We start from the raw sequence: 117,674 nt of genomic DNA, 5'->3' as shown, positions 1-117,674 counted from the left end.
GATAAATTAATTCTATAATAATATTTTATAAAGTCAGAATTTCGACTCTCCAATTCAAACTCTTTCAACAAATGTTCTTTCTTTGGTTCGCAAGATTGAAAATAGCGTTAACAGTTCCAATTTTCAGCAAATAACATGAAGTTTGGTTAGGTGCATTGTATTTATACAGTGTTAGAAAGAATTTGAAATTCTTGTTCTGTAGAATCATGCTACCGCTTCTAATCTTGTTTTACTTAGAACGATGTCCTGTCTAGTGACATCAAAGTCACACGATGAAAACAATTGCACATAGTGATGTAACAATGATAATTGGTGCTTAGTTGGCTTGGATAATTGAAGCAAAATGTTGTTACGAATTTGTAATATTGCTTCCATGCATATTTAGTCTTGGTAATGAGGAAGGGAGTTTTACAGATAGCTCTAACTGATACTGAATGAGTATCAGATCAATGATTCCCATCTTTGGTGATGGATTTGGGGATAAAAATGAAGGATCTTGAAAGGGTTTGTATTGTAACAGTATCTCGAGCTAATTTTTTAAGAATATTTGGTACCCTGTTGGAAACTATAAAAACAGCGGCGCACAGCTGAGGAAATAGTCGAATCGAGAGAAGAGTAGCCGAGTGAATTCTCTCTTTGGATTTTATTTTAGTTTAGCTTAGCTATTTTAACGGCCCGTTTTAAAGCAACACCCTACGGATTTAATGATGACCCCTACGGATTTAACATACACCAGACCCGCTTACACGACGGGTCTTCAGTGGAGCCAGATCTCGAATCCGAAAGCATCCAGTTCCGAAGCCGAGACCTTACCACCAGGCCACAGTGGCCCCTTTTCTCTTTGGAAGGTTGATCTCCAGCGAATTCTCGTAGTGATCTTCGTGATGTTGCAATGATTTAATAATAAATTGTTGTTTATTTATTGTTAATTTCAGCAAGCGCTATATTATGTGCGTTTCGTCTGTGTTTTGTTAACTATGTTTTACTCTTTTCATGTAAAATTATGCTTCCTTTTCCTTATTGCGAATCTTGCAAGTCTCACCCGTTCTGCTCCAGGTGGATTTTACTTTAACAGTGCTTTTTCTTTCAATCTTTTGGTCATTCCACAGAAAACTGAAATAAATGCACTTTTAGTTTGTCTTCAATACGTCCTCTTCTGCCACCTACTCCCAAGAAAATTGTTAAAGGGAGTATATATATATAAGATATATATACTCCGTTTCTCCCGCTCTCTACGTCGCATGCTATCTAATATTAAATATACTTTGTTTTATAATATAATGCCACGACATATCATTCTTCATGTCATAAAGTCTGTAATGAATTAAAAAATTTTAATCGAGGTGGTAATTAAATATGTCTCGTAAGATCGCGCATTGACTTCTCTTTAAAATATTTTTTGATTAAATGTATGAGGCTTTCACATTTTGACTCGGATTGAGGAAGGATGCAAAGGCATTCAAACGAATATTTAAGTTAAGTAAAGATTGACATCATTTTATTTTATCGACGTTTGTTAAAAGATTGGGAGATAATAAACTGTTAGTTTCAAATAAATAATTATTCAACACGATTGTACTTCGAATTATCTTTTAGATTGACATAAACATTTTTGTAGTTGTTGTTACATGTTGCTGATCAAAGACTAATGTATTTAAGTTGATTGACAGACGCAGTTTTCTTGTCTTTCAGAAATATTCTTGTGCTGTTTCATTACTTTTCAACGAAAAATTTTGTTTGCAAATGTAGTTATACAGCTCAGGTATCATTATTTCAAATTCTTGATAAATAAAGATATTCAATCGATGTTCAATAAAAAGTTCCTGGCATTCCTATCTTTCTACTGCATATGTAATCAAATAACACCATTAAAATACATATCGTAAATCATTTTGATTTTTTTTAATTCAGCATTATATTGATCGAAACTCATCTACATATTTTGTTCATTATCTACATATTTTGTTACAATTCTCTTACGTGAATAAATTTGAACGATAAATATTTTATATGGATAATTGATATGACTTCATGCAAAAATGGGCTCTGTTTCAAACAATAAATATTTAAAGATTTCTGAAGATTTTTTACAATAATTTTTGGAGCACAATTTTTTTAACACTAATTCATTTATTGTAACCATAATTACTCATTTGAATAATTTAAAAAATTAAAATGGATTCTAATGTCTGCAATTCCATCTAGCATTATGATAAACACCTAAAATTGTCGATTAGAATTTGTAAATACACTAAGACCACTGAATTTGAATTGTTTTTTAAAGCGATATCTATAGGAGCCGAACATTGTTTAACATAATTAAGATCTAATTTGTTAAAATTATAAGAACATGCCGACGAAATCATTCGATGTTTTTAAATCTAAACTAATAATTTTTTTCTATTATTAATAAAGGTTTTCAACTTCTAATGATTTTTGCTCAGATTTATAACTGAAAATCGAAATAAAATTTGCCTACTGCAAAATTGTTATTTGGTTTATTGATCCTTTTATTCAAAAGTTATGCAAATTCTCCGAAAAAATTCTCTTCAAAATGATGTAATAATTAATATTTTTTATATGAAAGACTTCACAATTCCATGAACATTGTTTCATGTCAAAAATTCAGAAAAACTTTTATCGCATAATTGGAATTTTGTTATCTTAAATTTGTTTAATATTTTTTGCTATTTTAACAATCTATTCTTTATTTTAGTAAAATATATGAATTTGAAATAAAATTGAATTAATATTTAAGCTCATTTTTATAACATTCATAAGAAATGGTAATTTTACGCCAAATTTACAAAATTATAGTTCAAAGCCCAAAAACTAATTATTTTTTTCAAAAAAGTAAACTAGTAGCAGAAAAAAAAAATTGCAGGCACTTCAAATTCAATGGTTGCACTTAATGAATATTGAAAATTGGTCAATGAGAAATCATTACTAAATGTACCCTATCAAAATTCTCTTAGATCTGTAGAACTTCACCACACATTCCACTAAATTAGCTATGTAACGCCGTCAATTCAACGATTTTACCCACATCTAGCTCAAAATGGCAGATATTAGATCCAAAGGAAAAGCTTAATCGTTTCAATGAAATTAACTGTAACCGACTATCCCAGGCAGTTGAAGCAGTATCCTCTGCTACAGAAAAACCAGCAAAAGCAAAGTGTGCATTCTTTGTTAGATTTTAATCAAAGAATGCGTTGCTACAAAACATTTCTCCCTTCTATGTATTTTCTTGTGTTTGAAAGTTGTTTTGAATTTGTCTGGGAATAACGGAAACTAGCAAATAATTTTTATACGAATTGAATTAGTTGATGAACCTAAAAAAAATTCCTGTAGTTTATTTACTAACTTCTATTCATTCAATTTTCGATTTTTTTTCTTGAACACGACCGTTTAATGAAGCCCTTTATACTAAAATCATTAAGGTTTTATGTCTGGAGACCTGAGAGGCCAGGTAATGGTGTTCACATATTGGCTGATATTGAAGGAATAATGGCAGTAAAAGATTATCAAAGCAGCTGTTAAAAATGTGTATGCGGAACTTTAATGGAAATTTGTTGCAATCCACTATCGACAATAATTTATAATTAATCATGAATAGTTGTCAAAGCTTGAGCCTTTATTTCTGAATGCTTTTATTTTAGCATGATGGATAAGCCACTTTCAAATAAATGCATGTTTATAAGTTTTCTAAAAGTGTCTAAATAATTTTGCAAGCATGTTTTTTACTCTGTTTCGACAAAGTGAATTTCAAAAATTAAAATAGTAAAAGCTTATTTTAAAATTAAATGGATTTTGAGAAAATAAAATATGACATTCTCCAAAAAAAAAAAAAAAAAAATCATATTGAAGGATTTTTATTTTCTAGTATACAAAGAGTGGTAAAAAGCTTATAAGCCAGATAACAGCTACGAAACACGAGCAATTGCTTTTGTCTTGTGGTCTTGTTACTCGGCTACGAACCACAAGATTCCAGGCTCTATCCTCGCCCATCGCAATCCCGCTACATTGGTGACCTCGGACGATGAACCTTCAACCTTCGAACAACTGTTGTGGCGCCATCTACCCACAGCAACCCAAAGTCGTCAGATTAACTTGGCGCAGCAACCCAAAAGTCGTCACACTCACTTGACGCAATAGCAACCACTCACCCACACACGCTCGCCATAACGCTTGGCGTTGCTCAAATGGGTATAGGCGCATTAAACTCAACAGCTAATACATCAGCATTCAACAGCCATAACGTTCGCGCCACTGGAGAGAGAGAGTACTGTGGTGAAACGCTTATAAATCAGATAACAGCTACGAAACACGAGCAATTGCTTTTGTCTTGTGGTCTTGTTACTCGGCTACGAACCACAAGGTCCCAGGTTCTATCCTATCATTCCAATCCGCTACAAAAGTATTGTTATCCTCAAAAAATGCGAACACTAGATTTTTTAGGAATCTGCACGTTTTAGACCTCCCTGAGTTCGAAAGACATATTTTTGAAAAATGTCTATCTGTCGGTAGCAAAAATACTTCAAAAACGATTTGAGCTAAACGGATGAAATTTTGTATACAGTCTTTACACAAAATTTCTAGATTTCTATCAAATTTCGAAAAAAATCTATTCAGAGGGAGTCTCTCTGTCCGGCTGCTTGAAGCATGATAACTATAAAACAAAAAGAGCTAAATGGATAAAATTCGATTCACAGATTTAACATTTACAGTGCAGACAGCATAAATATTTGAGCCAAATCTAACAAGGGGTTGACCGTCTGTCGGTTTGTATTTTCCAAAGCATGTGAACGCAATAACGCAATGACTTAAATATATCAAATTTGGTGAATGATTTTGTGACTAAAGTTATAGTTTTGTGTCAAACTTTGACTTCATTTGGATCGGAAAAAAGCATTTATAGCTCAAATTCGAATTTCGGATACTATTAATCACATACAGGGATTAATCACTAAAAAAACTAGCCACGGATAACAAGATAGATTCAGTAAAGATGCTATTGTACGTCAATGTTATGCACAGCGTTCTTTGTCTTACTCAAGGTCAATAATTTTTTGCATGGGGCAACACTTTTATAAGAGAGTAAGCGATAAAGTTTTGAGGAGACCATTCTCAGTGGTTTCGAAAAGTGATTTAACATCTTTGAAGTGTTTAAATACATTTCATTGTGGTTCTGAAAACTCCAAATATGTTTTTTTACTTTATGATCAATCGCTAATTTTTAATATGATTTTTTTTTCTATTTTTAAGTTAAATTACAGTGCTCATTCAACAAGAATATTAATATTATGGTTCATTTACTAAGAAATCTAAATTAAGGCATTATAAAAATACTTAACTAAAAAGATTGTTCGAATTATATTATTTTCTTTTATCAGTTGCGTAATGCTTTATATATGAAAGATTTCAAAAAATTTTACAAGATCAGATCAAATCGTGTCTTTTATTACATACAAATTGTAAATGCAAGAGATTTGAATAATCGATGTCTTGCAATGAACATTTAATACCTATTTTTATTGGATTTCTTTAAAATGACTCTTATTTTTTTTTTTATCAAGGAATTATTTCTTTCTTTACTAAAGAATAGCCAACTGGAATCTAAATAGAGAGAGAATATTTTTTTTTCTTCTAGAATATGAATCATAGCGACCAAAGTACTAATTTTATGTTCTTTTTCCAGAACATGATCAAAAAGCTGTCCGTTCTTAGAAAACGCTAGATTGAATTTTGTCACGGAAGGACATACTAAAGTTGCGATCAAGACTAAAATTATTGATTTTTTTTGCTTATTGGATTAAGATTTTTTTCCTAATGAAATAATACTAAATTGCCATATATATATATTTTAGAAGAATAAAGGAAGATGTATTGTCAGAATAGAAAAGTGGTTTTTTTTTAGGTTACTAATTGAATTTTGTTATACAATCAGGAACTAACTATCAGATTATGGATTTTCAAATTCACTGCTGAAAATTGTACTGATGTGTATAGCAATTCTCTAATTTATCTTATACGGTTAGGAACCAAATGCCATTTTGATTGTTTCGGATTAATTGTCAAAATAGTATCGAAATGCAAAGCTTAGTGGAGTAGTGATAGCGCGTATAGTTCCCGGTCCCAACGCACAGGTTCGGTCCTCGGGTTGGGCAAGGTCGACTCAGCCTTTCATTGCGTCAGTGGGTTTATAACTGAGGACCAAGCATTCTTGGGAACTAAACACTGGGGGTTCCACTTTAGGCTAACCACCTAACCGGGGCATATCCTCGCACCCCAGGGCCGTCGGGCAAGAAAGCAGATATGGGCACTGTAGGCCTTGGTCCCCCTAAGGCTAGCGTGCCACTGAGTATAGTTTAGTATTGAAATGCAATAACGTCCCTAAGATAAGTCAACCGAGGATATGCCAATAACACCGTGGGGCCGCGGTGCCCTGGTGGTAAGGTCTCGGCTTCGGAACCGGAGGGTTTCAGGTTCGAGACCCGATTCCACCAAAGAACCGTCGTGTAAGGGGGTCTGTTGCCCCTTAAATCCGTTATGACCAAACGTTCTCCCACTGGTGTGGTGTGGAGAGGGGGTGCCAGCTCAGGTGTCGTCCTCGTCATCTGACCGTGGTTCAAAATTACGAGGTCCGTCCCAAAATAGCCTTAGTGTTGCTTCAAACGGGACGATAATATAACTAAACTAAAAGCCAGTAACACCGTATTGAGTTGCCAGAAACTGGTATAGAATAACTAAATTTAGCTTTAATTATTTCCTATATTATCAAGCTCATAATAAATAAACAAAGGAGATTTGGAACTCTAATTAAATATTAATGTTCAAAATTTGATTCATTTATATTTATTTTATTAAAAAAAAATTTTTTTTCGTTACCGCAATATATGCGAATACAAATCTAATGACTAAAACAACGAAAAATACTGTGATAAAATATTTTTAAAAACTTATTAAAATCAGAGAAAAAAACGAACAGAAAGAAAATTGATATCACTGAAAAACGTATTTTTTAAAATTTTTAAGTGGTGTAAAAAATTATTTTTGTATTATAATATGCTTCGAAGTTATTGAAGAAGAACATAAAAATTTTGATACAATTCCAATAAAATTTTTTGAAACATCTTTCTTTATCGAACACTTACTAGTCAATAAGTAACCGCGTGCCAAATGTGGTAACTTCAATGTCCAAAGGTCTACCTCACAGAACATTTTCGAGAGCTTCTTTTTATCACGCGTGTTGCATGATGCAATTCAGATAGCATGCCAGGCTATAAATATATCATGTCAAGATATTTAGACATAGGAGAAACAAAAATAAATTGTAATTGTCGGTATTAAAAATAAATACAAAATTATTGTAACAACACAGCTCAACATCGGAAATTATGTATTGCTTAGTTAGTATTTTCAAACATTTACACTGGGAAAAATGTTAGTCTAATTAAATTTTATCTTTTAACAAAAATTCTTCTTTTAAATTGGTATTCATGTGTTAGAAGTTATTATTTAGATAAAAGCAGATGTTGAATGTTTTATTTTCATTGCATTAAAATTTAAAGACTTCTGTATTTATTCACTTTTTTTATAAATAATACTCCTTCTTTGTGTTTTTTTAAAATTAAAATCCAAAGGACGATGTTGCTAAAATGCATATACTATGTCGTTAAAAATCGAATCAGCTTCAATTAATCCCACAATTGACTGTTAGCAATGCAATAATGAAAGATAAAAGCAGCAACAGATATTTTGCCTTTCGGAAAACAATAATATCTCGATGCACTGACTTTTTGCATAACTGCAATCAGTTATAAAGGTTACAGAAAATTCATCACTCAACTAAATTGCTCCATTAAGCACTGATCAATGATGAAACATTAACATCAAGGGAATATCGAAAGTATTTCGCATTTTGATGACACGTGCGTGGTATTATTCATTTATAAATACCCTTTTCGTAATGATTTTTCGATTGATATGTGATAAACAAAGATTGTGCTAAATTTTTTTTGTTGTTGTTTTTGTAAAATATATTATTTTCCAATTAGTTTTTTCATTATGATTCGTAAGAAAAAACAATTATTCGTGATAAGAAATTAAATTGAAATGGAACATTTTAAACTCTTATGCGTCAATATCAATTTCCACATACGCAATTTCCGTTTTTATTTAATAATAGTCGCCTCAGGCGACCAACGAGTTCGCCGGGAATATTGGATATATATTTATTTCAGACTAGCCGTCTTTGGCGATCAGCTAACTCGCTGGGATTATTTCTTGCTAAAATTTCCACTTAAATATTTTATATATCTTGGTCTTTAAGTTTCAAATTTTCATAATTATATAACTCGTACTATTATAGAAGTCTTAAACCGTTCTGTTCATTCTACTATACATTTCTCTAATTTTCTGTCAGTTCCCGTAAAATTTGAAATTGAAATCAAAGCAGAAGTAATTAAATTTCAAATAATACAAAACCATTTTTTGCTGAAAAAAAAAAAAGAAATGCTTTTTTTTTCAAAGATAAGCACAGAAAATAATTTTATTTTCACATTGCATTTTCACATTTTATTTCACTCAGCATTGAAGTTTTATGTGCACTACAAAATAATTTTAATTGTTTATAAAATATCTCAAACAATTGTTTAATAAAAATTTGTCTGATTCTTCATAAAATTTATTTTTAAAGGGATTTTTATTTTCAAAAGAATTTAAAGACGTAAAAATGATATTTATTTTGCTTCGATCAATAAATATACTTAAAAATTTTTAACTGACATTTTCAGAATCTTAGCCAATCATGTTTTGGGAAACTCTGGGGGTACATCGTCTTTCATAATCAATGAAGTGGTCTAAAATCGCGTGGTTTTATAAGGTACAATTATTCAAATTTTCATAACTCATTCTATTTTAGTCGCAATAAAGTGGACCTTTCTCCTTATTTAAAAATTATTCACCTTTGTCAACTAAATGGTTCGATGGGAATATTGGTTAATTTTCTATAAATCGTGTATATAATTTCGTGTCCATGATTCTGCCAAATTATCAGACTTTAAAACAATGTTATTTTAATTGTCCCTTACATTATGCTCTGTTTATTCTGTACATGAACCTTTCTAATGGAGATCAGTTCCATGACATCATTTATCTTCCAAATTTCGTGATATTGTAACTTAATTTTTTTAAGTCTTAAATTACACATATATTAATACTACATTAAAACTACACAGCAATAATCTCCCATACTTTCTCTCTTATTTCATTAGAAGAATGTTGCTCTGTTGCTTCTATAATTTATTCCTCGCCTCTTCTGTAGTTTTTTGCTGTGCCACAGAATACAGCTCCGTAAGTTCTTCGAGAGTTATGTTTCTCCACCAGGTCATCGATTGCTCTAGCCCCATAATCTAATTCAGAGACGAAATCTCGCTGATTAATTCTAAACAGGACTTGTTCAAATCCCTCAGAGTCGCGTTCGACAACGCTATTCGGTCAAAATTCTCCTTTATAAATAAATGTAAGGGTTCTCTTCAAACAAGCGTTTAACAAAGCCCGATACAAGCCAATACAGTAAGTGACGTCACAGGCACCTCCTCATCACTCGTTCTGCGAAACACTGCTCCTCAAGCGAGTCGCTTTCTTATATTTTGTTTTGCTCGTTAAGCGAGATTTGACTGTATAGATAAGTCATTTTTTATAACTTACAATTCCGTCAAATTGTCTGATATTAAACCAGATATTTTTAATAGCCTTAATTAAGTCCTTTTTACCGTGTACATGAACCTTTTAAATGGTAACAATCCGATAATATCATAGTACTGTTATAAATGTAAATATCCCGCTCACCTATCTTCTAAATTTCACGATATTGTAACTTCGCTTATTTATTTGTTTTGTTAACTAGTAAACAAACTTATGTAAAACAGAATCTTTCTTCTTTAGATTTCAACAACAGGAGAAAATCCTGCGATAAAATATTTGATGAAATAATGAAAATGGTTTAGGTTTCTTTTACAACAAAAATTAAATGTAGACCAAAAAAAAAAAAAAAAAAAAATCACAGGAACAAAATTTTTTAACTTTAAAACGGAGCAAAAATCTTTTTTGCTCGGAAATATTTTCGGAAGTTATAGGGAAAAAACATCAGAATATAACTTGTTTTTTAACTAATTAAAAATGTTTAAAAACCGCTCCGAGATGAACTTTCCCACCCTCTAAAGTCCAGGTATACATATTTCAAATTTGGTAGCTGTAAGTCAGACAGCTTGCCTGCAGAGCGCAAATACACACACACACACACACTAAGAGTATAGATTATCATATTTTTGAAAACGCATATATAATAACAAGTACAAAAATAAATTTAAAAAAAAACAGTTTTAAAAATTATTTGTGTCCTTTTTATGCAAATTACCTTCACAACTCTATGTACAACTTTTTAGAAACATAATTAGTGATAATAAATTAAGAAAAAAAATAACAACTAAATATAAAACTACCAAAAATGTTATTGTTTTTCATAAATACTATTAGTCGCTTTTGGCTAGCCCGGATGAATGGTTGCTAAAAAATTTCAATTAAATGTTTTTTGTAACTTGTTTTTAATGGCTCCCTAAGCAAAATATTATTAAACTTCAAATTTCGATGGGCATATGACCCTACTATTTTAGAATATTAGCTTCATTCTGTTCATTGTGCTATGATTTTCTCTAATTTTCTGTTTATGTCTTTGTATATCAATCATAGAAAACGAAAATGACCAATTACCTGAAAATGCAGCAGTGTTTAAAAATGTTCGCACTTTAAAAGTTTTTTACTATTGCTCAATTCCAAAGTTAAATATTAATTGCAAATTCCAAAATTTTGATAAATGCATGACTTAAATTGAAATGAATTCAACATGATAAAATAAGCAGAATTTTCTTCCCTTGATCATCCACAATAAAAAAGAAGGGGGGGGGGGGACCCGCCAGGATGAAATATTACTAGCATCAATGAAAATTATTTGAGTTACACTTCAACAATAACATATATTTTGTAAAATAGATCTAAAATACTTTTTTTAATTCTTTAAAAATAGAAAAAAAATATTGTTTTCATTGATCATTGGATTCTCAGAGTGACGAAGTAAATTTAAGTGCATTCCTCATAAAGTGAAAAAAATCAGTTCCAGGATGCTGCAGCTCTATAACTTTGATGGATGAGCCATCATAGCCTATTTGCCATACACAGATTTCACACTACTTCAATTCCCCCCCCCCTCCCTTATAAGTTGCAGAAAAGATTAAAAATAATTAAACAAGAATAGCACATTTGGGCAGATTATTTAATTCATAAAGCTACTAATTACTTATGAGCATCCAAATTTTAGGGAGTCCCCAAGCTTTCAAAACCTTTTATGGTATCTTGAAAATTATTTAATTTTGTGCTTTCATCTAAATTATATGAGATATGTAATCAAAATTATTCAAATTTCAATCAAACATCATATAAATTAATTTTGGAATTATATTCAATAAATTTCTAATTAATTACTCTAGTAAGTTTTATGTTAAGTAATTTTAAAAATCTAAAAATAATGTGATGCTAAATAATTTAGAAAAATGTCTGATCCTATTATAAAATATCATTTATATTGCATTAAGTACAATTTTATTGCTTTTTTTATTACTTTGTCTAGAATTATTTTTAAATTTTAGTTTTGCATTTATTATTATTATTATTAAACAAAACCAGCTTTTAGGAAAGTGATTTGCAAATAAGAGTTTTGCAAAAATCTGCTATTAAAAACTGCTTATATAAAGGTAAAATTAAAATTCATAAAAATATTTGGTTTTACAGTTTTGGAATGGAAAAACAGATTTGCATTGCCTATGGGCTAATAGAAAGGCTCGCTTTGGCATGTATGAAATGAAAATGCATAATTTCATTCAAATTTAACATTTCTCATCAAAGCATATTGTTAAATTAAAATCAACTGTGCTGATTTTTTTAAATGTAAAATTTTAGATTAGTGTAAAGAGTGAGTATCACTATCTGTGATATTTTTAAAAAAATCAATGTTGTATATTCATTGTTGTATACATACCGAAATGCACATCTAATGGATAAATTTTTCATATTATACTTCATATTATACTTGGCATAAATTCCTCGAAATAAGCACACGTAATTTGTTATGTGCTCTTCATATGCATCTGAACTTTGGATGTAATATGTTACTTGGAGACTCATCCTTTAGCATCAGGATAGCAGTTTCATTAGATTTTATTCCTTTCATTTGGCCTCCTGTAACTTATTAGTTTCTATTACTACCAATCATCAATAAACAAACAAATTTTTAAAACAATAGTACAAGATGAAGATAATAAGAATACATTTTGTAAGTTTTCTCTTGATCTCATTGTTTTGCTTGAATCTATGAATATTACCTACACAAAGGATGCAATAGCAGTATTTATATTTATGTATATGAAATATGAAAGATATAAAACACTAACTTACCTAAATTTTGTGATATAAATAATAAATTTAAAGCATTTAGTTTAAGAATATTAATCTATACTTATAATAAAGCTCAATGTGTGTGTGTGTGTGTGTGTGTGTGTTGGCGCTCTACAGGCCAGACCGTTTGACATACAGCTACCAAATTTGGTACATGTATACTTTGGAGGTTGGGAATGTGCACCTGGGGTTTCTTTTTTCGAATTTTTAATTCGAATTTTAATTATTAATTAAAAACTAACTTTCCCGCCAAAAAAATCTTCCATTTTCCCCACCGCCAACTTTTCCGCCAAAAAAATCTTCCATTATCCCCAGCGCCAAACGAGAAAGGCTTCAGCTTTTTTTTCTCCCAACAGTAATGAGGCTAGGGTTAAAATTTTTCGGCGGATTATTTCAATCGGTTCTGTTTATTTTCTTAATGTTTGATGCATTTAAAATTAAACATTGTTAATGAATCAATCTTTCAGATTCATTCTGAAATACTTTTGAATTAAAATAAAACAGAATCAAGGAAATTAAAAATTTATAATCCGCATAGCGTTACCCCAACTGGCGTAGAAAAAATCACGTATTTGCGTTACGTAACCGGCGAAGAAAATTCACGCATGCGCATTCTGTTCTGATTGTTGCCATGACAACGTTATCAATGGATGATTTAAATTATTTTTGGGTTAGTTGTATGCTTTTGTAAGTAAATTGTATTTATGTTAGTTATATATTTTTTGTATATGCTTATAGTTTTAAGTACATCGTTTTTTAAGTAGTTTTTTTAAAACCTGTTTTCAACCGTTTACTTTAAACGATTCGTTTTATTTTCTTAGTGTTTGATGCATTTAAATTTAAACATTGTTAATTAATCGATCTGCTCATAATGAATCTAAGAAAATTTTGTTGACCAACTTTTGAGATATTACATAAATTTGAAAAGATATTCTTTAGTGCCCAAAAAGTTTAAACGCTGAGTGACTCTATTTTCAGTAATCAGATTATAAAAAAATGCTTTGTTTCAGTAAAAAATATTATTATATTAATTGAAGAAAAATTCTTTCCACTTTAATTTAAAGCATAAATTCTACCGTTTTCAACCGTTTATTTTAAACGATTCGTTTTATTTTCTTAGTGTTTGATGCATTTAAATTTAAACATTGTTAATTAATCGATCTGCTCATAATGAATCTAAGAAAATTTTGTTGACCAACTCTTGAGATATTACATAAATTTAAAAAGATATTCTTTAGTGTCCATAAAGTTTAAACGCTGAATGACTCTATTTTCAGTAATCAGATTATAAAAAAATGCTTTGTTTCAGTAAAAAATATTATATTAATTGAAGATAAATTCTTTCCACTTTAATTTAAAGCATAAATTCTGCGGGTGCTAACAGAAAATGAGAGAGATACATATTACGTTATGACTGAAGGCCTTTATAATATTATGAATGAATTATATGATAATCAAAATTTGAAGTTTTAAAATATTTTGATGAAGAAGCTATTAAAGTAGAAATTGCATAAAATATTTAATTATTAAAATTTTAGCGAACATTAAGATTGGCGAACCGGCTGGTCGCCAAAGGCGGCTAGTATTATATGAAGTGAAAGTTTATTAGTATATAACTTATTTAAAAACACACATAGTTTACAATAATAATTATTTAAATTAACTATGTTTTTAAAAGTTTTACAGTTACATTCAATCCAATCATATCTCAATATATAATGTAAGCTACACATTGCTCTTATTATGAGGATGAGGAAAACAAATAATTCCTCTTAATAAGAGCATTCATTTATCAAGAAATGGACATTCATAACTGATTATATTGACTGGTAAATAAGTTTAGTCAAATTAAGTAGCTAAAAATTTATTATTTATACTTTGAAAGGAGTTTCAGCTATCATCAAAAATAAATCTCTCTAGATATCAACCCTTCTCTCGTTATTCAAGCTTAGTTTAATTCGAACAGTAACTAATTGTTTGAAATCTCAGACACAAGAAGACATTCAAATATCTCTTTTTATAAGATATTCATTCCAACTTGAAGATAATAAGTAATAAGGTAAGCTTTAAGCAAAAGATAATATTTATAAATATTTTTTTAAAAAAGAAATAAATAAGAAAACTTTAGAAATACAATCAGATAAAATAATTCAAGAATTTACAACTGCAATATTCTTTCTTCAAAGCATTAAATTACCAAAAATGAATTGAATTGCAGGACATTCAAGATATTGTCAATATATGCTACGACATATTACAAGAATGTTTAAAAGATTGCAGAAAAAAGTGACAGAATGTGGAACTTGTCCCCATGATAGTCAATAGTTCAAAAAACGAGTAATCAAATATAAATACATTTCTCATTTTTAATCTTGTGATACTAATTTTATCTCGAAAACCTCAATTTTCTGGGATTTTCGGGTCACGAGGGGTCAGTTTGTTGGACGAAAATCAGACCCCTCACAGAAAAAAATCTCCGGTTTGAATCCTTGCATGAGGGTGACCCTTGAGAAAGTCTTCAGGCCGGATTCATTTTATCTTTCTTTTTGATTCTTTGGCTGTAAACTTAATATTTATTTCTAATAATTCTTCTAATTTCACTTTTACTATTATACAAAAGCTATAATTATTTTTAAAAATACATCAATTGTTAAAAAATGCATCTAACATAATAAATTTATGTAAAAATGTAAATAAAAAATACTTATGATAAATATGCAGATTCACTATTATCCTCTATAAATCATGTGCACTATCAAAATAACCTTTTAATTTTCTTTAAAATTTTATCTTCATTTAAAAAAAATACTGCCATAAATATAAAGGTAAATTAGTTGAGAGAATAAGCTTTAAATAAAATTAAAAGCTTGATTATCTATAGTAAAAAAAATGGCATGAATGAATATGAAAACTTTCTTTTCTTTTGTGTTTTTTGTAAATTATATATAAAACATGATACTTTCCTTAAAGGATGATAAATGTTATTATTTGAAATTCTTGATAGTAATTGTTATCGTGCATAATTGATGCATGGTCTTGCCTACCAATGGGAGTGAATATTGCTTTCCTAGGGTTGTGGAACAAATTAAAATTTGAAATGCATGCCATTTGGCGCATAGATATTCATAGATTCTCTAAAAAATCTGCCAAATTTGACTTGGAACTCCCATTAATAACAGGAAAATAAAAAAATAAAACATCTGCATCATATTGTAACAGCATTCTACCTGAATGACATAAAAATTTATTAATTCCAAAGCCTGCATTTAGGAAATCAAAAGTATGAAGAAATACCCAAAACTGCATTATGCAGACACAAATCACAAGTATTCACAGTTTAGCGCATACATATTTTATTTCAGCGAATGAAATGTGCAGTATTACAACTTATTAAACAATCAATAACTTAAAAACGTCTAATAATTAATTCTTCCTGTACTTTTTTCCCCGAGATGTTGGCATTATACCAGCAAAAACAGTATCAGTATCCAAAAGATATTCATCACAATGATAATAATTTATGACACAAGAATGATACAAATCTTATGAAATCAAATAATAAAATTTTAGTGCAAAGGAAATTAGCATAATACACATAATTTAAATCAATTGTTTCTTGTTAACTCTTGTCTTCAGGGAAACAAAGTGCAAGGATTTTATCACAATGTTCTTTTGCTTCTTCATATTCACCTTTTGAGCCATACAGATCCCTTCTATTGATAAGGATTTCTTTCAAATTGTAATCTTTGCTTGCACATTGTACTCTGGACTGTACATGCTTGTACACTTGAGCTCTTAAAGCACTAAGCAAATGTTCTGTGCTGGAATCTTGTTCTTTATCTAACAAATTTATAAGTGTAGGAATCATATTTGCAGTATAGAATGCCTCTGAAAAAAATTAAATTGACATTTTTAAGCAAAGACTTTAAAATATAAGAAAGCTACATTCTTATAAAAAATAAACATGTATAAAGTATGGTCAAAAATAAAAATAAAAAAAAGTTGTAAACTTTTTTCTCAAACAAAAATTAATAAAAGGATTTCACAATTTTTTTCTTATTTTTTTACAAATTAAATTTTAATTTAAAATTTTAGATGCTGTAATTTATTATCAAATTCTAATTTGAATCATGGCGGCTTCCAAAACAAATTCTATGCAATATTAATAACTATTACTATATAATTTACTCATATCTAGAATCATTTTTCCTTTTCTTATTCAAATAAATAAACAATAATAATTATTAAATAAATAAATACAACTTAATAACAACCCTATAAATGGTAATAAAGTATGGTTTAAAAATCTAACGTAGTACTATGTGACAGCTATGGAAAAATTTACTTAATTCATAATTTGATACTGCATATTCATAATATAATTGATTGAAGTTCAAAAACTTATGTAAAGATACAATAATTTTAAATATTGGTAAAATATTAAAACACATACATACCAAATAACAAAGACTAACTATAAAATGAATCTCTAACACACAAATGAACAAAAATAGTTTTGGAAAGGGATAAATCCATTCACTATACAGAGTATTATTAACAATAAAATCTGTAATTTGATGAAATTTGCTAACGATAACATGAATTTATATAGAGAGAGAGCGGATAACTAAAATCAGAGAAGAAAATTTTCAATCAATGAGGAAGCAACAATTGATGAACATGCATTTCACATCATAGGAAAATTATTGCAGCAAAAAAATTGTTCTGAAAAGTGACCAGACAAGTGAAAGTCAACGCTCCACACACAACTGCAACCAGAATAAGAAAGATAATTATAGGAGAGAAAAGATTTACAAATACTCAGTTACAATATATTGCTTGTTCAACCTCTTTTAAAAATTAGATTCCATGGATTGCACATTGAACTGTAGAAAACAATAAAATTGTCTCATATAAAATGTAATTTTGTATTACAATATAAACTGAACAATTTATTTTAATATACTAAGCAATTTAAAGAGCTCTTGTCACATAGTGAAAGATGGGCAAATAGAATGATGTGATACATCATATATTATTTGGTATTTGAGATGCTGCTGTCTACAGTCATAGAAAATTTCAGAGAATTACTACAACTTGAATAAATACCATATTGCTTAAATATTGGTGATGATTATAGTTAGGGAATCAAATAACCAAACTTTGACATTACAATTTTGCAATGATAGAACACACAATTTATTTAATTATGGTTGATTTTTCAAAATATGTATAGATCAACGGAAAGAGGGGATGAGCTAAGCAGATAACTTTCAAAGAATGCAGTAACTTTTGATGAAATGCATGTAAATTTACATTAATTAATATTTTATTTTTGTCTGCATTAACAGTGCTGTTTAATCAAAATTTTTAAAAATAAGATAAAATTAAAAAAACAAAACAAAACAAGGCAATCTTTCAATAGAATGTTCCAAGTACACATATCCTTCATTTTCTTCAAAGCAAAGAAAACAAAGGGTGAAGAACAGTGAGGTTTTGCATCATTAAAAAATAACTGATGAACATAGTTAATTTTCAAAAATTTCCCATATGTTCCTTATTGTTGTAAAGGGCATCTCCAGTTGTTGTTCTATTATAAAACCTCTGTAGACTTTGTTAGTTTCCACTTTTGTAAATTTTAGGTACTTAATTTACATGGCTTTGAATTCTCTATCTGCTTGCATGAAGTCAGTATATTTTAAGAAATATTATATATATATATCCTCAAATTGGCAGAATTTCAGTAAACTTTCCCTCTCTTCAAGTCCTTTACTAAATAGGGTTATAGAAATGAAATAGAAGCAATATCTCTATTTTGATAATAAAAATAGTCTTATACTTTTTCATTGTAGTTAAATTGCAAACTTCCAACAACAAAAAAACAAACTTTAAGATTCACTAAGTCTCACTTCACAAAAAAGCCTTCTGCAAATCAAGTGTATTGCTTTTAATGTATAATGTAAGTGTATTGCTATGATTTAATGGGAATTGAGATGGGAATGTATAATTTAATGGGAATTGAGTTGAAAATCAAAATAACTGCAAATAAACTGCAGAAACAAGGATTTAAATTGGGTGGACGGGGATATTCTTGAATAATTTATTATATAAAACAATCATTCATAACTCCGTTACAAAGTATTTAAACCTGAAATGAATATAAAGTATACACATCACAATAAAAATCTAAGCAAATATAAATATACTTAGGAAAAACTTTAATTTAATAATGAAAGAAAATTATCAAATTATAATCTATCATGCATTTATATTATACACTGTTTCCAAATCTGCATTTTTAAAAAAAATTTACAATAACAATCAAAATTTGCAGAGCATCTGAATTCCAATAATAATAAAAGAAAAACTTTCATCTATTTTACTTACAATAATTTTTGAATAAAAACTGATAATTTTTTCTAAACTGTTCACAATAAAAATTACTTGATTATTCATTTAAAAATGATACAAAAAAGAAATAGTATTACACAATAATGTTTAAAATCTTGCTGCTCACCTCTAAAATTATCATAATTTGATAAACAAGAAAGGAAAAATGCTGTTTTGGCTCTGAGTTTTTCATCGGATTCCTGTAGAATTTTTATTAGGAGCTCCACTATGTTTGTAGCTTCTAAATGTTTTATAGAGTCATCATTATTTCGACATAAGCCTATAAACATAACAGAAAGTTTCATAAACAAAATGTTTTTGTTATTTGTTGGTAAAATAAACTTATACATATATTTGTATCCAAGATTTCAATGCAAAATTACTTGAACAACTGTCAATTTTAAATAGTATTAATTCTAAACAAATATTCACACTAAAAGATTTAAACAAAAGAAAAACGGTAGACATAAACTGAAATTAATAGAAAACTATATCTAAACATAACACAACAAACTATATCTATTTAACATAAAACTAGTAAAAAACAAGATATCCCCCCACACACAAAGAAAAAAAGCTTTAATTTTTAGTATAAATGGTTACGATTTAGTTATTTCATGATTTAGGAAACAGTAGAAATTTAAATCTTGCATGTGTTTAAATCTGCGACCTTTTGTAAAAGAACATGAACACAACTATATATGATAAAATGCTATTTAAACAGAATTTCTATTACAATATTTTATTTAAAAACTAGCCGCCTTTGGCGACCAGCCTGTTCGCCAATCTTAATGTTCGTTAAAATTTTAATAATTAAATATTTTATGCAATTTCTACTTTAATAGCTTCTTCATCAAAATATTTTAAAACTTCAAATTTTGATTATCATATAATTCATTCATAATATTATAAAGGCCTTCAGTCATAACGTAATATGTATCTCTCTCATTTTCTGTTAGCACCCGTAGAATTTATGCTTTAAATTAAAGTGGAAAGAATTTATCTTCAATTAATATAATAATATTTTTTACTGAAACAAAGCATTTTTTTATAATCTGATTACTGAAAATAGAGTCACTTAGCATTTAAACTTTATGGGCACTAAAGAATATCTTTTTTAATTTATGTAATATCTCAAGAGTTGGTCGACAAAATTTTCTTAGATTCATTATGAGCAGATCGATTAATTAACAATGTTTAAATTTAAATGCATCAAACACTAAGAAAATAAAACGAATCGTTTAAAATAAACGGTTGAAAACAGGTTTTAAAAAAACTACTTAAAAAACGACGTACTTAAAACTATAAGCATATACAAAAAATATATAACTAACATAAATACAATTTACTTACAAAAGCATGCAACTAACCCAAAAATAATTTAAATCATACATTGATAACGTTGTCATGGCAACAATCAGAACAGAATGCGCATGCGTGAATTTTCTTCGCCGGTTACGTAACGCAAATACGTGATTTTTTCTATGCCAGTTGGGGTAACGCTATGCGGATTAGAAATTTTTAATTTCCTTTATTCTGTTTTATTTTAATTCAAAAGTACTTCAGAATGAATCTGAAAGATTGATTCATTAACAATGTTTAATTTTAAATGCATCAAACATTAAGAAAATAAACAGAACCGATTGAAATAATCCGCCGAAAAATTTTAACCCTAGCCTCATTACTGTTGGGAGAAAAAAAAACTGAAGCCTTTCTCGTTAGGCGCTAAGGATAATGGAAGATTTTTTTGGCGGAAAAGTTGGCGGTGAGGAAAATGGAAGATTTTTTTGGCGGGAAAGTTAGTTTTTAATTAATAATTAAAATTCTAATTAAAAATTCGAAAAAAGAAACCCCAGGTGCACATTCCCAACCTCCAAGGTATACATGTACCAAATTTGGTAGCTGTATGTCAAACGGTCTGGCCTGTAGAGCGCCAACACACACACACACACACACACACACATTGAGCTTTATTATAAGTATAGATAATAATGAAAAAGCTAAAGCTTACTTTATATTTTTAGAATACATCTTTTACTGTCTTCTTACAACTTTGCAATATATTTTTATTGTCAATTTCTTAAAAATGGGATCAATTTAGTTATTTATCTATTTTTAATAAAAACAGAATCCATCTGATATTTATATGAAAGGACCTTTTATAATAGGATTAAGATTCAAAATACTTAAAAAGTTAAACACAAATATTTAATAGAGAAATACAGAAGACTATACAGTGCAGTTAAGAAATTATATAAAACATTAACTTTGTTTGATAAATTTATAAGATTAAATATCCAAATTAAAAAAAAAAGAATTTTAAGTGCTACAGTTAATTGATCAATCCAATAATAAGTAATACAAAATGCTGTTTTAGAATAAATTATGAGATTTAATGCATACCTTCAAAGCTATGAATAGATTAAGAATTAAAATATATATTTTTAAAACAAAAATGAATATATATATATATAAAAATGAGACAACAATACTTACATGATATAGCATACAGAGCTTTAGAACATACTTTTGAATTTGGGGGATATGCAAGCAACTTTACTAATTCAGGAAGAATGTTAAATTCTATCACTTTGGTTTGACAGTATGTGTTATTTTGGCATAAATCAGCAATAAGCTCAGCTGTAGTTGCAACAACTTCTTCATTGGAGCAAGACAGCAAAGGTATTAATACATGGAATCCTCCAATTTTGAAGAAATCTATCCAAATAAACAATAGTTAATAAAATAAATTTGAAGAAACAAAATACATCAAGAATACCTTTTATACATTTACGTACTGAACAATAAATAAGCTTAAATGATTGTAATAAATACTAATTTTTGCAATATATATATATATAAACATATTTCAGCAATTGCGTGGCCAAATAAAGAAAATTGAAATTTTAAAATGTTGATTTATTTCACCACAGGAGGCATAGTTTATACAGATAAAAAGCAGTAAGAGATATGTCAGTCTACATCATGTTCATTACAAAAAGAGATATAAATTTTTCCCTTCAGTGATTTTACTATGAGATTTTGATAGGAATTTTTTTGACATGTGTGGATTTAGGAAAGGGAATCTTAGGTATCGTTAAAAATATGTTGTAAGCATTAAGGATTATTATCCTTCACTCACAGTGAGAGAAAATGCTGAAACCACCACTTTTATAGAGTGCATGTCAAATTAATCTATACTTATAATAAAGCTCAATGTGTGTGTGTGTGTGAATGTGTGTGTTGGCGCTCTACAGGCCAGACCGTTCGACCAACAGCTAAGAAATTTGGCACGTGTATACCTTAGAGGGCGGGAATGTGCACGTCGGGGTTATTTTTTCGAATTTTTAATTAAAATTTTATTTATTTAAAAAATAAGCGAAATATTAGCGTGTTTCTGCTATAACTTCCAAAAATATTACCGCACAAAAAAGATTTTTACATCAAGTTAAAGATCAAAAATTTATCTTTTAAATGATACCAATGTTTTAACCTTAAAATTAAATTTCTATTTTTAATTAATTTTTAAATAAATAATTTAACTATATTTTTCAACAATTTTTTTCGTACAAAATAAAAATAAAATTTAAGTTGCACGAGCACGTTTCGCATTCATGGGGAAAAAATTAGCTTTTTTCAAAGTGTTGCCATCACATCGATTAAAGCTCCATTTAAAAATAAATTAAATCTTTTTGGAAATGAAATCTGCAAAAATATGATTTTTGTCTGTAGGAAATGAAACAAATATGAAATATTATTTTTTTCTAAAAAAGAATTATTCTTTGAGATATTACATAAATTATGAAAAATATTTTGTAGTTCACATAAGACTTAAATACCGAACAATTCTGTTTGCAGTACTCATATTCAATAATAATAATAATAAATAAATAACAACAAAAATGATAAATAAAATAAAACGCTTGGTTTCATTAAAAAATATCTTTACATTAATTGCAATTTCAGCATTTCCACTTTAAATTAAAGTTGAAGTTTTACCGGAAATGACAACAAATTAGCAAAATATATATAGTAAATTGAACGAAACGATCTAAACAACAGTATAAGTTTTGTATGACTATCAAAATTTAAAGATTAAAAATGTTTTGTTTGAGAAGCTATTAAGAGACAAGTTACTTAAAATATTTAATTGAAAATTGTAGCGAGCGGTAATACTGGTGAACCGGCTGGTCGCCAAAGGCGGCTAGTTAAATATAAAGTAGAAATTAGATCAAGAAAAAAAAAGAAATATTTTTGAACAAAATTAATATGGGTTAAATTAAGATAAAAACTAGGAAATTAAATTATTTAAATTTGATTTTAAAATATTATATATATATATATATATATAGTATAACATTTGCACAAAAATATAACTAATAAATCTTGATTACTTAAAAATATCAATAGATGATACATTAAAAATAATTATACATCATTAGTTATAAATGATGTTATAAATCATTAGTTAGATACATATAATAAAAATATAATATGTGGAAAAAAAATTTAAATACACTACATAAAAGATACTCTTACGTACCATTTGAATTATCAAGAGAAAGAATTATTTCATTAAGTGCTGTTACTGCTGCTTCAAGCCCTTCATAAATAGCTGGACTCTCTTTACCATCTTTGATTTCTTTCATAAAATTATCAATTTTTATCAATTCATCTCGCATCATCTCTACATCCGAAGGAGGCAGAACAGGCTGAGGTTGAGGATCAACGCAGCAAACCTGCATACTCATGCTAAATAACAAATTAAAAATTAATAAAATATTCTAAAAGAACTTAATAAAACTTTATTTATATAAATTTCAAACAACATTTATATTTTATCATATAGCCATCCATTTTATGGAAAAATAAAACAGCCAAACTAAAAATTAATTTAATGAACATTTGAAATTAAAGATTTACAAAAAAACAAAAACAAAAAAAACAATAAATAAAAATAAATAAAGAGTTAAAATTAATCAATAATTGCAGAGATGGTATTTCTACAATGGCCAATTCAATTACTAAATTTGATCACTTTATATAGATCAAATCAAAGAATGTTCCTAGTTGCAAAGTTTATCCATATGGATCTTTTATCATTAGCGCTCACTCTTGTTACCATCCCAAACATTCACACATCATCAACTCAAAAAATTAATTAAGAAATGTTTGCATGTAAACAATCTTTTTAATTTACAATATTGCAAACCTAAATTTTTTTCTAATTTAAAATAATATACAACAGATGTAAAGTTAGCTGGTACTTTTCAATTACCATAAATTACAGTGTTTGCCACCCATAAATGTTGTCTTAAGTTGATTATTTTGAATTAATGTCGCAACAGTAAAAATTTTGCACAAATTCACATCCTTAAGTAGACTTTTTTTTTTTTTTTTGCCATAATGTTGCTGCATTTGACTCATAGTTTATTTTCTATGATCTCCACAAAAAAGTAGTATTTGTGACATCTGATATTCTGATGCAGGAAGGTACGTTTTGGGAATATTTCTAACTAATTGTACCTTTTACTACCTTTGAGGTTTTAATACAAATAAAATAATATGAAGGTATTCAATAGAACAAGAAATTCTATTCAGTAACTTACATAATTTAATAAAGTAATATGAAATAGATAGCAGATACAGCTTTCTCCCTCACTTAAACTATATAAATTAAAATGCATTAAGATTTACTAACAAGTTATATTATTATGGAAAATGTACTTCTATGTTGCTTCCTTTACTACCATACAGATCATATGTAATAAGGTAAAGTTTATCTTATTTTACTATTCATTTCCGATCATCTGAGTTTCCGTTTCTAATTGTTTGGAACTTTTAAAAAATCTTATTGATTATGTATTAATGAAGGTTTTGTAAAACTGCATCAAGAAAATCGATTTCCCTTGACAAGCTGATTACCCCTTGTATGAATTTCCACTTCGAAATTCGAACGAGTGATAGATATCACAGGAAAAATTAACATAAATAAAAGTATCATCAGAACTTTGTTTAATAATGAGTTAAATTATCACACTGTAGCATCTTATCATTAAGAAGACAAAAGATTATATTTGCATTCGCCGATCAAATAGTGTAAGTTTTGAGATTTATTTCGTTATCTATTAACTGCTTCGGAAATAAGAATAATATATAAATCTCTTTCAATTTATAAAATGAATTTTCATGCAATTTAACAACACGTAAACTTACTTGAGAATTTAGAAAACCCTTGAGTAAAAACAAACAATTGGCAATAGAGAATGAAATATTTTCAAATATAAACAAAAACAATAATAATAAAAAAATATGTCTTCTTTGAGTTGTATACAGCCTTCTTAACTTAAATTAATTTCTTTTGTGTTTTTATCATACAATTCATTGTTACTCTTAAAAAAAACTATGCATTAATTTAGAGATTTTATACTCTATTTAAAGTTTACGGAAATTGTAAGCATAAAATATTTCGCATTATAAAGGAATTTCTAATTATTGTCGCTCTCTATCTTTCACATAGAAATTTCTAGAATAAACATGAACTTTCGAAAAACTAGAATTCAGTTTTCGCTAAATGCTAAACAAGATAGTTTAGCATTTAGGCAGATACAAAATACAGGCAGTTAGGCAGATACAAAGATATTTCTTAACAATATCTTAAGATCATTCTTCACTTTCCATTTCCTATAGTCAGTTCTAGTTTTATTCTATATATTCTATTCTTTTGCATGCTTGTAAACGCGATAACTCAAATACGCAATGACTTAACTAATGAATTTGGCATATGATTTTTTTCATTTTATTTGATTGGTACATGAAGGTTCAAACTACACATTTAGTTTTAGTTTCTGCCCATATTTCGGCTATTAATCGCCAAAAATCGCACACTAATAGTTTGTTTTATAGTCACTGTCCAACAATAATATGCGTTTAATAATATACAACACCAGTTTTCTTTTCTATATTACGAAACACACAATTCTCATATTTGGGTTAAGAAAATAAAAATTTGAGCACTTATGGAGTTTATGGTCTTGACCAAGATTCACACTTCTTTGGTTGCGACGGAGAGAAAGCTAACGTTTTATCAGGAAATATGAAAGAAAGTTTCTGCAAGACAATTTCAGTTGGTTTTCACATTAATTTTCTTCTAAGATTGGAAATTTATATCTGCATGTTTCTATGCTCGTAGTTTTTAACTGTAATATCTACAATCACAAGTGAGAGACGTCTGTAAACTGTAAAAGATTCATTATTATATCATTTTAAATAAGTTGAAAAGTTTGAAAAAGAATACTTTGTTGAACCAAAATTTATGTATATTCTATTCCAAGATATATTCCTCATAATACCGAATAAGAATTGTAATTGCCAAACACAAATTTTCACTGCAACGCATACAGCCTAGTATTTTTTTTGAAGAAAAATTTAAAATAGCGTTAGCTAAATGATATTTTAATCGTCTTGATTATAATTTTGATTTTGAAAAATTGATTTGCTATATAAATTTCCTTACTTTCACGCAATACAATGCTGATAATATAATAGTTTTACAGAGATAAATTTATTTATATTGCAACTGCACATAACTTGTTTTTCCTTTATAAATATTGAAATCAAAATGAACAAAAATTTAATATCTTATCTTTGATGTTTTTCAATCTATTTTGAAACTTCAGGAGTCACAAATTCCATTTTACATTTAGACAAATACAAAGCTAGTATAAATGTACCTTTGTGCAAAGAAAAATCCATGTATACTAATCAACTGATATATTCTCTTAAATAGTTGCCAACTATAGATAAATTCCACGTACAAACTTAAATTTTTGCTTTAAAATGAGCTAGATATTTTCTAAATTTTTCAAAATAGCAAAACAACTGTCAGTAATCTTCATTGTAAGCATCAAAATTTCATTGTTAGTTTAATTGTACATTTACATTAATATGCATTAATGTGAATGCTCAAAAAAATCAATATTTTTTTTAACTCTATATTAACTATAGCTCTATTACTCTAATATAGATAAATAATAATAATTCATGTTTGAGGATAAGTTCTTGATTACACTGATACCCTTAAGCGATTGCCCGTATCATTATTATAAGGTGCCACAACTGGTGAAATTGGTCCAAATAAATCTAAAATTTTGCTTTATTTCTCAAAAAAAAAAAAAAAAATACCTTTAGTAGCTTATAGTATAGTGATTTCTTTCAATTCGGGCAGATCGATGTGGATTTTTATCAGTCATAGTACACTGAACACGCATGTTTTTTAGGTATTCTATCCTTTAGTTTTTACAAAGATTTAAAATGAATAAGAAAAACTTTTTTCACATAACAAACAATTGTACTTGTTTCTTTTATTAGAAGTCGTTTTAAAATAATTTAATCAAACAAGAGCAAATATCTAATTGATTAAGAAAAAAACTAGTTTGAATATATTTCGTTGATTTACAATTCAAAATATTCTTCTTTGTTATAAAAATCAAACTTTAGTAAACAAAATTTTGAATATTAGATTTCCCAATTTTATCCTGAATTCCAGTTACTAAATGTTCGTTATTCAGGAAAATATCTTTTGTGATAAAAGCGCATCAGATGTTTCAGGAATTTACTTTTTTTGAACCGGAACTCGATCCCATTCAAAGTATAAATTACTTTTCTTCCATTTAAAAAAATTATCAGCGCATGATCGTGTATGTTCTTTGACAATCTCCTACATGGAATAAAATGAAAATATTTTGCATTATTATTTGTAAGTATATACATTTTTTTTGACTTTTACATTTTTTTTTTACTTTTTATGACGAATAGCTTTTCATTCAACAATTTTTTTTTTATTAAAACCCCTATTTTGGCAAAAGGAGTATTGATAAAGTACTATTATTATTTCATCAGTTTTTACCAATTATTGCAAATGACCGTACAGTTAAGTTTTGGATATTGAAATGTATTTGTATAGGAGTAAAATATGCATTGTCCTTCTAATTTAATTAACATATATACTGTAATTGTACCGAATTTTGAATCAGTTTTTAAGAAAAAATATTACATAACGATATTTGCAATAGCATTTGTGTGATTTTACTATGAAATAATTCGAAGAATATTCACAACAAGATATTCAAGAAATCTTGTAATCAAATAAAATCATACATATGACATTCATAAATATAAAAATATGAAATTGTGTATAAAATAAATGTTAATGAAATTCTATAAGCCGAAACTATCATGCACAAATGCTGTAGCTAAATATCATGGCTTATTCTTGTAATATACATATAATATATATCTCAGCATAGAAGTTTCTGATTACCAAATAAAAAAAAACCGAAAAAAATTAAAAAATAATATCCTTTTAAAAAATTACTCTGCAAATACGGATAAAAACAAAATACTATCGATAGAATTAGTTAGAACAAAAAACTTTGGTTGTTTGTTGACAGTGATGTCAAATATGAATATAATTTTCCTTTCACACACTTATCACAGTTGAATATTATAAAAACTTATAGTAACAGTAACAATATTTTCTTCCAGTTTTCCTGTTTCTGCAGCTTCAAAAATGCTACTCGGACTTTCTCTTTGGAAATAATCACCTCGGCATTCGTAAACCACATGGTTACGAAAAAGCTAATCTTGCTTGTGAATGTGGTAAACTGAAGAAAGTTGTAAAAAAACCCATACCATGGTGAGAACGAAATATTTCTTGAATCTTGAAAATTCAACAATATTTTATACAAGCATATTTCTTGAAATCATAATAAACAAAAATTTTACTAGGAACGTTCAAGACATACGCCCAAAAAAGAGCTTTTTAGAATTCTTTCGAGTTTATTTTTATCACCGTCTTTCAAACTAACGAGCATTATTAATTTTTATTTAATGCTGAAATGAGTAAAAAAAAAAAAAAAAAAGAGCTGAAATGAGTTAAAAAAAAATCTGTAGATATTAAACTAGAAGTAGAATATAAGCTGTTTACTTTTTTAATTGATAATTATTTAAGCAAATTTCTTTTTTCCAAAAGAAATTTTCTTTTTGTTTGAGCAGATGTGAATTAATTTTTGTCAACTATGTCTTATAACCCTGATAATATGATTACATAACATTGCAATAATTAGTATAGCACTGATGTAATAAGTTTGCATACCACATATACCAGGGACAAGACAAAAACTATAATTAATATTACTGAAGAAGAAACTGAAGAACTAGTAATGAATATCATAGAAAAGAATTATTTAATAATTTTTTTTATTATCGGATCTATCGACAAAATTAAGCATTGAATTTTGCACGTCTGCTTTTGAAAATGGAAAATTTATAATTTAAAACAAAAAAGGGATATTTATTCTATGGGTTGTATTTTGATGAATAATGAATATTAAATAAAACGTTCGATGATTTTAAATACCCTATAACATAAGCAGAGTTGAACTTAAATTCCTTCTTGGATGTTTATAGAATTTTAATTAAACAAATTGATATTTATTAAAATATTTAAATTCGATACAAACATTTTTCATGTGAAACTTTTTATTTGAATTCAAAGATTTCATTAAAAAGTTCTTAGATGTGAATTTGATTGACATTTTAGATTTTTTAAAGATTAAAGATATAATATAATAGACGTGTAAATTTCGAGATAATTTAAAACAAGTAATTTTGTTATTGCAAAAAAAAATTTAAAAGCGCTTTGATTTATGATAACTTTTAATAATTTTGAGGATTGAATGATCTTTTCATTCTTTCTCTTTAGCACATCATTAAACTTTTAAACTGATTCAAGTATCTATAATTTACTTATTCTTTAAACTAAAATTTATTTTTATAGGAAACTAGCTGATGATATATATAAAAACGATAAAATTTCTCCCACAAACTCCATCGACTTCATCGAATACATCATGAACATAAAACAATATTTTAAAAATTGTTCGGTTTGTGAAGTGGAATATTCAAAATGTCCAGAAGATCCAGATAGCTTAAGTGGATATTCTTGCTATAAAAGTGAGTAATACCATTTATTTTTATAAAATATGTTACTAATAAAAATATTAAAGAAAGCATTCTATTGATAGGAATATACAGGACGATCCATCAGCTAGAAAAAAAGTTTTTTAAAAGCAAGCAAATTTTGGATCTTTAAACTATGTATCAAATTTCATTTATCTAGTTTTCACGTTTTGTAGTTTTCGTGTTCATTTGTATTTGAATAGCCAGACTTTCTATATGGATGTATTTCTTTGAAAAGTCAATAGAAATCTACAACTTTGGTGTGAAACTCACAAGCAAGATTCCATCTGTCCAGTTTAAAGTTATTGTGTTTGGCGACACAATGCCAAAAATGTTATTATCGGAACTCAGTGAAGTATGAACTATGGAAATTTGCAGAAATCTCGAGTTCGAATTTTTATGACGATTACAGTATTTTCTCTTTACATAGTTTATATACCAATAAATAAAAACTCCAAAATTATAATCCATATTCAGAGTTTAAAATAGTAGAGGCCTGATTTAACACTTGCTCTCTAATATATTGATAAATGGCTTTTAAATGCAATTTATCTGTTGGCCTTGTATCAATTAGAAATTTAATTTTAACTTCAATTTCTCAACAATCATGCTTTTATGATTGTTGGTCATGCTATGATTGTTTTTACTCGCTTTATGATTATTCTTGTTTTTATGATCGTCACTCAATATTTCTCAACTTTTGAATTCTAGATATAATTCTGAGAATAATAAAAACCAAAAATTTGCTTCTTTTGTAAGCATGTTCTATCAAATGTATTAATATATTATATTCAAGAAAATTACAGATGAAAGAATTTTATATAATATTTTTATTGGGGTATTATTATTTTTCAGATTCAGTGCTCTTCGCAATACCAAATAAAAAGTACCATGGAAATACCACTGGTAAGTTCACAGATCTATTAATTGTTGTTATCTGGTTACTGGCGTAGAGGGTGTCAGTCTGGGAGCTATTTAGACAAATCATTAGCGCATTATCATTTTGGAAATGAAATATTAAGAATGGACGAAAAGATAATATAATGTCGAGAGCCAGCTAGAGTTGCTAAAACACAAATGAAAACAGTTAGCGAAAAAATTATATTATACCCCGAGTCTACTTACCCATGTTTTGGTACGACTGGTTACACAGCCGTAAGAAAGTTACATTATATTGTTACGAATCTGCAACAGTGTTTCCCTGTGAAGTTAGTCTCATAGTAAGGAAAAAAGTGTTACAGATAGTTCTAATGAATGAAAAATGGGTGCCGGGTCATTGATCCCCCAACCTTGGTGACACAGTTGATGGGCCTTTGGCTACGAATTTCACGACTTTGGCGACAGAAACGAAGATCCTTGATTATGCAATATATTTGGAGCTAAAATCCGGATCCTTCTAGAGAATTTGATATCTTGTCTCGGAGACTATTAAAGCACGAGAGTTAGGACCGAAGCAAAGAAGTCAGATTTTTTTCTTCGGAATGTTCGTCAGTGAATTCTACTGTATTTTGTTACAAAGGTTTTCGCGCTTTCCTCTAAAATAAATCGTCATAATCCGTTAGCTTGCTTACTGGATATTACATTAACTGGACAGATTACCTGTAACAAAATGATTAAAAGTGTTCGAACACTTCGTATTTACACATTTTTTAAAATTCCTTTTGAAAGATTGATCGAAATTCTCTCAACTTCGGCCTTGCAAAGAATATGTTTCATCTCACATTTTTCATCAGGGAATTTAGAAATTTGGCCGTAAATTCGTAAAGAAAAAATAATTTAGACTTACATCTGTCCAAATGGAAAATGCCCGGCTTCACAGAAAACTGATAATGACTTACAAATTCTATAAATAGTTTTGTCCGCTGTACGCAATATTTACATGCATTTTTTTTTCTAATAATAACATGCATATTCGAAAAAATGTAATTAAATAAATCCTGAATTTTCCCCTCATGTTTCTTGTTTATAACATGTTAAATTTTTTCTTCCAGTGTTAATAAGCTTCTTAATATGTGTAACTTGGAATACAGAAAAATATGCCTTCATAATCAGTTACCCAAAAAAAGGATGTTACTATAAGAAGAAAAACATGAACACTGTGTACTTGTGCATAGAGAAAAACTTTACTAATCATTATTAATTGTTCACATAATATTTAATTATTCACATTACTTACATTAATTATTTTTTATTTTCACTTGTATAATAATCTAATAAATATTAAGCGAGTTTTCTCATGATAATTCTTATTTTGAGATGTTTTGTATTACTGACAAAATAGGAATTAAAGTCTTGAAAAAGAGATCCATGGATCTGCCAGTAGAAGTGGAAATTCTGCCAGGTAAGTGAATATGAAGCAATATATACTTTACGTTGGTATCTTAGATAAAAATAAAAACACGACTTGTGTCGAAAAAAGTATTTATGTGACATATCTAAGTTTCTAGAGAGGTGTTTCCCATCCGTAGAAATCTACAGGCTATTAAGCAAGAAACTGAATCATGTGCGGACTATTCTCACCTCCGATTTGAGGAAAGGATGAGAGTATGGAATACCTGCAGGCAAAGAGTGTCCCAGGATTCGTCCTGGAAAACTTTAAAAAATTAATGTACTAAAAATACTTTAAGACACTTTTATAATACATTTAACACTATTTTATACATTCTCTTTCGGACTAATCCTGAGACTCTAGTGGACCTTTTTCTCACTGACCATCGGTTTGTAACCAATTGTTTCAAAACATCTAGTGACGGAAAAGTTTTATTGTTTTAGTATAAAAGAAGAGTTTAAACAGAAATATTATCGAAAAAACAATATTCTCGACAATATTAAGGAGGGGTAAAAAGAGAGGGACGAACCAGTATTTTACTTCGGATCAGATAACCAGAGTAGGAATAGTTCGAAAGCAGAATATCTGTGACAAGTTAAGAAAAAAATAAAGGATTTCATGAATAGGACATTTAGTTTATCTTACTCAAATTTATATAATAATTGGATGTGCAAATACAACAGAAATTAGGAAGATGTATAATATAATGAATATAACGGTACAAGGGTCCGGTAATTGTACGCGTTGCATGTCTATCAAAATTTGAATTTTAAAATTATTTTTCTGAGAAAATCATTCAGAATAACCAAATAAAATAATTAATTTAAAATTTTAGCTACCATTAAATTCTGCTAACCAGTTGGCGGCCAAAAACTTTTAATCATTAAATAAATTCAGATATAATTAATTTCTTAATCATAATATATTATTGTAATATATTGTTGTATTCTAATATATATAGGATATTAATTATTCACTTGATTAGTTATCTTATATTTTATTGATAATTAATAATCAATACCTTTAATAATATTTATTGTAAAACTTCTATTAACATGTTAATTAAGCTAAAATTGATCTTAAACGTGAATCTAATCTATTAGTTATGAAAAATGGGGTTTCATATATGTATTGGATCTTGCTTTGCAAGAGTACCCTCTTAAATTCTCAGAATTAGTAGCATCAAAAGATATAGCTAGAATCATATAAATATAGAGACAGGTTGCAAAAAATTGTATTAGAAAACTGAAAGGAATAACTCTGTAAAATTTGTCAAAAGATTTTATTAACTTTATCATTTTCGATTGACTTATTAAGTTTATTCAGCCATTTAGTAATTAAAGATGCTGCATTTTTTATTGCTTATTTGAACAATGAGTTTTGGGAAATCCGAAAGTTAAATCCAAGCAAATAATTTTTTATTTGGCCTTTGACAAGAATATTATCTGAATCAAAAATAGCACAGTATATTTAAGACTGCTTTTAGAATTCGAAATTATTTTAAAACTATGAGCTTTTGGTGACTAGTTGATTCGTAGCGAATATTGTTTATGCCGCTTACAATTAAAAGCCATATGAATAGCTTAATGTTTATGACACTTCTCCGAAGTAAATATTTTAAGTATTTATTTGTAGGAGACATCAAAGTAGTGTTGTTTTAATAGCTTTGTTTTTTCTCTATCCGTAGTGTGCACGAACTATTTTAAATGAGTCAAGGTCTGTGACATCATAATACTCTTAAAAACATAATTGTCAGAGTAATTTATCTTCTAATTTTTACAATATATTGGAACAACATTTTCGTATTATTTTTAAAAGAAAACAACATAAATATTAAACAAAAGCTTTTTCACTTATCACTCAGTAATGCAGAAATGGGGTGATTAAGTATGTGACGAAACAATACAAAAATTATAAGCACCAGTTCAACAAAGGAATCTATTATTAAAAACTATGCATACGCAAAAAATATTTTTTTAAAATTGTCAAAATTTAGGAAAAGTTTGTAAGACATTTAAATTGATATCATTAAAAAGACAGTTTTTAAAAATTTAAATGATGTTAAAATCAATTTTGTTCAATAATATTTTCGGGAGTTATCGTGGAATTCATATTTTAGCTTAATATTTAATAAAAATTAAAAAATCGATCCAAAGTGCGCATTTCTATTCTCCTAAATATGTCTGCGCCAAATTTAATATTTCTAGCTCAAACGATCTATCCTATAGATCGTGCCTATACATACGCACACACATTCTCATTTATTATCAATAGAGAAATATAAATCAATTCGCCATGTACTCCGACTATTTCTTAATCTTATGGGACAAATTTATTTCTTTTGCTTATGTGAGAAATTGTTTTTTTTTTTCATAATTTTTTAGGATCCCATCCTAAACAAAGACGTATCACTCGCCATTACAGCGTTTGTGCTTATCCCACGTCTTTATCAACTGCCGAAATCAGATGCAGAATTTATTTTAGTTCAGTGTGAGTGTATTTTAATCTCTCTTATACAAAGCATACCAACGTATTGTAATAAATTAAAAAGTTAGATCTCCATATTTTAATATATCTCTATGTTTTAGATCTCAATGAATTTGAGAAAAATTTTATTGGAGTTATATTTATATTTCTGTGCATAAATAAATATGATAATTCAAAAACTCAACGTGCTAGATGAATGAAATTTGATTACCAGTCTTCACATGGAACTGTAGCAAACATTCAATGAGGAGAGACCCGAAATATATCTTCAGTTTTCTTTATTAAACAACGAAATCGGAAAATCACTCTTCCATTTTCTAGTTAGTTTACTTTAGTTATATTAACGTCCTGTTCTAAAGTAATACTAGGGCTATTAGGGACGGATCTCGTAATTTTAAACTATGGTTAGATGACAAGGCCGACATCTGAGCTGCCATTCCCTCCCTAAACTTACACCACATCAACGGGAGGACGTTTGGCCCCGACGGATTTGGCGTGCGCCAGACCCGCTTACATTACGGTTCTTTAGTGGAATCGGGTCTCGAACGTAAAACTCTCCAGTTTCGAAGCCGAGATCTGAACACTGCGTCCCTTTCACTTTCTGTCATACGAATATTAGAAAGTCAAATCTGTGGAGACTATTTTAAACTCGATAATTTGAAAAGTACTGCACTGCGAAAATGCGTTGTTCAATATATTAATGGAAATATTTCAACCACTGAATATCTTGAAAAACAATATCAATAGATTAAATGGTAATGTTTTATCTTATAAATGAGACTACTTTTGTTTTGTTATTTCTTCCTTAAAATGCTAGTTTCCGAAAAGAAAATTTAATTTAAGAGTGATATTATATTATATTATCGTTATAGTTAGATATGGAGGTGCTATGTTGAACAAAACGTGTAATTTTAAATAGTGGTCAGATGAGAAAATTGAGCCGATACTCCTTCTTTAAATTTCTACTCCACACCAGAGAAATGATGTTTAATCTTCGACAAATTTAACATGTATTAAACCTATTAACGCAATGAACCTTTTACAGAATCGGGACACAAACACACCACCTTCTGGTCATTATACTAATGTAGTGATGAAGGGGAGGAAGGTGCAAGGGGAGTGCAGATGACTCTATCACCATGAGTATAAAACATTGATGTTTTTGTGTCGCTTTTTAAAGCTAAATATGATGGGAAGTGGGTATAATATTAGTGCCAGATGCTAAAATTGGCTTAGACATTTGTATCTGAGTTGATGTCTGGAAAGTTGAAAAAAATTATAATGTCTCGACTGCCACTGAACCACAAAACCGAGACTGCCACGAAATCATTGATTTTTTTTTTTTTACGTCATTCATTGTTTTCGAAATCTCTTAGAGAAACGATTCTTTCTTTTCATTAAATGTCCTTAACACATAAACCAATAATTGTCTCGTTTATTTTTAGAACATGTATCCAGAGTTGTGCTTTGGGTTACACTTTAAGAAATGGCACACAAGTAGTAAGACATTGCTATAAGAATTATAATCGTTGGTATCCAAGCAATTTTGAAGAATGCAAACGTAAGTGTACTGTTCATTCAAAATTATATATTCGAACAATACTTTTTTTCTGAAAGTAAAATCTTTTCTATTATTGCAATTCTTTTATTATTATTTTTTTTCTATCTATTGGAAATTATGATTTAAAATTAAGAATATTTACCAGTTATACATGACTTCAGTAAATTGACTTTTCTAAAATCATATACTTTTATTCATATATTTTTACGAATTATACGTAATTAATAACTATGTGGTGGATTGTTTTGTGTTTTTTTTCACTAAACCGAATAGTGCAACAATTATTTATTAGGATTAATTTGAAAAATATAAATAGAAAGGATGATTGTTCGCTTGCTTCTTTATCGGGAATCATTCCCACACTCATTATCTTCGATGTTTACGTGTGCGGGTATCCTTTGCAGCACACAAGATTTACTCTTCCAATGCAGTTGATCGAGTAAGTCATTTACAGTAGAGAGATGATGTTCGTGTATCCGTTTCCGATGGCCTCTAAGGCCGATTTAGAGTCTGAGGAAACAACCAGTCCCTCAGCAAGGTCCAAAGCTTGAGAATTAGTCAGGTAAAAAGTTAGGGCTTCTTTGCTTGCCAAAAGTTTGCTGGTGAAACTGGAGGCAATCAAACTTGTGTTAATTTTAAGATTGACTTTTTCACCATATGGAAGAATGAAGAGGATGCCTTCTCCACCTCTGTTGAGGAATTTATCTGAGAACCATCGATGAAAGCAACTTCCAGGTTCATTTGGGAGAGCTATTCTATGGTTTCTAGACCCTTTTGCCTGAATATAATGGGGTCCTCTTTTTTTAAAGAAGGGTTGAAGCAAGTCCAGATAATCTTAGTGTTCTTGGAAAGAGAAGTTCCAGAAGGAAATTCAGGGATGAATATTCCAGTTGGGTCAGTCTAATATCTCTATCCCGCTGGAGAGTTGAGGATCTTTTAAGCCGGCTTGAACATTTCCAATCATTGAAAAGTCTGGTAGAGTCTCGATCTGGTTAATGAATGATAACAAATGTATACACAGAGTTCACGAACTCTTGTGAAAAGGTAAAAGAGAAGTGATTTATCGCAAAAGAATGAAATATATTATAGAATCTAGGATGCTCATTTGTAGTGACAGAAATTCAAGTCCATTTTTGACTGTTGTAATGTGCATAACAAAGTCAATTATTTCGTGTCATTTTTCTTTCAATAAAACAAACACAAATAAAAAAAAATCTTATTAAAATACGATTTCTTCTTTCATCGAGATTAAAAATGCATCCAACAACTAAATTAACAAATTTCGGTATTTTATGATTAAAGGTAATAAATATGCCGCCAAATATTTTATATTGAGTAGTTAGTAACAGTAAAGTATAGTTAATAAAAAAACAGAAAAATCACTATTTGTAATTAAGTGCTTATGTTTAGCATATGTGGATTGCGGTGTGACACTGATTTGTGGTGGTGCCCACACGTGCACTACAGCTACTAGCAATGAAAACGTCAGATGTAATATCAGATGTGATCCATACGAAGATAAACCAGCCTGCCCAGAGAGAGTATATACATGTGACACTTATGGTAGATGGCATCCACAACTACCCTTCTGTGCTGTACCAGGATCAGGTAATATCATTCTAGGGATTTTTTAAAATATCGATCTATTATAACGAGACTGTGACGTATATAATATGAGACTATGACTCTGCTATGACGTATTTGGTATTTTTTTAACATGATTACATATGAAACTGACTAAATTAAAAAAAAGTATAAGTTGGTTATAAATATTTCCCTGATTACATAAATAAATAATAAAAATAAAAAATACGAAAGAAACGTTGATTATATTATTGTAACTTTCTCAATATGAAATAGTCATTATTTTATTTTAAATTTTTTTAGCGCAACTAATACATAAATAATAATTTTACATTCGATTATTATTAAAATGGCTTCAACGAAGGGGAAAAAAGAATTGAATGTGCTATGAATTCTATAATGGTTCCATGAATTCAAATTGACCATAACTTTCCAGTGCTAAATTTGGAGTTACATAAAAGCTGATGTTTTCAACTTCAGTGGAAAAAATTGATATATTCAAAGTTAAGATTATAGAGTCTAATATGGCAATCAAAATGCTGAGTAATACTTGGCGGAAATTGGAATATTGCTTTGACATTCTTCGAACCACCAAAGGTTCTCACATTGAAATTTACTGATGAAAGTAATTTAATTTAAACCTTTTAAGCATCTTTACATCACATCGAAATAATCATTTGCCAAATAATCATAAAACAACACTAATTTTATATTATATATATATATTATGAGTTATTGAAAGTCATTTTCGATAATCGATTAGAGTTCATATAATTTAAACATTCGGAGCCTGAAAGATTTCTTTGAAATGATTATAAAAAACTTAAGCAGAAATTTAAATAGAAGATTTATTTTTAAATTTCAGCATACATAAAAAGGTTTGATGCTTAAGTTTTCACAAAATACATATAATTCATGGGTCCCCATTCCCAAACAATAATTTTTAATGCATTTAATAAGAATCTTAACATGCATAATTAACTGAATTAATAAAAATATTATGGTTCATTCACTAAATTATCAAATTTAACATTAATTTCAAAATCTTACAGTAATAGAGCAACTTTGCAATCTTTCACTGTCAGTACTTTCACTTACAGTAATAGGGCAACTTTGTAATCTTTCACTGTCAATAATTTTATGGACGATTTTTCTTTTGCAAACGAAAAAAAAAAAAAAAAAAAAAAAAAAGTAACAATTATTACAACAATAACTAACAACTATTCCAAATTCATGGAAAATGTCCGATTTTAAAGCACACAAATACTGCTACTGAGTAACGAAATCTAAAATGGAAGAGCTATAGCAAAATGATGAAATTTTGATAAGCGAAAAATACAATGCCGATTTCTATCAATTCATTTTTGGAATGATAATGGTTCACTTTAATTTTTTATTGGATCATATTTCAATAAGCACCAGCCACCAAATTTCAAATTACCAAAGACTTAATCTTTTGGTTCACTGGTTTTTCTTTTTTATTTTAACTATATAGATACATTATCAATATATTGTCATTAAATATTTTGAAAGTTATCAACTAATGGCAACTGCTAAAAGATTTAATTGGTTAGTTAAAAAAACTTTTGTTTTAATTATTTTTTCGAATTGGTTATTCATACATGAGTAACTGTATTTTGTGAAAAAGGTATCATTAACATTTTAATAGATAATTTTTCAACTTCACTCTAAACATAGTTTTCTTATATTTTAGGTTTGCAGCTTGTATCAAGACCGATGAATATTTATCTTCCATTTCCATAATTTACATTTCAATCAATAAGTATTTTATTATCTACAGAAAATAAATACATTTTGAAAATATGTTTTGTTCTTTTGAGTCAGGATTAAAATTATTACCTTAGAATTTAGTTCATATTAAATATAAATATTCTTCTTAATATTTACAATGACTTTCTAGCTTATAATGCAGGAGAAAAAAAAGAAAAACTTTGCCTCTAATATTATACTTCAGATTACTTCAAATTGAATGACATTTTTAACATCAACAGCCCTTTAATATGCATAGAATCTATTTTTCACATATAATTAAAGAATTCTTTTGTATATATGAATATAATAAAAAAATATTTTATAATATGTGAATATAAGAAAAAAATTCTTATATTACTCTTATTTTAAATATCTTATATGAATGTTAACCTTTAAGAATTACTGTTTTATAACAAAATAGTTTTTGATGATTTTTTAAACTGAATATTACAACTCGAAAAATGAGCATCAAAGTTTTTAAAATTCATTTTTGATTATAAAGAATATTTTCCTGCATCAATAAAATGCACACAATAATATAAATTAAAAAAAAAACAGCATAATCATAATAATTTATTTCAAATAGGAAAATATAATGACTTTGAATTTTTCACAATACTGCTGCTGTGTTATTTCAAGTAATATGATGAAAAAGCATTGTTACAAAATTGTGCTGGAAACTAATTTTGAAAATTTATTAAATTTCTAGAATAAAACTACATGAAAATAAAAGTGTTAATATTGAAAAGCTAATTTTCTAAATTTTAAAATGTCATAAAAATTTGAGGGTTTTTTTTTTTTTTTTTTTTTTTTGCAAAATCATGATTTGAAATTATTAAGAAAAACATTTTAAAATTTCAATTAATATTAAAATTTTTAAATTCTAATTTAAATTTTGAAAAAAAGTTGTAGAATGTGCACTTACTATCCAAATAACAACGTGCTAATTTGGTAGTTCTATGTTCAAAAACCTTGTACAATGCTTTAGATAATTGCATCAAATGATTTAAAGATAACTTGTCAACTGAGAAATCATGTTATATTAAGTCTTATTCTTAAATGGTGCTTAATTGGGTTTTGATAAAAATGTAAAAGGAAATAGATGGGAAATAAAAGTAACTCATTCTTCATGACAGATGTGTGAAATAAGCAGTTAAATGCGGGTGATTATCCGAAAAAATTGATCTAGTTCATTGATGTGATGTATTAATACAAATAGTTAGTCATTTGATAATCATCAAAAATGATCACTCATCACACTTTTCAAATGATATAATAGCTTTACATCTCTATATATGAAAATATTTTCTTCCAAAAACCTTTTAATAGTAATTCTCCGATTATGTGGAATTCATGAAACAATAGTCCACTGAAAAAAAGTTTTACAGTCTGGTTAATTGGGATTATACTGAGAGAATTTTGAAAATATGAAAAAAAAAAAAAAAAAAAAAAAAAAAAAAAAAAAAAATGCATGCCCATACCATTTTCAGCCTAGTTAGCTAGTGCAGACCAAGTATTTAATCTGTTTCTGAATATATGTTTTTATATATTCCAAAAATATAAAATGATAAATGAAATAACACATTCTTCGTTTTATGAATATACATAAACTTTTTTCACATTTATTAAAAGAATTCTTCATTTTATGTACAGTCATAACATAATAAATATATTTACATCAAACTTACAAAAATATATAAATGTTTTTCTTTCTTTCTTTTTTTACAATTTTTTTTATAAGTTCAAATGTTTCACAAAATTTAGTAAATGCTGAATAAAATACAATTAGGTTTTTCATAAATTTTTAGTTTCATCCTTCACTGGAAAACAATTTTACAGGAAAAGAGTCTTTATTATTATCAAAATATTTGACATTATCACCTTGTTCTAATCTATGACCAGTCATCTTACTAGGGCCAAAAAGACCACTAGGAAGATTTAGAGAAAGAAAATCATAAGAAATATCTTCGAATCTATCAACAGATTCATAGTCTTTATTGTTAATATGATTTCTCATAATGTTATTTTCTGGCCCTTTATTAAAAATAACTTTTTCTGTCAACAAACTATCTCCAGAATTGAAGATATCTAGTCTTGGAGTTTTGAGAGCAGCACTATATAAATTTGGAATTTGAATTCTTGATTGACTACTTTCTTGAGCAGGTATGGAATGAACACTTTTAACACTTGTTTGAGGATTAAAATTTGGAATCAAAGAGAGTTCATTTGAAATTGCATTATCATTTTGTCTAGATATTTTCTCAGCTTGTTCAAAATGTTTGTCTGTAGAATAGAAGTTGGCAGGGGTAGAAGTTTTAAACTTAGTATTATACCGATTTTGAGGAATGGATGAAGTTTCATAAGTTTCTTTTGAAATAGTTTCAGCTTGAGTACTTGCACGAGGAATGACTATAGTTGGTGCAAAGGATTGTGCATCCTTTGACAGATCTTGAAGTAGTTTTGATGATATTTGTTGATGATAATGCATTAAAGCAGATTGTATCTTTTCAGCATTTCTTTTCTTGGATTCATTCACATAATGCCTTATGCCATCTGGAAATTTTTTTTTTCATTAAATAAAAATATGAATTAAAAACGTCTTAGATTTCACACACACACACACAAAAAAAAATGCATTTGTGATTCACTAAAATATCAATAATCACTCATTTTGATTATAAAATGTAAAATACATCAATGTGAATTTCTTAACCTAATTCTAGGATTCCTATGAAAAAAAAAAAAAAAAAAAAACTCATACAATATTCATGAATATAGAATGCCAAGAAGGATGTATGCATATACATATTGACTTGACAACATGACTTTTAACAAGATTGAAAATTTAAAAACTGATAATTGTTAGCAATGTTAGCATAAATAACTGAAGAAAAACAGTGAAATAGTTCAATTTTAAGCAATGAATCAAATTCTTAGAGCTAAAAACTAAAGACTTTTAACAACCAATTTTATTTATTTTTCTAAAAATAATGATTGGTAATATCTTTTTAAAACAAGTCAAATACCACAGACATCCGAACCAGTTACATGAAATAAAATAAAAATGAAATGAAAAATCTATCAAAAATCAACTTTAGAACCTACAGTAATTAGATAAATTATGTTCTTTTTCTGAGGAGACAAACATAATTCTGTTTTTATAAATAATTCAAATGTGCTCAAAAGAAAATAGTTTTATACAAAGGAAATAAAAAAAAAAAAAAAAATAAAAAAAATAAAAAGCATTTTTTTTTATTCACCTGAAATGTTAAGCATTTAAAGTTAGGCATTAATAGTTCAAATGTGCACAAAGGAAGTAAGTAAATAAGAAAAAAAAAGCAATTTCATATTTACCTGAGATGTTCATTAGACATTTAAAGAATTTGTCCTCCAAACTATATATTTTACTCTTAGGTACCATTTCTTCCTCAGTCTACAATGCAAAATTATAATAATAATAAAAATGTAATTTAGCAATATCTAATTTTATATAGAAAGTTGAAAATAAAGGTAACTACATTTAATAAAGTATATTATATTTTAAAAAAAGTTTAAAGAATTATTTTAAAATATACTGGAAAAATGTTTTTTAAAAAGAAATGGGATGCAAGAATTATTTATATATCTATTGATGCACAAATTTTAAATAAATACTAAAAATTTATAAACTGTTGTCTTTGTCTCATACCATTCGTAAAAGTGAGTGGGAGAACAAGAATTCCAGTCAAAATATATTTTCAGATAATCATTTTTGATACATAACGGATCCAAAATATTAAAATTACAATGAGCTACCATCCAAATTAATTGCTTAGAAGAAAATTTACCTGACTTTCTATTTCATTTTCAGAGTTAGTACTATTAAAAGTAAGACGAGAATAAGCATATGCAAGAAAAACAGCTTTTAGCATTAGCAAAAGATAAAATTTAGATAAAAATTTAAGACATAGATAGATAAAAATAAAGAGTAATCATATTATATGAAAGCATGAGGGTTTTTTTACCCCCGTTTTTGCAAACATTGTACATTTGGTTGAGTTAAATATTTCTTGTGGAGCAATGATTTTAATTCTAGAAACAATCAATTACTTAAATAGAATAGAATCAAGTTTTAATAAATGAGCTAATATAAGAGATAAGCAATGCTTTTTTGATGTAAAATTAAATGGAGATCTGAAGAAAATGTTCACCCAGGAATTGAATATATATATATGAATAATTATTAGCTAAATATAAATGACATAAGAAGGTGGATTCAGTCTCTTGAAGGGAACTTAGGCTTCTGATAATAATGCTTTTATACTATTTATGTTTGGTTTCTTTCTTTAAAAATTCTTTTATAAAAGAAACAACTCAATAAATAGTTTAATTACATAAATACAAATAAATGTTTAAATTTATTATCAGTCATTAGTAGAAATCAAATAAGTGATGCAAAATAAATAAATAAATAAATAAAAAATATCCATTTTTTTTTTAAACCTGGAATTTGCTAATTCTATATTTCTGAGGGAAATATTTAACACTTTTTGGTTTTTATTTAAGTTCTGGAGGTTTCCATTATTATCATTATTATTATTCTTTATTTTTAGGAAAATATGATTGTAATAAAAAGCCCAATGATGAAATTGCACCTCATAAATTTCAATTACCACTCTTATTGACCTTTAACATTTGAACAATAAATTTATATCTCAGACAGAACTGAAGCAAGCAAGAGGGCATAGATATACTTCATTTCAATTTACTGTTGTTTAATCTGCACATTTTACATATTAAAATTGTATCAGAAAAATTGCTAACACAGACACAGCCTATTTACAAACGATAGTATTTAAAAGAATTGAAATATTTAATTCAAATAAAATCACAATAATAAAAAACAAAGAACATCAGTATTTTTATAACATATAAAAATGAAACTAAAAACTATCAGGAATTTTTGCTGCAAGTTTTTGAGTATATTTAATTTGAATTATTTTGAAAATTTGAAATTATAATTTCATAAAAAAAAGTAGATGGACAAAAAAAGAAACAAACCAAACATGTAAATGATAAACATTTATATCAATAGCTTTAAAATTACTGCTAAGCAAGAAATATTAAATATAACATATAAAACACACACTTTTAAAGTTACTGCTATGCAAGAAACATTTAATTAAATATATAGCATCAGTACATATTTTTACATTCTTAATTGCTGTATGTGCAAATAACCAATTCCATTTCTTTAAAAATCACTGACTTTTAAAAAACACAACTTTCAACAAATGAAATCTTCACATAAAACTGTGAACTATCTAAAGCAATTAATTTTATATAATCCACTGAGACAGCAAACTGGTTATCTATAACTAAATGATTAATTTTTAGAAACTGTGTAACTATTAAAGAATTGTTGCTTATCAATAAAGACAATTTTTACATCATTTCAGTATTTGAATAATTTAATTTATTTAACATAATAATAATTCTTACTTGTACAATTACATTTCTTGAAGGATTGTATTTCTTTAAGTCTGATTGTAACAAATCTTGCTCATGCTTCGCTTGAAGTGAGTGCAACTGATTTTGTTTTTCATTGCAAGACTTTTGGAAGTCAGAAAGTTCAGCCTGTAAAGTTCTGATTTTTTCTTCATAGTGTTTCTTAACTGCTGCAACATGTCTTTGATATCTTTTTAATTTATCACGTAATTTTTGCTCAGTTGCAATTAGTGATTTCAGATTTTCATTAAGAACAGACTCTGCATGAACTAATGCATCTTTTTCCTCTTGCCATTTTTCCTGTTGGAACATAAAATCTTGCTTCAACTTTTGTACTTCATCATTCTCATCTGTCTTTACAGATATTTTTTCCTGGAATGAAATAACAGCTTCTTATTAAAATTTAAAAATGTACTTTTAGGACTTTGTATATAAAAATGAAGTAAAAGTAAAATTTTGCATTGTTTATGATAAATTCTGAAGATTTATATTATAAACTTTTCAATTAACTCTTTTAAAATAAAACCTGGCATTATTGAATTATTGCACAAGTTTTTACATTAGAAACCAACTTTAGGACTATTAATATCTTTTACATTATATTATTCCCTGTCTTTTTATGCATGCACAATCAAAAGCAGCAATACAATTCATACAGTCATCGATTGATATCCTTAACAAATTCAATGAACTCTTTAAAGACAATAATTCGTTTTTGCTCAGTATTTAATTATTGCATTAATAGTATAAAAATGCAAAATGCATGGGCAAATATCTAAAAGTGATGACATTTAACACAAGCATCATATATAACTACAAATGAATTCAAACTGATTTAAAGAAAGTTCACTCTGCAAAAGTCTAAATGATTATTGTAGAGATATCCAAATTTCATCTAAATAATGAGATTTATGATAGAACACACTTAATCTAATGAGGCTCCAAGCAAAATGGTTGCTAATATTGTAATGTCCAGGCACCAGGCAGTCACAATGACAGACAAAAAGCATATGACAAAAGACAACTGGTGGGAATATAAATTACATTTAAAGAAAATTTGGAGTGATATTGCAGTCTTTTCATAGCTAATCATGTGGAATTTTTTCATTTAAAACCATTAGTTCTGATCCCTATTGCATAAACACTTGCATTATACAAGTTAAATTAAATAAATAAATAAATAAAAAGCAGTAAGATATGATTACATTATGACTTCAAACATACTACAAAGCACTATGTATGTACATGTATCAATGTGTAAGAAATAAGCATTAATAAGTCTAATGTTGAAAAGTCTAAACATTATTAAAATGCTTAAGTTGGAAGTTATTACACTTTCAGAATATAATTACAGTTTTAAAATTTTTCACTTACTTTCAAACATTTCATTTCATTTTCCATTTGTAACAGTTTACTATCAAACTGATTTTGCATGTATTTTATTTCATTTTCATGGCGTTCTTTCAGTGTATCTAACTTCTTTTCCCATTTGCACTGTAGATCTTGATTAAGCATAGCAGTTAGTTTATCTCTGTCCTCTTCATATCTTTTCTTCAAATTTACTTTAGTTTCCTCAAATTCTTTATGTAATCGTTCTTTCTCAGATTCAAGTTTTCTTTGCAGTTCCATTTGTTCCTTAAGATTAAGACAATGTTATATTTTTTAAATACATTTTATGAAAATAATTCACAAGTAAGAAATATGATGGATGCTGTTATTGAAATAGTGAGGAAGTTACAATAAACAAATCAAATATGTTAACAAAATATAAAATAAATAAATAGAAACATCACTAAAATAACACAAAGCACATTAGAATTAAGAGCAAACAATTTTTCAAACAAGTACAGTGATTTATTAAATATTTCCTAATATTAAAATAAATTTCTATAGTAAATAATTTTTTTAACTAAAAATATTTTCTACATTTCATAAATAACTTCAAAAGTTGGGAGTAATATTTCCACATACAAAAATTTATTTGTAAGTATAAAAAAGTATTAAGATGCATTTACCTTCTGCAGACAATTTTGAAATTCATCACTTAAACGCTGTTTGGTGTTTTCAATAAAATCTTTTATATCGACCATTTTTTGCTTTGTCCATTCTAATTGGGCTTTTTCTAAGTCTTCTTTGAAGATGCTGGCAAGATATTCTTTATTTTGCTTAATAAGCTGAGCTTTCACTACAAGTAAATATATATATATACACAAAAATATTAATATGATCATATACTTTTTTTAATAATATTAGTCAAAGCATTACATTTTTTCAATCATTTGTAAATATATGTCTATTTTACCATTTTCACTAACATTATTTTAACATATTTTTGATAGATTTTCACAGTTATTAAATTGCTGACTCTTACTACTCACATATAAAAATTTTACATTTAATTACTTAATTATTTTTATTGATAAATGCATGCGGTCTATAGATAAATTAATTAGCACAGAACAATATGCACACACACAAAAAAAAATCCTTAGAATATTTGCAGCATATGACTCTTTTTAATGCAGTTGTTATACAAAAGAAATTGAAATATCAAAACCAAAAATTAGTGGACAAGCAAACAAATTAAATTTATTTATGATAAACTTAATCAAATTAAAACAAAATTTTAAAGTACAGTACATAATGCATATTTCTTCTCTAGCAATATTAATCATAATTAATATATTATTAGATTATTGTTGAGATAAAATCTTAACATGAAAAATGTTTAGTTTGATTTAAGGGTGCAAAAGTCATTTTTGGCTATGCTAGAATAAATTTTAGAGATGCATTCAAAAATAACAATACATTTGTTATAGTTTTTTGTTGTTGTTGTAAATGTCTTTTAAATGCTTTGTTTAACAACAGAAATAATGGAATATGATGAACAAGTACAAATCATGCATTAATTTATAAATAAAAAAACTAATAACAGTATAAATGATTGATTTATCAAACACAGAGCACTCTTGAACTATCTGCTAATAAAACACGCACTGTTCTGATTTTTTTGCAGGTAAATTTGTATCTAATGTATAATTTGATATATTTACTGATAAGCATTTATCTAAAAAAAGAAAACAAAAAACAGTTTTGTAATAAATGATTATAAAATAATCTGAATAAAAATAATCGATATAAATAAAACTGAAACAACAAACTTTAAGAGGCAATCTATTTTTAATAATTCTGAGTGAAAAGCAACATCATGCACTAAACTATTAAAAATCCAATAAAACATTTCTCAAACTCTACTGATTAGGATAATAGCGAAACATGCACTAAAAGATAATATCTTACTTCCAATTAACTTCCCTTCATATTCTAAGCGGATTTCTTTTTCAATTTCTTCTCTTTCTTTAGGCTTTGAAATTTCATCAAACTTTGCTTGCAAGTTTTGATTTTCTTTGTAAAGAGCTAAATACTGATTTTTAGAATCATACAGTCCATCATTTAAAGCTTTAATTTCCTTTCTGCAAAATAAATCATTTAACATTATAAAATTTTAAAGAGCTAAATACTGATTTTTAGAATCTTATAATCCATCATTTAAAGCTTTAATTTCCTTTCTGAAAAATAAAACATTTAACATCATGAAATTCAAAATACATATCATAATAACTAATAAAATTAGAAGAATTAAAAAAAATCATTACAACATGATGTGTACAACACTATCTTGTTTTATCTTGATTCAAAACCAAGGTTTACATATTTTGTTCATTTTTTTGAGAAACTTAAAGAGAGATAAAATAAATCAAATAAGTGAATCTTAATTGTCAAACATATAAATGTACATGCAGTTATTAGAAATATGGGGTCTTCAGACACAATTTGCAATTTCAGAACTTTGTTCATTTTTATACCAGGAATATTCCATGGTATAGTTTTGCAATATTAAATAGAATATTGAAAACTATACCATGCGGTGTACATACGGAAAACATACCAACTGAAATGTATAATTACTATTTTTGAATGATGGAATAAAGGTAATATCAAAATACTGATATTTTCATTATTAGGCAAAATAATCTGAAGCGCAAACTGCTGAATGCTTAACTGACTCAAGTGCACATGTATATAACTTATAAAAAGCATTTAAAGATATTTGATCCATAGAAAGAGAGCAAATTTTGGAAATGCTCATCTAAGATGACCAAGATTTATATTGTTCTAAGAATTCAATAAGAAAAGACTTCTCAGTTCTTACAACTCAAGCAAATTTCAAGGTCATTCTTTCTAGAAGGCTGTGCGAAAATTCAAGTAGCATAATGTGAAAACACTGATATTGAAGGAGACCAGAGAAGTACTAACTATTCACTGACAAGTTTTAATTTAATTGATCTATTGATCCTCCATATATTTTTATGTGGTGAGCATTCGGGACCCCAATTTGTCCTTCAAAATGTCAGAAAGAGACTATACAGCAGTTAAAACTTGATTGTTTTGACAGGCATTATGTTGGATGGTTGCACAAGACTAACATGTCTTTTGCAAAGGATTTGCAGTTGACATGAGGATATTAGTAGGATGAATCTGTCAACCATCCTGCTAATAAGATCCAGTCTACAAGCTTAAGATCATTGTAGCATATCTGAAATAGCTTTGAGAAACTACTGCAACTGGCGTTTCCATTCCAGAACATGAAAACAAAGATTGTTGGTACTAACTGTGACAGGAACATATAAACTGCCTTATTTCCGATATCAAAATTTAGTTAGAAACTCTGCATCTAAACTATGACTTCAGAAAAGTAACTCTGCATAATTGAGAACGCTTCTACTTTTGAGAAAGCACTTTTCATTCATAATTGAGCAAATATATATTATCAATATATTCAGTATATTGAGTAAATTACATATCTAATTTCATTAAAAAAATTTCATAGTTCTGAAAATAAACCAAAACTGAACATTTTCTTAATTTTAAAAAACACTACTGTATAATAGTGTCATAAATATGAGATAATTTTTTTTTCATGTCATGATATGTTAGTGTTAATTTAAACATCAAATAAGATTCCTCTCACTAATTACATAATTATCGCAACTTAATTGCTCTAATTTAGTCTGTACATTTAGTTTGTCCCTTCTAAAACGTTGATCTGGCAAATCTCTATTTATAATAAAACTGAATCTCGTCATTGATTGTGAAAACATTCAATATTTCAACACAATTGTATCTGTCTGTGTGCTTTGGTAGATGCAATTCAGATTGATTTTTAAAATAAAAAGAAAAAAAAAATTAAGAAAAAAATTTTGATATTTTTTCATCATAACTTCAGAAAATATTGTTCTAAACTGATTTTTACGCCATTTTATAATTTTAAAAATGACCTCTTTAATGACAAAATGTCCGACAAATTTTTCAAGCATTTCAGCAAATTTTAACAATATTTTTTTGCATAACTTTAATCAATAAATTTAATCGATGCAGTGAAATAAATATAATTTTTATTATTTCATCAAATATTTATTTGCTTGATTTTTTATCACTGTTGAAAATTAAGGAAGAAATATTCTATTTAATATCTGTGTAGTATACAAGAGAAATGTATAGAGAAGTTACAGTAACATTAAAATTAGAAGAGATAAATAAGATAGTTATATTTTTAAAAACACAAGGATGTTAAGAGACTCAACTCAGTTAAGATATGTTATAGGTATAAGACAAATAAAATAACATGATTTTAATGTCAACGTTAATTTGCTGTTTAAAAAATGTTGTAAATGGAATCATGAACAAGAATTTATACATATAAGAGATTTAAATGAAACTAAACACATCCAATAATACTGCAATAAAGGCATCTAGTTATTAACTGATATTCCATTAAAATCCAGATTATTCTTTTCTTTTGAATATAATTTGGTTGCCACCAGTTTCCGAGTTCTTTCTACGACTGGTGTGTGATATATATATATGTGTGTGTGTGTGTTTGTTTGTGTGTGTATTTTACTGGTGGATATACATGTTTTTATTTCCATCAAACAATTTTCTAGAATAATGTGGACATTAATGAGTAAGACATAGATATAAATAAAAGAGAAAAAAAAAATTCAAATATCAGAATAATTATAATATAAAGTTTAACATTTAGATCACTAGAGTAGCACATAAAAACATTCAAAATATCCTTTTGTTTTATTATTTATGTTACTTACTGCATTTCAGATATTTTATTTTCATATTTGAAACATACATCTTTAAGTTCTGCATTAGCTTTGCTTTCTATTTTTTCTTTCTCTTTTTGAAGAGTACTTTCATGAAGTTCAAGCAATTGCTCTTGACACCTGAATGCAAGTATGCAAACATATTTTAAATACAAAACAACAAAATGTAACAAGATTCAAATCCAATTATGGAAGGACATGTATAAAATTATGCAGTGTAAACTATTAAAACCATAAAAATATTTTCAGTAAAAAATAAAATATTTATTGGTAAATGAAAGAGTAAAATTTTGCAATTTAGGAAATTCGGAATTCAAGATTTTTAAGTATCTAAGAAATGCATTAAAAAAAGCGCAATAATTTTAGATAAAGTTAATTTGCATTATTTGCTCATCCCCTTTAGATAAAACAAAACTACTTTTTTCACAGCTGTTCTGATTTGAAAGCTAGATTAAAAACCTATTTTGAAGCATTACCAAAATATTATAAACTATGGAAAATCAATATATTTTAAGTGTTTAGAATCAAGTATAATAAACAATTAAAATCAGTTACAAATGGAATTTTAACTATTTATATAATAAAAACTTTATTCTTAAGAGTCTTACTTTTTAAAATAAAATTGAAATATTATATAGTATATTTGATTTTAAGTAAATAAGTATTTTGTTCAAATCAAATATTTCATTCACAGGCAGTTCATTAAAATCAAAACTTAAAGTTTCATCATCTTTTTGAATTCACTAGAGCAACAGAACTTAGGAACAATTAGCTATATAAATTCATACTAAAATCTTGACCTGATATGGATCACTACAGTTGAAGTAATTAATACTCTTGATAATTACATCAGTTTGAATATTATCAAATTATATAAATGCTTACATGATAAATATATATTACAGAAGTTATCATGCAAATCAATTTATGAAAGTAAAAATATTTAAAATAAAGAAAACCTACGTTTTTACTGCTTGTATTTTATCTGTCATGTGCTTTTGAATTAATTCTGTCATTTTTTTCTGCAGTTCTTCATTACTCTGAATCAACATTTTTTCATTTATGGATGCATCCTAAAATACATATTTCATCAAACACACTATATAAAACATACCATAACTACATTTTGCTTTGTAAAAAAAAAAAAAAAAAAATGTACACTATGCATAACCAATTTTTTTTCATATGATTCTGATCAAGAAATCTGGATGTACACAAATAAAATTTGTAATAGCAATCGAAAATTCCTGTAAACTTTTCCATTAATTGATGATATTAATTGTTGAAAAACACCATGTTGCAATTAATGATTTTTGCTTACTTTTTTTTTTTTGCATAAATCAAATTTTTATAGATGGAATAGTAAGCAGATCACATTTGATTATAATTGTCAGAACAGATTCTGTACAGTGGAACTCTAAATATCACAAGTTATTTAATGGTCATCCTATACCTATGTACAATATCTGGTCAAAAACTTTTCAGCAATTTGTAGTGATATGTTCAAATAATGTTTCACGAAGTTGCAACTGTATCATAATTAAAAATATCTGTGTGATCTTCAAACACTTTTTTAAAGATAATTATTCAGTTCCAGCAATTTGCAAATTAATTTTTCCTTCATCATATTTACAAAATTCAATCATATAACTTAAATGAGATTAAAAACCATTTAGTTTATTAAATTTCCAGATAACCAAACTCCAGTAGTAAATTTATATACTTATACTTAAATTATATATGTTAAGTTACACAATATTTGCAAATAAGCGTAAAACACATTAATAATGATAGACTAATATAAGTAGCACAACAATGATTAACAAAACACAGCACAATTCAGCAAATTCAAATAAGATGACACAAAGAAATAATAATTTTGAATATCTTATAAAATATTGTTTTAAAGGATCAGATACAAACAGACAATATTTATTTCTATTGTAAATATATTTATATGGTTATATGACATGTATTTCAAATAATAAAAAAATAATACTACCTACAATTTTAATAAAATAAATGCAAAATAAAGATCTTTGATATAATTATCAGTTACACATATTACTTACATATACACTTTTTTTCAAATTGCTCAGTTCATTTTCAAGATTCTGAATCTTTTTTTCATAAAATTGAATTGTAGTGGATTCATTTGAAGAAATGGAGTGTAGCTTTTCTTCTAATTCCTCCAGTCTTTTCTACAAAATAATTAAAGTTTAAAAACAAAATTTATTTAAAACAATATGTAATATAGAAATAGGAAGCTCTTAATTAGATTTTAAAATATGATACAAACTTTAAGTTATATTTTATGTAATTTGTTAAAGTAAGAATAAATTTACATCTCCAAGTCTCTAAATTAAATGCATATTTTATTAAAGTACAAATGATTCAAAATTTTATTTATATATATTTTTTATTTTCTTATCTAATATTTAAAAATTCAAAGGCTGATGACTATTCACTTTCATTAGAAAAATTAAAACCATGTTCGTGTTATTTTAGTTATTATAAACTTATATTATTGACTTTCATTACATTTACCCTCCAAAATTTATAATTCAGACATCAGGAGAAAAATGAAACCTATATTAAACTGATTCAGATATTACTAAAGTGGAAAGTTTGAAATGTCTGTATAAAATTATGTTTTTTATAATATCATTAATAGTAAGAGAAAGAAATTAATCTTCATTTTTTTGTCCACTCTACTGCATTATTTTGTACTTGCTTGTTTTAATTCTCAAAACTAAATAATTATTAGATATATGGTATATATAATCAAGATATGGAATTCACAGCTAATGGCTTATTTTTACTATTTTACATTTTCAAATTGAGTCAATCACATTGCATTTTATATGTATCTAGTCTAAATATTATTTAAGGTAGAATTAACATAAATTGGAAAAAACAAAACAAAAAACACTTCTAAACTGGATGAATATTTATCTATATATATTATAGCAATGAATGACATCATCAGTAATCCATTATACATTTCCTCTTCATCTTAGCTGAATTTCTTTATTACAAAGGTATTGTTCTATTTATTTTAATTACAATTATTAAAATTCAAAGACAGTTTAAGCCATATCACAAAACAAATTATTTTTGACTGAGTTAATAAATGTTTTTCAAGATTTTCAACATAAACTGTAGTTGGACACAGATTCTATAATAATAAAGATAATACCTGTAAAAGTAAAATTTTTGCATAAAATTTAGAAACAAGAACAATAGTTCAAATCAGAGACAAAATAAATAAGAAATATGCTTTCTAACTAAGAATTTTCTTTTTAATTGTAATACTATTGTTATAGGATTATAAAATATTAAATAAAAAAAAGGAACAAAAATTGTTTTTAATTTAAATACATGAATAAGATCAAAACACCATATAAGTCCCTATTTATACACCATGTTAATAAATAAAACTACTTAAAATCATTTCATTAGCATACTGAATTATAACTGGCCTTTTATTAAAATTTGATAATAAATTTATTTGTCGTAATCAAATCAGAAAAAATAAAAAAGTAAGTAGTAGAGTTTTAAAATTTTTAAGTGAATTTATGAAATTTCTCTCTATATACATTAATAGTCTGAAAAAGTCACTTTATATATTACATACAACAAAAAAGTTATCTCTAAAGTAGAAAAGAAGGCAAGATGAAAATAAAATATTTTTTTGGAAATCATCAACTCAATTTTACAAACATATAATAAAATTTGGACAGCAAACGAAAGAAGAGTTGCATTTGATTATTAAGCTTACCTTTGATTCTATGTATTGAGATTCAAATAATTCAGCCCTTTTGCTGGCATCCTTCAGTTCGATTTCAGTATTGTTCAATTGCTTTTTTAAAGAATGTTTTTCTGACCTTAGTGATCTCACATTTTTTAATGAATTCTCCAATTCCTGTTGCAAATTCATATCTTTTTGTCTAAATATATAATAAAAATTACATAAATAAACATATCATTAAAAGCATCTTAGGAAAATATTTTATTGCAGATATGTGAATAGCAAATTAATTGATCCTAAAGGAAATTAATTTATACATTGAATTCACTTTAAAATATATATGTATGCACATGTAAGATATTTTCTAGCAGAAATGATTGTCTGTATATAAAGTTCCATTATCTGTTGAAAACTTCATTAATCACAATTCTCCAATAACAAATCATAGTTTAACATTTCAACAAATTGATTAAATTTCTTGATTAATTTTGAAACATGAGGTAATAATTTACACAAAAATACTTTACATGAGAACAAATTGTAATCAATAAATACAGTGGAATTTGATTAATTAGGAGTTGCTGCAACAATGCTAAATTACAATTAAGTCAAAATTCAAATTATGAAATACAGGGTAAAAAAATTGAACACAGTAAGAGAAAATGATAAATTTTAAAATTAAAAACCTGGATAAAGATTTTTTTCATTTTTCATGTTGATTGATGCTATTAAAATATTATAAACAAATTCATTTTATTAAATTATATGGCAATAATTTTAATTAAAAAGTTTTAATAAATTAGCACTGAATAGCATGTAGAACATAATTAATTGAGAAATCAACCAATAATATCAATTTAAATTTAATATAATTTGATCATTGTTTTGTTTAAAGTATTAAAACAAAACAAAAATTATATTAATAGAAAATTCAAGGAAAAAAAAATGAATTAATAACAAACCCAATTCAACCATCCATACATAATTATTTTTCTTTATAAAATTTATGACCAGAAAAATTAGCTATTAAAATGAAAACCACCCATTTTTTGGTACATGATCAAATCTCTTAAACCTGGATAATATTTCATCTATGGAGTTTTAAGAATATATACATATAAATGAGAATATTGGTTTGGATTTAATTTTAATCTTCTTAGAAGATTAAAATTTTTTGGATAGACCATATTCCACTGTATAAATAAATTTAATCAATAATATGTTACAATAAAACTTTTTTATTAAAAACTAGAAATCTGAAACTATGGAAAATGTTGTATTGGTGAATGGTACATCATTTTGCCTAGTTCCAGATCCTTATTGAATTTAATCTTAATGATAACACATTATTTATTCTAAAATTTCCAGTAATTCAATTATTTACTTTTATTGTTGTTGTTATTTTTTGGCAAAAATACGTTTGTTTTTTCCCCCTTTCACTGAGAAAGAGGTTAAAGAATAGTTAATTATATCAGGACAATGTATATCTAAGATTATTGGCTAATGAGAAAAATAGTGAATTTCATTATTTGCTTTGAGCAAATCCTGCTGCTTTCATTACCAGTGATATTTGGGATGGTTTATCTTAGAAGATGAGTGGTTACATTTAAGAGCAAACAATATATATTGTCTACTCTATTTAAAAAGGAGGTAGATCCCCCCCCCTTACCCAAACATTAAATTTTTTTATTTCTTTGAAATCTCCAAGGTATAAAGTATAATAAAAAATAAAATTGGTAATATATCAATGGCAATGCAAAAAAAAAAAAAAAAAAAAAGACTAATTATTAAATACAATAATAAAATTTTAAGCTTCTTTCTCTATTGTATTCAAATGTTTTCTTTCTACATTAATTTAGATAGAAATTACAATAATTTGCAATGAAGACAACTGCCCATAATTATCCTGCATCATAAAATATTAAAATAAAATAATAAAAAATAATGTAAAATATAATAAAATGTAATGTATAGACAACAATTAACTAAAGCTAACAATTTTTCACCTTCAGAACCAAGATTTTACAATACATTACATTGAAGTAATCCACTGAGCAATGAATGTATTATTGAAATTTAAAGTAAAAGAACAAATACAACTAAGCTGCAAAAGTAAAAGTGCATATAGCTTATAAAATCTTCTTACCCTTTCACTGATGCTTCTTGTTTTCCTTTCGAAAATGCTAATTTTTGAAGTGCTTCAGCAGTATCTAATTCTGCCTTTAATGACTTAATTTCATCCTAAAATAAAGAGAAAAAAAAAATATATAATGCAAACTAAAAAATAAGATTAACCCTATTAAAGAAAACTTTTTAAAATCAGATATCTTTAAAATTTGGATTTCAATTGCATGAGCAAGATTCATAAATTAATTTAAACTAAAATGAAAAGGTATTAAATTATGTTGAATATGTAACAATGAAAATACTATTATTTTGATTAATAATAACAATGAATGTGTGTGAGTGTGTATTGGTGGTCTGTAGGCCAGAACATTTGACTTACAGTTATCAAATATGGCACATGTATAACTTGAAGAGTGATAATTTGCAACTTGGAACGACATTTTAAGAATTTTCATTGATTGAAAATTAAGTTGAATCTTTCCATTTTTCCACCATAGCTTCCAAAATTATTATTTCACAAAAATTAATTTTACACCATTTCAAAAATTGTCTTTTCAATGATACCAATTTAATAGTTGTGTAAATTTTTGCTGAATTTCGACAAGTTTTTATAAAAATTATTTTTTGTCTCATTTTTAACCATAGATTATATTGTTGCCCTGAAATTCAACCATTTTCATTATTTCATCAAATACTTAATTGCATGATTTTCTTCTATTGTTGAAAGTTAAAGAAGGATTTTATTATATATAAGTGTAATATACCAGAGAAACAGAAAAGTGAAGGTACAATATTGCAAAATTTAGAAGACAGATGAACCAGATATTTATAATTTTAACAGTGCAACCCCCATTAGAAAGTTTCATATACACAATGAGAAGAGCATGCATAAGATAATTAAACAGATCTTTAATATCTCACAATTTCATGGTATCTTTAATACGAAGTTATATCTAAAGTTATATTTAAATTAAACCAATGCCTCTGTCAAACGAACTGATTGCCTGAAGGTGACTAGAATTAAATAATGGTAATATCAAATGTAGAGTAAAGCATTATTCTTTATTGTGTTTTAATAATTGTTGTTTACTCCCCCCCCATGTTTTAAATCTATTATTAAGAATTATGATAACCTTATCCAAAATTCTGGCATAATCAATCTAAAAAAACTGGGGGCAAAACATATATTAAAAAATTTGTTTACTGTTTAAAATATTTTATGAAGTATTTTATTTCTCATTCTTGCAATGCTGTTAATCAATTAAGGGCCATGTAAAATTTGACAAAGCTTTAAAGTACATGAAATTAATTAATAAGTTGTCACATCAAAATCAAAGCTTAATTTTTTTAATTAAAAAGCATAATAAATATTGTGATTGACATTGGTGATTGTCAACAAATTGATGAATCTATGTTATGCGACAAAAATATTCCTATACAAAATTTATATGCATTATTTTATAACAAATTAAGGATTTTTTACATATGGTACCTAAAAATATAAGATAAGAGTCTCCATTAAAGATATCGTAGTTTTTTAATAAAATATCAATAATAAATATAATAATTTGAAACCAAATATTCCAAATAACCATAAAATTCTTTAGATGATATCTGCAATACAAAGTCACTTCATTTTTTTTTACATGCATAAACATCATAGATTTAAAATTACATTTAAAATTATAAATATTTCAAAACTGAGAATAATATAAGTTGTGTACTATTAATATATAGGTAAACAGACATATAAAAACTTCACAAACCACATTCGCTATTTACTTATCTCAAAACGCAATTTTAAACATTATTAGACACAAATATGATTTATAAAAAATTCTTCGACAATGAAAGAGTGGGCAAACCCTTATATGTTGATGTAAAGAACAAAACAATAACAGATATATATTTCATAATGAAATGAAAAAAATTAAAAGAAAAAAAAAAGTCAATACTTTTAATAAAGAATTTTCCCTTTCTATATTTGACTTATCTTCTTCCAAACGCTGCACTTGAAGTTTTAAGCGATTAATTTCTTCAATAGTACCTAAGAAAAGAAAGATTAAAATGTCTGTCTCCACAGAATTTCCATAGATAAAATCAATACAATATAAGCTAATAATTTTTTTAAACAAATAATTCATAAAATTATTATTGCCATGGAACAAATTATGTTCACGGAATAAAACATTTTCTGTAACATGTATTACAGAATAAAAATTGATTGAATTATTGAATCAAATCAAAATTATATTAGTGAAAATAATTAAAAAAAAATGGTTGGAAAAATAGCAAAAAAAAAAAAAAAAAAAAAAAAAAAGACCAGATGAATTTTTTTATAAAAAAAGTTTTATTTTAAGCAGATAAAAAATTTATAAAATGTAGTAAGATTTAATTAATTATTTTTAACTAGTAAATTTATTAATTTTTAATATAACTTTTTACAATAATTTAAAAAACTGAAAGAAAAAAAAAAAAAAAAAAAAAGGAACAGAAAAATTTTTCTACAGCAGAGATTTGAATTTAAAATTCAAAAATAGAAATACTGAATATCCAGTTTAAAAGTCGACTATCACTGAATATTAATATCTCTAAATTTTAAACTAACTTAAAACAGACAAAAAAGAAAATACCTGATTCAAGGAACAGTTGGCATTTTTTCTGAGCCACTTCAAGTTCTTCAGACATTTTATTAACCCATTCAGCCTTTTCAATTTGCAGCTGCTGATATTTTCTTTGTAATTCAGAGTTCTTTAAAGCCAAATCTTCAGCTTCTTCTATCTAAAAATTTTAAATCAAAGAGCTGTATAGTTACTGAAATCATAAAAATTTTGATAGATCACCCAAAAATGAAACTTATTTAAAAAGAATCATGGGTAAGTGAAATATAAATAATTAAAAAAAAAAAGCGGTTGGACTTTTTAATTTCTAATTCCATATTTAAATATTTTAACTCAGACGTAATAAATATTTACACAAAATGGTATATTATTTACTGAGACAACAATGAAATTTATGTTTTATTGAAGGCAAAGTCAACCAGTTTTAAAACATATAAAAAACAGAGGGTTTTACCCTATTATAATCAATTAAAAAATTGCAAACTAAAGAAACTGCATAATATATATTTTAAAATAAAAAATAAAAATAAGTACAAATATAATATAGCTGAAATAATTAACCAAATCAACTAAGAAGACAACAAAATTCAAACCATATAAGTTGATACATAACAAAACATTAACAGGTAATTTGATATTATTTAACTTTCTAATATAATATATATGACATTCAGAAAATCTATTTATTTTTATATGCATTGTTCACTTTCACATATGCTTATTGAAAACTTTACAGGGAGAGCAATTAATTTCCAGCTATTTTGGGTAAAACAGATTCATTAATGAGATCAATAAGCATATAGAATTACCTTTAATTATGCAATCCAAGAACTTAAATTTTGAATTATCTTGTTAGTAAAACTGTCAGTGAAAAACCATTAATGTACTTAATTCAATTAATTAAAGCTGACTACTTATCAACAAGTCAAATTACAATTAAAGATTTCAGCAATTAAATCCTTACCCGTTTAACATATATCACACCAAATAAATGCTTATTTAATACTCAAGAAACCCAATGAAGTTATGATTTTTCTCACTTTCATGAAACAAATTTAATTTAAAAAAGTTATCATTTTCAACGCTACATAGTAATACACCATATATTCTCTTAAAAAAAACTTTTAATTTTAAACTAAAAAATGATATTATTAATGAAAATTTATTACTTTTACATAAATTTGTATTAATAGCATTAACTCATAATAATCAAAGTTGCTTATTAAAATTTTGATTATATATCTTTACAAATACATTTATTTAAAGACATATAAATGGTAAAATATGTATATTTCTGAATAAGGGACAGCTTTTAATTGGAACTATTTTAAAAATGGAAGGTTCTAACACAAAATAAAATCATGTCTATTTGCAAAAAAGTAACAAAAATTTATAAATGTAGTATGAATACATACCTTTGAATTTAATTTTGACTGCAAATTATCAATATTTTCTTTGTAACTCAAAATGTCTTTCTCATGACGCAGTTTCATTTCTTCTAAAATGCTGTTATGATGACCACGAAGGCGAGACATGTGATCAGCTCTATTGAATTCATTCAATTGTTTCTCTAATGACTGGATTGTAAATTGAGAACTTTCCAATTTACTTTGAATCTAATATATAAACAATTAGTTAATTATGCATATCTGATAATAAATATATACAAAATTTACACACAAAAATATAAATAAATTATTTTGCATGTATGACAAAATGAAACTGATATAAAAGAAGTCAGAAGTGCTTTTTTTAGCAATAAAATAACTTTCACAGATGATACTAAAAGAATTTAAATCTGAAATATTTAGTTAAATAAAAATTTCATCAAAGACAAACAAAAAATAATAATTTAGCATCGTTTTAAATGTAATATTATAAGAAGATTTATACAAAATGATGGAGAAATTTTAACTTTCACATTAAAGATGCAGAAAGACAGATTTAAGTAAAAATCCATGAACACATAATTTTTCATGCTTTTAAAAATTTACAGAATTAACAATTTTTAAAATTTTTCATTACATTGAGTCCAAAATTAAAAAAGTTTACAAAATTAGCACAATAAAAAAAATATATATTTGCCTATAATTAACACCAATACAATTATCTTTCAACTTTGATTAAATAAATGAATAAAAATGATAATACTGAAAAATGAAGAAACATCTTTCACAGAAAAAGTAATAAAAACTTCATGGAAAAAAAAAATTCCTATTATGTGAAAAGCATTGTTAAACTGCAGAAGTTCACATAAAACTCTTTCAATAAAAGAAAGTAATTATTTTAACTGATACAGTTATCATTTTACCAAATAAACAAAAAACATGAGAAGTTTTTAATTATTACTTTAGACTTATGAAAATTTCTCTCTTATTTAGAAAAACTAAAATTGATTTTTCAAAAAACTTAAATTTTAAATAAACTTCATGAAAAAATAATTTATTACATAAAAAAGTTAAGAAGTAGGTTGAATTCCTACCAACCTACACCTTGGAAACAATCTTGTAACAAACATAAAAGTAGAAAAAGATTTTACCATTCAGTGCTAAAACAAAAATTATCATTGCAGAATTAATCTAAATAAACTTACTTCATCTTTTATTCTAGATACAGATGAAAGCTGAGAATTCAAAGACATTACTTCTCCCAACAATTTATTTTTCTCATGTTCATAATCAGAAATTAAATTCTGAGAATCTTGTAAATTAGATGACAGTTTATTCTTTTCACCTAAAAAAATAATCTATATAAGTAAAGGGGAACAAAAGCCAAATCGATGGATATTTTTGCCATCACTTTTAATAGGAAAGCTAAATAATATTTTTGGGTCCAGATCATAGAGAAAATTAATTGAATATATAAAGGAATAACAGTACATATGTTACTATAAAAAAGTATAATATGAATAAATCTCAAAAAGAAAAATCTTTTGTTACATTGAAAGAAAATTTAAAAGCAAATATTAAGTAGATTAAGAAACCAATTATTTAGTTAAAAATATTATTTCAATATTTTATCAATACCTTTTGAATATTTGCTTATACCTATTAACACATTTTAAAATAGTATAATAAACTATAAACGAATTTTAGATTATATTGCAAAATATAACTGATCATGAATTATTTAATTAAGATTCAAGATTTTTTTACTGAGCTCAAGTCAAAGTTTAAAATAGAAAATTAGATTTATGTACGAGTAAATTGATCTTCTAGAAGACAAAAAATTAATCAAGCCAAGGTGAAGTTGTAATTTAAAGAAAATGCTTTAAAAATCTAAGCATCCAGTTCATTAGAAACTACATATTTACTTTGAAATGCACAGCAGAATTGGAAACTTTGAAGAAAAAAAGCAATTAATTTTATAATTTTTTTTGCTTTTTTTTAATATTGAGACAATATAATTTAATTATAATTATATTAATTGATTTATATCATTTTATGCTTAATTTTGAAGTTATTGAACTATTTCATTAATATAATAAGAAAAAACCAATAATTCTAATACGGTACTATACACTAAGCTAATCTACTCAGTTGAAAGAATTGTAGCAATCAATTTCCATAATAAATTTTATTTTAGCATTAGTGCTGCATTTGTTCAATGAGTTGATTTCTCAAATGTCCCAAAAATGCATTTTGTGGATTACACATACTACTACACAATTGTGCATGGTACTTGTGTATTAATAGTAATTAATTAACAAAAATATCATGTTTATTACAACCAGAAATTAATACCGCAGATGTCATATTAGTCACTAGATTCTGTTTACCAATGACATATATTTAAGCCAAGTTTGTGAATTGTATGTTATTAATAATACAAGAATCTTGAATCATTTAACACTGATCAAACAAAATGGCTAGATTATCAATGTCCTCCTTGTAAATAAAATTTCCTGGTAACCAAATATGCATAAACTACAAGGAATGAAATGTCATGAATGCAATATTCCTTTGTAAGGAAATGTAAGATTAATTATATATCCATCAGAAAAATATTCCCAAAAAATTTATTGAACATATAATGCAATTTTAAGAGGTGTTTCATCTTGCAAGAATATAATAAACTACAGATACAAATGCTACTGCAATTTAGGAATCACAAAATTTAGAAACAATGTCTTGATGTAGTAACAAAACAAGTGATTGAACCATAAGAATGCCAAAATGAATTTTGAATAACAGCAGCTCCAGTTGTAATTCTAGAGGATATCAAATTGAAATTTGTAAAAGATTTGTAATGATGTGTTGCTTTTGTAATTATTTTGGCTAACACATTTGCAAAACTATGTGTATAGTATCACATTATAGAGAGAGGTGAAAATGTAAATTTATCATTATTATTTACATTAATAAAACCTTATTGTTGAAATAGTATAGAGAACCAATTTGGTTATATTTGTCTGAAGATTTTTTTAAAAATTTGAATTTTATTACATAAACATCCACACATCTTTCATTATATTATGACTATCCTGTATTTTCATCGAAAGAGTGAGACCATTTGCATAATATAATTATAAATTAGGAATATGTCCACTTTCAAATTTTCAAGAAATATATAATAGAACTCCTTAATAAAAACAAATCTAAGAGATTATTAATGAAAGAAAAGGAAATTTACTCTCTAGTAGATCCAAATTTAGTTTCAGAGTCTGAATTGTATTGTCAGTTTCCTTTCTATAGTTCATTTCTTCTGCTTTTAATTGACTTAATTCTTGAAAAGTTGTCTCATATATGATGTATAGTTTTCGATATTCTTCCTTCAAATCTGTAACAACAAAATTACTATATATATACACACACAAATACAAATAAAGACAGCATTACATACAGTGGATGGAGATACTAATGATTACCAACAAGAGATTTTTTCCTTTCTTGTTTTAAATTGTAAAAACAAATATTTTAGCATTGCTATTTTAAAATTAGATAGATCAAAAGTAAAATTTTAGAAAGCACTTAAAGAGGGTGACAGAATGCTAAAAATATATTTGACAGCAAATTCTACAAATATTACTTCAGTTGAACAAAATTTACACTGAGAAGGGACTGAAATATGTTTAGTTAATATCTGTTTCAAGCAAGTTACAAGGCAAAGATTTAATTCCAACTTAACAGTTTAAACAATAAGATACTCTACATACATATTAGACAATAAATTGCAATTTTATTTTAAGAGTAGCACAAGGACTTCAAAATGCTTCTAGTTTTCTGCATTTAAAATATCTTTACAAAAAAATTTCAATTTTAATGCACTATAACTCATTTATTTATTAATATAAATGAAGAAATCTAATTAAAGCACAAAAATATTTTAGAAATATCTAATTTAATCATTACTTCTCCTTTCTCTAGAACAAAGGAAGGATTCCCATCATTTCTTTTTTTAATATGGAATTTTTTAAATCACATCCATTTTGTCTAAAATAAGTGAAGCATTTTTTCCAGTTTTGAGTTCCAATAATTCTTTGCACGTGAAGTAGTAAGTGATCGTGGATATTAATTTGCCATTAAATACATAATCTACTAATTTGCAAGATTCAGGATTTTCAAAAACAAGCATAGTGTGTAATATTATTTATTGAACAGAAATCCCAACATTACTCAACAGACAAAAACATTTAAATCCAAAATTAACCTATTTAACTTAGCTACATACTTAAATATTAGAAATAATAATAACACTCTTTGAAGTTATTTTAAAGGATAAAAGTGCTTAAAATTAAATGAAAAATGTTGGAAAAGAATTAAAAAAAAAATTAATACAAAAATAAAAATTTAACTAAAATGCTACAAATTTTGTTAATAATTTATTGAAAATAAAAAACAAAAATATTTATTCCTTACCAATGGAAGAATTACTTGTCACTGCAGAATTTATGGGTGCTACACTACTAAGTTCTCTATGATGATTGGCATCAGAATCTGATATATTTCCATTAGGATAATTTGGCCGACCTGAATACTGACTTGTATCTCCAGTAGTTAATGCACCATCATATCCATCAGAGACATGTGAATTTACTACAGAATGAGAAGGTCTGAATGCATCACTTTCAACAGTTCTATTGTAAGAATCTTCTTTCTTGAGTCCATTTTCATATTCACTATAACTCTTTCGATGGAAATTTGTGTTTGCCTATGAACAAAAATCAAAATACACATAAACAAAATAAAAGTGAAAATTTAAAATATACAGAAAAAAAATGCTTATAACATATGAGGAGAGGGGAGAAAAGACAAATCTATGCAATGAATAAAAATTCATAGAATGCTATCAAAATAAATGTTTAAATTGATAGAGAAAAATGGGGAAAAAAAAAAATGTGACACAGAGGATGAAATAATGTGATAAATGTATCATTCACTTAGGAGATGAAACTAATGTGAACCACAAAAGGAAAACATAGCATTTTCTGAGAAGATGAAGGGATACCGTCATTTCAAATCAGCCCAATCATCATCTATAACAAGACCATTGTGGAAAGATGGGCTTTTTATATTGGTCTATTTATTAAAGCATTATTACCCAATATGATGTAGACTGTATAGTAATTCAAATAAATTAGCCAGCATTTAGAAGCTATAAGTTAGCATTTTAATACATTTATATATAAAAAGTGTATAAAATGACATATGCAGAACTTGCAATTACAAATTTGGGAGATTAAAAAAGTTGCTGCTTCCATTTTAAATGCATCAAATTTTTTAAAATGAAATACTGAATATTTGAAGCTTTATTTATGTACATAGTTATAAAAAACATTAATTAACATTAGCACAAATTCTGAAGCTTTGAATAATTTTATAAAACTGGACTTTTGAAGTTGATAACATATATTGGACAAACAAAAATCAATTTTGATATTTTGAAATATTTCAGAAACTTAACATGTTTGATAGTATTATTACAAGTTATCAAATGTTTGAGAAAAATATATTTTTAATAAATTTCTTTCCAAAACTCTTAAAAAAGATTCAATCATAAATTTATTATACTGAGAAAAATTGGATATAATTCACAAATGCAAAGCAGAAAAACAATTGCTAGTCAACAAAGCAGAAAGCATTATGGAAGCAAATTCTTCATATCAAAGTTATGCAGAAAATTAATAAAAACATAAAATAAAACAACCCTTACTGCAGAAAAGGCTGAAGATTCATCCTCTTCTGATGTTAAAGATCTGTAAGAAAAATGTTAAAAGAATTTTTTTTACTGGTAAAATAATCTAAAATGCTATTGAAATAAGTACAAAATTTAAAATTATTTAGTAAGTAATAATGCAAATGCAATTTATTATACTTGTTAAAATTATTTAACAAGTATAATAAATTAATTGTAAGAAAGGGCTTTCATTAAAATCTTCAAACATGTATACAATTCCTGAACTGATTTGCACCAGTACAGCATACAATATTCATTAATTATAGCTGTAACTAATTATTTTATTTCCTTGTACAAACACAATTAAAATCATAGAATTTTTTAAGAATATTTTTAGAAGCAAAGTGGTTGAAAAAAAGGTATAAATTAAGAATCCTTTGACTTCATCTTTTAATTTTACTCTCACTACTTATATGGTATAGAATATTATTTATCAAAAAATAATTACTGCATGTAATATATTTAGAAGAATAAAAAACAATTACCCTTTTTTTTATATTCTTACAGAAGAACTTTAAAAGTGAAATCTTTCTTGATAAAATGAAAACTATCTGTAAAGTTTCAGTATATTAAGTCAGTTTGAAATTTCATTTGATGCCAAAGTATACAAATTTACTTGCTGAAATATGAATAAATATTTTGATTGCTTTGAGAAGCATTATTTTTCTTCAGTAATGTGCATAGATTAATTTAATCAGAAAGTCTATGCAAAACTGTCACACACATTCCTCTTCCCCCCCTCGAAAAAACTATTTAGTTTTGTTATTGAATTAATGAAACTGAATACTTAGTAAAGAACATACACATATTTACAATACATCTCTGTGTAGAATATTTGATATTAAAATGTAATGATCTTGAATCCTTAGTTTGTCATTTTTGATAATCAGCACAAAACTAATTTTATATTTAATGGCCCTTGAAAAGGTTACATAAGTCCATTAATAACAGTAGTATTTAGCAAACAACAGTAGTCCATTTCTTTGAAAAATTTGCACTTAAAAATTATTTATATTCATTGCATTGGAAACTTTGTCTGTCATTTGGAAAGGAACTATTGGATCAGACAGGATGAAAATGATACATGGTATGATAACAATTTTTCAAAAATCAATTAAACAAGCAATGACATAGATATGGAAGGCAAACATACCTACTACAATGATTAAGCCTTGTTAAACTTTTAATGTCTTGATCGATATGACAATAGTATTTTTCTGCAAAATCAATTTATATCTTGACAAGATTACTGGATTTAAGCTATTCAAGTATTATCTGCCAGTCCCATAATACTTGTAGTCTTCTTTTGCAATGTTTTGAAAATAGTTTTTGTTGATTTTTTTGTGAATTCTTCATTTTTTTAGGAGTCTAATAAGGCTAAGTTGATAAAATGGACATTTTTTTTTTATTTACCTTTTAATTTAATTTCCTGAGAAGCTCCAATCTAATGTCTCTTATTCTTTTTTGTAAGCCTTGTATTAGTTGAGACAAAGGGATATTGACAGTAAAAATTACACATAGAATTATTATAATATTTTAGAAATTCATTTTAATTTTGCTATAAAAACAGTCGTCAACAAATGCAATTTAATTTCATTATTCCTCTGTGCTCTAAAATGTAAATTAAATATTAAAATCCAGAATACAATTAAATTATTTGAAAATTTTAGATCAAACTTTTATTATAGTAGTAAGTAGCACATTACAAAAGCATAATTTTTAACAATTGTTTTAAAAAAAACATTTAAAGATTAAAAAAAATATATATATCTAAAAAAACCTTGCAATCACATTAGTTTAAAATTGCTATTTTTATTTAAAAAATATATTTTAATTACGCCACTCTTCTTTACCTATTATTGCGATAATTTCTTTCTTCATCTTCATCCTCAGTTTCTGAATCCGAGTCTGATTCAGATTCAGATTCAGATTCATGTTCACTTTCAGTTTGATAGATGTCATGAAAGGCATTTACCAATTCTTCATCCATCTGCAAATAGAAAATTTGTTAGTATCTTTTTTTTAGCATTTCAATCAAAATGCAAAAACTTATAAACTTTTATTCCAGATATAACTATTATACAAACCATAATGAACAATGATTAATTAAATTTTGTGAAAATGAATGTTTCAATACTATCTTATTTAAAAAATTTGATTGGATGATCAAAATGACTTTTTTAATTAGATTCATCTGCATCAAATGATACTCAACATTTATTGAAAGATATACTATTAATTTCTATAATACCTTCTCAGGCAATGTTAGCCTTACTATTAAAAACTATATAATTCAAGATAAGATAATTTTTATAAAGTTATATTCCAAAACAATTCATACAAAAGAAATATATCAACTTCTGTAACCTCAATCAACAATACTAAATGCTTTGATAATGTAATTCAGTATATATATATACACACACTAATACAGATTCAAATGGAACAGTAAAATAGATAACATTAAAATATTTTCACTAAAACAGATTTATTCATATTATATGAAACAAATATTAAATGAAGTAATATTAACAATTATGAAAAATGTATAACAATAGCACAGTTTGGATGTCTGGCAAAGATATACATTTGTTTTCCCCCTAGTATCACAGATCTTTTAAAAAATTGGTAAAGACTTTTATCACATGAGAAAAAAGAAATGAATTTTAAGGTAATTTTCTGTAACTTTAAAATAATTTTGGACTGCATATTATATAATCTTGTAACTATTATTGTCATTGTAAAAAGCTTTTACAGCAAATGCATATTATTCAGCAATCCACAACTTCATATAAAAACAAAACAAAATAAAACAAGAGACGTTCCCTTGATTTAATCCACAATTGACTTCATAAAATCAGTGGGCTTGTCTAGCACAAGTGTCATTAGAAACAACAGCAATAGTAATTTTGACTGACTAAACATAATTAAAGGAATAAATGGTAATGCTTTCTTTGTTTACGGAAATCTCTCTTCCTCTTTTTTTATCTTTATATATTGCACTATTTCAATTAAAATTGCACATTTTGTAGCCACATGCAAAATGTGACAAGATATGAAAGGTGAATCATAAAATAAACAGCATTTTGAAATTAAGAGTACAAAAATATGCATATAGTGCAATCATTAGTTTTTGATACTTACGAACTGCTCCATAAGCTTTGATTTGCAATCAAAAATGTTCTACAGAAAAAAACTTGACCTAACAGTTTCAGAAAGAAAATTTCGACGATTAAAAAAAATAACTATTTATAATTTTAATTCAGCAAACATACCTCCTTATTTAACTTTTCCAGATCTGCGTATACTGCTCCTTCAACATCATCGGAGCTTGGAGCAATTTTATCAGGAAAGCTACTGACACCAATGCTACTGAAACCGACATCCATAGTTGAATTTATTATTTATGAAAATGATATGATCACCAATATTCTGATGTAAATAATCACACTTTGTATTCTTTAACTAAAAATATTTAGTAATCAATTATCTCAAAGACTAAGTAAAAGATAATTGAGCTGTGGATTAGATTTCATATGACAGGTAGAATGATGCAGTTTCAACATCATGTAACATAATAAATATCGATAAGTATCAATATAAGTGTACAAATAATGGATAAAACAAAATCAGGTTATCTTTTCAGCTACCGCTAATATATGATTGATATTATTTAGATTAAATAATGTCATTTATAATTTTCATAAAACGCGGTATTTTTCTACAACACTCGCTATTTTGTTTATTTTATATGAATGAGTTGAGGTGTTCACTGGCTGTTATTTAAAACGAAACTATTTTTATTATTCCTGTACTGATCTGCAAAGTGGTTATAAATGCCTGACACTTAAAATTTAAAGTTCAAATTCAATCAATGTTTTTTCTTTACTTATTGCAGTAAAAGAATGCAAGATTAAATAAGCAATTATTGTGACTGGCGATTCTTTAAGCGATAATTTCATGCAAGTTATTATTAATTAGTAGGTATGACGAATATTATACGAGCGATTATTACGTAACCAATATCAAAAAGACACAAATGCAAGTGATCAATACTTTTCAAAGAGGGGTGTGATTCAAATCCTTGATACGATCTTACTGGTAGGGATGACGAATATTTTACGAGCGGTAATTACGTAACCAATATCAAAAAGTCACAAATACAAGTGATCAATACTTTTCAAAGAGGGGTGTGATTTATAGATGCATAATCCACGATTTTTTGAATAACAAATAATTTTGCTATTGTAATTTTTAAATATTTGTTCCAAATATCTGTTATTTTAATCATATTATTAATTTAAAATTATTATTTAATATTAAATATAAAATTTATTAATTGTAATTAATACTTAATTTACTAATTTAAGTGACGTGTGATTGAATTAATTTATCTATTTTTCAGCTTACTTCTTAAATTTGATTTTTTTTCAAAACTATTTATTTAATTTCTGTAATTCTTCTGGAGTAAACCATTTTCTGAAAAATTTGAATTAAATATAAATGTCATTTCTTTAAATTGTTTACTTTAGTTCTATATTCTACCAATAGATGGCGCCAGCAGTAAATGGAATACATGCAAAGTCAAATCACAAGCAATTAAGAACGATTTGTATGGAACAGTGCATCAACACATACGAATACCAGTAAGACCGGTTACTCTCATGAAGTGGAGCGGCGACTTCACACTTTCCAGTAAAGTCACTGCTCCGATAAATTTCAGTGATATGTAATTCAGTGATACGATGATTCCAATAACCGGTCCGTTTACTTTTCAATCCGTTCACAGATTTCTCCTTTCCTGTTATGTTCGAGAACTTCCATTGGACAGATCGTATCGATTGTTACTTTCCAGTGAAGTCACCGCTCAGGAAAATTTCAGTGATATCGTATCGATTTTTAGTTTCTATCGTGATCCAAAACCTATAATCGAAATATCGCCAGTAAGATCGTATCAAGGATTTGAATCACACCCCTCTTTGAAAAGTATTGATCACTTGTATTTGTGACTTTTTGATATTGGTTACGTAATAACCGCTCGTAAAATATTCGTCATCCCTAGTGTGATTAAAAATCAAATTACAAATTAAAAATCAAAAGTTGATTTTTTCGTAAAAAAAACTTTAAAATGTAGGAAAAATTTCAATTTTATGAAACTTTAACTCTTTTGCGGCACTTCAAGACGTACTCTAATATTGCTCATATTTATAATTAATTTTATCTACATCAAAAGGTAACTTTTCCGCTTTATTCCAAATTAAAAATCAAAAGTTCGTTTTTTCGTTCCATCCAATGGGGTCAATTCATGTGACGTAAAAGTCACATGTCATGAGCTATTCGCGCATGGCATTTAAGTTTCATCCGCACCGCTTTCGTCGATTAGTCTGCCATTAACGTTCTCCGCCGAATATAAAGCGGTTTTTTTTGTTTACATTTGAAGTTATAATGTTTGAGTCATTTTTTTTCCTCTTATTATGTGTTAACAGAGGAAATACTGGTGTGCTGATGGATGCATGCTTTAATGTGAAATACAAGAGTGACTGTCATGATAAAATGTTTTCTTATTTTCCTTTCAACAATCCTGACTTGGGTTGATAGCTTTGGTATAGATTTTTTCAAGCCTTCGAAGTCGGTGATATGCTCCGATCATTTTGAAGAATTCATTCAGTGTGTGTCCATTTATTAAATATAGCTGTTCCAGTAATTTGGTAGAAAAACTCTTCGAAGAAAAAGAAATCGGTAAGTGATTTGCCATCAAAAACAATCAAACAAAAACATGAGTGCATTTCGAATTTACTTTATTCACATTTGGTGAAATTTCTGATAATTTTGAATATGCTTAGAAGGTTTTAAAATGTTTACATGAATATTACATTGCATTTTTCTACAAAATTTTATCTAAATTTAATTAATGTAAGTAAACAAATTCCTGTTGCAAAAATAACAACTGCTATAATGCTAAACTTAGGTGGAAGTGAATAAATTTCTTAACGATTTATTTAGTAAGTGAATTCTTTACTAACCACTAAAAATCCAATTTTCTTATTGACTGTTATAATATATATATATAATTGATGTATTTTATTAAAAGTGCTCTTAATTTGATAAATTGAATGCTATATATAAGAAATATATATATATATATATATATATATATATATATATATATATATATATATATATATATATTTAAGTTTTGAAAAGACATGTCATTTAGTTAAGTATATAAATGCAAGAGAATTGATTACTAAGCAAAATTATATGAATTCCGATTTCAGTGAAATGTACTCTGCTTCTTCCCAGACTATTACTTTTTCTGAAATAATCGACAAGATCAGCAATTTGCAAAATGAGCTACAAGAACTTCAGGATTCTGTAAGAAAGAAAGAAATTCATTCCAGAAAATATTGGACTTTTTTTAAAATTTATTATTATTTATTTTTATTTATTTATTTTCTATTTCTTTAACATATCAATCTTGAATTATAAAATTCTGTAAAAGCATAAAAGTGTTTCTTTCAACTACTCTTTATATCCTATTTTAATTCTCTCTCTCTCTCTATATATATTTATCATGACCTTATTCTTGTTTATTAAATTTACTGTATTATATGTTTTTGTTTTATTTTACGATATTCATTCAACTTAATTTTTATCAATGTAACTTTAGCAAAAAAATTCATACATTTTCTGCTTTAAAAGTATATTGTTCAACATTATGTTTTTATTGGTAATAAAAAAAAATGTTGTTTAGTATCTAGGATGTTTCTGTTGAATAAAACTGATTTCATCATTTACATTGACATTCTTGTAATATTGTGTTTATATTATTTCTAAGTGTCTAGAAAAATAGATGTTGATAAATAGTAAATAGTTTTTTTGAATTAGTGAGTGCATTAAAACATCCATTTGATCCTATTTTTCCAAATAATTATCATATATATTTTATCTGTATATATATATTTTTTGTAATGTGTAAATAAAAATTATGAAAATTTGATTTAGTTTGTTTTCCTTCAATGATTTCTACAAATTAAAATGAAATAACTGATTCATAAGTTGCATAGATTTAAAAAAAGGTATCTATGCCTTTTATATTTCATAATTTGAAATTGTAAACCTAATTTATTCAATATATACTAATTTGAGTTTCATGTTCTTTCCTCTGACCAAACATAAAACATCAAAGTCTCAATATTAATAAAAATAATTACATAAGAAAAAAATGTAATAATTTTATTAGTAAGCTTTAAAATATTAACTTATCTAAGAGTAAAAATTATTTTTTAAAAGAACTATATTCATAAGATTCAACATTCAATAATATTTAAATAATATGTAAAAAAGAACATATGTAATTTTTCAAAAACACTGCCATAGTTGTTTGTTAAAATGTATCCTTTGGATAAAAAAGGAAGGGAAATGGGAAAGGAAAGAATAAAGTGGCACCAAACGAATTAAAAAGCGATGGTAATTAATTATGCAAAAACCATAATTCCATTGAAAATACTAATTAAAATTTTAATATAAAAAATAAAATTATATAACTACAAAAACTTGGATTAAATAATTCAAAATAATATCTTTTTTTAAAAAATCCGAAGTTTTTAATAATTGATCGGCTAGCGTAATATTTACAAAACGATGGTTTCATCAACGTTATCGACAGACATCACGACATGCGCAGAACGATTGAAAATTGAACAGAAGCGGTTTGTTTGGTACATGACACGTGACCGTGAATTGACCCCATTGCTTTATTGCTTAGTTAGATTAATGAAAATCCGCCACTAGTTGTTATAACATGCTTTTACTGCATTTATTTCTACACAACAAATTCATTCAAAATGTTAAATGTCAATGAATTAGATTGATTATTGTATCCCATGAACAGATTTCTGCTGAAACTTGTTTACTGATTCAGTAGATTCAAATAATTAATGACGTTTGATTGAACTGAATTAAGGCATGAGACTACTTTCGGGATGAATTCCTTTAAAAACTCTGTAAAACTGTAATATTTTTGAATTTTGTATAAAGTATATTGAAAAAATCATCATTGAAATCAAAGTATACCAGTACAGTGTCAAAAGTGTTCTGCAAATTGGAATTGTTTTTTGGTTAAAAAGAAGCATAACGTAAAAACCTTCTAGTTAAAAAAGTTTACCGAATGATTTGCTGAAAATATTGCAGAAAGTTTAATAAATATATTTCTTAGTGCCCGAACTAAAAAAGAAACTCTCCTTTCATACAATCTTTAACTATGGGGATTTAATAGATAAATAAAATGAAATTTTCAATTTTTTTCAGAACTTTAAAGCATTTAAACAACTGTTGCTTATTTTCAAATATACAGATTTTTTTTTAACTCTCTAGTTTATAACTTACGAACATACTGAATAATTATTACAACAAATTTGAACAAAAAATAAGCATTAGATTATAATTTATAATTTTTTTTTTCGTAAAAAAATTCTGGAAATTCAGAATTTGTGGAAATAATTTTTAAATACGTAAAATAGCCTTAAAGCATGTCTCATTCAAACATAAAATCAAGTAATTTTCCAAAGAATAAGCTTAGAAATAAAAAGAAGACTATTAAGAAATTACGAATAGTCAGAAAAAAATATTAACATTTTTTCAAAAAATCAACTTTTTAACATAGTTACCTATTTTAATGTCTATATTTGAAATTACTGGAGGATTACTTTAGAAAATATTTTGCATTCACACTTCTTGGTCATATAAATAGGACACTTGAAGCAGGATGAATCTCTTCACGCTTTTGCTACACATCAATTCCCTTTAGCACAACATACTCGATAACATGTTTAAGATATCTTCATAACATTGTCTAACATTCAAAATATTGAACAATGTCGTGTAAATATCGTACAATTACTTATGGTTATTAAGGCATATGAATATTGAACTATGATGGAATTAACATGCATTGGCCAATGTTCGAAGGAGTATCCATCAGGTTTTGAAACAATTTGCCACAGGTCCTGAAGTTGATACTACTTGTAGAATATGCACAGTAACATTATTACCATATAGATACTGACCGACATTCAGGGTATCGAGCAACAACGTGGCAATATCATCATGCAATATCTTGTGCTAAAAAGGAATCATTCATTCTTAGTATTCATTTACCATTTTTTAATATTATGCATAGAATAACTGTTCGCAAATATTCGCCATCTCTACTTTAAATGAGGATTGGCATTTCAAATTAGCTAAATGTTTGCTTATTTGTTGAAATAAGGGAGTTTAAGTTTAGAAATGCAAATTTCATCACTAATGAGCAACAGTGAGCTCATATTGTGTAACTGCACATATTTTGAAGGAAAGCTAATTTTACAGAACTGTTGGAGAATCTCATTGCCTGGTTAAACAGCTTGTTTCAGTAAGTACACAAACGTCATTTCATGATGAGTTCTGTATATCAATGGATCTTAAATGCAAAATAAATATGTATAATCTAATATCCTTCTCAAATGGGCAGAACAGATTTTATACTCAGAGACGAATGAAATGTTCTTCATTTTTAAATCAAAGTAATCAAGCATCTAAGAGCAAATGTGATTATAATAAATAATTATTTGCAATAATTAACTATTTGTATGATGTCATGGAATGGAAATTGTAAAATCAAACAATGGACCAATATATCAATTAAGGAAAACAAATACATTGGAAACAAACGGACCAATATATCAATCAAGGAAAACAAATACATTGGAAACAAATCGCCATCTATAATAATAATAAAAAAAGAATTGTCAAAACAAGTGAAAAGAACTATTAATTTATTATTAAATTTGACTGCCGAGAGAGATTACATTAATTTAATTAATTAAATGGACACTCAACGAAGTGAAATCAGTTTGGTTTGTTCACCAAAGTATAAATTATCGTTATTACTATTTTTGATGAAATGAATAAATGTTTATCTAAAATAAAATTATAATTTCTTAATATAAGTTATGTTAATAATATCAAAATTTTTCAGTTAGAAAGTATTTTAGAGTAATCGTTCTTCTGATAAATATCTAAAGATATCTTCTGATAAATATGTAAAGTCATATAACTGATTCTCCGACTCGCCTTAAGGCATGCGGATAAAAATGACCGGAGCGCCGCAACAACAACACTGGCGGGAACTGTGGTTGAGTCCTAAGGGTCATCACCGGCCACAGTACAATCTTTCCATAAGGAAGTACGTTCCGTCATCGATGGGAGGAGCCTGACCCCCCACCTTTTCGTATGCCCTCCAAGGTGGCGAGAACCAACCACCATGCCGGAAGCTTCCCATCCTTATTTTGAGGTGCTCCACCATAGAAGGGATTATCTAAATATAAATATATTTTTTAAGTAAAAGATTGTGTTCCTTAACTCCTAAAACAAAATCAACTATAACTCTTTAAAAAGTAACATTTATAGTGGACAAAATGAAGCTTTCATAAACTGTGAAATTAATGCAAAATTTCTAAATATTCCAATTGCTTATAAAGATTTTCTCCATTAGTTTGACTGACGGTAAAAGGTAACAGAAGAAAATCTTTAGTTTGAAAACTGAATTTACAATGCTTGAATTAAATAGTTTCACTTAGAATTTCAAAATATGAAATCTGAACAAATTTAAAATTTAGTTTTATAACCACATTGTTAAGTTTAGCAATAATAACCTCTTCCTATCCTCTTTTATATTTCTGTGAGTAGGTAAGCCCATATTGAAAGAGTGGTGACAGCATATGTCTATGTTTTTACTAGATTTACTAAAAATATTAACTAAGTAAAGAATTATTATAAAGATATAAAATAAAATAATTTAAGAAATCTTGAAAAAATATTCTAAACTTATATATATATATATGTATGTACACACACACACACACACACACACACACACACACACACACACACACACACACACACACACACACACACACACACACACACACACACACACACACACACACATTCATCTTTGCGTCCCTCAAGAAATATTTTGTCTTCAACTTTTTAATTTATTCATGTTTGATAATGAATATTAATTTAAAGCAGAATAATTTCTTTATTTCTTCCATAAATAAATTCACTATCAAAAATTTTCTTCATTTTTAATAAACGGAAAGCTAAACTTAAGATCGTATCAAGTTGATGTTACTTTTCCATTTCTAGCAATTCAGATTTTTCAAATGAAATGCATTTGAATCACACGTTATGCTAAAAGTTTTGATACTATAAGAAACTTTCAATTGATTAATATTGAAGTATCAAGTATCTTCTATTGTACGTTAAAATTGGATTTATTGTACAAATACTATCAAAATATTTTGTAAGATACTACAATATTTTCGAGTATCAGGGCTCACTCAGACGGCTGAGTTTCTATAGTATGAGTATTGTATTGGGAATTCCGGTGTACCAAACCAGCAACTGCAGACTACATCGGAAAACTGTTGAACAGTGCCGTCGCTGAGAACACAATCGATGTATTTTACTCTACAACGGAAACTACTAGAAAGCTGTTTCTCACGTACACATCTTATACCTCCTTTTCCGGGTCTACCGGAGAATGGTTAATTGAAATTATGTGGTCCGCTGTTACAGCGCTCTCTGCCAGTCTTTCTTCTTCTCTCTTTCCAAATGTTAATATAAGTCAAATTAAGTGTCTGCGGTTTGCGGTGTGAAATCTTGCATTCATGCCTCCTCCCCATGAATATTTCATCTTTCGGGGCTGTCTTGAAAGCCCCATGTGAGGTGGCTGGGGCGTAAAATTTGAGCAGGGTTGCTTAGCATCTCTACGTGAAAGATTTATCTTTGCCTTCTGAGCTGGCTATTTTGTGGGGAAGATTTGGCGCTGAAATTCTCGTTTGCTCAGATGACTTTTCTTTAAAGAAATTCCGATTTGTATGATCAAATCTTTAAAAAATATATATAGGACCTGGCTGAGAGATGCAATCGAAAAACTCTTAAGACGAATCGATATGCAACAAAGAAAATAAGAAAATGGAGCATGAAAAAATAGTTTAATCAAGATATTTTTCTAAGAATGCATGATGATACTGAAATTATATTCGGAAATTGCTAATTTTATCAGAAATAAAAACTAGCTCACCACATTCAACAATAATGGATATAAATCAGTCAGTTTGAATAATCTCCAGCAAATTTTAGAATTATACTTCGAAATAAAAGTGTTATGCCCCTCCCCAAGCGGCCAAGGAGCAATGAAGGTATAGATGCCACGGGGAGGAGCCTCGGGACCAGCCTTCATTTAAACAAACGTCCATGTTTTTACGTCATTGCTGAGATAAAAATGTAATCAAGGGGGAAGGCGAAATGATGTCATGCTCCTGGCGCTATCTGTATTTATTTATAAAGAGTGGGAACGGAAAAATTATGCCTCGGGTGCCTGTTATCTTCGTTATGCCATTACCCAATTCTATCCCTTTAAAATTCTGAACCTTGAGTAATCTTGTGAATGCTACAAGTATTCAGATCTCTTTTTTAAGAGTCTTTCATCTGAGAGTTTTATTCTTTTTAGTATAGTAAAGAAAAGCGAAAATGCGTTTTAGATGCTTTTTTTCCAAGAAATTGGAAACAAAATTTGATACAGAAATTAGAATTTTAGTTGCATGTTCATATATCAAATTTCATTTATTTAAATTATTGCTTTTTTGAGTAATTGTGTTTACAAGCATGCGAATGTTCAAACCAATAGATCATGAACATTTGAAAACAAAATTCAAAATTTGATACAGATTTACACACTAGATGCTAAATGTTTATCAAAATTTTATTCATTTTTTTTTTTTAGTTTTGTTACTATTATGTTAACTAACTCTTCTCCAGACAGACAAACTTCCTCCAAAGAGATTTCATTCAAAATTTAATAGAAGTCTATAAATTTGATGTAAATGTTGCGTACCAAATTTCATCTTTCCAGCTCAAAAGGTTTTTAAGTTATTGTGCTCACAGGCAGACCAAATTTCAAACATGTGTTCTTCGAACTCAGGGAGATTTGAAACGTGGAGATTCATCAAAATTTCGAGGACGAATTTTTCGCGAATTCCAACCATTTCACTTTGTATAATTTTTACATCAAAAAATAAAAAGAATCTTATTTTCGATAAAGTAGAACGTTAAAGAAAATAAAATCTAAAATATTTATTTTTTTGAAATATTCTTTTTTTTCGAATGATAAGAAAATTGCTCATCATTGGAAAAAAAAACTGCTTTTTGAAAATGTAAAAAATGAAAATAAGAATAAAAAATACATAAAATGGGCTATAAAAATAGAAAAAAAGAGTTATTTAATATTAATTTAATTAATCCATAATTCAAAGGAAGACCACCTTCATCTAGTGACTGAGTTATGAGTTTAGGAACGGAGAACAGTATGATGGAACTCACTACTCAGTCCCACCAGATTTGTATATGATGAAATCTATTGCGTATATGATGATATGATATATGATGTATATGATGAAATCAATTGTGATCAAATATCCAATAGTTGGTGCGGTGTAGAAGTTTGGATAAAGTTTGGTGACTGAGATGTCATCAACATCATCCAATTAAAGCTCAAAAATGCACGATTCGTTCGAAAATAGTTCACAAAAGCTTTTAAAATTAGCATTAATTTTAACTATACAAAACTAAAATTAAAAAAATAATAATATTAACAATACCATAGAGGACAGATATATAAAACTAATCTAAAAAAACGACAAAATTTGCTAAATGATAGGTAATAAAAACAGTATTTAAAAATGCAAAACATGCTCTAAATAACATTGGGAAATGCTTATATAAAGGTAAATTATAACGGAACGCTACGGATATACAGAAAACATCAATCGACATTTTCTTTGGAAAATCAGACGTTCGTATTTATGATGGATCTGAAGGAAAGAGTAGAATACTGTATTTATGAATGCAAAATGAGGAATCATGTAAAGTAAGAATACTTTAAAAGCACGTCTAGAGAGTTCTATGAAAAAGAAGGAGAAAAATATCGTAAATCAAAAGAAAGAATGCGAAATTACAAAAGATCTGATGGAAATGAAATATTAGATCGACATAAAATTTGCATTGAATTATGATAAACTATAGAAAAGAAATATGTATAAAGCCTTAATGAATTTCGATTCCGTTTACAAAATATGTAAATTATGATTGATTATTACTAAAATGTCGGATGTTTGCTTTTCAATGAATCAGAATAATATAGAATATATGTATATCTGTTTTTGGTATTTTTTCTCTTTCACTATAGTTTTAAAGATTTTAGAATAAACAATAAATATTTCACACACACACACATTCATTTTTATTATTCGTAGAGATTAATTTTTCAAAGAAGTCTAGTTATATGAAGGTCTCAGTCTTGTTGAAGACATAAATTTCCTAGTCATTTAACATATAACTTCACGCTATCTTATGCTGTGCATACAAAATGCTCAGTAAATTTCAGTATTACTATGGTGAGAGGTATTTCAATTGTAATACATGAGGAACACCAATAGCAAGCTAGTTGACTTGTCAATTAGTTAAAAAATATTAAAGAATAACCAATATAATTTTCAGTATACAATATTGGAAACAATTTTTGATAATTTAGAGAGCTGCATCTATAAATCATGAACAAAAGTAGTGATAAAGTAAAAATTAGCAAAAATATTGCCTAATAACATGGAAAAAAATCTTTATTCCATAGCTTTTAACAATAGTAATGAAAACGCGATTAACTATTCATAAAAGCAATAAAAATGGCTTAAATTTCATCGTAACAAAGAAAAAATTACTTTTAATTCAATATTTTAAAAAAAGACTGTCAAAATTCTGCAAAAAATTTCTTGATACCAAAATGGATATCACGAAAAAGATACAATTTTTTTATTCTTAATCTTTATCATAATCTTAGTGTGATAATATTTTAGCACATTATCAACGATAGATATCCATATTTTGCTTATTTGTAAAATAACTGACATTTGAAAAATCCACTCATAGTGCATATTTTAGTTATCTAACATTTTGTTTCAATCTGCGTTGTAGGGTGCCAATATGAACGCACACTCACATATACATCTTTATTATTATTAAAAATCATTAAAATAATATAAAGATCATTAAATTAGTAAGGATCATAATATACAAATATTATACCCATATTATTATTAAAGAACATAAATTTGAACTATGTATTAGTATCAACTGCACCCCCTCAAAAGCTATTTGACCTTGAAAAGTTATGTCAGAAGAATTTTTTAAATTTGCTGTTAGGTTGTTATAAACACTCATTATACACACGCATTATAATTATAGATTCTTACAAAATTTTTGAGTTTTGTTACAGTACGCATATCTTAAAAAACAATTTAACATTTTTTTTTTTTTTACTCTGACATTAATGCTAAATCATTTGTTTTGAATATTAATATAATCTCAGTAAATCACCCAGTTTTAAAATTTCGCATTTCGAAAAACGGGAACTTAGTCCTTAAGCACAGTTAATCACATCTTCGATTCGTTATTGTCCTACAGTGTCAGCTACAATTGGCGGGAAAACAAATGAACGACCATTTTGAACGGCAGCTGCGTTCGACACCGAGAACCTGGAATGTAGGTATGGGCGGATTCATATGGAGCGGGATAAAACTGGTAAGCTCCGAATTTTACAAACAGTTTAACAAATTGGAATCGGTGGACTAGAACAAAATGGCCAAGGCAAACTCTTCTTATTAGAGAATAAACCTGTCAAAACAACTGGTGACTCCCTATGCCTTTCATCTTCAAATAATTTTTACCAACCCGATGGGGGATGCATTTTCGGTGGCAAAACTTGTTCCCTTTTTCCTATAAATGGACCTTTGGAAGCAACTCCAGCTTGGAGTGCCATCTGACAAATATTTGGGTAGTGAAACGTTGCATATAATTATTGCTTCTATGGCTGAGATGCTTAAGATCTCAGGAATGATTAATTGAGCTACAACAGAGTTATAATTTGTAAATCGATAATTCATTGTACATTTTCACTTATTCAGTAAACGATAGTGACATTAGGTTTAGAGAATGAAACAAAAATTAAATTTAAAAGCATCAGATAAATGCCATATTTATAAAGAAATTTCTATTTATAAGTGTATAAAAGAAATACTTAAATTGGTTTAATCAATGAAAGCAGCCAAGGAAAATTTGGTTCAAAATAATATGAAAAAGTGAATCCTTAATTCTTTATCATGAGAAACAATGGGCATTTCTGATTTCTAAGTATATTTGAGACGAATTCTTTTTTTGCATTCATTTTATTTTGATGTTCTTATTAATAGAGGATACTTTTTCAAATACATGTTTCGTGATTGTATAATACATATAATATTATACAATACAATACAAAATTATACAATACAATACAATATTATAGAATACAATACAATACAATATTATACAATAATACATACACAACATAGCAAAATGTTATGTTACATAATTGGGGAATATTGTTTGTATTAATTTCCTATTCCTTTCTCTAATATTCTGGTTTCTGATCTGAATTTTTTTTGTTACATTTTATTCGTGTTGTTGAATATACTATGTTTTAGTTATTATTTTGTTTAATTTAACTGCTGTGTAATTCTAAATTTTATTATTTTATATAAATTAATATTTATAAAGTTTATTTTTTGTATAGGTATGAAATTCTTATGCATTATTTTACGTTATTCTTAATTTTGCCCATAATTCGTCCCATGTTGGCTTTTATAAGTAAATAAATAAATAAATGGACTTAGTGATCCATTTAGAAAGTAAATAATAATGATAAAAGTTCTTTTTCGCCCAATATAATACTCTCTTTGTATTTGGATATGGGACCAGCAATGCAATTGGAAGCCACTCCATAACAAATTAAGATACAATCAATTGTCTTAATACAAAATGAATCAATGAATTGAATGTGATTTATCAAAAATACTAAACGCAAAATATATCAAAATATCAGCAGTCTCTCAAGTGTATTATTGCATCCAGTTAAGAAATTTTCATCCATTATAGGCTAATGCATCCGCATGCATTTTTAAAACAATTAACTTGGAAAATTTTTGTGAAAGCAAAATTATTATCAGGGAAATATTTTTTTTAATGTGCAATAAAGTATAGATTACATATACTCAATAAAAACACCCGAATTTCAGAAATCATCCAAAAACTAAGATGAAATGTTTCATGCCATACTTCAAAGAAAAGATAAATATCTTTATTCGTTACATGTTTCCTTTTTCACCATACTTACAAAGCATTTTACCATTTATTTGGTTCTTCAGCCGACATAATATATGACATCATATTTCTTTATACCTTCTTTTATAGCGTATAGATTTAATTTATCAGAATTTCTTGTATAGACGGTTCTTTATTTCTTGTATCAACGTAGAATCGCTATTTCCATTTTCTCTGTCAGTACAGATTTTTTTTTTTTTTGCATCTTACAGAGTAAATTTTTCTATATTTTGTTTATAACTTTCCTATAAGATACTTAATTATATTTTTTATGCATCTGAAATTATACTATATCTAAGTCTGATTTTTAAAATCTGTTCACAAATTCTTTTAATTGAATAGAATATGCTTCATACAAATAATAAAATATGTTTCCATTATGAAAAATATAGCAGTAACTTAGTAAAAATGTTTGCCACTCAGTATGTAAAAGCAAAAACAAACCAAATAAATAAATGTTTATAAGATAAGAAACATCGATAATTGATAGATTGTTACAGAAATATGGATCGACTTGTAAGAAATTTAATAGATTATTTTACACCCATTGCACTATGTGCAACCTTTATTTATGTTGATTATGTTTATCTAGAGAAAGAAAATTCACGTGGTTTACATAATTAAAGTTATGCTGTATCAAGTTTATAAAATTATTCAACTTTTTTCTTTAGACATGAAAAAAACAAACAAACCCTCCATTAAATAACAATTTGCAAACTGAAATAAAATCATGCCTCTGCAAACTAAAATTTTTAGCAACAATATCAAGAATACTTATTTTCTGTTATGAATTCCTACAAATATTACAAAGGAAATAATTTCTAAAGTGAGACTCCTTTTATCCTCTATCATTTAATTACTTTAAAATTCACAAAATTGACAAATATTAGACAACGTATCAACAGCTTGAAATTAAATGAAACATAACGCTTAGTGATTATGTAAAGTCTCATTAGAAATTACGATATGCCTTCCTTAAATGGACTTCTTTGTCATAACTATCCTTCAAATAAAATTCGAAATGAAATTGCATGTTTCAAATAGGCATCGCATCGCATTGACATCTTCAATAGCAGGCAATTTGTAAACCAAACGAGTTCCCTTTGCGTCCCGTCCAGGTTTGTTTCTTCTTTTTACAATCTAGCATAAATATAGTTCCAATAAAATTACCATCTCACATCCAGATGGATATAATACATCACACGATGGATAAACTTACATCATTACCTTTTCTATCACTCTCATTATGATCGGAAAATTAATGGGGAGAAACTGAAGGAAGGTAAAAATACGGGCAGTCCGAACAGAAGAGAAGTATTACTTTTAGTTTAAAAGGTAATCATGGTTAGGCTTCATCTCCCGCCTAATCATAAGGCATATGGATTAAATTTAAATGACTGGACCACCGCAATAGCATTGACGGAAGCTAAGATTGAGTCCTAAGGGCCATCATCGGTGACAGTACAATCCCTTGCTGTGGGAAGCATGTCCCGTCATCGCAGGAGGTAGCCAACCCCCCATAGCTGCTGTACCCAATCAGGTGAGAGACAATCAGGTGGAGAAGCTTATCCTTATATCTGAAGGGCTCCCCTGTGGTATGAGTTTAAAAGATAAGTCATACTTAATAATAATATCACTGACTCTCCGACCCGCCCGAAGGTACACGGATAAATAAATACTGAATGACCGAACTGCCGCAACAGCAACACTAGCGGGAACTGTTGTTGAATTCTAATTGCCATCACCGGCCACGATACAACTCTTCTCCAAGGAAGTAAGTCCCATCATCGATGGGAGGAGCCAGACTTGACAGGATGTCATCGATGACCTCCACCTTTTCGTGTACCCTCCAGGATAGCGAGATCCAACCACCATATTGGGAGCATCTCATTCTCATTTCGAGGTGCTCCCAGGGGGGGGGGGTTAAAATAATAATAAAAAAAACATTCTGCTCTTTCATTTATCTAAATTCTTATTTTAAAAATACAATTTGAGATTTTGTTCTTTTGCAAAGGTTTAAAAAGCCACGATTTGGAACATCCAAAGTTTAATTTAACGTCTAGATAAATTACCATCAATTGATACCTGAACTTCTGTATTCCTCGTAATAAATAAATTTATATCGTTCAACAATACAATTCATAAACTCGCAACACTAAGAAGAAGAAAAATTAATTAATCAGTAGAATTTATTACTAAATTCAATGTGAATCTCTAAGCTATCCAGAAGCAGTAGAGAAATATCTATACAAATTTATTGCATGTTAATTTCACAAGTTCACAATTTCCTCATTCTCTTACTATTATCGTTTAGCTTAAAAAAATTTAGATCCCTTAAGATTACTCAGCAAAACTGTGTTGTTTATTTTTTACAGAAGGCCATTTCTTTCAAATTTAATTCTCTTATCTACAACATTTAACTATGGAATATTTCGTTAAAAATGCGATTGTCACATCACAGGAATAAATGTTCATGGATGGAATGAACGGGAACGAGGTTATCTTATGAATTATGCATGTCGCAAATATTCCTCTGCAACGAAGCGCACGGAACTAAAATTAGACTTGTGAGCTTTTAACCGAGTTTTTTTCTTGTAATTGAAATTTTGGTGCTGATGGGGCTGGTGTTCGAAAACATTATTCATATATTTTAAACAAATGAAGTTGTAATCAAACAAAAGAAGAAAAGTTTGGAAAAGTTTTTTTAAAGATGATATCGCATAATTTCATTGGAATTAATTTAGAAACCCTGTTGTGACTTTTGGAACATGGAATTTTAGTATTCTTTTCTTGTTGAATCAAATCACGAGGAAAACTTTATTTGAAAGATTTAAGATTGTTCTGCTTTTTTAATAAAAAATCTTACTTGGAATTTGCGAAATGGTCAAATATTCGTTCGAATTCTTTAATGAATCAAATATTAGGAATAGGAAGATAAAAATAATAAAGGATACATATTTTAATAAAAAATTAAATATAATATGTATCCTTTATTATTTTTATCTTATTACTCAAGACTTATTACTTGAAGAAATTATAGATATGATTAAAATATCTATAATTTCTTCAAGTAATAAGTCTTGAAGAAATTATAGATATTTTAATTTATATGCAATATGTAGTTTAAATATATTATTAAAAGCGAACAAATTTTACGAATTTCTTTCTTTATATGTTGTTACCTGTAAAGCTAGTGAAAAAAAATTATAAGTTTTGTTTGTATTGTGAATTTCAAGGAATTCAACTGAAGCTAAAATAAAATAAAGTGAATTGACATAATAGAGAACAAAATGAATAATAACATTAAAAGCTGATTGTAAAGATAAAAAAAATCTTACAAAATTCGTAAATTATACAGTTTAAAAAAATTCCTTATTATTATTATTATTTAGCTTATATTTATATGGCATGGAACACTAATAATTTTAGAAAATAAATTTAAGCCAAAATTAAATGTTCCTTAGAGAATCTTCTTTTTTTTGTCATAAACCAAAATGGCGACCGTTTGGTGAATGTTTTGTTAATTTGATGACAAGACCTTTGCATAATTTTAACAGGAACAAATACATCATTATAACATTTAATTTGGTTTTGAAGTTTCATGCTAAGAATTCTAAAAATTATTTACCTACTAATGTAATTTTAATTGAATTTACCAGATAATATATTTATAATGAATATATTTATTTAATCTGATAGAAATTTGGTAAGAACAATTAATTAAGAAAAGAAATGAAATGTATTCCCAAAGATGTATGCTGTTGGTGTTTCTTATGGCGTTTGTCATAGACTAGCCCTTTAACGAAGGCAGCGATTTTAAGCCGAGAGAGCGTCTCTTGATTTAGTGGCGCCATCTATGGCGAAGAGTGCGTCTTAGCTACTCACACATCACATTCTCTTTGCACACACCCTTTTTGCAGGGTGGGGGGGAGCACATTCACACGCCTCACAGATTAAAAAAAAAAAAAAAACAGATGAAGAACAACCATGCCCAGATCACGGTGAAGACATGCTACACTTATGCCAGGATACCGGATACCGGCAAAGATGCATGTAATTAAATAAACCAATTATACGATGAAAAAAGCTTCTCAAAAGAATATCTTAATCAAATTTAAAAAAATTTAATCCTCCTGTGCATTTTGGAGCAATACTTACATTCTTTTGTAAGAATTGATAGATAATTTGTTATGATTACAACTGATAATAAGAGATATATATTTTTTATTAATAATAAGTCAATCCTTGTGCACCACAAAGTGCAGCACAAGACTTATAGAAGTAAGTAGAAACAACTACATGTTGTTGTTATTTATGGCACTTTCCACGGACAAGTCCGCTGTTCGAAGACAGCCGATTTAAGCCTAAGGGGGAGCATCTCTTGTTAAAAATAATAAATAAAATGTTAAAAATAAGGATAAAAACAACAGAAAAAAATAAACAACAAGACTAATTAAAAATTGAAGCAACAAAGGCAATAAATATACAGAATGAGAAAAGAGCCATTTTGTGGTCGACCAAAACATGAAGCGGAGGTGGAAACTTAATATTACAGGCATCGAGATCCACAATAAAATCCCTTCTCCCTTCAGTAAGTTTGGAGCAATCAAAAAGCAAGTGGTCGACATTTTGGATAATCCGATAATCCAAATTTCTTGAGATAGTAATTAAAATTACCGTGGATACCGTAAGATATCAGACCAAAAAATCAAAAACAATCCTATAGTTATTCTATTTCCTTGAACAGGAATTGAAAATAATGATGCTTTTAACTTTTGGGTTACAATATTCAAACTAAAAGAAGAATCGAAAAGGAATTACCAAATCTTACCAAAATTAGTTAAATTAGTTTTATTTATTTTCATATACGAATTTTTGAAAATCCATTTAATTATTTGTATGATTTTATGACAAATAATTAATAACTTTGAGAATGAACCCTTTGCATGCAATACAAACTTTAAAATATTATTTACTTTTTAAATAAAAAAAAAAATTCACGCGGAATTAGTTTCGGGATCAGATAAATTCTCTAAATGCATTTCGTTTTCCATGAACCTTTCTTTTTCGTTTTTCAGTTTCGTTATTCATGCCAGTTAATAAGGATACATTAACAGGCATTTTTTCCCAATTGCTCTCTTTGTCGTATTTCGAGATTTTTAAAAATATGCTTGTATATGTATCTCATTAAAATTTTTCTTATTCAATATCATGTTGAAATTTTACTTAAGGATAGTTTTCAGGATTTTCGATACGGATAATCACTCATGATAAAGTGAATCTTAAATGGAATCATTACTTAAATTTGCTCGTGTATCTTACATCCACGAGACAATTATTTTTGAAGATGTGAGAAATGACTATTGAGCTAAAAAACTTACATTTAAAAAAAGTTATTCTGCCATTTAAAAAAAATAATGACTATTTTTTGTTTTAAAAAAATTGAATAATTGTAGGCTTCACTTTGCAGTTTCTATTTTTTTATTTAAAAAGTCATAGAAAATTTATATCGTTATTATAAAATAAATTAGTACATGATTATTTTTTAAATAATACAGCGGGAAGAAATAGATACGAGTTGTGAAATTCTTTATCATAAGTGTTATCAGAAAAAAAAAGTTTAATAGATGGGTAAAAATGAAATCAGATTTATTGAATCATTTTATCCAACATTGCTTTATTTTTGTATATTCACATGGGAAATGCTTATCCAACAATGCTTTATTTTTGTATATTCACATGGCAAATGCTTTAAATTATGAAATAATATAAATGTTTTATTACCCTATGAAGTGTAATACATTTTTAATATTGCATTCTTCTCCATTACTATAAATAACCCATATTTTCCAAAGATAACTTATCTGGACAAAATTTTATGTGTTGATTTACTTAAAATTTAAAATATAAAATCTTTTGCATTTACTTCAAACCAGGTTATTGTTAAAGAATTAAAAATATCCTATTCGAACATTTCTTTTATTTTCTCTTTTCAAATTCGAACAAAACGTTTTTTGATATGATTGCGTTATTTTAAGAAGCAATGAATCATACGAATTGGTTCACAGAATTTCGAAATTACCTAATTTTCAGAAAAGGCTTTTTAGAATACGCATTTGCTTTTCGCAGTGGCGTAAATTATTTTATTTTTTATACAGTTTTGCATATTTGTTTGTTTATTTCTTATCTTTTCTCTCCGAAATATATTTATTTATTAGATTTATTAGCTTGATTCAATGTATAAAACATTTACAGCACCGATTTAATTTTAGCTAGTAAAAAGTATTTTGAATTTTTTAATATTTTACAATATATTCTGAATATAAAAAAGTAGAAATTTCTGCTCGACAATAAAAGTGTTAATCAAGTAATAAATAAAACAAGCAAAAAAAAATAATGAAATTGAAAAATTATAAAATCAAAATATTTTTGGATTCTGTAAAATTACCCAGGTTCAACATGCCTGAGTTTCCAGAATAAAAAAATTTTTAAGTGAATCATTACTTATCAGACCTATACTCGTATTCTTCTTCTTTTGATAAACTTCTATGAGATTCATGATCGAATTTTCGAGAGTGTTTAGCAGTAACTCTCTTGCAAAAGTATCCTTTGTTATAAAGCATTTGATAAATGTATTGGACAAGAAAATTTTGCATCGCTGAAGGGTGAATTACAATTTAATAATTATTCCAATGATAATGGATTCAGATAAGACAATTTCTCAGAATTATTACAGCAAAAAGTGATTCGTACGTATTGAGTACGTCTCAGTTTTATAAGGCATAATTTATCAATGTACGAAAAGATAGATTAACTTTTTATCATACAGTTATGAATCTGTAATATTGCCTTCCTAAGCAGCTAGTCTCATAGTAAGAAATGTAGATTAACAAATATTTTTAATGAATATCTGATCGATACCTTTGGCCTTGAAGACAATTCGGCTACAGAAATGAAGGTTTTAGAAAATACAAGAATTATGTCGATACTTCCACAATGAGCCGAGATTCCCAGATCCTTCTAGTATATTCCATGCTCTGTCTGAATATATATATAAATGAGAGAGGATAATGCCAGTTACTCTAATAGATTTTCTCTCTGAAGTGTTGATCTTGACTGAATTTTGAGCACATATTGAAGTTTTCTGTATACTTGTATTGAGAATTTCGACAAATTCTGGTCATAGAGGGTTGTACTTTTAATACTATTTCTTTGTTAATAATAGATTGTTCTCCGTTATTCGCTGCATAAGACTTCTCTCACCATATACACACTGAACGGACTTCCATAACAATACGCTAGAATTGCGAAGTCACTTGCATTTATCGATACTTGTAATTTATTAGAGTAGACTTAAGAGAATCACGTCTTTTTTATTTTTTATTTGCATGATTATTGATTTTACTTCGAGTTATTTCACTGGGTTTTTTCGAGTTATTTTGTTTATTCAGAAGATAAGAAGTCTTTAGGATTTTTTTTTTGCATCGATTTCTGCGAGATTTAACAAGTCGATAAGATTGCATTTTATTTTTAAAAGAAAAAAAAATCTTCGACAAAGCATTTTATTAGGGTATCTCAAACTTATCTGTTGAATTCAAATGTTTCAAGTTCGTTAAATTTGTTTTAAAACAGAGATAAAACTTTTGAAAGCATTTTAAATGTTATTAGTTTAAAACATCGTTAAAAATTCTTCTCTTGATTAGTTATTTATTCATGAGTTTTATATTCTCCAAAGTTCACGAGTTTTATATTATCTCTTTTATGTTCTCTTTTCTAAACAAATGGAAAATGTCTGGTTAGTTTGGTTTGCTGTAAAATGTGCTAATTCCATTTTATATGTTTTATTATGAATGCATTTCATTTAAAAACCCGGAAATGAAAAGCATGGGCTGCAACATTTTAAAACGCACACACACACACACACACACACACACACACACACACACACACACACACACACACACACACACACACACACACACACACACACACACACACACACACACACACACACACACACACACACACACACACACACATGTTTGATAATACTTGAAGAGGACTTTGAAATAGCCTAAAATTGTGATATTCAAACTTCAGTCAGTTTGAGTTTCAGAAACGTTTTCTTTAGTGTACCAAGAATATTTTACTTACCATGATTAATAGAATCTGGACTGTGTAAAAAATTATACATCGTAGTTTTTCAGTGCTGTGTGTTATGGATTGAAACCACATAAATTATGTTTATTTAGAGTATTTCATCATTAGAGTTTTCCATCATTTATAGCATTTTTCTCAGAAAATTTAGAAACTCGCTATTAGATCACGATTAGAGTGGACACAGTGTATGTTTTATAAACGTAATCTGCTTCTTCAAAAGAAAAAAAAAACTTGGCAGTATAATCATATAGAAAAATTTCTCTTTTTTATACTCATTCGGATTCTGGAAGACATGACATTAGTTCATGAACATATTTGAATAGGGAATTCTATAAGACATTCTGATCTGTTATTTTATTTTTCTTTGAAAGTTTTATTCTCTGAGAAAAAGAATTACTAGCATATATGAATTTCAATCACTTTTTGATCATTTCCATCTCAAGTATCCCCCCCCCCCAAAAAAAAAGAATATGCGGAAATATTTTGCTGCAGAATTTATACTCTGTAGTAAGTTCTAAATGAAGACGGAGGCTATACAAACTGCGCAAAATAAATGCCTCATAACTTAACAGAACCATAACATAAATCTTTAATGATCATTTCTTGCATTTATATAAGTATATTACAATATTAAAATTACACTTTTATTCCATATGTAAAAGTCACACTTATTGAATATGTCATAGAGAGTAATTCCATACATCTTATTATAAATCTTATCTTATCTTATCTTACATCATATTATACATTTTACTATTCAATTAAATTTGATTATAAGTGTTGAAATGTCTTAGATTTATGAGCATATGGCTTATATAATAGGTTTGAGCTATTTAATATTCATATATTTATAATAATTAAATGTTGTTACTAATGCTCAGTATTTAAACGTTATAACTAATTCTCTTTTATGTTTGACTAATTTAGAACATTTATCTTCTGCTATGCTGCAATCTTTATTATTAGTGTAATAAAGAAATCACTGAATTTAAAATTTTTTTGGCCCGAGTATTATTATTATGAAATTATTATACGTTTCTTGAAAATATTTTAAGGAATAATTTAAAATGTTTGAAGGACAAAAAAAAAAAAAAACTTTAGAACATAAAAAAAATGACAAAAAATATTATTTGTTCATTCATTCATTTGCACTGATGAAAATTGATTGTATCATATTTTGGAATATTTTATTGATTGAAAGATAGATAAAGTCAATAAAATTAAAAACTCTTCTTATAATTTCTATGCTACTTAAAAAATGTTGAGATATCATAAAGATGATTCAAAACGTTAGAAAGTTTTAATAAGTTATAAAAAGTCAGAGTTAAATGTTTTCATTAAATGTTGCTTTATATATTTTGAGTATAGAAATTATGGAGTATCAGTTAATTAACGAATGGTTTTCATGTGCTCCACAGTTATATCTGCATAAAAGAATAATATAAAAAAAAATGATTTCATTTATTCACTACTGAAAGTTATAATCAATACTTACACGTATCAAGGTTAAAATATGACAAATGCGCTCTCAAAGCAGGAAGGAAAGTCGATGCCCTTTTTTAAAGTTAAAAAGTTAATTAAAATTTTTATTTAATTAAAAGTTATTGATGTTTTTTTCTAGGTATCTTTTGAAATGGTTGTTTCAAAAGTACGAAGCTTTCATTCGTTATAAAATTAAAAATATTACCAATTTAACCATAGAATTTCATTTCTGTATAATTAGTTCATAATTTTAATAAATTAAAAAAAATTATTATTATTATTAAAAATAAAAAGTAATCCCTTTTAATGTTTTGATTATTGGCATGAAATTAAAATGAATTACATTGTTCCATCGAAAAACCATTCGATCGCATACTTTTGGCAATGTAAAAATTATGATAAAAAATTACTTTCTTTAGTTAATAATTTGAAAATAGGATTTTCTTTTCCGTTTTTATTTCATAGTATATATACTGTTTTATTTGAAGGGGAGGTACTTTGTAAGAGATTGATTCCATTCATTTTATGTTTTCACTCTTGAAAATAGCAGAGTAAAATTTCAAATAAATATAATTCCATATTTTATTTCATACTATACATACTATTTTATTTGCACTAATTATACTTTGAAGGAGACCGATTCTATTAATTTTATGTTTTCACTCTTGAAATTAGCAAAGTGAAATTTCAAATAAATACAACTTGATATTAATTGCTTCCTAGTCAAGACAGTCTCTATGTTGAATGAACAAGATGATCGCCAAAGGCGACTGCAATGCAATGAATGATGGCGAATGAAGAGCAAGTATTAAGTATTGATAATAATTTATTTTGAAAAAGTAGTATTGGCTTATCTTAGTTTTTGTTTAAGAAGCTTAACTTAAAAGGCAAAGCAATAATGTTCGAATGTTTTTTTAACCACAAGTGATCTTGTATATTCTCATATGTCTTAAAGTAAGGCCTGAACCTGTGTCTTAAAAATATGAGAAGAAGCTTTGAAACTAACTAGAAGCAAATAAATTCACTTTATTCCTATAAGACAAAATGGCTGAAATATCTAAAAAGTAAGTCCAGCTTTAAATCAAATCAAATCCACACAATGCTTCAGTTAATGAATTCATCCAATACAAAATTTTAACTAAACCTCGCAAGAGGATTATAACTGAAGCATTGGGAGACGAGAATTATTTGTAATAGATTTTTATAATCTCTTCTGCGCGATTAAGTTTGAATGCTCTTCTTCCCACACTTTTATTTTTCAAGTGAAAGGGTTTTATCTCTCGCCGGATCAACTTTCATTAAATTCGCATCGCTTTTAATGAAATTTTCCGACACTCAGAGTCTTGAAAACTTCCATCTTGGGAAGCCTTGTGTAGCGTTAATTATACTAGATTACGATTTATTTTATTTTCCGAAGAAAAGTGTCTAGACTTTGTTAAATCTAGCATAAGCAATTGAGCAGTGATTCGTATTTTATAAAGTTGAATTGATTTGCGCTCGAATTCACTTGCTATTGATTTCTCTTACGTAACTTTAACCACATCACATGAATTGGGAATACATGGATTCAACTTATTGATTTTTAACTAAGCAATTTATTTTATATAAGAGCATTAATTTGGGAACATGTATTGAATGAAATGATGTATATATATATATATATAAATACAACATTATTCTTCTGATTAATCTGAAAATTTTTTTTGATGAACATTTCTACTGTTTTATTTCTAGCTGCCTTTGACGACCACCTTATTCGTCGCCAAAGGCGCTAGACTTTGTAAAATCTATCATAAGCAATTGATTAGTGATTCGTATTTTAGAAAGTTGAATTGATTTGCCCTCGAATTCCCTTGCTATTGATTTTTCAAAAGTAACTTCAACCAAATCACATGAATCAGGAATATATGGATTCAACTTATTGATTTTTAACCAAGCAATTTATTTTATATAAGAACTTTTATTTGGGAAAATATACTGCATTTAATGATACATATATAAATGCAATATTATTCTGCTGATTTATATTAAAATAATTTTTAATGGATATTTCTACTATTTCTAGCTGCCTTTGGCGACCAACCTCTTCGTCACCAAAGGCTTTAGACAGGCACTAGCCATTATTAAATCTGACATAAGCAATTGAGCAGTGACTCATATTTTATAAAATTGAATTCGTTTGCACTCGAATTCACTTGCTATTGATTTCTCAAAAATAACTTTAACAACATCACATGAATTAGAAATACATATATTCAACTTATTGATTTATAATCAAGCAATGTATCTTTCATAAGAACGTTAATATTGGAAAATATAGTACATTTAATGGTATATATAAATTTAACATAATTCTGTTGATTTATATGAATAGAATTTCTGATGGAAATTTCTAATATTTTATTTCTAGCTGCCTTTGGCGACCAACTTGTTCGTCCGAAATATTGATTTTCCAGGCATGAGTGTATTGATTAAGACATATGGATGAATTTATTTAAAGTTCACTCTTGTTATTTGATAAGATTGACATATTTGAATTTAAAAGAACCAGTCTATTACAACCATTCTACTCTTTACTACTTAGGGCCTTTGCAAATTAAAAAACAAACAAACCCATATACTATGAAATAAATGCGGATATGAAAATTCTGCTTGGAAATTGATGCCCAAAGGAAGCAAAGCTTAAGGTTTTTTTTTTTTTTTTTTTTTAAATGTGTACACTTACTAATATGTATGCGTAAAATAGTTCAAACAACTTATTACTAATCTTAATTTAGTTACATCAGCTAATTTTGAGGAATCGTATTTCATTATCATAAACGCAAGTAATGCTGCAACTTAAATTTAAGAATATATTAAAAAAAGTTGCTAAAATTGGGGAAAAATATAGCATGATTTAAATGATCTGCGGTATAAACCCTATATTTAAGTTTAAATTGTATAAATTGAGGTTAATGGTTTGTCGATGTGTACTTTCGCATGGATGTAAATACAATCGAAAAAACAAAATAGCTTAGATAAATAAAATTTGGTATTCAGTTTGTATCAATTTGGTATTCAGGTATCAAAAGTGTAGATTTTCATCAAATTTTGTACCAAATCCACCAATAAGTCGACCATTTTTCGGTCTATACTTTCACAGGTATATAACATAATAACTCAAAAGCAAACATAACAAATGAAATTTCTTATATTAATTATAACAAATGAAATTTCTTATATTAATTAAAATGTGCCGGCGTCCTGGCATAGGGGTAGCGCGTCTTCCCCGTGATCTGGGCGTCCCGGGTTCGAGTCTCGGTTTGGGCATGGTTGTTCTTCTGTTGTTCTATCTGTGAGATGTGTGAATGTACCCTCCTGTAAAAAGGGGTTGTGCAAGCGAATGAATGATGCGTGAGTGGCAAAGTCGTACTCTTGGCCCTAGTTGGCGCTGCTATAAAAAATAAGAGACGTTCCCCCTCAGGCTTAAATCGCTGTCTTCGTAACAGCGGGCTTGTCAGTGGCAAGTGCCATAAGAAACAAACAACAAACAAACAATTAAAGTGTCATGTATAACTAAAAATGTAGTTTTTTTTGTCGAATTTTGCTTTTACTCGATCGAAAAAAATGTTCTGAAAATTTTCTTTATTATATTACGTATCACAAAACTAGAAATTAAGAAAATCTGAGCACTTGCGGCATTCACACTTGTGCCTCAGGTCCACAATTTTTCTTTATGTATGTGCATTGGGGTGTGTATGTGTGTGTGTGTGTAACACCTTTATAAGAGAATATGTGAGCACTTTTCGAGGTATCAATCGAATTGGTTTTTGTTACTTTTACTTTTAATCCTTTGGTTACCCTTTATATTTGGTATTATGGTTGACTTTGGAAATTAGTTATCCTAAATAACATTTTTGATTTTAGAATTTTTGTATGAATTCATTTAATGTCTACTAATTACACATAAAATAGTTTTTAATCCGAGTTATTATAATTTTTATTCCATATTTTACATATCAAATTATTTATGAAGTCATAACGCAAACAGATGAATACGTATGAAGAAATTTCAAGCACTTATTGTGCCATTTCTTGGAATTCTGTATCCTAATAATGTTCTATCATCGACATACACCAGGAAGGCTAAGCAGAAGATGCACATGGCGGTCAAAACGTATGCTTCGAACTCTAGGCCTGGTGGTCTCATGTGCCTCCTCAGTCGAGCCTTTAAGAAACGTTCGCTGTGATCCCTTTCGAACAAGGAATAAAACCTGTCAAAAAGCTCACAAAGTTTTGATAAGCACATCGTCTTTTATCAATCTGTAAAAATAAATATCATGCATAAATAAAAAAAGTTTAGTTAAAGACTTATATAAAATAAATCAAAATGCTTACTGGGTTTAATTAGGTTTTTCAATTCACTTAAAAATAACTTTTATTCTATACACAGATTGAATAAATAGGGAGTATATCTTATGACAAATTAAGAAAAAAGAAGCTAAATTTAGAAAAATGAATATTTTATTTAAAAACGTTACGTTCAGCCCTTTTTATGCTTGTATAAGAAATTATTACAATAAAAATGAATATTACAATAGAAATTTTTACAATTTTTACACATTTTTATTGAATTTGATTAAATTGTTTCATGGTAGTGCTGGTAAAAAAAGTTAAGGCAAAAAGTAGAATTTTATTATGTATCTTTCAGGCACATTTTGATAAAAATTGATTTTAAAATTCCAAAATGTGCTTTATAAAGAATTCGAAATTAATGACTAAAATATAAAGAAAATTAAAATTAAAATATTTTTACTTTTCAATACATTAACAGGTGTGATTTTAAAATAATAGCTATTATTTCATTTATTTGTTAATTTAAATTCCTATTCAAATTTAAATTTAATTAATTTAAATTCACAGAAAGCTATTATATAGTATTCTTTGTGATTGTATTTGTTTGTTGCACATTGCTACTCTTTATGAAAAAATTATGCTTAATTTTTTTTTTGAGTTGAGTTCTATATTTTTATACATTATAACAATGAATTTTACTTCAACATATGTCTTTAACTATAATGTGTAAATAATAAAAATTATAAAAAGTGCAATAGAGTCAAAATAAAAACTCACAACTCTTACCAATGAGTCAATTACTTTTTATGATATCAGAATATAGGAAAATATTATGGAAATATTTTAAAAATGTATTATTTGTGGTCAAATTCTCAAGAGGATTTACAAATATTGGATAACTGAAATTATACATATTAAAAATGAAAAAAAAACCCCTTGCACACAGTATTTTAGATTTCGCAAAATATCACTGAAACATTGCATTTGCATAAAAAAATACATAAAAAAAATAAACATTTTTTTCAATTCAACAATTAAATTCAAAATACCTTAACATTATATCATATTGTATAATTTCCATGGATTATCTTTACTACCAAATTGTTTTCAAATAAATAATATCGAAAATATAGCATTGACCAATTCTTGGAAATAAAGCTTTTTTTTATCAATAAATATTTAATTTTCCATCCGCAAATATTTAAAAACATAGTAAATTTGACTATGATAAGATAAAAAGTTTGAAAAATTTTTTCTTATTAAAAATGAGCTACAAAAAAAAAAAAAAAAAAAAAAAGGAATGCTCAAAAGTAAAGCAAGAATACATTGGTTATTATTTTAATTAAAATAAAAATCATTCTAATATTTAATTTTCCTTTATTGGTAACTTCCGAGGTCGATTCGAATAGATACATCTGTTTTCTTAAAAAGTAAAAAAAAAAAAAAAAAAAAAAAACTAAGAAAAGGGGCGGAGTCAGAGTCGTGTTTGAAGATTTATTCAAACGAATTCATAAAAAAAGTTCACGAAAAATGGTTGCAAAAAATAATAGAAATTCATCATAAATTTGTGAAACAGTTTCCTTTGTTCCTTGCTATTTATTGTTGCTAAGTATACTTTAAAAATTCTTCTAATAACATTATTTAATTAATCTATTTTCTCATTAGTGTGAATGGACAGCTTTATTATTTTCTACTGTACACGTTTCGGAGATATCGTTTATAAAAATAAATCCTTCTCGTGTTTCATCAAAATTCTTATTTATTAAGCTAATTTTGTACATTTTTTCCATGCGGCAAATTAATTTAATTAATTCCAATTAATTTACGGAGCACTTAAAGAAACTTAGTAACTTCTAAAATGCTGAAATAATTAGTTTATTCTTAACTTTTATTAATGAAATTAAGTAACACATCAATGAAAAAAATTAATTTTTTGCTGTAAAATAAAACTTAAAAGAAATTAAAATTTAACCACTTAAATGAATTCTGTTATATTACAGATTTTGACAATATGTTTGCTAACATTGCTATTATTGATACATTTCTTCCAAAAATTAATTTAATTATTACAGAATCGGGAAAAGAATAATGATTTATTTTTACACAGATAAGGAATAATTTAGAACAGTGCTAAGCATATAAGCTAACTATTTTCATGTTTCATAAGATGCATCCCTAACTTAAACTGATCTGAAATTTCTCCGAAGGGAATTTTGGAAAATTCTTTTGAATCGGGTGAATTAATGCTTTAAAAGCGAAAAGATTAGAATAGTAGATGAAATATATATGGTTTGAAGCCCTTTTATAAAAGAAGATTACCATGAAAGTAAATTAACATAAATATTAATATACAGGGTGGTTATAATTAAATCTCCACTTTGAAATGGTCATAAAAGTAAAACTACTTAATTAAACTCATTTTAAACTGATTTCATGTCCTATTTTGCTTACCCATATTGCATTTGATGTCATTTCTCACCTGGTGATAAGTTTTGAACTTTTCTTGGCAGAAAAGAAATTCCCATAACCTTTTTTAAATTATTACCAAGTTTGATAACATCTGATCCAGTAATTTTCCTATTATGAACATATCAAAGTGGAAATTTAATTATAACCACCCTGTAAATATATGAAAATGTAACTTTTGTTTTCCCATATGTGAAGTTACCTATAAGAAAGTTTTATAAATGTAAATTTTATTTTTTGAGATTTTGTTTACTTTCATCAATTTTCAACGTCTATATTAACACAATAATTTCAAAAACTCTGCAAGATTGATCAATTCTATTCGATTCTCTTCCTTTAAAATTGTGTTTCATATAAAGTTTTGAATCTAGATCAACAACAATAAGAAGAACTTTTCAAAATGATAATTCTATGAATTTATTTAAATCAAGAAATCTAGATAAAAAGAACTGCCTTATTTTTGAAGATGAATTTTTTTTTGGAAAATAATGAAGACTTTTCTAGTTATGTCCTTTCTTTCTTTCCGTAGTTTTTATTCACATTCAAGAGAAAAAAAAATTGATTTCGGCTTATTTACACCCACACTGTATCTTTGTCTATAGAAAATTTGTTCAATATTTTATTAATATCTATTGCGAAAAACGCTATCGCGACTATACTTAAAAACGCTAACAAAAGTTTTTTTTGAAAATCAATTAGAAAAAAAATGAAACTCAATAAATATATTTTTTGCAAATTCATACAAATACTTTTTTTTATTCGGATGGCAGTTATTACGAGTTTATTAAGTTTACAGATTAAAAAAAAACACATATTGTCAAAACGCCAATAAAAATTTAGATACTATTTAGAGGTATGTCAATTTTAGATACCTTTTAAAATGTTATTCTGTTGAGAATTTTTTTATATTATTTAAAACCTAGATATAGTCATTTTTAATACACTTTTAAGATGACATTCTTCTACAGAAGCAACTAAAAAAATGGAGAAAAGATTGGCAACGGAAATTTAATTAATAAAAATATGAAACAATAAGAAAAATCACTGAAAGGGCAGTTGTTACTGCTGTAAGAAGTGTAACGTGTGAAGATGTTACGTGTGTAGGAAGAAAATAAATATAATTTAACATGATACTTGGCTGGAATTTTGCATGTAATTGGACTTCCAGAATTGAAGATTCGTATTTGATTTTGAATTAATTCTATTCATTGATTCTTGTTTGATGTGTCTATTCTTATGTAAATGAAACTGAAAACTAAGTTACTTAAATAAAATTTAGTATTTGATCTTTCACTTCAAACGAGGATCACTTTGGAGATATAACGAATCAAAAGGCTGAAGAAAAGACATGCATTCAATCTTTTCAATATATTACGGAGCTAAGCTCGAAACGTATCAAATCATGCAAGTATATGCAAACATAGGAATAGGAAGATAATATTTTCACTAGTTTTAGCAATGGAATGCTTCTTTCAAAACTTGGTAAAGGGTATTACTTTAACCCTTTCTAGGGCCTTGGGAAGTATGCTTCCCTTTCAAATTTATCAATCTTTGTATGAAATTATGTAGGTTGGCATAAGATCTGACAAATTTTTTTAGGAAGACAAAAATTTAGATGTTTCAGTTCTTTATCTCACACAAAATGATGTGTCTTGATTTGTACTTAATTATTAATTAACCAAATTAATTAATTAATCAAATTAAATTTATCTAATAAGCTAAATGAATCCCTTTTCTTATTCTAATTGCAAGCCTCAAAATATTTTAACGTAATATGACTAGAAAAAAATGGCCCTTTAAAGGTTTAAACATGGCGAGTCGGTTCACTTTAAATAACAAATTTTTAAGTAACTCAATATCTTATACGTGGATTGCAGTCAATCATTAATATTTCTATATGGTGGTCTTATGGAAATTATATCCATTTTAAATTCTAGATTTTATCATTTTCTTGAAATAATACTTTTAAAAAAAAATAATATCTTTTATTATAAAATTAGGTTATGGATCATAAAAAATTTAAAAAATAATTTAAGCAAACTTAAAAAATGTTAAAAAAATTAGGCTATTAAACTCCTAACTAAATTAATATTCGTATGAAATTTTTAATTTGATTATTGTTATCATTCAAAGTTACTAGTAAATTCATAGATTTAGCTATGATTTGAATTTTATCCCTTCATTATTAAATTCGAAACTAAAAGAAGCTTTTATACCATAAAAATAAATGGAAATGCTTTTATAGCTATAAGAAATAGGCATTTCAATTATTTAGAAAATCAAAAGCTATTTATAGAAATAACACACTTAAAAGCATTATATCTAATAAATGATGGCATTTTCTTATTTATTAACGTTTTAATGTAAGAAGGCAATAAGAAATAAGATTTCACCGAGATGTTAAAACAATCAATTTTCTTAAAAAATTATTATGATTTTTTTGGGGTATCTTAAATTTCAATTTCATTAAAAGAAACCGTCATAAAAATGCCTTTAAAGGATATTTGAAGAATATTTTGTCATTGCAACATTAATTTTACTATCGCTTATTTGATTTCGAAATTCCCCAAACCATTCAATATTTCACAAGAAAAAAAAATTAGAAAAAAAGAAAATCGCCTCAAGAAATATTGTATTTTAAGAGAATTAAGATAAAAGCAATTACTTCTTAAAATAACTTAATTTTTTTTAATAATAATTGAAAGTACTTACTTGAAAAGAACTTAAGTGCGATCGAAAGTCGAAGATATCTGACATAGAATCAATGTTTCTAGTAAAGTTTTTTTTTTTTTTTGCTGTTAGTTTCCTTTTTATAAGTACGCATTAAACATCCAGATGTTTTTAGATACGGTTAATAGAAAAATATCGAACATATTCCAAGAAGTTCGTGATTTAGATGAGTTATTTCCGCATTTTTGTTAAAAATGTACGTGGGAAAATCATCAGATGGATATTATCAAATGAAAAACTAAAATTTTCCTCAGTATTGTATAAATGTATTTATAAAATTCGGAGGTTACAGTCAATATTTTTTCCCCAACTTTATGCGTCAAAATATATGCTACCTTGTTATTAAAATTCTGAGGAAATTCGGATATATCTGGTGCTAGAACGATCTTCTAATTTAGTAGATCACTTGTCTTGTCCACTTAGTCTTGGTAAATTTAGAGACAATTATTTGGAAAATATGAAAACAAACAAACGAAAAAAAAAAAAAACTTCTCTCAATTTTGAATAAAATATTTACAAACTCTGGAAACTTTTTTATGCGATCAACAAAAATAACATTTTAAAGATCGAATTTAATAAATTATATCCATTTTTTTTAATCAGTAAAATTTTTTTTTCTTGATTGTACACCAGATTTCTATAAACTTTTTTTTAAAGAAATAATATTTTTTCTTGAAATAATACTTTATCACAACATATTTTTATAATGAAATATTATTATAAATATTTTCTTATTTTTATTTTTTACTTGCCGCCTTTGGCGACCAGCCGGTTCGCCAATCTTAATGTTCGTTTAAATTTTAATAATTAAATATTTTAAGCAATTCCAACTTTAATAGATTCTTCATCAAAATTATTAAAACTTCAAATTTTGATAGTCATATAATTCACTCCTAATATTATAAAGGCCTTCAGTCATAACGTAATATGTATGTCTCTAATTTTCTGTTACCTCTCGTAGAATTTATGCTTTAAATTAAAGTGGAAAGAATTAATCTGCAATTAATATAATAATATTTTTTACTGAAACAAAGCATTTTTTTTATAATATGATTACTGATAATAGAGTCACTGAGCGTTTAAACTTTATGGGCACTAAAGAATATCTTTCTTAATTTATGTAATATCTCAAGAATTTGTCAACAAAATTTTCTCAGATTCATCATGTAGGATCGATTAATTAACAATGTTTCATTTTAAATGCATCAAACATTAAGAAAATAAAATGAATCGTTTAAAATATTCGGTCGAAAACAGGTTTAAAAAAACTACTTAAAAAAAGATGGACTTAAAACTATAAGCATATACAAAAAAATATATAACTAACATAAATACAATTTAATTACAAAAGCATGCAACTAACCTAAAAATAATTTTAATCATCTGTTGATAATGGTTGTCATGTCAACAATCAGAACACAATGCGCATGCGTAAATTTTCAACTCCAGTTATGATAACGCAAATGTGTGAATTTTTCTACGCCAGTTGAGGTAACGCTATGCAGATTAGAAATTTTTAATTTCCTTTATTCTGTGTTATTTTAATTCAAAAGTACTTCAGAATGAATCTGAAAGATCGATTAATTAACAATGTTTAATTTTAAATGCATGAAACATTAAGAAAATAAACAGAATCGTTTGCCTCATTCCTGTTGGGAAAACCTCATTACTGTTGGGGGAAAAAAAAACTGAAGCCTTACTCATTTGGCGGTGGGGAAAATGGAAGATTTTTTTGGCGGGAAAGTTTGTTTATAATTAATAATTAAAATGCTAATTAAAAATTCAAAAAAAGGGAACCCAGGTGCATATTCCCGACCTCTAAGGTATACATGTACCAAATTTGGTAGCTGTAGGTCAAATGACCTGGCCTGTAGAGCGTCAACACACACACATACACACACACACACACACACACACACACACACACACGCACACACACATTGAGCTTTATTTATAAGTATAGATAATAAAGGTACATTTGGGAGTATGTGGTTGGTGCTCTACCGGTTAGAACTTTCAACGATCGTTAGTTAAAAAGATAATGATGCAAAATAAAAATAATATCTTATATATTATGAATAAGCATTCTCTTTGTTATGTTTGTTATGTGATAGGAAAAAAGAAATATTACAGTATATTAGAAAATTCTAAGTAAGATGTCATATAAAAAACTATTATAGGAAATTATAGAAAACAATTTGAACTTTCAATTATTAAATTTTCTTCATTTTATTTATTCTTATTTGATGCATTGATACATTAGCATTTTCTTTCTCATATATTGTAAGACGAATAGTATTTTTTTGATGTCTCAATACGATATTGGTGGAATCCTTTTGCTTCATTCAAAAAGACTTTTCACGACAACCTAAGCACTACACTGGAATTAAGATAGGAAATATTCGACAATATTAAACAAAAAATAAATTATTCATAAATTTATATATAAATATGATTCCTTTAATTACATTTATTCAAGAACGAGTTTTATATCATGAAAATGAATCTCAAAATGGCGCCATAAATATATTTTCAGAAAGATCTATAACATTAAGGCAAAAATAAAAACAGTTGTATGTGCGCCGATATGTGAAAATAGAAAACTACGAATAACATTTTAAGTACATGCTCAGTACCACAGTAGCATGCTATAAACCCTCACATTACTTTCGTTACATCAAAAGAGATGTTATTTTTCCCCGTCAGAGTAAAAGTATCTACTTTTTCCACGAAAAATGGTATTTAAAATGCCATCAATCATGATTTCTTACAAAAGAGAGCGTTTTTACATTGGCAGCTTATATCGAAGATGAAGATATTTCTTTCCTAAGAAATTATTTGTTGAACGAGAATTCTAAGAACGAGAATTATTTGTTGAAGAAAGAATATGAAAGAGAAGCATCCATTTACGAATCTCATTCCTAACATTCATGATTTAATCGGCACATTAAATTCAATTAGCAGATTCAACGAAGAGATTATTGTATTGAATTTATCAACTGATTAAGAGATTATTTTAATAAGAAGGAATCAAAGGAAATTATTTTTATTGACTCTTAATTTGAAACTAAATGTCTCTGAGTGAATGCCTTTAAAATAGAAATTTTATTTTTGATAGCTATCAAAATAAAGCGTGTCCCAAAATGAATGCAAGATTTGAATCTGCCACTATTCGTACAGTAAAGTGTTGTCAGTCCTATTAAAACATCATTTGACAGATGATTATTTCGGGTTAGTAAAAACGGAGAGTTACACGATAAAACAACGTGTTAACGCAAGATATGAATTAAATAAAAAAAACTCATTGTTTCTTTAAATTTTTATATTTTTATTGAGCAATAAAGTACATAGGATAGGGTTATGTATGGAATAAAACATAGACAAAATGGCCTCCACAGCTTTGTTGGCACATACGCACTCTGTAGTGAAAGCTTATAAGCCAGTTAACAGCTAGGCTACAAACGCGATTGCTTTTGTATTGTGGTCATGTTACTGGGATGCAAACCACAAGGCCCCAAGTTGCAACCTTTCTCCTAACAATTCGCCACATTTCTTTTGTCGAAATTTTCCGTGACCATTTTGCATAATTGTGGTTGAATTTCGTTGATGCAGCATTGAATTTTCTCCTTCAATGAACGCATATTTGTGGGATTATTGGCATAATTTTTGAATTGGCATAATTTGATTTCAAATCCCCCCCCCCAAAAAAAAATCCAATGGTGTTAAATCACATGATTTATGGGCCAATTCTCAAATTTTCGAACTGTGCCCGCCGGACTTTCATTATTTTTGAATTATTGTTCAACAATGAAAACACGTTGTTCTATCGTGCAATGCTCCATTTTTATTAACCCTAAACAATCAGCTGTCAAATGATTTGTTTAATAGGGTTGCCAACACTTTTCTGCATGAATGGTGGAAAATTAAAATCTTGGGTTAATGTTGGGACACTCTTTACAACAGAATTAATTTAACTACATAAAAATAATTATTATTATGGATGAAGTTTCAAATTTGGTGAATATGTATCCATAAATCATTTACTTCTGGGCCTACGTATCTTAATATTAAAATATATGCACAGATATGAATAAATACATTTATAATAGCATTTAATAATGCATTTATAATATTATTTATATAGCGTTTGATTTAAGGAAATCATGTCTGATACGATTTTATATGCTTTATTATTTAAAAAAAGCAATATATGTTAAATATTGAAATTATGTAATTTATATCTGTAGTTTGTAATTATTAGTCATATTTTTTAGTAATTATTCATTAATTATTATTGTTATTATTAATATATTTTATTATACACTATTCTATTAAAGATTATATTATCCTTATACATTATTATTATTATTCTATTACATTATTATATAACATTATTATTATTATTATATTATACGTTATTTAGTCATTATTATTTTTAGTCACTTTTTTAAAGAAAATTTCCTTTTGCTTTTTCTACTTTGGATATGCTTTGTAAGTTTGTTTCCCGATCAAATAACAATCTATATTGGTGTCTTTTCTGAAAAAACGCGATTTTACACATAAAAAAAACATTTTTTTTATAACTAACTATTAGAGCCTTTTTCTATTCACTCTTATGATTACAATGTCATACAAAACCATTTTCTGAATTTTTCTGGTACTTGCATTGTTATTGTTGCCATAGGATGATAACTTACAGGTACGTCAAAATTTTGTGAGATGGCGCTCTATGAGGTTATTCGAATACGAATACTTTCGGCTCACATCCAATAGCAATAGCACAATTACTGTGTACCGGCGTCCTGGTATAAGGGTAGCGTGTGTTCCCCGTGATCTGGGCGTCCCAGGTTCGAGTCCCAGTTTGGGCGTGGTTGTTCTATCTGTGAGATGTGTGAATGTACCCTCCTGTAAGAAGGGGTTATACAAGTGAATGAGTGATGAGTGAGTAGTAAAGTCGTACTGTTGGCTCTAGTTGGTGCTACTATAAAAACAAGAGACGCTCTCCCTGCGTTTTAAATCGTGTCTTCGTAACAGAGGGCTTGTCCTTGGCAAGTGCCGTAAGAAACAACAACAGCAATGCAATTACTGTGTTAATGAATTCGAATAACATGTTAAGCTAAGTGCATTCATGATTTTTTTTATTTAAATGATCAGTTCATATGTAGGGAAGATTGAAAAATATTCAGTGCAATTAATATGTGATTCGTTTCTAAATATTTTCTTAAAAAAAACAAAAATGGTCAAACGAAGCTTGGTCTGCTTACTGGTCTGGTACTTGGTCTGGTACTTATAATTTATATGCGCATTTGAAAGTTTAATTAAAATTTTGTCACTACATTTCTCACTGTAAACAAAATAAGCCATGCAGGGTCTCTAGATATTTTTTTTTTAAGTTCCTACCTTTCTGTATGTTTTCTCATTAGCCTGACAGATTCTTAAATTCTGTTATATGTTACTAACTTTTACTCCTGTAAATAAAATATTTAAATATGCCTCATAAAATTTCCCATTTTTTTGTATATATGTTTTTGTATTGGAATTTTTATGAAATAAGTATGTAAATTTATAGGCTTTTTTTTAACTTTTTGTTATATAAACTTTTATGTTACCTTAATACATTTACTTATTATTTCGCAATAAACACAATTTTACTCCATAATTTATTGAGTTTTGAAAAAGTCTGTTTTCGAAAAAGAAATTAAGTAAATTATTCTTACATGTATATTTCCGAATTTTATTGTCTTCTTACCTTCAAAATTTATTCTTGGTATTTTAAAAACATAATCGGTATCTAAAAAAGTTTTTTTAAAACTCAAATTTTTGCAGTTAAATCTTTTTTAATTAATTTTGTTAATAATTATTTAGAATAAAGCAAGTAAAAGGGAAGTAAATTTTGTTTGATCGATTAAAAATAATCAGTTTGCCACAGAATGCTCATTTTTTTAATGCAAAATAAAAGCCTTTTCTGTAAAACAAAAACATGTTTGTTGTTAAAAATTTATTATTAAATATTTAAAACATTTAAAGTACCTACAGATATTTTAAAATCAACATTTTCTTTAATCATAATTATAATCGAAACGACAACTGCAATCCAACTACTCAACTCTTCGATAAACATGCTAAATGAACTTTCTGACTTCTGCGTGTTAATATTTACTTTAAGATCCAGTTTAACTTGCAAAGTTTATCCGTCGTTCAAATCAGTTTATTTCAGTCACTGTAATAAATATAGTTTAATAAGATGCGACTGTCCTACTTCTCGTTTGAAGTTTTCACTTTAGTTTATGTTCTTACTCAATTATTATGGTGCTATTATTAAAATAGTTACTTTTCATACATTGGGTTTTCATTATGGTCCATGTATAAATTTCATTGCTATTAAAAAATATTATAAGCTTTTATTCATAAATTTTCATACCATCCTGTGTATAATTGCTACAACATTTCTTTTTGTAATATTCTAAATAATAAAATCACACCTTTTTTTAACAATAAGGGCATAAGAGCAGCTCACTGGTGTTTAGCCTGGGCTTTTTATATTTATTAAGTTATTCGATGTATCATTTTTGGTACTCATGATGATAAATAACTTTTTATCTGTTATATGTATTGATCTAACAAAAGGATATTTTCTTTCTGTTTTTTTTCTTTTTTCTTCTGCATTTATTATTTTGCCCTTCTGTCGAACAAAGGGGCATTTCCCCAACGAAGTATTTCTGCACTGTTCGTGAGCATTGTTTTGTGTTCCTGCTTACAAAAAATAGAAGATTCTACGCAAGAAAACTCAGGGAATAGTTTTTTTGACTAGTTATCCATTTCTTCACATCGAGCCACTCCTTATTTTTTATACAATTTCCGATAAACAATTCCATAACACGGCTACGAATATTTCTTAAAGACAATAAAAATTATTTTCTTAATCTTCTAATTTCACAAGAACCTTGCTGGGTTCCCGCGTGATCGTTAAAATTTGTTCTGTTTTTCCTCGCGAGCTACTGATCGCTCACACTTCACGTGAAGCGTCTACTTTTCTTGACTGCTAAGCAAAACAAGAAATCTTTTCTGCATAACTTTCAAAATAACGGAATGGGAACTAATCCCGACACCTCCTATTATTATAATTATTGTTATACATTTCACTTATTCTTTTTGAACTCACTATTGTTATACATTAGCATTTGGTACTCATGATTAGCCAGTAGATTTTATACATATTTGTACAAGCTACTAATGATGCTATTTTTTCTTTTAGAGTTATTTTTCTAATATTTCTGAAACGAGTAGACTTTGTTTCCCCCCTTTCATATATGCTTATCTCCATTGATTGGAAGTATTGATTATTTTAGATACAGACGCATAGAGTGGAGTTAGTGTTAAAACTTAATACCTATGAGTTTCTTTTCAAAGTTTTTTTTAAAGAATAATGAAACAAGAAATAGAGTTGATTAGATTCATGTAATAAATTTCATAGACTATTCTTCAATAAAATAAATGGATATATTTATTATGAATGTTCTAAGAATTTTAGAAGACGATGTATTATTAGTGTAAATGAAAAAAAAAAAAGAAAAAAGTCAAGCAAGAAAAAATATTCAAGAATTTACTCTTCAAAATCCGTCAAATATTAAAATTGTATTTCTGGTAGTAGACGGCTGTTTGATCTATTTTCTAAATCTAAATCGTATCTCATCTTATACAGTTTTAATTTGGAATGGGTAAATTCTTCTTTTAATTTTAAACCAAGAATGCTTTATGAATCTTCATTTTAAATAACAATAACAGTAAAGTGGTAATAAAAATAATAAAAATATTTAGTATGTTTACTTAACAAGGAAATATTTTAACACACAGGGTACCTTAATAGACTTAGAATTTATTCCATAACTCTTTTAAGCGATGTCTTATTATGAGCAAATTTATTCCATTTTTAATATTAAAAACATGTGGTGAAAGCTTATAAGCCAGTTAACATCTACGCTACCCGAGCAATTGCTTTTGTTTTGTGGTCATGTTACTGGGCTGCGAACCACAAGGTCCCAGGTTCTATCCTCGCTCATATCAATCCGCCACATTGGTGACCTCGGACGATGAATCTTCAACCTTCGAGCAGCTGTAGTGGCGCCATCTACCCACAGCAAACCAAAGTCGTCAGACTCACTTGACGCAGCAACACAAAGTCGTCAGATTCACTTGATGCAGCAACACAAAAAAGGCCGCAACAACCCAAAGTCGTCAGACTCACTTGACGCAGCAACAGCATGAGCAATCACTCACCCACACACGCTCGCCATAACGCTTCTCGCTACGCAATTGGGTACAGGCGCATTAGAATCAACAGCTAATACATTACCACTCTACAGCCATATCGTTCTTCTCACCTCCGACTCACTGGAAGGATAGTATGTGGTGAAAGCTTATAAGCCAGTTAACAGCTACGCTACAGGAGCAATTGCTTTTGTATTGTGGTCATGTTACTGGGCTGCGAACCACAAGGTCCCTGGTTCTATCTTCGGTCATATCAATCCACCACAAACGTTTACAAAACGGGTTGAGTTAATTTTGGACATAGAGGTCGAAAAAGCAATGACTGAAGCTAGGCTTACTGAATAAAACGATTAATGCTAATTCAATTGAAAATTGAGATCACAAAAAAGTGCGATTTTAAATTTGGAAACACGGTCGAGATAGCAAAATTAGATGCATCTGTGAAAGCAAGAATTTGGTAACACTCAAAATATCAAGTCAGATATATAAGCAAAAACAATTACATCCTAAAAAACATAATCAGTAAGCTCAAAATATAAAGAATTAATAACATTTTTATTATCAAATGCTTATATACCCGAATTAATAAATGGAATCCTCCATATATATTCGTTTTTCAAAAGTGTTTAAGTTACAGATGAGTTCCATAAGTTCAAAAGAATTTAAAGGTGATTTGAATTTTCAAACCAAATTACGGTTGCATGATAGTGACTTTAAGTTGATTCATCTGTTTCATTTCATTTTAAAATTTGTTTTTGTTTATATATAGATGTGATAAAGTACCCACAAGGATATAAATAAAATCACTGCAAAGCACATAAGTATAATTCTAGCAAAATAGAGCGAAGTATTATTACAAAGCCTATTTCAGAAAATTTATTAAAATTATGAATGGAATTGATATTACAGAAAAATTAATTTTTTGGTTTTAAAGAAATGTAGAACGTTTTTTATACATTATGTTCCGAAGTGTGTGAGAAACCATGTTAAAACGAATGATTTTTAATTAAAAATCAAATTAAGATTTTGTTAAACTTTCTTTATTAAGTCCTTACAACCCAAGAAGTGATTACGGGCCAAATTTCAAAGTTTAAGGATAAACAAACTGCTCCCAAGAGCATTTTGAACGAATTTCACATCATGCATATGGCATGACTCAATGGATAGCTGACTTATAAGTATCATCAAATAAAAAAGTTTGGTTAAAAATGAGCAGATAGCTCTGATGAAATCAGCAGAGAACTCTGATCAAATCAGCAGAGAAATCTGACCTAATCAGCAGAAAAATCTGATCAAATGTTTTAATTATCATCTTTGTCCTTCGAGTTGCGAATGGTTTCATATATTAAAATGCTATCTAAAACAATACAATGGGATATTTGACCTTATGTTAAACTAGGCAGAAAATTCTATAATATTCGAATAAAATAGTCAATAACAAATTTTTCTTTTATGTCCAATACCAATCCAATAACTCTCAAGCAATGACTTTGTTCATTAATTAAAGTTCAAAGTTAATGAAATAAGACATGACAATCCACTGAGGAATTGCTTTGATGTGCAGGTCGGAGCAATCGAAGTTTTAATGAGTAATTTACCGCAAGATTTAGACAGCTTAATGCTTGGCATTTGCTTTGATGCGAAAATATGGATTCAAGGAAGATCAAGTATTTAGATTACAATTTTTTCCCTTGCGAATCTTACTCTTTCTCTTTGATGTGAGATTTGTGTCGATATCTGACTCTTAATAATTTCAAATATTTTCTGGTCAAAAGGGTTTGTTTCCATTAAGAGAGATGACAACATTTGATTTGAAATCATTATAAATTGTATAAAACATATTAGGCAAAATTATTAAACCAGTTTTACTGCAACTGCGTTTTATATTTATATTATTCATGTCAATCTCTGTTAACAGAAAATTTATACTTTATATTTTATTTTAAATAAAGTTAACTAATTTTTCAAAGAAGGGAGTCCAAGTTGGCATTGGGCCCCGTTTGCGTAATGAAAAAGCTTGAAAACCCGATACCGATTCAGCTTACCCGAACGGGTGTGTTCATGACTGCGAGCAACTCGTTATAAGCAGACAATCTTTTATGACTTAAAAAGTTATCCTGGAAAAAACAACAGTTTCTTCTTAGATACTTTAATTGTGATGTGAAGAAATTCTAGCTTTTTTCATGGAAAAAAAAGGCGCTGTATAAGAGTTGGGAAGTTTCAAGCTGTTGAGATTGGGAAAGCATTTTTTTTTCCATAACATCTTAAAGAATTATTTGGAAAATGCAAAGGAAATAGCGAAAATTTGCAGTTTTCACAAATACTTTTATCAAAGTTAATAAAGCTCACAAAAATGTACATATGAGAAATTTCTTAATTAATAATAACGTATAATAAAATGCTATTTAATTCATGGTAGGTCTTGCAATGATTAATTAATAGTTTAATTAGTTAATTGGTTAATGGTTTCCAAAAATCGAATTTGTGTTTTATACGCGTTTTTCCCAATGGAATAAAACAAAAATTTGATACAAAATTACATTTGTAGTCACAAAATCTATTACCAAATTCGAATTATTTAATGGAGAGCGTTTTTGAATAATCGCGTTTATTTGTTTCTGACAGTACAGACTAACAGACAGTTAATTCTTTGTTGGATTTGGCTTAGAATTTGACAGGTGTCTACATTAAAGGTGTTAAATATGTGCACCAAATTTTATCTATCTAACTCTCTTCGTTTTGTAATTACCACATTAATTTATATTCGAATAGCCGAACTTCCTCTGAACAGATTTTGCTTAAAATTTAATAGAAATCTACAAATTTTGTGTGAAAACTGTGCGCCAAATTTCAGCTACCTAGCTCAAAGCGTTTTTTGGTTATCTTTATCACAGACAGAGAGATATACATTTTCCAAAAATGGGTTTTTCGAAGTCAGGGATATTTAAAAATTGGAGATTCCTCAAAATGCACAACTATTGTTTTTTTTTATTCGAATGAGAATAAATTTAATAATTTAATTCTAATATTTAACATATGCAGATAAAAAAATATGAGAGTTTTTCTTATGATCATAAACCCTTTATGTGAAATAATGTATTATATTTTTGTTGGGAATACAAACCTTATAGCTTTTATAAACGAATACATTAAAATTAGCGCATAAATATATTTGAAAATGTAGTATTATATAGATAAATAAGAAAAGTATATATTAAAACTACTGAAATTTTGAAAATCTCTTATGTTTTGGAAAATTTATCAAATATTTCATATTGTATTCTCTTTGATCCTATTTATTTCATGGTTTATAAAATTCAGCCATCTCAAGATATACGGTGTTCCTAGAATTTAGGAACACCGTATTATTTATTCTTCCGACTTGTTAAAATAGGCTGAATAATGTTTTCTCTACAATATTCCACAAAATTGTATTCTGAAACATTACATTACATGTTCGCTTTGTATTGCTGCTTCTTGGTAAGCACCAGCAGCTTAGGATCCTTCCGCCATCAAATGCAATTTCATTTTTGAAGGTGAATTTTTTCCCCTTTTCATTCTGTGTTTCCACTTAAAAAGAATTTATTTTTCTAAAAGACTTTATTCTCCGAAGCGGATCAAGACACAAATACCGAGAATTTTGCGCAATATCTGATCAAATTTTCTTTCATCCCTTTTCCTTACTTGTTATAATGCGTAATGAAATAGAATTCTGAGAAAGGGAGTACATGAGAGTTAAATAAAAAATGTTTTTCTTTTTTCATGAATAAGTTCCGTGAATTTATCGATCCAAATAGTTTTGTATCGAGTCAAAATTATAGTGTTATCTTTTTATATATATAAAATAAAAACTTATATGATAAAATATAAAAAAAACAATAAATATAAATAAAACATATATGATAAAACCTCTTATAACTATCTGCTGTAAAAGGAGTATTCTTAACATAATGATCTGCTCATACTGGTATATATTTTAAGTAAAGTGCGTGATACAAAGATATGTTTGATATACGTAAAAAGGCATATGATTGGAGTTACAGCTGTCAAGTTTGGATAGTAGCTATTTCTTACTCATTATCAAACTAATTTTGAAATTCCAACTTTATTTTTAACTAGCCTCCTTTGGCGACCAGCTGGTTCGCCAACCTTAATGCACGTTAAAATTTTAATAATTAAATATTTTATGGAACTCCCATTTTAATTGCTTCTTCATTAAAATATTTTAAAACTTCAAATTTTAATAGTCATATAATTCACTCATAATATTATAAAGGCCTTCAGCCATAACGTAATATGTATCTCTCTAATTTTCTGTTAGCTCTCGTAGAATTTATGCTTTAAATTAAAGTGGAAATGATTAAACTGCAATAAATATAATAATATTTTTTTTACTGAAACAAAGCATTTTTTAAAAAAAATATGAGTACTGAAAACAGAGTCGCTGAGTATTTAAACCTTATGGGCGCTAAAGAATATTTTTCTTAATTTATATAATATCTCAAGAAGTTTTCAACAAAATTTTCTCAGATTCATCATGGACAGATCGTTTAATTAACAATGTTTAGTTTCAAATGCATCAAACACTAAAAAAATAAACAAAATCGTTTGAAATAATCTGTCGGAAACATATTGAACCATCAAAACCAAATCCGCATCCGTTGAAAATATTTGTCAACAATAAGAACACAATGAATGCGTGAATTTTCTACTCCAGTTTGGGTAACGCTATGCAGATTAGAAATTTTTAATTTCCTTTATTTTGTTTTATTTTAATTCGAAAGTACTTCAGAATGAATCTGAAAGATCGATTAATTAACAATGTTTAATTTTAAATGCATCAAACATTAAGAAAAAAAAAAAAACAGAATCCTTTGAAATAATCTGCCGAAAATTTCTTAATCCTATCCTTTTTAGCATGGGGAAAAAAACTGAAGCCTTAGTCAGTTGACGGTGGGGAAATGAAAAGATTTTTTTTGGCGGGAAAGTTAGTTTTTAATTAATAATTAAAATTCTAATTAAAAATTCAAAAAAGGGACCCCAGGTGCACATTCCCCACCTCCAAGGTATACATGTACCAAATTTGGTAGCTGTAGATCAAACGGTCTGGCCTGTAGAGCGCCAACACACACACACACACACGCACACACACACACACACACACACACACACACACACACACACACACACACACACACACACACACACACACATTGAGCTTTATATAAGTATAGATTAATGAAAAAAAAATCGAAATGTTAGCCTTTTTCTTCAATAATTTAGGGGAATATTATAGGAAAAATACTTTTATAGTTTCAGAAAAACATAAAAAAATATTTTTATATTCGGATATACAAAAAAATATATAATATTTAAAATTCTTTAATATTTTTAAATTAAAAAGAGTGCTTTTCAGCGGTATTAATTTAGTTTAAGCTCAAATTTTCTTTCATTTTAAATTTATATTATTTATTTTATTTTATTCAAAATCAATTTTAAGCGCAATTTGTAACAAGGCTTTTCATTTTTATCAAATTAATTCTTATTATTTCGTGAAATCTTCCACTCGAGCGGTTTTGTTTATCTTAGAATTATCATAGCAAAAATAATTTTAATTGGAAATTGATTCCAAAGTTAATTTTTAATTTTTCTTTTCAATAAAATAAAAATGTTTTTTTTGATAGACAATAATCTTAACTTGTTACCTGATGTAAAAATCTTTAATCATAGAATGCAACAGCTGATGTAACGAAGGCAGTAAATTCTAGCCTAAAATATTAGACTGCGATGTTTTAGATTATTGATTCGAAAATTTTTAATTCAAGAATTCGAATCTTATACAGTTTTAGATAAGTTTAAGACACATAATAGATGTCTGCAAAAGGGTTTTCTTTTTTATCTTGATCTAAGTTTTGAATTTTTTTTTGAAATTCAAATGAAC

The 117,674-nt window shown here is 27.2% G+C and overlaps 2 protein-coding genes and 1 long non-coding RNA gene across 3 annotated transcripts; 1 reads left to right on the top strand and 2 right to left on the bottom strand.

Moving 5' to 3' along the window:
* Positions 1-15,857: 15,857 nt before the first annotated feature.
* LOC129969662 (hsp70-binding protein 1-like) lies at positions 15,858-25,211 on the bottom strand. Its single transcript, XM_056084321.1, has 5 exons — positions 25,117-25,211; positions 23,444-23,652; positions 21,397-21,618; positions 19,028-19,180; positions 15,858-16,398 (listed from the first exon to the last, which is right to left on the bottom strand). The coding sequence occupies exons 2-5, from the start codon at positions 23,649-23,651 to the stop codon at positions 16,130-16,132; spliced, it is 852 nt and encodes a 283-aa protein (XP_055940296.1). The 5' UTR covers position 23,652; positions 25,117-25,211; the 3' UTR covers positions 15,858-16,129.
* A 2,379-nt stretch (positions 25,212-27,590) lies between these two features.
* On the top strand, positions 27,591-29,814 carry LOC129959514 (uncharacterized). Its single transcript, XR_008783453.1, has 3 exons — positions 27,591-27,658; positions 28,447-28,597; positions 29,741-29,814. It is a non-coding gene; the product is annotated as an uncharacterized LOC129959514 (long non-coding RNA).
* Positions 29,815-41,345: 11,531 nt separating this feature from the next.
* Positions 41,346-70,723, bottom strand: LOC129981666 (centrosomal protein of 152 kDa-like). The gene is made up of 20 exons (XM_056092603.1): positions 70,270-70,723; positions 68,848-68,984; positions 66,971-67,013; positions 65,677-65,968; positions 64,451-64,597; positions 62,412-62,551; positions 61,234-61,434; positions 59,831-59,978; positions 59,153-59,244; positions 57,217-57,311; positions 55,101-55,269; positions 53,392-53,520; positions 52,283-52,392; positions 51,311-51,439; positions 48,444-48,616; positions 47,159-47,328; positions 46,518-46,778; positions 45,138-45,515; positions 43,011-43,089; positions 41,346-42,209 (listed from the first exon to the last, which is right to left on the bottom strand). The coding sequence occupies exons 1-20, from the start codon at positions 70,381-70,383 to the stop codon at positions 41,467-41,469; spliced, it is 3,750 nt and encodes a 1,249-aa protein (XP_055948578.1). The 5' UTR covers positions 70,384-70,723; the 3' UTR covers positions 41,346-41,466.
* Between the last annotated feature and the right edge of the window lie 46,951 nt (positions 70,724-117,674).

Source organism: Argiope bruennichi, chromosome 1, assembly GCF_947563725.1.
Source record: "Argiope bruennichi chromosome 1, qqArgBrue1.1, whole genome shotgun sequence".
Classification (NCBI taxonomy): domain Eukaryota; kingdom Metazoa; phylum Arthropoda; class Arachnida; order Araneae; family Araneidae; genus Argiope; species Argiope bruennichi.
Note: the sequence above shows the minus strand (reverse complement) of the source record. Positions and strands in the feature narration are given on the sequence as shown.

Coding starts and splice junctions, on each gene's coding strand:
- LOC129969662 (XM_056084321.1), bottom strand. CDS start 23,651: ATGAGTATGCAGGTTTGCTGCGTTGATCCTCAACCTCAGCCTGTTCTG. Junction 19,181..21,396: donor AGCTCTGTATGCTATATCAT/GTAAGTATTGTT, acceptor TTATGTTTATAG/GCTTATGTCGAAATAATGAT. Junction 16,399..19,027: donor AAATTATGATAATTTTAGAG/GTGAGCAGCAAG, acceptor AATTTTTTTCAG/AGGCATTCTATACTGCAAAT.
- LOC129981666 (XM_056092603.1), bottom strand. CDS start 70,383: ATGGATGTCGGTTTCAGTAGCATTGGTGTCAGTAGCTTTCCTGATAAA. Junction 65,969..66,970: donor AATCTTCAGCCTTTTCTGCA/GTAAGGGTTGTT, acceptor TTTTGTTCATAG/GCAAACACAAATTTCCATCG. Junction 64,598..65,676: donor GACAAGTAATTCTTCCATTG/GTAAGGAATAAA, acceptor TTGTTGTTACAG/ATTTGAAGGAAGAATATCGA.